Raw genomic sequence first — 144,179 nt, forward strand, 5'->3', positions numbered from 1 at the left:
TTGTTACTAATTTTTCCAAGACCATTCTTCTCAGAATTTACAAGCTGTGTTTTTGTTAGTATTTTGACACTGAGATATTCTATAAAGAATTATTCTTTTTGTAAACTATATTTGAGTCGTATATTTCTGAGCAATGCGTTGACAAATCAGATGGACCTGCTTGACCAGCTTTATCTAAGAGCCCAATTCCTCTTTCTTCTGAAGCCATTTGGTATATTTGACAATCTTACTCTAGTCCCTAGTAGATATTTACGCACTTCTTAGAATCATTACACTATTTCTTCCATCAAAAGGAGCAGTATGAGTGGGGAGGGTACAAAAGTCAAATTGCATGCTGTATTGGTGGTGGGTTTGGGAATTAAAGTTGTCACCTGCAGTAATCTCCCAGCCAGAGCTGGTCATATGCATCTTCATTCCATAGGGCCAGATCCTGCTTTGAGTTACAGTGGAGTAATTGTTCTGCTAGCCTGAATTCTTGGGTATCTGAGGTCAGACTCTTCTCTGTCAGCTTCATATTTTCAGCTGAAACAGTTGATGCTGGTATTTAAGTAGCCAGTGGAGTGGTACAGTGGGAACCTGTTCAGTGCACAGCCTTGTTTAACAGATGCATCCTAAGCAGGTGATGTTTCCATTGTGTTTTAGGTGCAGTTAAGTGCCACTCCTCATTTTTAAGGGTTCTGCTGTGTTCTCGTGTGCCTGAGAGTGTGTGCATGTACATATATTTTGCTTGATTTCATGAGAATCTTGATCTGAACAGGTTTATTGAGTGAGTTCCACTGGAAGGGGTTTGCCTGCTCTTGTATCTGTGTTGTGGCTAAATAAAGGAGAAAGAACAAAGTATTTTAAATAACATACTTGTCTGATATATATCAGTGGAGAATTCTGTGACTGTGGGTGTCCCAGGAGATACTGAATGATTGCTACTTAGTCCTGCTGTGGCCATTTGTATTTGCTGTTTTCTCAGATATTACAGCATAGCATGCGTAGCTTTGCTAGCTGAGTACATGAAGAACCACAGTGCCTTGGAGTAACAGTCAAGGGAAGGAAAATGTAGGATTTCTTTTGCACATCACTTTTATGTGCCTGGCAGTGCGTGGGCAGGTAGTGAAGATAGGAGGGTTTCTGCTAAAGAAGAGGTTAAAGCTGCACTGCACTTGAATATTCTTAGTGACTTATATTAACATTAAAAAGTGATCGTCTTTACAAATACGAAGTCCTTTTCTGTGTAACTCATGAACTTGTTATCTATGCTGTAGCTCTGGAATGAAGTTTTGTATGTTAGAATGAGGTTCAGACCACATTCAGTTCATTAGTGCAGAATCTACCCCAGGTCTCTGACTGATCCTGTATTTGTTTCTGAGTGCTACCACCAGTGTCTAACACCTTTGCTTGAAGTAAAAACCTGGCAGGATTACAGCCAGATAAGTTTTCTCCTGTGCAGTCTGTCCTACCTGCAGAACTTCTGGAAGTACTTTACTTCTTTCCTGCACATTTGAATTTATAGTGCACTTGTTTTGGTAAATGGCACATCCTTGTCTGGATTTAGCTGTGCCAGAATAGCAGAAAGAACTCGGCCCTGTGGGAGACGAGAGCTTTGTTTAAAGAGGGGCTCTCGGGCCAATTAAGGAGTGGCATTGATGAGAGACTTTCTCGGAAGAAGGGTTGCTGTGAGGCTGGAAAGAGCGGGAGAGCATTCAAGTGCGTAACCTTGTTTTACCTTCCTTCTGGGGCTGTAAGAGACCACTGCTAGAAATGAAATGCAAAACACTGTGGGAGCTAGAAATACATAGGTGTTATTAAGGAGAGATTATAGAGCATAGTATTTCATGTAGAAACCTGAAATAAGAGGCTGTAAAATTCCAAATCCAGTTTCCTTTCACAGTGTGTATTGTCTCCTGTTTAATTACGCTTTGCCCTGTCCCTAACAGGTTTTTATAGCAAATTAACAACTCCTACCTAGAAGATTGCTATAGTGCACGCAACTATTCTTTAGATCTTTTAATAAATGGCAATGCTTCTCAGCCTTATAATGGTTATTTCATTGACATTCAAATGACTTTGCCTCCCTCTAAATAGCTGGCTCTTTTGTGTAGAAAGACCCCTATAATTATTTTTGTCCCACTGTCCTACCCTTGAATGGACTTCAGAAGCAGACTGCAATAAAAGTTTTGCTGCTGGTGTTTGTCTCTATATCCACTGTCTTCTCTTTCTATTACCAATGACAAAGGTATTAATGAAAAGTACTAATTCAACTTTTGCAGTAATTCTGTATTCATTTTTAGGGATTCAAAAATCTACTGATTGTTATCATAGAAAGAAATCAATGAAGTCTACCAACTCACAAAAACTAGTAATTCAAATGGGAAATGCATGGCCCAGAAGCTGAAACACCAGGATTGTAAGTCCAGGGCTACTGCCAACTTTGTAAATCTGTCTTAGCAATCACTTCATATACATCTGTTTTGCCAGCAGTGAAACAGGTATGACAGTGTTTGATCTCCTTTCCTCAAGAGGCAGTTACAGTTGGAAATTTTCTCCATGAATGATAAATGCTGTTATTTCTTAAAAACTACAATTCTGAGACATTCTGCTATTTTTTCTTTCCTACAGCATGGTAGGTTTCTAAAGAGAAACTGAGAAAGGCAAAATAAGCTTGGTTCTTTAGGTCATAGATATCTCCAGAGTCCAAAAGGTTTACTTGTTTGCCCTATTGCAAAAGAGCAATTCAGGAGCACAAGCTTAACCAGAGGGATGCTGGAAAAGAAGGGAAATGCATGTGTGCCTTGATCCTATGACCCCCCAACGATCTTCAATTGCTTTGGATGAAATGTGTCCATCTGGAAATCCTCAGGCTAAAGCTTTGTGCAGGATGTAAGATGATGTGGTACTGCATATAAGGTAATACTATAAGGAAGCTGGCGTGGAGTGCAGAATGAATTTAAAAGGCTGGTAAATGCTGCACAAAACCAGATACAAACCTCTGGAAATCCATTCTGTGCTTTGGCGTAAAGGAATAGCTGATGAAAGTGACATCTTTTAGCTTTTGGGAAGAAGCTGTCAGTAGTTCTTAGGACACTTTCTGTTCAGCGCTCCTGTCTTAACACTAGTAGCATGACAGAGTTTATTAGGATCCTGCTGAAAACCCCATGAATCCTGCCTATTGCTCTCTTCACTCACACATCAGCATGTGAGTCCCCAGGTGACAGGAGCCTTCCTAGACTATTGCATAGTGGTGGGAAGTCTGCCAGGCTTTTTTTTCTTTTTTTTTTCCCAAGCAACAAATAAGCTCAAGTGAACACAGATAAACTGAAATCCTTCTTCCTGTTTTATATTGTGTGCATACTCACAAATGTTTATTGCCAGAAACTCCCAGTTTGGATTGCAACACGCTCTACATGGCGCTGGAATTCTCTAGTGAATGATGTAGAGGCCACGGGCTTTGTGCTGGAAGGCAACAAAAATTATGTACAAAGCCCTTTTCTGAGGCCTTACATGAAAGGATGCAGAGATGGATTGTGGTGTTTGTGACTCAGTTCACTGAGGCACGGATATGTTCATGTGTTAACCAGCCTACCTGACCTTGCAGGGTCTGTGTGTGCTTTGCCTGTAACCAAATTACTCTCTCTCCTCTTGCCCAGCTTATAAATAAAAACTAGAACAATCCCTTTCTTCTGGAGCCAGGAGATGTGGGCATTGACTCATGCTTGCAATATAGTAGCGTGTCTGCAGTCATAAATGTTGAAATGCCAGTGCCTTGGAAGATACAGATCCTCGAAGGTGTCTTTTGGGAGTCTGAAATGCTCATTTGGTGAAGGCTTTATTAAGGAAGTGCTTGGGTATTAGATGTTGTTCTCTCTTTTTTCACCTAGTCCTGTGAAATTTTTTGTCTAGCAAATTCTACTGATTATTCATGCAGCTTGAAGGAGTGGCCCAAACAAATTGCCTTGCTCTGACCCGTGCAGTGTGCAGTCTGCCCAAGCCTTCCCAGCAAAGTTCTTAGAGGTAGGTTCCCTTCCAGCTGTTTTTTACTTTTTATCTCAACAAATCATGTAACACAGCTGTATAATGCAGGAGGGGCTTATCTAAGGACAGCTGAGCAGTGGGGGCATTCTGCCCTGCTTGTGGACCCTCTAACCACATTACATTGTTTGGACCTTTTCAGAGTCTTTCACCAGGCTGCTCATTTCAGGTGAAACCTTCTGGCAAGGAAGGGGAGGAATGTCTGGAAGCAGTTCTGCACACCTCCTGCTCATTGGGGCAGCTCAGCACAGGGAGGACATTGCAGACCACACTTTTCTCTCTGCACTGAAGAGACGTCTTGGAACTTTCCAGGTGGCTTCTCCAAGGTAAGCTGTAAAGCCCAGGCACAAACATTAACAACAGGTTAAACAGGTACGTGCACTGCTCTGGATTGCTCTGCTTTCACAGATGGAAGGATGTTGGGAGTAGGAAAGTTGGTGAAGCAGCTCTGCAAGAGAATGGCAGGAGGAGGAAGGAAGGCTGATCTGTAGGATCAGAGGAAAACTGAAGCTGTGAACAAATGAATGAAGAGATGCATTGTTTGCATTGCCTGTGGCAAAGATACAGAAATACCTGACATCAGATGAAAAAACAAGCTGCATGCCAGTATGTAGAGAATTTAGAGAAGGGAAGGTAGTACTCAGTATTCATAATTTTTCTCAGTATGAGCACCATACAAACAGTGAGGCATGTTATTTAAAACCAATAAGGTGCTGAAACAATGCATGTGAATGTTTTCATTGAATTTGATGGGTCATCCCACTGGCTAAGGAGAAACCAGGGCTAGATGGACATCAGTGGCTGTAAGAGTCCATCACAGCATGGCGTGCTGATTGCATTTGTACAGTCCAGTCAAGTAAATGTAAGGAGCTCAGGGAATTAAAGCATGAGATGAGGCTTGACTCAAGTTGACAGAGAATTTGAGACATCAGAATAACTGATAAGAGCATCTAGTGACTGGCAGCCGCCTTCATCAGCAGCTACCACCTAGCTGTTAGTGCTGCCACTTAGCTCCTGGGTTTTGATATGGTGTTTCTCAGCATGGATTAGCCATTTATGTAGATATGAGGTCTCCTTCACAATTACATGTGTATGGCAGGTGCATGTTCTGACCAGTTGTGGGAAATGAACCCTTCTAATGAAGGTGAGTATGGAGCCTCTTTCTGAGTCAAGGGACATGTGGTAGAGAGACCACAGAACTTCTTTCATGTTATATATCTGCTGTAGATAGTGCTGATAATGACTGGGTAATCCTTGCATTGTCACCAGGCCTGCCTTCTTTAACAGCAGAGGCCATTTCAGAGGCTGGATTTCAGTAGCAAAAGAAGAATAGAGAAAAAATGTCATTTGTTGCTGTTCAGGGATGATTATGTGAAAGTTAGTGGGATTGGATAGTGATTAAAAATGTAGCAAAGGGAACTGCAGTGTGTGCTGTAGGAACTCTTTTATATGCTGCACAGCAGGTATATCTGTTTTTTACTTCATCAGGAAAACATCAATGTGATTGAACAATGTTCCCTGTGTGATGTAGATGCCTAACTGTCTGTAGATTGCCCCTTTGAATTTCTCTGGGATTCATTGCGTCTTCTGTTAGGAGGAAATTATCAACAACAAGAGGAAATCCTGTACTAGTACTGAATAGTCCTTATTTTAAAGGTACTTCCCTTCTTGTGGGAATTGTATATAATCAGAACAACACTCCATAAAACAGATGAATTATTTTAGAAGGAGACAGGTCAGCCTTTTATTTAAAAGGTCTGACGTTATTGTACATAAGAAAATCAATTGTTGGAGTGGATGACATTCTTCCACTAGCTGCCTGTGCTTCCCAAAGGTGGGGCAAAGTTTAAGGCATTGGTAACAGGAAGCCTGGGCTCCTTAGAGACTTTCATGTTTTCTGGAGCATGCAATGACAGAATGACTCTTTTTCTTCCCCAAAATAGCAGCAGGAATAAGAATTGTTAAACTTTACCCTGTTAAGGATTGGAATAGGTAAAGATGCTAATGGTGCACGTACCTGTGGGCCAAACCCAAATATCCACCAGGTTGGTGTGGGCAGGGGAAGGTGCATTAGTCAGTGTTGTGCTGTAAATGCCATGCAAGAAGAAAGAGAAGCTCTTCTGAAGACAAACCCTTCTAATAGACCTCTAAGGTCTGGCCTTCTGTACTTCAGTTCCAGCTGCACAGACCTTTCCCACCACATAAACCAGTATGGGCTGAGCAGGGGGCAGGTGCAGCTCCCACATGAAGCCAGAGGCTGAACTACCAGGTGGCTACAAATATGTTCTGGGATGTGGGGCACCAAATTAGCCAAGCCCACCAAGAGGTGTGATTGCAGATGTAAAGCTAAGTGGTTGTCATTCCCTCACCTGTTAAATCTATGCCTGCTTCAAAGGAGACAGCTGAAATCCCACATACTCTGCTCAGCCAGTCGTCAAGCTCTGAGAGCCCTGAAGGACTGAGATACTCCATGAAAGAAACTAAAGCAAAATATGTTATGGGACCCTTCGGGTTGTTGCTGGTTTACACAAAGTTTGTCTAATTTTTCTCTCCTCCCTGGGAGGTAGAAGGCTCCCTGCTCCTTCATGGCGCTGACAGAGGTTTGCAGGACCCCTCGGACCCGACCTCATCCTGGCAGGAAGCAGACTGAAGGGTTATTTTCTGCCCCTGCAGCACAGCAACATCCCAGGCTGAAAGCACAGCCTCAATGGCAGGGCTGGCTGAGAGCCACAGGGGCCCGGGACTGGGAATTCCCATGGTCTGCCACCAGGGACAAAGCTGAAGGAGTGACACAACAGGTTTCCGGGTAGAAAAGTCCCTGTGGTTTTTTGTTTGTTTGTTTTTAACTGCATCAGTATCCTCGTAATGTACTAGTGAGACAGTCTGACTTTATACTTTTTTTAAATAAAGTGGGAGCAGTAATGAAATTATTCTTTAGCTTTCATTTTGGCTGTATACTTTTTAATGGGAAAAAAAAAAAGGTTCAAAATCCCCATCTTATTGCCAGGTCTTCTCCTAGGTACTGCAGCCTTCTCTCCATACTATTTTCATTGCCTTTCATGAGATAGATACCCAGTCTGTACTAAGCAGTTGCTGAGAAAGCTGTGATTCAAGCTTTATATAATGCAATACTTTTTATACCAGTCTGTTGGGAAGCAGCCTGTTCAACTCAGCTATCTGCATTGCATTAACTTTTATAACCTAAAACTCCCATCAGAAAGGAGATTTTTATGAGATTGCATTTGACACATCCCCAAAAATGTTCCCTTAACAGCTATGTCTGACTGACTGAAAAAGGCTAGAGAAGACTGTGCCAGGGGCTAGTGCCACCTCAGATTTAATTTTTGGTGACAATGTCTGCTCCTCACTCATTTGTACTGTTGCAACACTGCTGTTAATCCTGTGGGACAGGGAGAGAGGATGAAGGTAATTTTGTACACTGAGCTTCTATGCAGCACCTAGCCTGACTTTGCTCCAAGATCACAGAAGTTGCAGAATGAAGCAGAGTCCAGGCGAGTGGGTAGGGCACCAGGGAAAAGTTGAGACCCCATTTATGTTGAAGTCTAATTCTAAAGAGTAGGTTTTTTATTAATAAACTCCTTATCCCCAGGGCTTTTTCAGTCTCAACCTATCCCCAAAGTCAGGTGACATTTGCAGTGTACTGTGGAGGTATAGCACCATATTTTGGGTGAGAAGTTGGGACTCAGAAAGTTGAAAATCAAACAGTTGAGCTTCTTGGCAGAGGTGTTTCAAACTGGGTTCATTTTTTCTTCAGGACTTCTGCAGCAGTTCTGGATTCAAAGCACAGCTGCTCTTGATTTTCTGGAAGCCCCAGAGGGTGAATAGTTCTTCACATCAGCCTGAGTTACTTTGCACGTCAGAGTTTCAGCATAGGGAACATTTAGGAAGGCTTTTCCTAGTCTCCTACAGCACTTAAGGAAATGGAACTAAAAAAAAATACAAAACAAAAAAAACCACCCCAAACAATCCAGTTCTCTCTTTACCCTCAACTCTAAGACTGTATTTTCCACTCCAAAGTCTCCTAACACATTCAGCTATTTCAGCAACAACCAGATTCCTTTACTACACCCTGAAGAAAGGAAATCCAGCCAGTGTTTGGAATGAAACAGGTTTTGTAGGCAAAATTAATACCTCCCTTAGATGTGTTTTTTTTTGGTGTTGACTTCAAACCTCAGCACTGTGTTTCTAACACAGTCTTTTGTGTGTAATATACTAGGTGTTAAATAAATTATTTGAAACCATGGCTTTACTTATGATAAATCATCATGTGCATGGTTTATCAGTAGGGCTGAAGGTCTTCAATATTCAGACCCCTTCAACAGGGAGGGATAAGTGGTGACACACATAGGTGATCTTCATGTGGACCAGATCTGGGTAAGAATGGGTTTAAAGGGAGAAAAATACCCATGTGAGGGCTCTGTGTGTTCATGGGGCATGCACAGCTGAAGACTGCTGAGATGGCACAGATTGCCATTGTGGCACTGGATCATGGTAGGGACATGGCAAGGTGCCAGCTGGGATCCCAGTGGAAAATGTGCAGTAATAAAAATATCTAGGATGTGAAAATTGGCATTTAGAGTGCAGCTTTGAGCGGAGTTAAAGGCATGAAAGGAAACTTGTTGGGACTGTGGAAAAAGGCGAGGGCTGAGAAAAGGGGCCCATGTGTGAAAGGAGGGGATATTCCCCTCAATCCTCCTCACTTGCCAGAAACATCGTGGTGCTTTCCTACCCTGTGTGATGTATCAGTTGCTTGGACACAAATGATAGGATCACCATCAGATAAGGCTGAAACTTTTTTCTCACTGAAATTGCCTCTGCTCATGAAATGGATGTAATTACCTGGATGAGAAGCTGACAATAAAACATCACTCCTTTTGCACAAGGTGCTCCAGATCCTGAATTTCTGCAGACACAGCTGTGCTCTTACAGACTTCCCTGGGCACAAACAATGCCACAGATTATTTTCTCCCTAACCAATTACTTGCTTCCCTCTGTTGCCTCTCTAGTTGTACTGTCTGATACCAGGAACAATGACAAATGTGCAGCACTAATAAAGGGCTAGATGCTTCAGCAAGGCATTTGTGCCTACACACGGCTCAGTTGCTCAAAATGGCCAATCTCTGACTTGGGGTGATGTATTCAGGGAATGAACAGGGGTCCTTCTAACCTTGGGCAAATGGTCTTCACGTGATGATTTCAGAGGAAATAAAAAAGGCAATTAGGATTTGTTAGGACTTGTTTTGCAATCCTTTGTAAGGAGAGAAAGACAAAATCTTCTTAGAGTGGGTAGGAAAACTCTTTTCTGGAGGACATATGAAAATAGGTCAGTTGTGTCTCTTCTTGGGGAGTGTACAGAAAACACAGATTAGTGTCTCTGGAACAATTTTGGTTTGTGCTCTGGCTTTCACAAGAGGAGGAAGGCTGTGAGGCAGCAGAGTGATTGCAGCATTCAGTGGCGTGGCCCATGGGAGCCAAGGAGCGCCGTTTGGGGCGGGGTTGGGCTGCACAATAGCGACAGGGCTGTTTGGGAAATGCTTTCAAACAATTTTATGAGAGAGAGAAAATAGATGCCTATAGAAATAACTTTTACAACTCTGTTGATTTAAAAGAGAATGGGAGTGCAATGAGGGTGCTTTTGTTCCAGCAAAGAACTTTATAGTATGTATTGTGCCCTGACGTCTCTGTGGCTTTCTGCATGTTGGGGTGCAATGGGCTGATTCTCCTGGGTTTTCCTTCTTCTCCCTCTGAGGCCAGTAACTGTGTCAGGGCTCAGTTCTAACATTTGTGGCATAAGGGAAAGAAGATTTCTTTAACAAACCAAAACAAACCAAAAAACCTGTGCAGAGACTTGGTACCATGGGTAATAATTATAAGTTTCTCCCTGCTGTCTTCAGGGGGATGAGATCACAGTTGCAGCTGGAGATTGCTGTTTCTCTCTGGAACCTGTGGGATAAAATCTGACATGGTCAAAATGGACAAATAATGAATTCAGTGCCACTGAACACTGAGATATCTCTTACAGTAAGTAATCTAGTGTCAGAAAATATCTTTCTATTCTGGAGCTATACTGGTATCTCTATGGAGCAAAAGCATTTCACTACTGCAAATGCCTATTCCAGATGACAGGTTATGGTTATGCTCTGGTGAAATAGTCACTATTCATAAGTTTGAATTATGTGTTATTAAAAAATGAGAAAATAGTGGAAAGCATTGGGCACACTGAACTGTCAGAGTCCTGCAGGCTCACAGACATGCACACCTAAAAAAATAACAGTATTTTCAGGCACCACAGCAAATCCTCCCTCCTGGCCCCTGAACCTCCTCCTGTATTCATGGAGATAACCCAGCCTGCACATCACGTGCAAGGGATGACACAGTGTGACCTTAACAACATGCATGCCTTTATGGTGTCCAGGTGAGCAGCAAACAATCAGTGTCAGCAGTTTCTTTCCCAACAGATATTTTTTTTCTGGATAAGTTGTTGAAGAAGTGAGATAAGGTTCAAACCATGTACACTGCTAGTCCCAAAATTAAACCAGATCACTTTGACTTTTAAGAGTCAGTGATGCCTTGACAGGAGAGGAAACCGATGGCAAAGCACAGTGGCCAGAGGGTTAGCATCTGGGCAAGAGGTATCTGTGGATACCTCTCATATCACTAAGATGCCAGAAAGAAACCCCAGGCTTCTGGGAGGAAATGTTTGCCATCTGCTTCCCTCTGTTGACTGAGTTATCGAAGTACACCAAACTTGGGTGGACTGAAGGCAAACTTCACAGACAATAAAGTGGGGTGGAAAGGCAGACAATAGGGCAGATTCTTGGCATTTGTGAACTGCTGGAGCTTTGCTCACAGTACTGCAATGGCTGAAGATTGGCCTACTTTGCTATTAGTTTAAGCAGCCCCTTTTCTGTAAGACCATGCTCTCAAAATGAAGACATGCTTTATGTGTACACACTTTCAAAGGTGCATCACTTTTCTCACATGTAAATAACAAACACTCCCCCCTAAACTTTTCTTGTTTGGCAGATCAAGCTGTCAGTCACTGCTGGCACTTGGCCTACAATCAGGGAGGAAAATGAAGTAGCTTTCTTGTTCTAATGCTGTTTTTAAAACACCAGCTTTGTATTAGTCACCACAGCTACCAAATGTGGGCAGTGGTTCAGGAGAGCTTTCCAAGAGTATTGCTTTCTGCCACTGAAATGTTGGTAAACTCTCACTGGCTGCAGGACAGTTTCCAGTCCTTCATTGGGTGCTATGGAAATGTAGTGTGCATTATAGACACTTCTATTAAACCCTAGCAGCTCATTAGCACTGGAGTCAAACTGCCTAATATCTATCATCCTGTCCTGCTCTGCCTTGGCCACAGAGTATACATTTCCCTCATCTGGGAGGGGAGAAATGGCAGCAGTGACTCATGCTTGACATTTATGTCATTTGACATGAATACCATTTCCACTGGAGACCCTGGCTTGCAGTTTCTTTTGTTTTCTGACTACTTCTCTGGCATCTTCCTACGTGACTTTGTGTTTGAAAATGCTGGAAAGGGATGCTCTCAGTTGGCATAAGATCCACACAATTTATTTTCTGCTGGCAGAAGCATGCCACTCAAAGGGGCTTCAGCTCCTCCATAAAGCACCTCCCAGATTTGGACAGATTTATGTTTGCACTCTTTGCCTGAGATGCACTGCACAGCAGCATGTCTGTGCTCAGAAACAAACTTCACCCGTGGCAAAGGCACCTTCATGGGCTTGACACAATCCTCCTCTGGGTGTACAGGTAACTTTGAGGGCTCCCCTGAGCTGGTTGGAAGAACCCTGCAAGCTCTGCTTTATCTTCTGAGAAGTAAGCTGAAGTGACAAATCACCTGCTGGACACTTTTTCTCAGCTCACCCTGTACTGAGATGCTGGTGCTTGGGTCTGAGCTTAGGAATACTGGGGACCTCTCTAAAGGAGTAAATCACATAAAGCTTTTTGGCAACAAGATGTGATCATCTGCCCATCTGCAGAATGTATTGGCTGTCCACCACCTGGTAGTTGTCAAAAATAGCCATGGAAAGTTGCCTGGCTACGGAATGTGCCAAGGAATGCTGCTGCTCTTTCTTGGTGCCCTGTGATCAGAGGCACGAGCTGATGCTTTGCTTGGCTCTGCTCAGCAGAGAGATGTTTTAGGACTCTAGTTTTAGCTGTCATCACCAGGCATCATTTGTTGTTGTCTTCACTTCAGACCTGCTCTGGTACATAACAACTATGAGTGGATTTGCTCAAAGGTCAGCCATCTCTCAACACTAGGATGAACCAGATTCTTTTCTCATTTGGCCCCTACATGGTGCTTTGCTCACTTGGAGTATCCTGCCAGAATCTTAAATAACCTTAAATTATGTGGGATTGCTACTGAGCTCCCCTACTCCTAGCAGTTTCTTGTGGTTCCCTTAAATGTTCTGGGTGATGGAACACTGGGAGCATGTAGAGTTAAACCAAGTGAGCATAAGCATCCTGTTGTTTGCATCTTTCTCCAGAAGGGCTGATAAAGAAACTCCTCTTTGGGGTGGGTGAAAAAAGATAATCTTTGCAATTATCTTCACAGATGCCTGACTACAGCTTCTACAGCTTGTCCTTGACTTTGTGTTTAGCATTAAACGTGAAGGGAGAATTATGTAGGCTGCATGGGGCTGCCTTCCTCCTTTGAGGATAGGTTGGTTTGTGGCTGGGAGTGATGGTAAAGCAGGCAAACTTCTCCATGCAGGTTTTTTTGCTGCCAGCATGAGCCCAGTTGCCTGCATCCATCATATGAGGGCATGCTCTTAACATGTGCCATTGCTCAGGTTGGAATGGCACACTTGGTTGGAATGTAGAGTCTGCTACTGTTTTTATGCCTTGGACCAACCCTTCTATTCTGATGGCTTCATTAATAGCACGACAAGGATTGATAAACTCATGAGAGCTTTTCCTGGCAAACAGGAAAGTAGGAGGGAAGCAGCTCACTCAGAAAGTTCATCCATGTCAGAGAATGGAGAGAGCTGAGCCACACCTGAAGTCGCAAGTATTTAACCAGATCACTTATCCTTTTTTCATGGTTTTTTTTTTTCTTTACCCCTAGGCAGCCAAGGACAGTATTTAATTTGCTGATACTGCTTCAATTTCTGTTTGCAGTCAGATACAGGTAATGCTTGGATACATGTGATGAATGAAAGAATGATTGCCACAGTTACAGATCAACAATGATGTACCTCCCATTTTAGGCACAATTATGCCGTGGTATCTAAAAAAAAAAGAGGATATAGGTCATGGTGTGTGAATTTTCTTACTTACTCAAATGAGTCTAAATGTTTCCTTTTTGCAATGACTCAACTATTCAACCATGGGCTTTTGAAGGACCTGTTTAGTGCCTGATTCAACATTAAATAACACAGTGGAACAAATTTCTGTTTGTATAAGGGAATACTCACATCAGATCCTTTATTAGCCATGCAAAGATCAAATGAACAGCCATACCTCTTAAGTGCTATTTGGTATTTTTTTTTCTTTTATGAAATGTACAGTTAATTTTAAACTTTGTGGTTTTTAAAGTGTGATCAAAATACAAACACTTAAATTTATATCTGAAAAGATTTTACTTTGAGGGTCCATTTATAGTGGCTGTTATATCGCCATCAATTTTTCTTTAGAATAAGAAAAAACAAGATATTGTTTCACCACCAAAAATTCATCCAATATTCTCTCAGGGATGAAAACATGAATGGCCAAAACAATTAAATGGCATAGCACAGAATAAAATAGAACAGACAATTTCAATTGGAAGGGACCTACAGTGATCATCTCATTCTGATCCCTCAGGGCTCACCAAAAGTTAAGGCATGATTTTAAGGGCATTGTCCAAATGCCTCTTATACACTGGCAAGCTTGGAGCAATGATCACCTCTCTGTGAGGTCTGTTTCAACAGACTGAGGTCTGGTTGACCACCCTGTTGGTAAAGAAATGCTTCCAGTGCACAGTCTAAGTCTGCCCTGTTGTCCATTCTCTTTTAAGAGTCCATAAAAGAGGTCCTGGCATAAGTAAATTAAGTAAATCAGATTGTGATTAATGGGAAAGAGAGGGAAATAAACTTTTCCATAAGTAATTTTGCAGATCTACAGCTGGTTTTGAGAGGCAAAGTTAATTCTTCATAAAGTAGAACACTTCAGTTTGACAGCTACTGGATTCTGTGCAATTCCTTGTATGTGACTTAAACAACTTTCCACAGGGCACTGTTTCAAGAAGTGCACAAAAATTGATGAGGTCCAAACACCAAAAATGATGTGTTACCTTGTTATTTGTTACTTTATTCCCTTTTCCAAGTCCCAAAGAATGACCTGCATTTGCCATTAAACACTTCTACCAGCATTTGTGATATCTTATGTCATGATGGACAAAATGCATAACGTGGGGTAAGCTAAAGCATACTTTAGAAACTCTCTGCCTTCTCCTTTATGTATTTTTCTCTATCATGGCCTCTGAGAGTTTGTTTGCCAGAAAATATTAAGCAGTTTGTAGTAAGGGGGGAGTGTCCTTCCCAAAATATTCAATAGCACTCGAGAATTTAATGGATTCCCATTCTCTGATTCTCCTGTGATTGCTGCACCAAATGAAGCCCAGTGCCATACACAGCGGATGAGCAGCTTGTAAGGGTACCCAGGGCTTGTAAGGATACCCGGGGACTTGGGTCATGAGAGAAGCCCACTTAACTAAGATAGGTAGCATGTGAGTCATCTGAACTGTGAGGGAGAAGGCAAAATTAGAGAAGCTTTAACTTCTGCTTCGAGTGGCTTTGGATTTAATAATATTTATAGGAACATTATCTGTGCTTCCAGCAACTTTTCGGAGACAGTCTAAAATCTGTTACTGGTGGTCAAGTATTTGCATCTGCCTGAATGCAGGGCATTTTCAGCAGAACCACCCACCCACCTGGCTGGCTTTTGATAAGTATGTGAAAATAATTTAGGATTCTATATGGAGGTGTTGATGCACTGTAGATTGTATGACTTCAGGGGCATATCATAGCCAACATCTATGAGGAGATGGAGATGATTTCTCCAGTACCCTTCCTATGAAAAGTGCCAAATTTGTAATACCATAGTGGACTCCTCATATTTAAATTTAATAAAATATCTACAGTTACTGACAGGGTTACCTCTGTTGGTGTGAGCAGCTACCCAATGCAATGCCATGACTACCATGAATATTTGTACTTTTACCCACATATCCACTTGATTTTTTCTTCTGAAACCCTCTTGCTTTATTTATGATCATCTCTAGGCTTTTTCTCAGAAATACCCATCAGAATGGTGACATTCATGAGTCTTACCTAATTCTGAGAAAAACTGAAGTTGTTCTGACACTTCTCTAGGCATTTTAGTATAGTCTCAAATATATAGTCTTTCTTCAAGAGCAGTTGCTGAATAAAACTGCAACTCTATCTACTTCCACCTCTATTTTCAGCCAGTTCTTGTCTGCCTAAGTGTAATGGAGATAATTTTGTATTTAATTTCTATTTGCTTTCTTTTAAGACCACTGTGAACATATTCGTTATTTGGAGAACAATACAGTCTTAATAGTGATGCAAAGATGCAAAGTCCTATTTTGAACCTTTTTCTTAGTGAGATAATATGCATTGTGAAAAAGCTTTTGTGATTTCAGGAAACTATATCTTCTACTACAAGGCTAGCAAGAAGAAAATAAATCATTGTTAACCCCAAAATAATGAATAAATCATGGAGCAGAATAAGGAGAAAGATAATTTTTCCCATGTTAGGCAAACCAAGAAAGATTAAGCTTCTGGGTATGGCCATGCCAGGAATCAATATTGAAGTATTTGTGGTTGATTTTCACTGCTGGGAGAGAAAGTGCAATTCCCCTTTCCACAGAAATCAAGATGCTGCTTAGAAAATGGTGTGTTTCTGTTTTAATAATTCATTTTTGCTTACACCTCAGACCTGCACATCATCCTATGCTGGGCAAAGGGCTTTAGAGCTCCAAAATGCAGACAGAGCTCTTCAGGAAACTGTAATAAATTTGGCTGACTTCTTGCTTTTGTCCTGCCTTTAAGCCTACTGGAAAGTAGTCTGAAATGTGATGGAAAGAAAAGGGGATATACAGGTTACACATATGTGTTCCACACACCTGGGAAGAAATTATCTTCAGTGTAGAAACCTCTTTCCCTTCTTTTTTTTTTTTTTTTTTTTTTTTTTTTTTTTTTTTTTGCCTGGAAAATCCATAGAAGAGTGCAGGTAAAACAGTATCTGACTGCAGAGTTGTCCCCCTGTGCTACAGTCCATGAGAAAGGAGAAATTCTCTTTCAGTGCAGGGAATTTTTCTCCTCTAAACTAGGAAATATCTGATTTCTCTCAGAACGGAGAAAAACTGAGTAATGAAAAAGCAGTTCCTATATTTTATTGGTTCAAATAAGAGGAGGGGATTTTTTTCCCAGTATTAAAGCATAGAAAATATCCAGGTTTTCCATAAAATCTGTGAGAGAGCTCCATGCTTGCAGCAGTAAGCAGTAGCCTCTCAGGGTGAGCTGGAGCCTGTGTGGCTGTGCTTCAGCAGCCAAGCCTTGCTCCCAGCATCCTGGGACTCCCAGCCTGGCTGGGGAGGATCCTGGTTTCCAGCTGGCTGAGCTGAGCAGGCTCTGAGCCCAGGCCAGGAGCGCGGGGCTGTCTGAACACACCCCCACACTGTGCTGCAGGTGCCCTGGGCAATGCAGGGGACTCTGTGCAGCCAGGACCTCTTGGTGCCTCTGGGAGCATGAAACGTGTGATGGCACTGAGGCCAGCTGGTGTGAGCACCCTGTGTCCCAGGAATGATCCCAGGATGCCTGCCAGGAATGGGGGACTCCCCAGCCCTGCTGGGATCTGCCAGGCACAGCAGCATCTTGCACAGGCCAAAGGAGAGCCTGTCAATATTGTAAACTCTGCATGGTCCAGAGCCCTGGAAGATGATGTCCAGTCTTGCCTTCAGCTTCAGTGTGGAGAAATTCTACACCTTGGATAACCACAAAACTAATGGGAATCAATGAGGAGGAATCTCTCTAATGTCAACATTGTAAATTGCAGCTTGGTTTGCCAATGAGCTGTATCAAAGCTGTGGAAGTGCACCCCTAGAGAACAGAGAAGCCTGCATGCCTTCAAAAACTCATCATGAATCCTTCCATAGGAAAAAAAATACATTTTTAAAACCAGTCCAACCACCTGATTATTGTGTAAAAGATGAGGGTAAAAATGCACTGTGAAATGCAGAAGTAGCCTCATTTCTACAGTCAGGTCTAACATGGAGCCAACAGCTGGCCAGAGGACAAGCAGATAATGCCCAGTGCTGGTGACCTGCTCTGAGCTGGGGAGCACAGGGCACACACCCCTGCAGTGGTGTCAGTGCTGGACAGCATCTTGGATGGGTTCAGAGTGCAGTTCCCAGCATGCCTGGGACCCTGATGTCCTGGTTTTAGCTGGAATAGAGTTAATTTTCTTCCTAGGAGCTGGTACCATGCTGTGTTTTGGATTCAGGGTGAGAGCAGTGTTGGTAATACACTGAAGTTTGGTGATCAGTGCTAACTCTAAGTCAAGGACTTTTCAGCTTCTCTCACCACATCACTTTGAGAAGGCTGGGAGGCACAAGGAGATGGGAGGGGACACAGCTGGATCAGCTGATCCCAGCTGCTGACAGGGATATCCCATGCCTTATGACACCTGGGCATTGGTCAGTGGATGGTGAGCAATTGCATTGTGCATCCCTTTTTTGCTATGGCATTATTATTATTATTATTATTATTATTATTACCTTTCAATTTCTGTCATATAAAACTGTCAACTCATTCATTTTACTTTTTTCTCCCAATTTTTCTCCTCCATCCCACTGGTGGGGGGAATGAGCCAGCAGCTGTGTTGTGTTTAGCTGCCTGCTGGATTAAACCATGACTTCCATGCATGGATCACCTTCCCACAGGACCAGGGAAGGGGTGCCAGGGATTGGGGAAATTCAGAGCAGAAGCAGCATCCCCCAGCTTCAACTTTGTTCTCCCCCAGCTTGGCTGCTGCTGCCGGTTTGCTGCTGTCTCTCAGTGGCAGCCATCAACCTCCTCTTCTCTCTGTTTCCCAGATGACATCTTTCCCTGCAGCTCTGCCACAGGCTGTGCCAGCATGGACAGGCACCCAGGGAGATGCTGGGTGGGTCAGGCTCCCTCCAGCACTGGTAGGGTGTCCGAGGAGCAGGAAAAGGCAGACTGAGCTGACCCTTCATGGGGACATCCAAGGTCTGACAGGAATTGTTAATCTGAGCACAGGCTGTGTTTGCAAGCAAGCAGCTGTGCTGCCTCCAAACCTGTCCCTGGAGGCAGAAGATGTGCTCTCATCCAGTGGTGCTCCCAGCTCATACCTGTGTCAGGGAAACATGCACTCTGTGCAACCTGCTCATGGACAGCTCTTCACATGCCACTGCACGCCACCATTCATTTCATCATTTGCAAACATCTAAGTGCAAAACACAGTGCAGAAAGGGATGTTCCACTTTCCTATGCTGACAGCATCACCCTTTTTCAGCCTGTGTGAAATCTCTGAAGAGCAGTGATGTTTTCCTGCTTCCATCCAGCCCTTAGGAGAGCTGGTACAGACTTGCTGGGAGCAGGAATCAACCTCTAAGCTCCAGACTGGGGAACAGCTAATATTATCCTGCTTATTCATATGGCCACCTTATCCTTTAGTTTATTTTAAATGTCTGCCAGTGCTGTATTTTTAAGGAAATGTAGCAAAACCGATTAATTTTGCCCAAGGGAAAAGTGTTATCTTTTATGTTTTATATAAACCCAAGCCCATATTTTAGGGTAAAGATAGAACATCTGACTCCACATAGCAGGATTTCAGGATTCTGCAGAGGCTAAAAGGCTCTTCAAAATAAAATTTACCATCTGTAGTTGCCTATTAAATAATAAGAGATTGCCATCTTCTGGTCAGAAGCAGTTTTACATGGGGAAATTTAGCTTTTGTGAATATGTAGAAATTATTATCTAAATAACTTCTTGGAAAGCTGTGTCTGTTAAGAGCTAATGTTTTTAAAATGTATTTTGATAGAGTGAACCTATTTTTAAAAGTTTGTTTAAAAATCCATTGCAACTATAATAGCTAAAAAAAATATTAAATTGTGGCTTGGATGTTTCCTTATATCACATTATCTGGTCTGTATCTGGGATAATGCCTTTCATGTCTCCATTTTCAAGAATTTCCCAGGATCTCCCTTTTCTGTGACCCATTTCACCAAAGCCAAACTGCTACAGCAGGAAGACTTTTTCCAGCAGCTACTTACTGCCTCCCAAAAGAAGGGGAGCGTGATATTATATTGTAGACTTGAAGCAGGCAAATGTTTCCCTAAGTAAATTAGCTATCATCTGCATTCCTATGGTCTTTGAATAGTAAGAGGAATCTCCATGAATCTCCCAGGAGGAAAACTAAAAGATCAGATGGCATCAGAGCTTCAGCACAGCACTGGAATTATGAATGGCTACAGCACAGGCATTTTACTGCACACTGGAGAACCTCCTAATCCATGGATAATCCAAGCATATTCTGGTTCCTGTTGCTCACAGAGCTATGGATCACACACACACACACACACACACACACACACACACATATATATAATGTGGGCTGGATTTTAGGTTCCTCTGTCTTGTGTCCTAGTTCCAAGCATTGGTGTGGGGATGGAGAAAGAGTTCAGTGTTTTTCAAGGGGGACAGCTTCAAGGATGACCATGCTCACTTCTTCACTGGGAGATGAAAACTACTTTTCAAATGTGAGATTTGTTTCACAGTTCATTTATCCCCTAATCTGCTGATGGTTTCTGATGTAGCTTCTTTTGCCCTTCCCCATACTTCAGACATTGTTTTTACAATTGTCTCAGTCTCTCTTCTGAGCTGGCTGCTGTGCACTATGTTGCTTTCTAGACATATTTGATGTTTCAGTAATGCAGGAATTATCATAGTCAGAAGTGCTTCTGATGGTGGTGCTGCAATAATTCTAATTCTGGCTGCTCCATGCTCCACACTGCACACAAAAATATCAGTCCTTTCTTTGGACTTACAGCTATCTGTGGTCGTGCCACTCCTGTTACAGAGGAGTTAAACCTGAAAATGTCTGGACTCAGGCTTCAGAATTCAAACCCACCATTTACCTCATATAAAGTGTAAACTGTGTAGCAGATGGGATGGATATTCTTCAGAGAAAATCCTTGCACTCAATCCCTGGTGTATTCAGAGATGCTCCCCCCTGTAAACTCTGACCACTGCATGGCAGTATTGCACCAACATCACTGTGTTACCAGCCCTGAGGCACTGGGAAAGTTACCTAAAATTGTTTGGGGATTCTGGAGTGAGGGAGTGGGCAGACATTGCTATTTGGCTATACAAGGGTTAGCATTTTCTTCCAATTATTCAAAAACAAAGCAACAAAAACCCTTCATCTGACAAGAAGCGTGATAACAAAGGGGAGAGAAAAGGCATTGTTTTCATGTTCTGAACTGGTGGTTGATTTAAACCATGCATCCAAACCTCCTGACTCTGGAAATATTTGGAGGTTGTAGCAGAGCTGGTCTCTTATCCCAGGTAACAGGTACAAGTACAAGAGGAAATGGCCTAAAGTTGTGCCAAAGGAGGTTCAGATTGGACATTAGGAAGGAATTCAACACAGAAAGGGTAATTAGATACTGGAATGGGCTACCCAGGGATGTGGTGGAGTCACCATCCTTGGATGTGTTTAAGGAAAGACTGGACCTGTACACAGTGCCATGGTCTAGTTGACATGGTGGTGTTTGATCATAGATTGGACTAAATTGTCTTTTCCTACATAAATGATTCTGTGACTCTGTGACTCTGATATTAGGAAAATTTCTTCACCAACAGGGTTATCCAGCTTTGGAACAGAAGTGGCAGAGTTGCCATCCCTGAAGGTTTTTAAAAGATGTGGAGATGTGACACCTAGGGACGTGGTTTAGTGGTGGAATTGGCAGTGCCAGGTTAATGATGCCAGGACTCAATAATCTTAAGTGTCTCTTCCAACCTAAACGATTCTAGGATTCTAGAATTGGTTTGACCATAAATTTTGTGGCTTTGGTAGGACCACAAGAAGTGTGACAGGTTTGAGCCATTCCTGTTTGATTACTCACGCTGTCACCTCGTGGCAGCTCTGACACAACAGATGAGTTAACCAAGAGGAGATCTAACCTTAACCATGCCTGGGGTGGCAGTCCTTGGACCTGCAGAGGTCAGAGGCCAGAAGTGCCTCTCTAGATGTGCTGCACAGCTCTGCCCTGCTTCTGAGGCATCATACAACCCAGTGAAAGGAGGAAACATCTGTGTGGTGCAATGCCAGTGCTCCAGCCTTCCTCCTGTCCTGTGGGAGGTATCAGGCAGTCTGTGGGAAATGTTCTGCAGCTCAGCAGCAGCTACTCCCAGCTCATGGGATGGACTTGGGCATCTAATCAAACAAGAAGCCTAAATTTTTTGATCTAAAAGCCCTGAACCCTTTGGTTGCCATTGAATTAAAAAAGTCCTGTCTTACTCAAATGGTGACATTTAAAAGCAGGTGCTTTATACTTATATTTTATTACTTTCCAAGGAGATTCTTTATCTGAAGCTACACATGAAGAGAGACCCACGGCCAAAATACACTTTTGCTAGCACAAGCAGGGAGGAGCTAGAAAGGCAGTACTAAAGCAAAATATAAGGAAATGTAAAGAAGGAGTAAAAGAAGGAAATGGCTATTCTGCAGGTCTCCAAATATTTCTCTTTTTTTGCTATTAGAGATTAAATAGGCAGTGCATTTGCAAACAGGCTTTCAAAGCATAGTTATACATTAATAAAATGAATTGTAGACCCTCCACTGTTCAAAGAGCCAAGTGAGCAGGAGCAGAGCATGGTTTGTGACCTGGGGCAGCAGCGCTCCCACTGTCTGGATCTTCACTCTTTTCCCTGGTGCAGCCTTGGTGCCTGTCAAGAAGCACTTACCAGGCAAAGCCCAGGTCTGTGGCAGAGTGAGTGTGCTGGAGACCATCCCAGTTGGCACTTTGGGTGTGGACACCCTTTTTTGGGAGGAAGAGAGTTGAACCCCATGGCAGTGATGCAGGTTGCCCTGCTTGGCTCAGCAGCAGAGATTTGTTCTTGGCTTGTTCTCTGAGCAACCATAGCCAGGAAGACAAACAGGAAAAGGGCTTGAAGTACTTCCAGAATTTGTTAAATCAATGGAGAGGGAAAACTGTAAGTGGCTTGCCATTGGGAAATGAAAACAGAGTCCAAAATCCCTCAGGCTAAGATCCTGGACCTTAAATTTAATTGCAATATTGTCTTTTTTTTTTTTTTTTTTTTTTTTTTTTTTTTTTTTTTTTTTACTGGGGCTTAAAGCAATATACAAACTTTATAGGCTTGGCAACATTGAAGTTCATGTTTTCCAGACTGGCTCTCATGCCAGGTTTACTTCTGGTAATTTCATGAGAAAGATAAGTAATTTAGCTGCTGTAACAAGTTGGAGCACTCATTTCATTCTGTGGTTCTGAGTTCACTGCACACAGAGTTGAGCTCATAGCCTTTCTCCATGTTCAACTTCTGCTGCTTTTTGACTGCAGGCCATCTCTTGGCCCCAAAACATAATAGTCTGCTAAAATAAAAAACTGACTGTTGCAGACCTGGAGCATAAAGTCCACCTCTCTGAAAGAGCAAGTAAATGATGCAACTTTGATGACTTCAAATAATTAGTTTAATTTTCTACTAATCCTAGAGATAATTCTTTATCACTTGTCCAATTCAAAATGGGGTCTGATTTGATTTTACATTTCAGCTCTGTAGCTCAGCAGAAATCCAAGTGATTTTGTTCTTCAATAAATCCTATAAATTAATGTTTTCCACCCTGAAAACCAGTGTGTTAACACTCAGGATCTTGTAGTTATTGATGTACGTACCCAGAGATAGATTATTTACTTTTCTTTCCCCAGATTCCATTTTCCCCCCAATGTTGAGTCAGGATTAAGGATTGCATGTCCATGTGTATATAGCTAGTTCTTTTTTAATAAACTCAGTGCTAGAGGTCACATTTATAGGCTCAGTTTATATGGTAATCTTTAAAAACAGCCAGCCTAAGCACTGGAAAATGCATAGCAGGGATTAGTCCCATATTAGCAGAGAAATAGGCTTGGTCTATTAATAATTGTTTAAGTCTCATTTCCATGCTTTTATGACCACATTAGGTTTTCCCCTTACATGGGCACATGCCAGAGAGGTAATGGAGCAAGAGAGAAGAAACAAGCCCTTTTTCAGTTCACAGAACCCCAATTCTTTATTAATCACAGCTTGCTCACAATGACATACAGGAAAATAGCACTAATGAAGAGTAGAATATGCAGGCAGCAACCTCCAGGGGGGGTAGGGACAACTTCAAAACTGCAGCTATTTTGGGGATGATGTGTTGGGTTTGGTGATATTGTACTTGGCACAAGCACCCTGTCTAGTCATTCCTCCTGCTTCAGCCCTCTTAGTCCTAGATGTCTGTCCCTAGGTAGGATTGGCTAACACTGAAGAGTAAAGGTCATGATGAATGGAAGTCAGCAGTGTCATAAAAAAACAGTAACAACTGGCTCATGGTTCCAGGTGAAATAGTCTGTAGCCTCTTGTATTATTACACATGTAATGTGGTAGCATCAGATAAGTATCATAGATCATGGCACCTACAGATAAAGCCACTTGATGCTATCTATTAGTTGCTCCATCAATAAATTTTCAAGTGGTGAATTAAGCTCACTTTACAATTAGCATTTGTATGGCTGTTTGGATAATCCAAAACTTGTCATAGCTTGATGGTTACAACGTGCCTCTTTTAAATTTGTCTCAAACTGATCTTGCTTCATTTCATTCTGTTGCACAGATGTTTTTGTTGCCTCTCACCTCAAATAGTTGAAGCAACAAACACGCTACGTGGCGATTCAACCTCAATTGTACAGCACAGTACAGAGCCCTGCAGCATAAGTTGCATTTGAAAAACCATTTTAGGAGCCTTTTGTCTTGGACAGCTGAATGTGAAGTCACAATGCCTGTGATCTAGTCACTGTTTCAAGAAAGCTTATAGATGGCAAAGCAGTCTAGGTTATTAGGCAATGATTGGCCTCTAGCACCATAGAACTACTACTGACCTCATGGTGGGTTGGAATGAGAAGTCGCAGGGAATGGAATTAGACACGAGGTGCTTCAAATGAACAGACCCAGCAAATTCAACCGAGTGGAAATAGACAACATCAGAAGCCTGTTACAGGACATGTAAGATTATGAAATAACTTGCATAATGCAATAATTGTATTTTTTAACAAAAATGTAAGTATTTACAAAATAAGATCCAAGTTTTTTAAACATCAAGCAAATCATTCTGCAAAGAGACCGCATTGATTTTGTTTTTATTTTTTTTGTTTCTTTTTAAAGTTTTTTTATTGAGTTCTTGTTTTTACCTTTGTTTTAAACCACGTCATACATTTCCCATACTTATATCGCATGATCCATAATAATATAGGCAGGGGGAGTTTACTAATGGTGGGGATGGGTCACATCCACCATTGCTGTTTTCAGCCAGACAGTTCCACCTGGAGCTCCTTGTTTCTACGGACCTCTGCAGCATGCCTCTCCTGGAAAATATCAAGAAAAGAAAAATCAAATCTTTTTCTCGTTCCCCCTGCCCAGGGAGGTTCAAGCTGACAACCTCTTTAGGTCATGCATTTGATGCTTGTGCAAAACTTGTTTCACAGCACAACCATCTTTAAAAGAAGCAACACAGGAGAGGTGTCATCCACCAGACCAGCCTGAGGCACATTTTGTGTTTACTTTCTACTCCTGCTCTGGAGCTCAGTCTTTTATCTGATATGGTCTTATAATCCTCAGTGCCTCACAGAATCTCATTTAAAAGGGCCACATAGAGAGGTGCTGCTTGCAGCATAAAATGTGCCACATGCTCACATTTGCCCTTTGAATTCCTGGATATTAAACTAAATATAGGGAAGGATGAGTGAGGAATTAATTGCCTGCACATTGTATGTTAGTTACTCTGTTATTTGTAGCATTTAGGAACTGTAATAAAGATGCAAGAACTTAGTTTCAGTAAGTCAATCTGAACATCTCAATAATTTCCTTAGTCTGAACACTGAAGCTACCTGTCCACTTGAGTCTTTCTCTGGCTATGACGAAGAATATCATCTATTGCTCTAACTTAACCTGTAAATCAGTCCTTGAAAGATCTGTAATACTGAATGCTAGATTTTATAAGGGATTTGTTGCTTGGTGTTCCTATTAACTGCAGCATACAGAAGTTATTTCTGCAGTAGCTTGCAGACACCAATTCCTTGGGGAACCCACATCTCAGTGTAACTTTAGAAGACTTGGAACAGATATTTCACTTCTTTTTCTGTATATTAAGAATTCACTTTTGATGTTGGCAAATTATGTCTGTTTTTTATGTTTTGGTGTTGGCAAAATTGTATTTTAAATTACTGGTCAGTGCAAATATTTCCAAGTAAGTTACTGTCATCTTTCCTCAGAAGTTTTTCTTGGGTTTCATGCATATATGCTGTCAAATTCAGGGTTTAACAGTCTGTTAACATTAACCTAGGACAGAGAGATGCATCAGCTGTCCTTCCCACTTCCTTTTGGACTTTGAGAATAACTAATTTGCTTTTCCTTTTTTTTCATAAGGTCTTGGAATGTGTCTGCAAATGAAGCTAATGCAAAAATGTCAAGCAATCTGGATATAGCTCTTAAGCTCAAGAATCATCCTGTTTGTGTAGTTATTTGTAACATCATCCTTTGGATTCTGTTGTTTCTTTCCTACTCTCAAAGACTTTTGTCTCCATCACAGATGTAGAGGTGCTTATGAAGATCGCCTTGAAAACCTGAGAGCTATTTTCTTTAGCCAAATTACTATTGAAATAGTGTATCAGAATATATTAGAAAGTTCATTATTGAGAGAAACAAATGATCATTCATGCAGAACTAATTAATTTTTTCTTAACACTTCTAAATCTTTATTTGCATGTTTCTCTCCCTTGTGTGGTAGGTTGTTTTTTTGGAGAAGGGCATATTCATCTTGCATCTAGGGTTTGTGTTTCCCTGTTTCCTCTGGATGTACCAAAGATCTCCACAGGAAAATTTACTCCATTCCTTGCAAGACTTGTGGAAAGACAGACCTCTTTTACTGTATATGAAAGATTTTTTTCCCCACAATTTTTCATCTTTCTCCTCTGAGAAACCAAGAATTACAGACATAGGGCAGTTGTTTGATTTGATCAGTGACTTTTCTTAGAAGCTAAAATCTAAACACAAGTGACCTTTCATTTGTTCACAGAACTTTTTAAAAGCTAGAAAACCAACCTTTCTCTAGAGGCAGTCCAGCAAAGAGCCATGAGGATTAAGGAGCATCTCTCAGTCTCTGCTATGAGGAAAGGCTGAGAGAGCTGGATTGTCCAGTTTCGAGACAGCTCAGGGGGATCTTACAAATATCTATAAATACCTGAATGAAGGGAACACAGAGCCAGGATCTTTCCAGTGGTGCCCAGTGACATGATCAGGGGCAACAGGCAAAAACTAAAACCTATGAGGCTTCCTCTGAACATCAGGGAAAACTTTGTCATTGTGAGGTGACTGAGCACTGGCACAGGTTGCCCAGAGTGGAATTGGAGTCTTCATTCTTGGAGATATTAAAAAGCCACCTGGACGTGGCCCTAGGCATCTGGTTCTACGTGGCCCCCCTTGAGCCTGGGGTTGGACCAGATGATCTCCAGAGGGCCCTTCCAACCTCAACCACCCTGTGATTGTGTGACCGTAGCACTTCAGTCCTTTTCCAAAGTGCGTGAGGGTTTAGACAGGCATCAGTAGCTCTGACTTAAAAATAGCTCAAGTGTAGCAGCTGAGATATGGACTATGCACATCATCTTCGCAAAATATTGATTAGGTTTTCCTCTCTAGTCTAAGGTGAGGAGTGATGGTGTGGTTACCTTCTCTTGGAGGCGTTCGATAAGAGCAGCTATATTAGCTTCACGGTTTTCTTTGATCTGTTCCATTTTCAGTATCAGCTTTTCCTCTGCCATTTTGCTGAAGTTATTGTTCTCCTCCAAAGCTTTTTGAAGCACTTCTCGCTCATGTTCTCTCTTCTCTGCCAGATGTTTCAGCACCTGGGCCTCCTGGGACTGGAAACAGAGACACAGATTGAGAAGAAATACTCATGTGGAGCAAAGCATATTGCCAAGGAGCACAGTTCCTTGCCATAGGACAACAATTCCCTGAGTGTGGAAACTGTGTAAAGCTTGCTGCCTTTTTTTAGGAGGTTACTTTGTGACTGAACTAGGTTAGATTTAGGTTTATAAGCACGGGCAGAATGTGGGGTACGCGCCTGAGGGAGCAGCAGCAGAGAAATGTCCGAAGCACTTCTGTTAACAGAAATGCTGCTGTGCTGCTGCCCTGGCTCATCTGCATCGCTCCAGTGGTTGCTCAACCTCTGACAGCTGCAGTCTCTTAGCTACAGGCATTTTATCTTTAGAGACAGGCACCTGAGGTTGAAGAAATGTAGAGTCATTTCTGTGGAGATTACTGATGCAGGACAGGTGCAATTTTCACCCAGGCTGGACTCTTCTATAACGTGCTTGAATAGTTAATAACAGGCTTGGAAGTTTATTGACATGAAAGACAGGCAGCATCAACTCAGACAATGTTTCTTCCCATTACACTTATATTCAGATTAATCTCACTGATTAGGAAGAGAAAATAAGTGTTTTATTGCATAGAAAATACCAAAAATTTTTAGTTAAAAGCTTTTATTTTTCAAGGAAGATGAAAACTGTGAGTAGGAATTAAACACATGCAGTCCATGCTTAATATTGTGTTCTTCCTTCTCTCACTTCTCAGAAGCATAAGCTTTGTTATGTGTACTCAACAAAATTTCTAACAGGAAACCACTAATCCTAGGAAAGAAGCCAAAAACTTGCAGCATTGGGCCCATTCTCCAGGCAAGTCTAGTTGCAAAGACAGTTATTTGGAAAAGATGAGCAACATCATGTGCTTTTGGATAAAATAAATGAGAGGCAGCATGAGAAGAAATAGAAAAACAGAGAATGAAATAGGGCACTGGGAGGCTAATTGTGTATTTCAGTGCTGATCCCAAGGCACTGTTGCCATTGTGATCCATAAAAATGAGTTAGTTTATGGCCTAAATTAAGGGTTTTAACCATTAATTACAATTAGTGGTAATGAAACATTCAAAATTCTATCATGTGGCTTTAAATGGACTGAAAAAGGCTGCAATTCTTCTATATGAGCAAGACTCAAGTAGGAGAAAACAAATATTTTAATGAAAGTAAGATATGCATAAAACCAAATGCACTGACAGGGCAAATAAAGGAGATTCTAGAAAAGGCTGCAAAGGCAAGGCAGAACATCTTGCAGCAAGAAGATGTTGGGGTAAAACACATCTGGCTTTGAAAGGCTGTAATGGCTTGCTTGAGATGATAGGAGAGAGCCACTTCCCTCCATCCTTATCACTTAATGAGTTTCACCTCTGGCCTGGCTGCAGGTACAGGCTCACTTCTCCATTTCCCAAACTGATCCCTGGAGCACCTGCTGGCAGGAATGGTCTCCTGGAAGGGCTGGGACCTCCCTGAAACTCTTCCTGGCTCCTCTCTCCCTTACAGCGTATGCTGAACAGAGTAATAGAGCAAGCACTTTTCATGTCTTTGTTATGCCAGATGAAAGATATTGCCAATGGGAACAAAACTTCTCAGATAGATGAAGCCAAAAGCAGAGGGAATTTCACTGATGGAATATAGAAGAAGGATGAGCCAAAGTCAGGTACAGCTAGGCCAAGAAGGAATTTTGTACAGCAATAAAAAATCATAAAAGCCCCATAAGTTTAATAAAAATATTAAAATTTTAAATAATAATATAATAAAAGTAGTTTATTTTGAAACAAAATATTTGATTTCAGATGCTTAGCATTAAACAGTTCTTAACCGTAGGTTAATTTACTAAGTAAAAAAGTTATTTTAAGAGATCTGATGCAATGTAAACCTGAAATAATTAAATATTTTAATCTCTCTTTCCCACTTGTGGGCAAACCTGAGTGGCCCAGTTTGACTAGTTATTCTAAAGTTGTTCTGCACTTTTTGTTTAATTTACTACACAACAGCAATCTCTCAAGAGTCTACTTTTGGAAGAGTTATGATCACTAAATTTTGTTTGCTGATATGAATTTTGTGAACCCTTTGCTTAAATGATCTAAAAGTAATGGATAATCTGGGAATACATTTCTCTTTCTGTTGGGAGTCTGAATAGAAAAGACACCATTAGACTAATTTAATGTAATGTCCTTTCCCATGAAACATTTCAGAAGTGACTTGTAAATTTGAAGGCTAACAGTTCATGGTGTTTAAATATGCATATATAATGTGTTATAAAATCAGACCTTTTCAGATTTGGAAAACAATTTTCAAGGACACAGCCATTCACTAATAAAAAGCAAGACTTGGTCTATGCATATAAGCATTTTTTAAAAGAGCATTTGCTTTCAATGGAGGTAGCAAAATGCCTTTGAGATTTTGAGGCATTTCCCCATTTTTCAAGGTTTGTTTTCTTCATTCAAACCTTTTGCCTTCCGGAAAGACTTTTTATCATAAATCCTGGAGAACAGTGAAAAAATTAGAGCCTCATATCAAAGTACACTCATTTCTGGATGCTGTGCTGGCAGACAGTACATTCAAAAGTAATTTGTCCTATAATTCATGATAATGAAGAAAATCCTTATCCTCTAATTCAGTATTTACTGGATGCAAATTGGGTTGGCAGCAGAAAGAGACTGCTTGAAAGCTGAACCAGGCCTCAGGAAGTGACTGCAAACCCATAATGTGATTTTCCTTTACAATACGTCTTTAAAGGCACATTGTGACGAATTTTGAGACAGGAAAATCACTGGCACTGGTTCAAAATAAAGGAACTCCCCTCCCTGCCATGAAACATCCACAGGGTAGAATGTCATTCAGACTGATGTCCCTTCTCTAATGGCCTTGTACCCCAGCTGTCAGTCTGCTGTTTCCCTGGTGCTCAGATCATTCTGAAATCCCCTTATGACAATTCTGGAAGGCGCCTGCTATGTGTTTGTACTGGATTGTCAAATTATTTTCTGTTTCCAGCCCATTTGGCAAAAGAATTTGGCCACCCTGTCTGTTCAAAGTCTACTGCACATCCAGAAATGGGTAAATGAATGACCATGGATACCCAGGGGAGCTGGGATTAATAGACTCCCTTTGTTGTTTGTCTTGGCTTTTAAATGGCTGTGTTTGGACTCACACAGCTCCACAGTGATGCAGGATTCCAACATACATAGGAGGTTTTCATTTCAAGTTTATTTTTGACACTGTTTGAAGGGCTAGAAGGGATATTTTCAAATTTTTGATAGTTCTAACACAGTTGTATATTGCTTATGGTGTTTCTCACACAGATGTGGTGAGAAAATGAAAAAAAAAGGCTGTTAGCAAGATGAAATATAAGGAAAACTAATAAGGAGAGAGAAATACGAAATGGTGGAGCAAAAAAAGCAATATTCAAGGGGGAATATTCAGAACACTTCTTAAATATAACAAGGCATAACCAATGCAGCTCCAGCTGCAGCATCTAGTGTTACATCAGATAATCAAAGCTTCATAGAGTGTCTTGGACTGGAATGGACCTTAAAGATCATCCAGTTCTAACCCCCTGCCATAGGCAGGCACATCTTCCTCTATGGGGTTGTGCAAAGCCCCATCCAACCTCATCTGGGGCACTTCGAGGGATGGGGCACCCACAGCTTCTCTGAGCAGCCTGTGTCACTGCCTCAGCCCCCCACATTAAAGAGCTTCCTCCTACCATCTAATCTAAATCTCCCCTCTTTTAGTTTAAAACCATTCTTCCTTGTTCTATCACTATCTGTGCTTGGAAAAAAACCACTTTCCCTCCATTTTACAAGCCTCCTTAAGGTACTAAATGGCCACAAAATAATGTGGGGAAACAAAAATGTTTATTTGTTAATAATTAAATATGGAGGAATAAAAATACTGGAGAATAGTCCTGGTACAGATACCTTTGCTCCAAGAAACATACTGATGTGCTAAAACTGCAGGCAAACTCCTCTCCTGTGATATTCAGGTCATATTTATTTAAGCGATCATGTGCATCTTCAGTTTTCAGAGATGAGTGGTTCAAAAGGAAATCTACGTCTGGTACCTAGCTCACCAGAGATAGATGCAGACTACTAAATACTCACTTCATGAGCAAAATTAGTCATGGAAACTGGCTTTGGAGATATATTGTTTAATTATTACTCACATGAAGAAAATTTTCCTTATCTGAGTAAGAGCTGCTTTATTTTCTCACTTCTATCTATCTATCTATCTTTGTTTGACAGATATATCCAAATATTGAAGTAATTGATACAGAGATAAAATTAATTCTTTATCGCTCTTAAACAAGAAATGGGTCCAGACAACTGCTTTTAAGCTGGAAATTTCAGCTTGAATGTATTCAACCTCAGATAGCAGTACCTTTAGTTACTAGAGCGTCTGAGTGCTCCTCTTTCACAACACATTTGTTCACTGACTGTTTTTTCTTTTTTAAAAATGCAGTTGTTCACAAGAAGCTGCAGTAATGTTGGTGTTCCTCAATACACTGTGTATCTAAGAGTAACTATTCATGAGCAGACTGTGAAGACAGGAGGAAAGGCTCCTACTGCAATGTAAATGCCAAGGTGAAGCCTTGGTATGGTGACTTGAAGTACTGATGTTTTCAGTGGAAGGAACTGAGCCTGGGATTTTTCCATGTAAAAACATGGGAATGGTCTCAAATTAGACTTGTCTCAGAAATATCCATTTGGCAGGAGAGTCAGAGACATGTGATCTGTAACTATGGGTGAAGCTCTGCTTCTAGTGAAGCTAGATAATGAAAAATTTTTCTTAAATTTAGGTGGGGATTTCTTTTTCAATTTATTTTTGTACAGTCTGCCAAACAACCTTTGGGATGTGGAGGAAAAAAAAAAAATAAAGCCCTTCCATGTTGAGATTCACGAAAACTTTCTCTTCCTCAGCTGGCACAAAAGTGCTGCTCTCATGGTTTGACCTGCGGGGCTGAACAAGGCACGTTGGGGGTATGCAAGAAGTACCACCTGAGCCTCTGCCCTCATGGTCTGCTGCAGTTGGAGTCCTGGCATTATAAAGTTAATGAGGATCAATGTCAAATTGTCTGATGGTTGTTAATTAGTGGCAGAGAAGCCCATGGCAGAGTGGGGAGAGAATGTTTGCCAGCTTTGGGATGTATGCTCATGGCTCCACGTGCTCCAAGACAGACCCTGGTGCCTGACACCAAATCCTCTCCTTGTTGGTAGCAAACATCTTCCTACAGGCACATATTCTGTAGGCTAACGTGTGGTTTTGGGTGAGGAACTGTGAAGTTTCTTGGAATTTTTGCTATCTTTGGTTACTTAGGAGTGAACCACTGTGTATTGGCACACTATAGTGTAAATCAAAATGTGACAGAAACATCTGTTTCTGGTGCTCATTACACCTATGGGACGTTTACATGGAAAAATGCTTCATGCTGTGTTACTTCTCCACAGAAGCGCAGCTGAGGGCCAGCAGCAATAGAAAGGAAGATCAATAGGTGAGCAAGACAGGAGACATATGTCTTGGGCATTGCCTATCTTCATTCCCATTCTTCTCACCTTAAAATTTGGTGGGAAAGGGTAACAGAAATGAGATGGAAGGAGAAATCTTGACTTTTGACAAGGAAGGAGCACATCCCTTCTCTGCCTGTCACCTGGAGCAGCAGTTCTGTAGGTGCCAGGCGATGTCCAGGGAGGAACATTTGTCCCCAGCTCTGCTGCCTTCCCTGCCTTCCCCCAGCAGCCTCCTGTACAGAACACTAAACATGGATGGAAAAGCAGAGATGGGTAAAGAGTGCCAAGAGCCCCCTCTGGGCAGGCTGCTGGCTCAAAGGGGCAGTGAGTTAGGTGCTGAAGCCCAGCACTGAGTGTGGTCCTGAAGCTGGCAGAGATGCCCTGGGCTGGCTGCAGCTGTGGGGAGCATAGTGAGCCAAGCCCAGGCTGGACAGCAGGCTTGTCTTGTGGCATTTCATTGCAACAGCATTAAAAACCCAGGAAGCTGGAAGTCTGTATCCAACAGCATGAAATAAAAAAAAAAAAAATTACTGTTTTCCTGCATTCTTTGTCACACTAAGCTCTAGGGATAAGCTTGATTCAGTTTCATCCCAATACAAAGCCATTAAAAGGATTTAATTACATACAATTTCTCGTCTATAATCCATAGTCTAGAAGAAATGCACATCCCTTTAGTGTTTGTTTTTTATGCTACTAAGTAAATTGAACATAGACAATAAAAACAAATAATTTGATATATGCCCCTTGAAGTCTGCATACCACTAATAATAAGAGCTGAACATTCAAGGTCAATGGGTAAAAATTGATAAATGTTAAATATCTGTAAGGAAAACTTCTGCTGCATACAATGTCACAGTGCTCTAATTTCTTAACTGAGAAGGATGAAAAGATCTGTCTGATTATCCACCAAGGTAGGAAAATATAGCACACATATGCCAAAAAAAAAAAAAAGGATATAATGACATGCTGTAAAGAGGATTCTATAAATGGAAAGGACTAATCTGTAACTAGCCCAAATTGGCTTTGCTGTGTAACGCAAAAAATACAAAATGCCTCAGGTGAAACTCTCTGAGAGTATGAGGTCATGGCTGTCAGGTGAGGTAGAGAAAATGGGAGACAAGGAAAGGAGCCCTGTGAAAGCTTACTAGGAAAGAAACAAGAATGACAAACTGGAAAAAGCCTAAGCAGGAGACTGCTGAAGTGCATGTATTGCTCTAGATGGTCTCATGAGTTTGAACATTTATTAATGAACACTGCCTAATTAATAGAGCAGAACCTAATTCCTAAGCAGCGTAAAATTCGTTAGCAACTTGTTTTCCAAAAAGGCAATTCTCATCCATTAGTTAAGCTTGATTTGAGATAAAATTGTGCTGGAAGGACATGCCTGACAGCTTTGTACATAGATTGAAAAGTATGATAACAACAGCCATGCTGGCTTTTGGAAAAAGCCTGGTTTGTCTAGCAGCAGAAAGTGGAAGAAGATGCTGAGGAAAACTCTAGATGAAGTTGGGCAAATATCTCTAGCTTTCATCAGTCAGCAGGTTCCATACTTCCTGAGTCACAAGTTCCATTCACATAGTAATTTCCTACAAGGTAGTTCTCTATCAATTTTGCTATTATATTTTTGAACTAAATAACATTTTAATAACCTCTAAACAATCTGTGATAACAAATATATCTAAACTAAACAATACATGAAAACATGATTCCTTTTTGAAATTTCTGTCTGATGATTTCTTTGAATTTTTTGTCCCCTTTGGATTGAGTGAAATAGAATATAATTGCTCCTATTCATCTTCTCATTACCATTCATGACTTTGTAGACTTATATTTTATCTTTCATCTGTTGTCTCTTTCCAAGCTGAAAAGTGGACTGTTTAATTTATCTTCTTATGGAAGATTTTCTGTTCCTCTAATTGCTTTTTTATCCTTCTCTGCACTATGCTTTTTTGGGGGCAAAAATGAAGTCAATAGTTAAGATGTGAGAACACCAGAGATTTTAACAGTTATGTAAAGAAACATTTTGCTCTGTTCTTTGTTCCTTTCCCAGCAACTTCTGCTGCAATGCTAATGTGGAGGATCTTGTCTATTAAAATAACTCAGTTATATGTTCATTCAAAATGAATACAGTATCAAGGGGAAGAAATGGCAGGTGTCTCTATTGCTATCACTGATTACCAATCTATTGCATGATGAGTTTTTCTTTAGGAGGAAATGAGCAATAATGAAATCAATGGAACGAAATCTCTCAAACATTCAATTTGTAATTTCCACCAAGTATATGCATAATATCAGGCCTTTTATTGCTGTCATTTCATTCTGTGTCTGTATCTTTACTTGAGCATTTGTACTCAGCACACAGAAACTTCACAGACTGAGTTTTTGGGAAATATCATAACTTGGATGAGTGAGAGCTCACCCCTCTCTGCAGGTGCTAGTGCAAATGGAAATTCCTTGGATATACAGTCATGTCCTCTTACTGAAATGAATACTCTGGCAGAAATATTTGTTTGAAAGAAGTGATAGTGCTAATGACTGTGTGCTGGAACCACAGGGTCATTGTTAGCAAGCCAGCAAAAATGACAAAAGTAGCAACACTGCAGTTATCATCTAGATGAATTGTTCAAATTAGTGAGGTCCAGAATAGTCAGGTTTCACTTTAAATCCAAACAACGTGCCAGGTTTTAAAGCCCTGTCAGTAATCCAAATCTACTGACTTCATCAGACACATAACAAACCACACCCCAGAGTAATCATTCCCTTGAGGTTCTTGGCAGTGACCCTGATCTTGTCTGACAGAAATGAAAGAGAATGGAATTGCTTTTCCTGGCTATCTGTGGCACAGATGCTGTACCTGAACTTCTGTTATGTTTTTGATGACATCAGGAAAAGCTGTGTTAACAGCAGTTTTAGCAAGAAATTACATTGTTTAAAAGAGAAATAAATGGCTTAAGAGACATATAAGCTTGTTTCATTTTCAGAAACCCTCTATGAGGGACTTCATGGGCAGGTAGGAGGGGTTTCTAATGCCTATTTAATTGTGCAAGCTGATTTGCCACAAAATAACATCGATCTCCTGGGTGAAGGACACAGAAAGCCCCAAGATCCTAAAGCTTCTGCTTCTCTCCTTTTGTTTATCAGCAAAAAGAAACATGAATTAACCAGGACAATATATTACCAATTTTAATTTTTCTGTGGTCATTGCAGCCAGTCATGACTTTTCTGAAATGGCGCAACACAGCACAAATGCTGTGTGTATATAGAACACTGATGATTTCCAGCCTGGCAATTCAGGCTGGTTATGGTAAGTGTCTCATTGTCATCTTCTGTTTTATCTAATCTGGAGTTTGTCTTTTTCTCTTTGTAAAAAGTAAAAAGAAAAAGCAGCCTGATTTAGCTCTAACTTAGAGAAAAGGAAGACCTCTTCAACACATCAGTCACGCTGAAAGGCAAATAAGCAGTTAATGGGTATTTCCAGCTGCCTTTGTGCCAACTTTTGTGAGAAAGGTGTAACAACTCTTCCAAATGCCATGTGACAAACTTAGTGATTATGAAACAGAGTTTTACCATTGTGGGTAGGATCATAAAGAGGGGAAGACGTAGTCTGCACAAACCCCTAGAAAGCCAATTTCCATCACTACTGAAACTGCTAGAAATGTCTCTTAGCATCTGTGCCATGCTAGTGTCTTCATTCAAGTGTGTGGGAATGATCCCAAACTCACTCTACTCAGGGTGTTCCTCTATATTGCATAAATAAGACATTTTAGCTGCCTTATGCAGAGCCTGTGAATAATTTCCATGGATGCTATGAGGAGTCAAGATCTGGTAGCACCAAGAGCATCTGCTTGAACTGCAGATCTGCCTCTTAAACTCAGACAAAATAATTGCACTGGCTTTGAGCAACTATTACAGATGCCCTGAATGAAGCATTAGTTATGCTCGCATTGTAAGCAAGTGCATTTGAGCCCACTTGGCCCCTGTCTGAAGCTAGATCTATTTTGTGATGCATGCTTCCCCAGCACTGAGACCAGTGAGGCTTGCTTGAAAGCTGCTGAAGGACAATGAACTAATTCATTTCTATAAACATATTGATGATTTTTGTCCATGCAGGCTACCATGACTCAGTGATGGCAATGGAAAACACACAAAGAGACAGGAAACTCAACTGCTATTCTGTACACTAAATCATGTCTAATTACTAGCATAATTTTTTAAGGAAAGGTACCTTTCTCCTCTCCTCTGCAGCCTCCAGCTTTTTCTGGATCTCCTCAAGAGAGAGTTCTTTCTTCTTTGGAGAAGCTAAAGTTCGTGGTGCTTCTGAGACTGGAGACGGCGGCTTTAGGATCAGTTCAAAGGCCTGGCCTGAGGCACGTTTGTTGATTTGTTTCACTTCCATGTCTGCACAATAAGGTAGGAAATTATAAGTCCTTAATACACCAGCAGTATTCAGGAGAGAAACAGCACTGATATCAGAGTAGGATCAGAAGCACAGACAAATGATTTAGCATCTTTGCCTTGGGCATTTTAAATGCAATGGCAGATTATGGGCTGAAAACTATTCTTGGGAGTACATTCCATTTTATTTGTAATTGCTTAATTATACCTTAATCTCATAAAGATAAAAATTTACAGCAATTTTGGATGCATATTAGGGTTCTGTGCCATTTCATGCCCCCTGCAAGCAATGCCCAAGCTGGTTAATTTTTTACGCATCCTTTCATTTTTTCTTCATTTTCTTGGGAATTATGCCAGCCATGAAGAACTGTAATTCTCAAATGGGGAGTAGGGAAAGAACAGCTCAGTATGAGAGGGTCATTGTTAAAAGTTTAGTTAGCTCCTATTAGGAACAATATCCACCATTGTCGCTACTGCACACTACACAGAAATTAATTGCCCAAACCAGCAATTAAATTATTAAATCAGCAAAATATTCACCAACTAATACCATGGACTAGGAGGACAACTGAGTCATTTCCCAGCACTAGCACATTTTCTGACCTGCAGGATGACTACCAGTAAACATCACTCACCATCATATTTGTAGATGTTCATGTTGCGAGGTTCCGGGTAAAAACAGGAGCAGATCAGCGAGAGCATGGACAGCTCCTTCATCTTTTCCTTGTAAGCTGAAAGGAGAGATCTCGTTAGCATGCTTCACTTTCCCAGCTCCTCCTCTGAGAATCTTGAGCTGAGATGAGTGGCTGGAGACCAGAAAGCCTACTCCATCACCCACCTGGCAGATTTCTCTAGAATGCTTACTTTCAACTATTTCTTCTCAACATTGCACCTTAATCAAATCACAAATGAGATGCTCAGAACTGGCTTCTGGTCCCCTACATGACCTCAGCCTTGGGCATAATGCAGGCAGTCCTCTCTGATTTATGGAAAGTGATTTTGGCTACCAGGAAATGCATTTAGCATTGGAAGAGTGCCATGACTCCACTCTCCCCTGGCAGGTGGAGAGACATGAAGCTCTTACAGTTCCTTTGACGTATCCAAATGCAATTGAGAACAGCCATGAAAAGCTGGCCATAGGCTAAGGACATTATTTCACAAATTAAAATGTCATCCAGAAAATTAAAAATAAAAGCAGAAATGAGGATACATTTATCAAATCATTTGCATAATGTCCTTAATATGCTTAATACCTGAAACAAAGCTTTTCATTCTCCACTTACTGGCCAAAATATGTGGCTTTCATACTCAGGTCTAGTCTATATTAGCTGATGCCATTAATACCTTTGTAATTTACCTTTATGGTGCTATCTTTGCTGACTTTATAATGCCTGTAGGCCCCAGTCATGAACTGAGGAGGCACTGGTCTGAAAATGGTCATACCAATATATAATCATTATGCAGTGAGCACTGTGCTCACCATTCCTAATTGCCTGTAAGTAAGAAAACAGTCTCATACTTTGTCGCTTGGCAAGCCAATGGCAGAGCCCAGATTGGAGCTGGCTCTTCTGGGTCCTGGGGCAGCACCCTGCCCACTGCCCACACTCCACAACACATGCATGTGAAGGCAGGGTGCTTCAAAATTCATCTTTTGATGATGAATCACACAAACCCCTGCTATAATCAAAGTCACATCTACAGAGGCAGACACTCATTTGCTGCCAGCATGTGAAAATGTGGCTTAAAATACATGTGGCTCAAAGTATTGTATTTAACAGATTAGACCAAATTATCCCTTGTTGTTGCTAAAGGAAAATCTGATGGTCCTTGGATCTTCAAATTGTGGATACAAATGAAATTCTCAATCAGCCTTTCTCATGGATGCTCTTGTGGTTTTTGATTTTGCTTTTTCTACTCAGAAAGAAACCTGAGATTGATGATGAGGGTTTGAGAGCCTTTGGGTGCTGCTCACTATGATGGTATTTGAATAATCCATGGTTCAAGAAAAAAATTTCTAGCTGCCAGTAAAGGATTAGATAATTTAATTAAGCTTTGCACAAGGGCCTCTTGTGCAATCATGTTCCTTGAATAAATCACCTAAAGGAGATAGAGCTTTTCAGAAACCATTGGTAAAGGACAGGATTTGAGGTTAAGAATGTACTGAAGACTTTGCTTTCAGTGAACTTAGGCTGTCATGGAAGCTTGGTCTTGACATGATTTTAGTTTGAAAACTAAGTACCAACTAAGTACTAAGTAGCAAGGAATTACTCAAAAATCTTCTGAAGAGAAAAATCATGTGTGGCATTCACATGCCCTCTGAACAGAGAGAAGCAGAGAAAAGAATGATCAAAACAATTCTTATCTCATTTACTGCTCCTGTGTTTGTGTGCAAGTGGAATGCATTCTGGAGATTGTTTACCTGAGGTGACCAATTAGATCCACGTGTGTGAGTCGGGACTCTCGAATAGAGAGTCACGAGGTTTTCAGTTCAGTAGTTAGAAGTTAGAAAGTATGATGTAGTATAGTATGTCTCTTTAATATAGTGTAATGTAATATAATACAGTTTCAATAAAGGAAATGTTCAGCATTCCAAAGCCGTAGAGCAGATACCAATCATTTCCCAGACATCGAGAACTCCCTAATTTTACTATAACCATGTCCATCTGATGCATGCTGAATTATGAATAATGATAAACATAATAAATTCTTCACTTAGACTTCCACCCAACAAGCACACAGGTGTGGTTTTCCAGACGTTTCCCTAAGGAGGGCTTGCCTAGCCAGCTGCCCATACCATGGAATTGCATTCTTCTCAGCAACAAGGTTGTGGAGTGGCTGCAGATCAAACCCTGGCAGATTGCTAAACACAGAGAAAATGGACACTGGGCTGCATGTTAAAGACATGGCTATTGATGATACAGGCAGAATCTTGTACAAGATCTGCTGAATCACTGCTAAAATGTATACCTTGAAATATCTTTGTAGAAAAAGGCATGGAAAGCAGCATCCTAGGAATCTTGCCTTTCGAGGCCTTTGTTAATATTTTTTATCTTTGCATGACATTGAATATGTTTTGCTTCCTAACAGCATTTTAAATGATTAGAGAAAGGTGGTTTTTTTTCCCAGCTTGCCATCTGCAAAACACAGCAGGAGAAAGATAAGAACATTCCCAGCTCTCTTTCCTTCAGTACAATGGCGCCACTGAAAACATGCTGGCAAAATCATTGACTTAGTTCATTCTGGCCACTGGCAGAATTAAGATGACTTTTCATCGTTCACAAGAATTACTTTTTGCTTCTTTGTGGTATTGATTTAGTCTGCACTTGCCCTAGAGACTCCTTTAACTGTAGCTGGAGCTTGGCTTGAATACTCACAGAGGTTCTGGAGGCTTCTGCAGCCCTGGGGACCAAACAACCTTCCATGGTGGCAAACACTGGTTTTCCTGTTGTAGACTTAAGGGCTGAGGGTGCCAAAGGACCTGAAGTGGCACACACCTCCTCTGGTGTCCAGCATCAACATTGTGATGACCTGTCCCCCTTGATCAGGCTCAGCTCTGAATAGCAGGGGCCCTGCTTTGTTCAGCTCTCCTTTCCTTAAACGCTTCCTTAATCCATGTTAAAAAATCTGAAAGCAGTAATGTTAGCCCAGTTGGTGGTCAGATAAAAATGGCTGAATTAAAATGGTCAGATTAAAAACCCATGTCACACAGGTTAGACAGGGAGATAACTGTACTTTCCCAAATCCCAAGGGTTAGTGTTTTAGCAATGGAAGCCTGTTATCTCAAGAAGGTTTTCTGTTAAGAAAGCAGCACACACAGACCACACAACCTAGGGCAGAGCATTTGTGCAATCTGCACAGGACCTCTTGTGCAACCTGAAAGAGGCAGTAAAATTACGTGCCTCATAGTGGAGCTCTTCAAAACCCTTGAAGACCAGCAGTCATTGCAATGAAGTTTATTTTCCAAATGTGTTTCCAATGGCTTTCTGATTATATCCCTCCTTGTGCAGTCATGTAGGCTACATATCATTCCATTAACTGTGCAAGTTAAATGAAGGAGAGTAAATGATGGCAATCATAATACTGCAAAAGCTTTGATAGGGAAATTGCTAGGCAAGAACAATGTTGACAAAAGACGGCAACAGAATCTTTTTAGTTATATGCAGCAAGATCTAAATGTTTATATGCGTTAAGAACACTGATTTTTGCTAAAACCAAAAGTATTAGCATTTCTTGTAGTTTTGCTGTGAATATACTAGGTTTCATAGGTCTTGAATTCTGAAACTGTGTGATTATTCTAGAACCTCATCTACTTTTTAAGAATAAGCTCCTCATATTCAGAGTTGCAGAGAAAACCTTAGAAATATTATCAAATGCCCCTAAATGTTTGACAGCTTCAGAAGAGATTAAACTCAGATGGCTTTGAAAATCAAAAATGCATGATTTTATTTTTTTTCTGAAAAAGTCCCAAATGTATCTTAATATTATTGTTTCAAGCCAACCTCACCCTTTTTCTCAAACTTGTGGAATTATTTTTAACAGCTGTATTTAGAAACTGTGAAACAACTCCCTCTGTTGGGTGAACATCCATCCTCTTCCTTTTTGGGCTCTACTTGCTCGTCTGTCTAAGACCTTCAGGGGCCTTTTAAGGGTTCCAGTCCTAAAACTGATGAGCAAGAAGGGAAGGACAGCAGGAAACCATTCTAAGGATTTCATGCCCATGTTGTATAATTTTGGAGATCTTTTCTTGAGGCTAGTCTGGTCCCATGCTCTGAGCAACCATTAGAGCCTGGCGCACAGTGGATATACTGCTAATACACACCTCCCAGTTTCAATACCTATCAACTAAACTTGTTTGTGCTCCAAGATTGCTCTGATGTGTGAACCAAAGCATGGTCAGCTGGGGTGTTTTGATGATCCTCTTTGAAAATGCTCTACGGATCTCAAATAATATGTTTATTCAGATACATCCTGCATTCTTCTGCTAATGACAGAAAAGGGCTGCACCCGTTGCCAGTCCTGCAGCTCACCTGCCCAATGAATGAAGCTGCTAAGGTGGAGTGCTATGGCTGCCATTAGAAGCCAGCAACCACCCATTTACATTTACTGCTGGGAGAAATGGGAAGGTTAAGGAAAACACTGCTAAACCCTTACTGTCTGTCCTCATCTGCTATCCAATAGCTATAAGGAATCTTTTACAGTTTACACTGTAAAATGAAAATCTGTCCTGACTGGCAGGCCATGGGCAATTTGGGTCCATTTTGTTCCTTGGCAAACACAGCTCAGACAGATTGCTGTGTCACAGCAGAGACCATTATTCATAAGCAAGGCTATTTTTAACACATGAAGGGAGAAAAGTGTTAATGTTGCTTATTATTAACATCTGATATAGGAAAATGTGTTGATTATTTTTGCCTTACTGAATCTGGTCCACAAATAAGAAATGTATTTTATACACACATTAATATATATAAATATTAATCACATACATTATATGTATATGTCACGTACATGAATTTGTAATGTTACTGTATTTTGACATTTCAAATACCACTTGCCAACTAGTTCTTGAAGTTCTGTACACCTGGAAGGAAAAGGAAACTGGCACATTGCCCATGGCCAGAGTGTGGAACCCATAACACAGCTCAGCCCTGTGCTCCCTCGGCAGGAGCCTGTGTGATAGTTGCCCTTCTGAGACTGAACTGAAATTCTGCTTAGTTTCCTCCTCTGGCAGACACTGAAGCATTAAGAATTGAGATTAAGCATGACATGCAGATAGAGAAGACCTATCACACCCATCCTTTATATGGATTTCTGATGGATGTTATTGACGATGCGGTTTGTTACAGGTGTCATTTTGGTAATGCTCCCTCTGGGGTGCTAGAGCTTTTGGTTTGTCAAGGCAATGCTTCAATCATATAATTTTGTGAACACCAACAGCCACAATCTGTTGACCAGTAATTTACAATTTTATTTTTACTAATCCATTTTAGTAATGTGCTGCATCCTTTTCTGCCAAACAAGGGGACATTATACAATCCCAGCTGTGTTGTTTCCCATAGCTGGGGGCGTATTTGAAGAAAGTTACATGCTGAGTGCTGCTAAAGTGGTGGCTTGTACTTGGACAAGTACATGGGACTGGGAGAATTAAAATTCAAGATGGGGCACGACTAGTACAGTTTCTAGGTATCATTTAGTTTTTAGCATGTCTGAGATCTATTAGCCTGGCATTCACTTTAATTAATGCTGGCCATTATTTAAGAGAGCTACTTTGCAGAAATCATGAAAGCTTATTTTTCAGTCAAGGGAGAGATTAGCACTACCAGAGAATGATGGTCCCATTCAGATGTCTGAAGTCAAACAAATTAGGTTGTCTTAAGACCAGCAAATCCATCTTCAGTGTCAGGAAGCCTAAGGATGTTTATAGGCTTATGGAGTCACCAGTGATGGAGAGAATGAAAGCAAAAGCCCCTGCAGTAAATATATCATATCCACTTCTTATTCTCAGCCATGAGTGACATCTCATTTTGGTTGTTCACATAGGTAGGGCTCATTTTGTTACTCTCTGAATGCAAAACACTGCCCACCAGAGTATCAGTTTGAGTCCATCTCACAATCTTATCTTTATGTGTACTTTTCCAGTTTCCCCAACAAAAATAAAGCTGCTTCACAGCTTAGGGACTCTTTAATCCCTACAGTGCTCACCTACTTCACTGTAGAGAATGGTGGCACAGGACTCCCACTCACCTGAGGCCATTCTTTGGGGACCAAGTCTTTAAAACTGCAGTCTTTATATACTGCAATGCAGGTTAAGCTGGAGATGAGAATAGAGTTTTGGTTTTGTCCCCTGTCCCTGATTTTTTTGATATTTCTGTATCTAGGCAATAGAATAAGCAGGGACTATGAAAAAGTAACAAGAAACAGAAATCCAGGAAAAAAAGAGCTAACCAGTGAGTTTCCTCTGTCAACTGTGACTCTAGAATTTCCTAAAATATGCCTGGAAAATGAGAAAGGAAGAGCTTGGGACAGCTCTAATCTGCCTTTGTGGCAACTGGGAGTTTGAAAAAATAGTTTTAAGCATTAATTTTTGTAACCCTCATTAATGTTCCTGGGTTTAGGCAGAAAGATCATCCATTTCACTCTCTTAACAAAAGTCTTTAAAATGGTTTGGGAGGGAATCGAGCGTTAGTGTCATCCATAAAAGAACACAGTGGCTGTGAAATCAGGGATCACTGTAGCATCAGTTCTTCAAAATACACAAAAAACCAAATGCAAGCAACAAATCTGACCTTCAGCTTCTTATTAAGACTGTGTCAGATTGTACCAATGAACCCTGTCCCCTAGTGCAAGGCCTGGCATAGCATTTCCACAGCCTAATTTGGGTTACAGCACAGCATCTGGCTGGAAAACCCATCCTGTGGAATACACAAGAGGCTGTTTGCTTATGGAAAGACTGTCCAGTAATGGTTTTCTTGAATTCTAGTGCAGGGATACAAATGCATGCAAACATGCAGATTGGAGAGTGGCACAGGTCTCATTAAAAACTGCTCCAAATTTTACAACCTAATCTATCATTGATCATGACTATGACCTTTTGGAGTACTTCAAGTACCATGTCTTTGGTTTTTACTTACTGTGCATGGTGAGAGTCAAATGTCTTTGCTCACTTTATGATGTCAGCATCTTAAGATGTAAAGTTACTGTTTTGTATTATTTCAATGTATGTAATTTTCACTGCTGAAACTATAAGAAAGCCCATTTACTAAACCCTGACTATTACAGTCATCTGTGACATGAGTTAATGGGACTTCTTTGTTGAGCTAATGTAAACCCATTTTCAAAATGAGATTTGGATGTAAGTGGTTTTTTGAATTTGAAAAAAACAACAACTTTGTCATGATTACTCCAAACAAACACTGATGCAGACTCTGTTGTAGTCACATTGTGCTTTCCAGTCACTGAAATGGAGGCACACACATTTCCTCCTCATGTGGAAGGAGCACAGCAGACATGTGCCTGTTCAGTGCCTGTCAGCGCATTTGGGACCCCACAGCCCCACCACACTGCCTGCTGGAGGAAACATGGGCAGACAGGACGAGACAGCCACGGGCTAGCTCCTCCTTCTTCAACTGCAGAAACTGGTCCATGGCAGTGGCAGAGCAGATGCTGCACTCTCTTCTGAGCCACCCTTTGCAGAGCCATGAATCACCTTGGCATGAAGAAGCCCTTGGCAGCTCAGTTCCAGAAATCCTCTGGGCCTGAGGGGAAGGCCAAGGAGCCAGTACTAATACAGAGGACTGTGGCCCTCTTGAAATGTGTTTGAACTTAAGAGAACTTCAACCAAGGTGAAAACAAAAAATTCCAGAGATATTTTTTTTTTTTACAAGGGGAAAATACATCCTTCTTTAAGGTCTGCTTTGCCTTTACAAGGCATCCTTCACCATATTTCTCTCTGTACCTCTACATCCCATCTGTGGTGGTGTTCGCAGGGGTCCCAGCATGAGGAAAAAGATGACAACCTTGACTCAATGTTTTAGAAGACTGATTTATTATTTTATGATATATATTATATGAAAAGAAAATTATATATTAAAAGAATAGAAGAAAAGGATTTCATCAGAAGGCTTGAAAGGAATAGAAAGGAATGATAATAAAATCTTTGACTGACCAGAGAGTCCGAGACAGCCGGACCATGATTGGTCATCAAGTAGAAACAATTTCACATGCTGGGTAAACAACCCTACAAATCACATTCCAAAGCAGCAAAACATGGAAAAGCTGAAACTTCCCAGCTTCTCAGAAAAGAAGATCCTAATGAAAGGATTTTTCATAAAATATGTCTGTGACACCCATCTGTCTTCCCCCAGTTTTCTTCCCACGAGCTTTCTGTGTAGGAAAGGATGTAAGTTACTAAAACAGACTTTGAAAACAATGAGGTAGATGAAGAGTGAAGAATGAACTTAAAGGCTACAGTAGTCCTAAGACAGCTTTATTTCCTGCTGGTTAACTGAACATGACTGTTTAATTTTTGTGCAGTCAGAAGTTCAAACCCTGCTATTCAGATGATTTGGCAGGATACTGATGTTTAAGATACTGACCTTACACCTACCTTCATAAGAGACCTCCAGAGACACAGATAATTTCTGATTATCACTTAAGTGTGAAAGTCATGCAAACATCAAAATTTGAAAACTACTAAGGCAGCCCCAGCCAGGAACCATTCTGCTACCCACTGTCTCCTGTATTCATTGGAAGCAAAAAAGTCTGTGGAAATTCAGCAATGGGATGATTTGAACCAAAGTAATATTCCTGAATGTGGACTGGATGGAAAAAGTGAACAGGCTTTCAGCAACCAGGAGGAAAGCAGCAAGACCAGGAGGAAATAACCTTCCTTATTTGGCTCACATTACCTCCTCAAGAACTGTTGTTGGTTTTGTTACATATCTGCACCTAGGGCAAACAGCTTCTTTTGACTGGAATTGTAGCAAGCTTGGCTCTGTCATGGCTTACAGAAAAATCTGTTTTACTTTTAGCTGAGGACTCCTGCTGAAGTAGTAGTAAGGATTCTCCATGTATTGTTCTGGGTTTGATTCTATCACTAATTTTCCTGTTCTCAAGAAAAATCCCTCTCTCCTGATCTCTCACTTAGAGTGTTATATGAATAATCAAATAATAAGAAACAAAACCTTGAGCTCTGGAGTTTTTGAATGGGTGGATTTGCCTGCCATGATTTAGTGCTCATGGTGTGTAATGCATTTCCTTTGCATTGTATGCCCGAAGGGTTGTGACATACCCTTTCACCAGGACATGGACATTAATCTCCTTTACACTTCTGAGACAGGTTACATATAAAATGGCTTAAAAAGCCAGATTTTTCACTCCAAAATTTCCATTAGCATGGCTCTGAAGATCCCTCCTGGTAGGCACCACTAAACCATGATGTCCATCTATATGCAGGCTAAAAAGCAGTGTTTTCAGGAGTCCTGATGTACTTGTCTGGAGGCCAGGGAAGCAGAAGGATTTTCAAAGACTCTTCTCAACAGAATCACCCCAGCCTTGTTGCATGCAGGTTATTTTGGCTCAGCATTCCTGGGACAGGAGCTACCAACTGTACTTGCCTTCTGTAACATCAGCATAGTGGACTTTGCTTCAGGACCTCCCTGCCATAGGACAATCCCAGATTGCTGATCCCTCCCTCGGAAGTGGACATGCAGTGCCCAGGAGTTCCCCGAGCCCAGCTGCTCCCTGTGGTGCTTGCCTTGGTTCCGGGGCCGTGCTGGTGGCTGAAGCACCAGGGAAGGATGTGCAAAGGAGCTGGAACTTCTTCAGTGTCTTTCTAAGTGTGGGGTGGGGAGAAGTGAGTTACAGATTGGAAGTTGCCAAGCCTGCAAGCAGCCCACTTTCCCCCAGCAGCATGCAGGCTTCAGCCACCACAGCAGCATCGTGTCTGCAGCTTGGTGCTGAAGCCAGCACTGGTGGGAAGTGAAATTTGGAGTCCTTGTGTTGGGCACTCCAATCGCCTCTGGTGTCTCAAGCAGAGAACCCAGCAGTACATCCAGAACTGGGCTATCAGGGATGGCTGCTGCCTCCCAGTATGCTCTTAAGGTCATCTCATCACTGCTTTGTGGGAGTATGCGGGGGCCCAGCTGAGATCTGTGCTACTTTCTGTAAAAATGTGTCAGATGCAAACACCCTATGCCAAAGAGCTTATGGAGTGAGAAGGAGAGGGAAGGGATGCTGCAGGATAAAATGTCACAGACATGAAAAAAGAAATGCCTTGGGACACAGACCTATTCTGTAGGAAAGCCCCATGGGGAACAGAGCTCTCCTGAATTCTGTATAAGTGACACCTCTTTGCAGTGCTGCAGGCACTACAGGTGCTGTCTGCAGCCTTGAGGGAGGATGCAAATCCAATATGATGAAATAGAATGGCAATGGTTTAGTCACTATGATCAAACAGCATCCTCCCAAGGCATGAATCACAAATGGGTTCTGTTCCAGCACAGTAAGACTGGGTTACTAGAGCAGGTGTGAGAGAGCTGGCTGCCAGTATTTTATTTATCTGAATCTCACTGTCATCCATGTGTGTATTTGGAACAGAGGCCTTTATTTAGTTTTTCAACGTGATGTCTTCAGAGGCTTCCACTGACTTAAATTTGCATCACCCTTATCCCTTTATGTTGGCTGGGCAAACACATCCTGGTTGTGCATCACCTGGCCATGCACCACCCACTGACACTTGACACTGAGTGTGATTTTACTCCAAGCTATTTTTTTATCATCCCTGGAGACTAATGACATCACCTTGCATACTGCCGATCTTGGTGATGGAAATCAGAGTTCTGCCACTGTTTCTTTCCATCTGGACACAGATCCTTCCTGGACTTGTACCTGGCATTACATGATGAAGTCCCTCCCCTCACCTCTGTGCTGAGATTAGTCAAATTGTTCATACTGAGCTTCTCCAGAAAGAAAGTATTAGCGGTACTGCCCATATGCTTTGAAAGCAAGCCATTGATACAGCATCAAGGAAAGGAATGGCCAAAATGGCTCAGGAAAAGCAAACAATTAGGAAAGAATGGGCCAGGAATGCAACTTTTTCTGTTTTCATCATTCAGCTGTTGTGGAGTACCTCAATCAAGGGACCAGAGATAGATTACCACAGTGACAGTTTTCATTATCAGACAGGCTGATTCTTGCCATTTTTCTGGCTCAGATAAGCACATGCTTTTAACAGAACTACAGCTCTGATATAATATATGACATTTTTATAACTCATATACATTTTATAAACACATCATTAACCTGTGCCATTCCAAAATGCAGATAGTTTTAATGTCTTCCAGTATTTTCAAAATTTTGGTTTGAACTAATGAAGGCCAAAATATTATTTAGCTGCGTCTTGACGCTCAGAACAATAAGCCAGATAAAATGGAAGGTGCCTTTTTAAAATTTTTTTCTTTAGACAAAAAGAAAAAAAAAGAAGCAGGGCAATCAGCCAAGTAGAAATTTTTGTTTGTACAATATGATATAAATGCAATTACAACTTCTTGTAGGGTTGACTCTCAATCTTTGCATTCCAGTAATTAAATGTGTTCCTTGCTTGTTGAGTCATTGCACTGAGTGCAAAACCTATCACAGTTATTTTCACACCACAAATATCAGAAGAATCCATTTAAGAGAAAATATACTGCTGTGAGTGCTGTAGATAGTATCTTTCAAAACTAATCACTCCATATATAGGCTAGAAAACACATTTTATAGGGTCTGAAAACCAAACACATAGAATCATTAATTAGTAAGTTTATATATATGTCTATACATAAAAAAGTATATATATGTGTATATGTATATATATGTTTTTATATATATATATGTATATAAAGCTAGATTTGTGTAAGTTTATGGGTTGATTTTGAGCAATTCCCATGTATTTAATGTACTTAACCCAAAGCCAAATATGTGCAACTGCATCTTTATGCTCCACAATCATTCTTACTGGCTGCCATGGCTACCGACTAAATGTCAAAATGCAAAAGACAATGAAAGGAGGCAGTCTGGAAAATCCAATTTACTTCTGGGTTTTGAATGGAATTTTAATTTTGTGGAACATTTTAAAATAAGAATGTCTCATCAGTTTGAATAAAGGCATTTTCTTTACAGGGTTTGCTTTCTGCACACAACTGCAAATGACATATGTAAGTAGATTACTAACAAAGGAAGAATCCCAATCCTTGCAATTATACAATGGGACACACATTATAATTGTGTTAATTAACAGTAGTATTTTAAATTTGAATGCCAGAACAAAATAAGCTCCTAGTATATAACTCCTGAGTTTCCATATAAAACTGTTTGATATTAGATTTTGCCTGTCAACATACCTCATAATTATGGAAGATTTTGCTTTAAACCCAAGGAGGTGTGATAATGGAAACTGTGTTACTGTGATGCTTTATGTTGTATGGCTTAGATCCCCTTTTTCGTAACAAAGACTATTGGAATGTAAATGTTTTTATACAATTTTAAGTCTACTCAGTGGGGTATATGTGGGCGTAAGGGGCTATATTTAATTATGAGCTATTACAAAGGATGAAATTTCTGGATTTAGAGAAATGTAATCCCTAATTTAAAACAGTCTCCCTATGTAGGAAGCCTATCAAAGGCATGTGTATCTTTGGAGAAATCCTTTGATTCAAAAAATAATGTCTTCAGGTTTTGAAGGACGTTGAAAGCACTGCACAGAGTAAGCACAAATGACAGCAATTCCCTCACCAACTACGTTGATACAAAGCCAATTCTGTAAAATTCATCTTTTCACTTGGTGTTTTCTGCTAACAAGTGGGCAGCAGAATGACTAGGAGAAGTATCTTTTGGCAGGTCACCAAATCTAGAAACTGGGGCTAGTGTGGAAATCTATTTTTACAAAATTGAAGGGGATAAGATAATTTTCTGTTAGTCTTCTTCACAGTCCAAAAAAAGTACAAATGCCCAAGTGAGGCTTCAGATGATGGGTTCCTAAACCCATAACTGTCAATGCTGAAGGATGAAGTGTAAGAACCAAAACAGGAATGGATACTGGGGAAGTGACTTATTTTTTTAAAAAGTTTGTAGAAATAAATTCTGCATGTGTAGGCTGGCATAAAAAAATCTCACAAGGGAGAGTTTGTGGGGTTTTTTTCTTTTTTTTTTTTATTTCTTCAATCTTTCTTTTAAAGATCCAGGTTTGGAAGACAGAAGCAGCAGAGGTGTGTGTGAATCAGCAGGAGGGGCTGGTTGGGTTCACCTTTGATTGAAGGTTTGGTGCTGTGGAGCTGCACCTGAGGTTCTACATCCAGTCTTGGATCCCCCAATTTCAGAGTGACATGGAGGAACACCTGAAAGTCCAGTGGAGGGCTATCAGGGAGGTGGGGAATAACTGGGAAAATAGGTGGCTCAAGGTAGTGAGCACACTAAATGAGGTGCTCAAATTCATGAAATGACAGAAACAAACCTTTCCATATGACACACATCTGTCACTCTGTGGCTTTCAGAGTTTTCTATGTGACCTTTACCTAAACAATCTATGCAGTTATTACTACTAATTACCAGATTTATATTTCTGCTATTGTATCCTGCCATGACTTTATGCATACATGCAAACATTTGATTGCTTCCATAATGAAAATAATGATACCTCTCAACAATATAAAAACTCTATCATGGTTGGGCATAAATTATAAATATTATTGAGTATGCTAACCAGAAGATGAATAAAATTAACAAGAAAAAAAAAAGAAAGATAAAGAATGACGCCTCTTCTTGGAAATGACACTGATGGTGCAAAGAAATTAGTATATTATTCAGAATTGATTAAATTGGCTGAAAGGGAACATTTGCTGGGACAATATTTTTATTACAATTGATGCTACAATAAAACTAGAACAAGAGCTACTGCTTGCAGTGAAGTGACCTGTGTTTTAAGTAGCTTTGCTCTGATTTGCATAATAGAAGCACTTTGATTTTTGAAGATGTAAAATTGATGCATAAATGATTATGCTATAGCAATTTATAGGGACTTTTGGGAATATGACTGCTCCCAATTATTTCCCAGTCTTTCATGACCCACCTCTCTTTTTCATCTTTCTCTTCTCCTTCCTTCTTTTTTACTGTTTTTCAATTTAGGGGTATTTTTCTCATCCCAAAATATTACTGAAAAATTTCTGGAGTACCTTTGCTCTATCTCTCTCTGCAGCTATCTCTCTGTCTGTGCCTCTCTATTTTTTCAGCAATACCAGCCTACACTTACAAGAAAATCTTGATGAATTCAGAGACACTGCTCTGCTATTAAATTAACCACATGAGGAGCTGATCCATGCAGAGACAATCCACTGATTGTTGGTGTAGGGGTGTTTGTCTCATTTAGAATAAAAAAAAAAAAAAGAATCCTGCAATCCTGCAATAGTGAAATTTTCAGGGCACTGTGCACCAGCATCAACAATCTGCCATTAACAGCAAATCAGAACTTCTTTGCTTTTTAGCTTGTCCTTTACAACAGACTTATCAAACTTCCAGAATTGGATTGTCCATCGCATTTTTAATATGTTCTAAAAGCAGCAGGAGTTAGATATCCCCAAATGTCAATTTGCAACAGCCTATTCTGTCTTTTTCATTATATGATCTTTTTCCAGTATAAAAAGAAGTTTCTTTTTCTGAATAATAAAATTCTCCTGCTTTTTTAGTGTAGCTGGCTCTTACATGATTTTAAAAAATAATAAAGGAGAGGTTTCCTCCCAAGTTGATGCTTTGGGAGTTTTAAAGGGGGGAAAATAGGCTCATCAGATGTAAATCAGCATGAGTCTACTTCATCCACAGACTTCCACTGATTTAGTATCTAAATCTGTCAAGGTTGGTGTTCCTGGCCTTTGCACATCTTAGCCATTTAAATGTGCAACACTGTCAGCCATTGCTATTTCCCACCTTATGCTGCTTTGTTTCTCCCACTGCATCAGAAAATCTGTCCTTCCACTGAACATCACATCCTTAAACTATAATTTGGTCTACAGTTTTCTTGGCTGGAAGGCTGCTTCTTCCTGAATTTTGGAGAAGGTTTTAGCTAAAAACATTTTACTATTTCTGTGATGATGACTAGGGAAAAATACATGTGTGTGGGTAAGCCAAGCAAGTGGTTATTGCACTTGTTTGAAAGGTTCTAGCGCTTTGTGCCAGGGAATCATTCTTCATTTGAAAAATTTGTCCAGGCCTGGCCTGGGAATAAGTCAGTGAAATATCAGATTTCAGCCTTCAGCCTAGTCTGAGAGACACAAAACCAGCTTTACAGCCAGCTTCTCTCAAGCCACTTTGTGCTGGATTCTGATTCCTTATGGGCTAAGAGTGATGTTATGGACTAGAGGAGCACTGGAAAGTGGAAAAAAAAAGAGGATAGTTGTATCCTGTGGTCTCAATTCCTCCCCTTCTGACCTCATGGAAGTATGAAGGACTACAAGAATAAGCAGCTCTGTGAAGAGACGAAAGCTGAATCTGCATTGCGGGAGTAATTGCCAAGAGAAGAAAAATTAAAAAAAAAATAAAGAAGGAAAACCAAGCAGGTAAAGTCAGTCAAGGAATAGGATGACTGAAACTGGATCAATAATGAGGATAGCACTTGACTGACTGGATAATGAAACTAGGTTGAGAAAATCAGGGAAAGGGTACCAAGGAAATGGATGAGACTGGAAATCAGTAGGTCATGGGGATGGAGTAGATGGGAAATGGATTAGGATGGTAGATTGTTCACAAGAACACTGGGAGTTTTATCAAATAGAAATTTTCCTAACTGCTATCTCAGACTTTCCCCTACATACAAATTACATTAAGTGACTATAAAAATAGTAGTCACAGTTCAGGGACAGACTGGGGTCCATCTGATATAATGTTCTGTTTCCACAATACTTTTTCTTAAATTTTTTTTAATCTTGGAAATTCTGTTTGTATGACTACATAGAAATGCACTAAATATAATTTTGCAACCTTCGTATTGTAGATTACCTGTTTGCTTATCTAAATCCCTTCATTTTGCTGCATGGGTTCAGAATTTGTTCTTATTGCAATTTTTACCCTTGACAGACTTGTTACATCATTGTGCAGAAACCAGGATGCCAGCAGAGATGAGACCTCTAGAACAGCACTGGCAAATGATGCAAACTGATAATTACAATTTTGCAGACGACTTGAAAGTACTTCTGTCATGTTTATTCCTGTTTTTCAAGCCTCTCACAACAAGAAGATGAAATACTTTACACTGTTAATCAAATGCAGAATGATTCCCTAAGTAAGATATTTCCCTTAAAGTTTCACTGTGAAAAAAATAATGGAGGAACTTGAATTGTCAATGCAGATTAAAAAAATACCTTACTATTACTTTTCTTAAGTCATTATTGATATTTTACTTGGAAAATGATATTTAGACTTAAAACATAATTTCCCAGTAAAAGTTACTTGCCTTGAGAACAAGTGGTTTGTTGACAAATATGAAACATTTAGGTTTTTAAATCAGGAATCATAGTTTCATTCCTACCTACAGCATACAATATTGAAAGTCCCCTAACTGCAGTCTCGACAGCATCAAAAAATATCTGAACATATAGAAAAAATATCAGCTTAGAAATAGCTTTTTTTGTATTACATCTATGTAAAAAACACCAGCACCTGGAGACAAAGAAGGTATATTCAAGTGATTGATACAAACATGACTTGAGTGACATAAGATACCCTTTCTTTTCACATGAATAAAGTAAGCAACAAACACCTCAAAATAGTTAACAGACTAATGAAATGGGTTACAGAAATGAATTTCACCTCCAAAAATGTCTTTGAAAAATTACGGATATTGATGCATTTGCTTTAAGATATCCTAGGTACATGCAACTTTTCTTACAGTTCCATTCAGGTAACTGGAGGATTTGCAGTACAAAAATACCTGTAAACCAAAAAAGGTAATTTCTGCTGCAATTCCATATAGCAATGTTGCTAAAAACATTTTGTGCATCTTTGACATGGCTGTGGTCTCCACAATCTTTTGAAAAAGAAAAATAATAGATATGATTATATTAGTCACTTCAGGGAGCTCTACCAATGGAATGACATCCAGAATCATCCTACTGGAAGTCAGAGGATGAATTTAAACATGTATATATCAGAAATCTTAGTCCAAAAGGACAATTTGTGTTTTCAGCAATTTTGAAAGCATCAAAAATAGCATCAAGATCAAAAGTTTTAGCTACTTAGAGATAAGTGAATATATTTAAATGTAGATACTTCATCTACCTTCCAGTAGCGTATACCTTAGCTTAGGGAAAATTCTGAATTTGTAGAACTCTGTGCCTTCAGTAGCATAAAATACACACATCATTATTTTTCCTTTCCCTAAGAAATTCCCTAAGGATTATAGAAAAGTACCTCAATAGCACAGAATGCTAATACAGCTTTAGCAGGTAAGTTGCTCTGCTTCTTAATCTGATCAGTATGGATTTTGGCACTTCTATAATATCAGAGCATGGTTACACATTTTCATGCAGTATGGAACATAAACTCACATCCCAGCTCTGAGGTAAGTACCCAAGATTATCCCCATCTTAAAGAGAAGAAAGGTCATAAAATGATTAACCTACAAATCCAATAAAGGAACTAGGTGCCTAAAATGATGCTTAAGAAAACTCAGGTTTCTAAAGCAAGGATCTGGAACCCAGAGATTCCTGCACAGATGAGGAGAGGTCATGAGAATACAGAAACCCACATTTTGTGCTCTTTAAATTGGTGGGCATTGTAGGGTGCTGAACTTTGGACAAGCAAGGATAGCTCAGACTTGAAATGTTTAAGCCACTAACATTGGGAATTGTGTGTTCCTCCAGCTCACAGCCAGTCCTCTGAAGAAATCTGTGTAGCTTGTTTCCTGGGAGTGTGGGGCACACATAGGTAGCACAGGGCTCCTCATAAACACAGGAACAAGCCACAGTTTTCTTTTAAAATGTAGCTGAGGAGGAATGCTGCTGGCTGTCTTAGTCCTGCCCATTGGAGCAACTGCCTACAGTGACATCTTTGACTGGAAAATGCCAGAGCTGGGGTCAAACTCTCAAAATTTCCACTCAAGCCAAAGCATCCTGTCACCCAAAGGAACTCAGGTTCTATTTGCTGCTTCCACAACTGTTTCTATTTTGCCATATATGCAAAATCCAGCGATGCCCCTGGGATCCCAGCTCCTAGGTGTAGGTCATCCTCCCTCCTGTGTGCTCCCTTTTTCCTCTCTTTAGCATGATGTTCTTCCCATGGGAGAGTGGAAAGAAGATGCAGCTGGTGGCTTTGGTATTCTGTGGGCAGGAGGACACACAGGGACAAGGGCCACCACACCCCAGCAGCACACCTGGAGGCCACCCACCAGCTGTTTGGCTCAGGAGCAGGAGGGCACCCACTGCCACACCTTCTCCACTCCCCACAATGGAAGAGACCGAGCCAAGGCTTCCCTAAGGCTGTGTGTGAGGAGTCCAAGGGACAGTGGAAGTCTCACCATTCCTCCTGACATTTTCCTCTGGGCTACCAAATTATGAGTACATTTACTCTGGGCAGATCTTGACCATAGACAGAGGTGCTGACCTCTCCCTGTTGCTGTGGGACAGCCATGCCTGTATCTCACTACTAACCCTATCCTCAGTCACCTCTCCAAACTACTGCTTGGGGCAAGATTGGTGAAAAACTCCTAATAATCCTGTTTTGTAGTAGTGTCTGTGAAGGATCACAATTTCACATAATAACTGCTACAACAGTGATAGGTTTTGTGCTTTAGAATGAATGCATAAATCATAATTTATTTATGAACTGCTTGGATTGAAATCTATAGCTTAGAAAAATAACATTTCTGAATATATTCAGCAAAGCCTAATATTTTGTGCAGATGCTGTCCAATTTAACTGCACATCCTGGCAGAAATAGCTTAAATTTACTTCAGTGGTTAAATTATGTATTAGAAGACAGGAAAAAGAAAAACATAAGTGGAAGAGAAAATGAAATAATTTCAGATCAGCTTTGTATGCTGGTATTTGTCAGATGATGTCATAAGTATTTAGCTCCCAGGAGCCAGCATTTACGCATCAGTCCATTTTTTTTTTGACTCAGGATGCAGGTCCACGTGGATTGAGGTCTCCAAAGCCATTTTTGTCCATGTTTGAAAAGTTCTGAGCAACTAGAGGAACAGGTACTGTCTGCACTGCAGTCATGGTACCCAGCACCTTGCAGGACTGAGATACCTGTCCCCGGTGGAATTGGGGACCCGCCCTTCTGAGTGAGAGCAACAGTCCTTTCAATGGAAATGAAAACCAGCACCACCTCAGACTGTATCCATGGAATAGGGTGAGGGGTGTGTGCAGCCTAGAAAGGATTGTGAATAGCAGCCATTTCCCCAAATCAGCTGCTAGTCTCTGTGTCCCCTTGGCCTAAAGAGCAGCTGATTGTGCTGGGGCCAGTGGCTGCACTGCACTCCATTGACTCCAGTGAGGCAAGACTCATTTCAAAGTTGATTAATCTATCATCCATTTTATGGATAAATGCTGAAGAAGGCATGTTCTCTACAAGCCAACTGAGGATGGCAATAGTTTTTTGGTTTTAAAGGTGACTCGTATGGAGAACTGACAGTGGATTTTTTTTGCAGGTAGTTGCTGCAGAGGTAAGCAAGCACTGCTGCTTCATGATGTTCCATTTGCTCCTCCTCTTGGGCAGAGCGACCAAAAGTGCCAGGATAAAGGATTTTGAAGCCTGATACCCTAAGTTGAAAGGCAAACTTACATTCTCTCTCTTTGCCCACTGGTCACAGGGGCAGGTGCCACCTTCAGTCCCTTATCTTCAGCTTTTTTTGCTGTACCAGCTTTAGCAAAGCTTTTAGTGAGTCACTATACCAATTATGTGGTGTGACATCATTTTTGGATGCCTACTTTAGGACTCCTAATGTTTGTTACTTTTCAGAAGTGCTGAGCATCTCTTTGGCTGTTTTGTCTGTGAACTATTACAGTAGTTAAATTAGACCTACATGAAAATGCTGCACAGGTCAAGTATTGCCCAGACTGATCTGTCATGGGAACCTTCTGCTCTCTGTGTTTTAGACTACAAAAAAATGCAGACTTCTCTCTGCAAGCAATTAGGAGAATCAATATAGTCTTTGAAGGCTAAAACACTACCTAAATATATTGCTGGATGTGAGTGCCCCACCTCTTTTTTGCAATGAGTTTTTTTTTTTCTCAAATGAATGCTATTAATTTGAAAATGGAGAATTCTTTTCTAAAGAAATTAATATGTCACCTGAGAGAAATCTAACCATAAGGTTAGATTACACAGTATATACAATAAAAAATCAGTGTGCAAAATGTGATCTAAAGAAATGTACTATCGTTGAACAAATACCAATAGTAAAAAATTTCCAGTCTTAAATTAAAAATTAAAGAAAATTCAAATTCACAGAATCTATGTGAATGAATTACAGGATTACATTATTAAACAGGGAAGTTTTTAGCCTAACTAGAGCTTATATTGGGACAAAGAGGTGATGGTAATGGAGGTGGAGGTGAGAGAACATTTTGGAAGTGTTCAAGCTGCTGAAGTTTATTTTTATTTCCTCAGTGTGTTATGGGTTATATTCCATAAGAAAATGGGATAGATGACGTTCCATCCCTCCTGCCTGTACACCTCAGGGTAAGTAAAGAACTGCTATGAGGCAATACAAATTCTTAGCCATATGGACTCTTTTTAAAATTATTCCTGTCTCAATTCTCAATAGTAGGAAGAGTAATCAAGTCTTTAAAAACAAAGAAAAGAATATGAATAGGTGTTAACCTCAGTTCTTTAGTAAATTTTACTTACCAACATTTTTATATTAGCTCAGTAATAAAAGTTCACAGAAAAAAAAAACCTAACTGAAATGCTACCACTTCCGTTTCCTTATCACACCAAAATTGTATTAGGAAAACATTTTTTTCACCCAGAGGGTTGTTGGGCACTGGAACAGGCTCCACAGGGAAGTGGTCCCAGCAGCAGCCTGACAGAGTTCAATAAATGTTTGGACAGTGCTCTCAGGCACACGGTGTGAGTCTGGGGGGTGGTTCTGTGCAGGGCCAGGAGTTGGACTCAGTGACCCTGATGGGTCTCTTCCAACCCAGCGTATTCTGTGATGTCTTCTCCTAGTTCTTAAAAAAATTTGAAACAGTGGTGTCTCAGTCAAATTACATTTCTGCCAAAATTATGATAAAATAAATAACTTTCTGTTTCTTGCCTATGTTCATTCTTCTCTTAAAGCAACTTCCTATTTACAGACATGTAATTCTGTGGCAGTTGGAAATAATTCAGAGCTGACGTATATTCATTTATTTATAAAAGGGGAAGGTTAAAACCTTCAGCTAAAATCTGAATAATATGGAAAGAAGCGTGTTCAGTCCAAATTCAGCCTGGCACTTAGCCATATGTTGTTTAACTTGAAGCTTGTCATTGCCATTAATATTCAGATGACTACTCATGTGCAATTGTTGACAATCAAGCAATTGTTTAAGTGTAGTGGCAGACCACAGGCAGAACTCTTACCCCTTTGCAGTACAAAAAGGCTACTTATTAAAATAATGTCAAACTCAACAACCATACACTTCTTTATGACTTCATATGTATGTTACATACCAGATAAAACAATAATGCCGTACTCAGTTAACAGAAAAACTCAGCAGTGGCCTTGCATCCATCAAGGTAAGTATCAAGGTCTGAGCTTATAACTAAAATGCAAATGACAAAGCAGAACAGCAACTCTGAAGTACTTCTACAATGGTTCAATCAGTCTCACTCAGATATTTTATATCTGACAATATATTATTTGTTGTATCTGAGAAAGAGGGAGCATGGCACTGCCTCAATTCCTGTATCCTCCTAATCCCACCCATTCATCACCTTACAGGGTTCCTGACTATCTCAAAAGCAGTTGATATTAAAACACTTCCATAACACACTATTAACACATACCCCATGTATTTATGTTAAATAACTTCCTATAAAATAAACCAGAACCATAATCGGGACTGAGATTTTCTATGTGATGGTTGTCTGTAGATGTTAGAACAATAAATAGTCTTTAAATAAAACATCACAACAAAACAATGAAATAATGATTTCAAACACTTTTCCAGGTCCAATGGCATCACACACTGCTTCACCTTCACACTGCCATCTATGTATTTTACACTAAGTAAGTTTATCAAACCAGATATGTGGCCTGATTGGTCTGTAGTGACCTGATTGAGGGCCATAAATCAGGGCAAAGGCCCTGATTTATGTAACACACCTCCTGTTTGCTTGGGAGCTTAAGGTGTGAAGGAGTCGCCCTATCTAATACATAATTAAGATGGTGTCAGGGGGAGGATGAAGTTTAAAGCCCTCAGAATTTCTGTACAGTAGTGTTACATGGAATTTCAAGGAAAGATACACTTTAAAAAAACCCCAAAGATGCTTGTGTGGCATGCATCATTCATATACTATGTAAACTAAACAGAAAGAAGAATCTTGTGGGCATTCAGAGTGTAATGATCTCCAGAAGTTCTTGCAGCTGTTGAAACTCCTACATAAGTAAAAGGAGCTTTCCCTGAAAGCCTTTTATTTTACACAGCTTAATAGAAATTTAGGCTTAATTTTGCTTTCTATTGCAGAATATGGACACAGGCTTGTTCAAGGTGTTTTGCATCTGCCTAACCTGAGTTATGTGAAGAGTTCTGTCCAAAGCCAGTAGGACTATTCACATGCTCAGACACCTGATTAAGTGCCTTGCTGGACCAGGGCCAGAAACACAATAGTGGGCTGGGTTAAGCTGATTAGAAATGTTTTGCTGGCTCTAGTGGTAGCAGGACCTAGCCTTTATTGCCACTTTGCAAAATCTGGTGCTCAACAGGAAAAAAATCAGAACTCTGTAGTTCTTTCAGTGTTCTACTGGGTAAAGTTTGAATACAGGAACAAATGTAGCTCATTTAGCCTTAAGTGGAAATGTGCATTACTGAGAATGGATCTATTTTTCCACATGAAAATAAAATTTCTTGCTTTGTTGTAACTCTTGAAATAAAGTGGTTTATTCTAATAGGCTGTCTAGACAAATGTTGTCTATTTATAACTATAACAAGGAAGAATATAGTTTAAAGAAATGGTGAGGAGAATCCTTTCAGCTTTGTGAGATGCTTTTAATAAAGTAACTTATATTTTATAATTGAATGTTGTTGTAAATAGTATTTCTGGAAAGTGGAGCTAGGTGGCTGCATGGCTTTTTATAGCTGGTATAGGTGGCTCGTTAACGAGGGATTAACAGACAAAGTGGCGCCACACAGTCCCTCTGTCTCTGGGTAAACCTAATGATTCCTGGCATCACCCTTGCCGCAGAAATCTTTATATTTGTGTGATGAGAGATCATTAACACCAGGCTGAGGAGCCCTTCCTTCCCTTGTGACAGAATTCCTAACAGGCGTTCTGCAGCGCTAAGTCCCCGGCCGAGCACAAATTATCAATACTGATTACGGGATTGCTGCAGTGGGGAGGGGACGGCGTGCTCGGCACTGCAGGGCTGGCCAGGCTCCCGCAGCCCTCACGTCCCTGCTCTGTTTGCATCTACAGCTGTCTCATGCCTTGCTCCCAAGGGTGCCACAGCCGGGTTAGAATGCTTTCAATGCACGGCAATTGTTCCTTGGGAGCGGAACATCAGCATTCAGATAAACGCTTTGGGGTAATGCATCGGGTTCAGCCGGTGCCAGGAGGGTTTGCTGTAACTTCGTGCAATGCGATGAACAGCGGTAACAAGAATCTGCACAAATGGAAATTTGAACTGGATTTGCTCCTTGGAGAGGACACTAATCGTGTTGGGAGCACTTCATCTTTATTTTGTGGGATTTGCGTGTGCATGACATTAATGGTGAACGATTGTGAAAACTTGAATTTGAATGCGTCAAATGCAGGTCCAGCCTCTTTCCTCCTCAAAAAGAAAAAAAGAAAAAAAAAAAAACCCAAATCCAAAAAACCCCCCAAACGAACAAAAAACCAACCGTAAGGAGCGTTAGGCTCTGGACGCTTTCAGCAGTCCGACCCCACGACTGTTCTCCCTCTCTTTCTTCCACACCCTCCTTGGGATTTTTTCTCCCACCCTACCCAGCAGCCTCCCTCGAACAAAGGGGCCAGTGCCGGGCTACCGCCCCTCGCTCCCGCCAGGAGCAGCAGGACGAGCAGGGACCGCCGGGCAGGCGCTCCCCGAGAGCCCCTCGGGGCCGGGCGGGGCGGAGGGGCCGCGCCCCGCGGGGCCGCTCCCGGGGCGGGCAGGGGCGGGGGCGCCGCGGCGGCGGCAGGGCGCGGCTCCTGCGGGGCAGGGACGGAGGGAGGCAGGGGGATGGCTGCTCTCCGTGCCGCTGCGAAACGCGAGGTAACAGCAGCCCCGCCGGCTGCCCCCGGGGACAGAGCGCAGGGCGGGCGCTGCTGGCGCACACCGGCTCTCCGTGATGCAGTGACCTACTTCACCGGCCCCCGCCCCCCGGCGGACTGCAGGTGCGGGCAGCGCCGGGGCAGCGCCGAGCGCGGCTCCCCCTCGCCCCCGCCCGCAGCCCCGCGGTGCCGTGCGGGGCCGGGCCGGGCTGGGCGCGGCCGGCCGCAGTGCGCGCCTGGCGGGGTCCGCCCCGCCGCAGCCCCCCCGCACCGCACCGCACCGCGGCCCGCCGGCCCGGCCCGGCCCCGCCCGCAGCCCCCGAGCCGCGCCGAGCCCCTTCGGGCGGCGGTGCCGCTCCCCCGTTCTTCTTTTCTTCTCCCCACCCGGTTTCAGAGGTAGAGGGGAGCGCTGACTCCGGCCGGCGGGGATGGGTGGAGGCACATTGACTACAGGGATAACTTTACCGTTCGTTTTTATTTTTTTTCTTTCTTTCTTTATATATATATATATATATATACACACATATATAAACACACACATACACATATATAGTATCTATCTATATCTGTTATATATATGCATATATATATATATATAAAATATCTATTAACCTTTAAAATAATGAAAACCGTTTCAAAATTATGCCGTGCTCATGTGCCGACCTCACCCATTGCTATATGATTAATCCGATCTCTGGTTAGATACTAAAACGTTAAAACATCCCCATGTCCCACCCACCCTCTCCTTTTTTCTCTGATCAATGAAATAAAAAATACGTTCAGCGTTCTCTTGATTTTTTTTTTCCTAAACTTTTGGGAGAGCGAGAAGAACACCCAGGGTAGGTAGCAGACGTAGGAGACAGTAGCCTTAGTGCTGGCTGAAGGAAAAGAGAGGCGTTTTCTTACCCATTGCTGTTTTAGCCATGCTGGGATGTGCAGCTCTCAGAGGCAGAGAAGGCAAAGGGGTCCAGCTACAGCAGTGGAGAGAGGGAGAGAAGACTGAATAAGGCACTGAGTCAGCAGAGTGGGGCTGTGCAAGAGAAGGAGCAAGAGGCAGGAGCCCATGAATAATTATCACTCCTCCACCCAAGCAGATTGGCTCGAGAGGTCCCCTGACATGACTCCTGCAGAGCCAGAATCTCCGGGCATTAAATATTGATCCACCAATGGTGCCGGAGTACAAAGTGCCAGAATGCAGTTTGAAATGGAAATCAGTCCTTGGATGCTTCTCCCCCCTTGGTCTGGTGTTAATAGTACATTCCATGTCAAATGTTTTATGTCTTACATGAAAAAAGCCTATTGGTGTTGAGGGCTCTGCTGTTGCTACCTGTAAAACATGCACAAATTCATTTCAACATATTTCAATCCAAAGATGCAACAAGAAGAGGGACCAGTGCAAGGGATTTCCTAGACCATTTCAGTAAAAGAGCTGCTCAGATTATTTTTGCCTCCTGCAAGGGTACACAGATATCCTATGCAATTGTTTTATACTGAATGTTTCTGCCTTTTAGTACCTTTTTTACTGTTTTACTGTCCCCAGAACTAACCTTGGTCATATCAAACTTTTCTTAACCTTGGGAAATGGCAGGTGGACCTGCTTACCCTCTCAAAGGGCTCTGGAAATCCCAGAACAGGATAAATGTGGACAGAAGTCAGTAACTACTTCCCTGATGCACTATGGTAAGAGTCACTGGGAAGATGTGATTGATTCCCTTGATAAAGTGTGCAGGATGGGATCTCATGTGGTCATTACATGAAAGGGGATGGACACGTTATAAGAATTCCCTACACTAATTTTAAGAATTCTCTATCCCTGGCAAGAGGAAAGACAGTGACATAACTGGCAGTCACTAAACAAATGTGGTAGAGGTTAATTGAAACATTGCTAGAAACAGGGCAGTGATGGGACCTGTTTGTACATCTCGTAGGCCTGGGAGCAGTTGCTGGCCTAGAGGAGCCAGTATCCAAGACCTTGGCACAAAGAGAGGGATGCTCCGCCTTTGCCTTCTCATCTCACTGTCCAGCTGGAGCTCATTTGCCTCTCTCAGGGGATAACCAGCCTTATTGTTAAGAGCTTTCAGGGATACCAGACTCCCACGCTGCTTCCAGACAGACAGGCCCCTGGGCAAATTTTCAGCTTGCAATTTGGAGGATGCTCCTTGTAGATGTGTTTCCTGGGTGTGTATGGGTGGGTGGGAAAAGCAGGGCATTGGCACCATTGTTCTTCCTTGTGTGGGGCTGTGTGCAGCTGCACAGGCCACACTGCATGCCATCCCTAGCTGTGATGCTCTCACTCTGTGTCTGCTTCCCTAGAATTGGTCACTCCCAATTATGCTTCTCAAGCTTCCTTGAAGTCAGTGAAGAGCATCTTTGAGTGAAGCATCACTCAGAGCATGGGCATAAGGCTAGCTTTGTCTTTGAGACAGTGATGACGATGCTAAAAACTAAACTAGGTTTTTTCTTTAAATGAGAATAGTAAAGTCTGTAAGTGAGTCTGGGGAGAGAAACATTCCCATTCACAGACACCAGCATGTGAGCTGAGGCAAGGCAGACACCGTGATGGCTCCCTGCTGAGGCGCAGGCAGAGGGGATGAGAACAGGTGTATCGGGATGTAGGGCACAGGGGATGAGAACAGGTGTATTGGGATGCAAGGCACAGGGATGAGGACAGGTGTGTTGGGATGCAGGGCACAGGGGATGAGAACAGGTGTATCGGGATGCAAGGCACAGGGGATGAGGACAGGTGTATCGGGATGCAGGGTACAGGGATGAGAACAGGTGTATTAGGATGCAAGGCCAACCCACCCTCCTGAGCGGCCCTGCCCGCGGGGAAGGCGGCCCCGGGACCCGGCGGCTTTCTCGAGTGTGTCACTTCTGGGCCCTCGGTTCTGTCGCTGCGTCGGGGCGTTGGTGAGCAGGGGACAAGATTGCGACTGGATGTCTGTGGTGAGAGGAGCTTATTCCCGAGAGGAAACGGTGAGCACCGGCGCAGTGCTACGCACACAAGGCCGGCCTCGCCCCAGCGGAGGGACTCGCCGGGGTTCCAGGGCCGGGGCAGGGTGGGCCCGCCAGGGGTGGTTCAGTGCCGGGGCAGGGGTGGTTCAGTGCCCGGGCTGGAGTGGTTCAGTGCCCGGGCTGGAGTGGTTCAGTGCCCGAGCAGGGGTGGTTCAGTGCCGGGGCAGGGGTGGTTCAGTACCCGGGCTGGAGTGGTTCAGTGCCAGGGCAGGGGTGGTTCAGTACCCGGGCTGGAGTGGTTCAGTGCCAGGGCAGGGGTGGTCCAGTGCCGGGGCAGGGGTGGTTCAGTGCCGGGGCAGGGGTGGTTCAGTGCCGGGGCAGGGGTGGTCCAGTGCCCGGGCAGGGGTGATTCAGTGCCAGGGCAGGGGTGGTCCAGTGCCCGGGCAGGGGTGATTCAGTGCCGGGGCAGGGGTGGTTCAGTGCCGGGGCAGGGGTGGTCTCTACCGGGCGGGGCGGGCCGAGGGTGCCCGGGCGCTCTCCGTGGTGCTGGAGGCGGCGGCGCTCCCGAGCGGGGCGCGATGGGGCACGGGCGGGCACGGTGGGACCGGGAGGGTCGGAGGGGCCAGAGACAGGCCGTGGGGCAGGGACGGACGAGGAGGGGCCAGGCAGGGATCGCTGCGGCTGACCCCGGCCCCGGGGAGCGCTGAGGGTCCGGCTGCCGGCCCCGCCGCTCCCCGTCGCCCTGATGTCTTCCCGACACCGGCGCTCGGCTCGGCCCGGTTCGGCCCGGCTCGGCTGCCCGGGAGGGACGTGACACCGGCGCTGCGCTGACACAGAGCATCTCTGCTCCTCGGCTCCCCATCCCCCGCCCGGCACACCCAGCAGGCAGCGGACCCGCCCCGGCGTCTGCCTCTTCTATTCGGTTGCTTTTCCTTCTTCTCCGAGCTCAAGCAGCGGCACGGGCGGCCGGCAGGGTGGGAAGGCTCCCCCGCCCTGGCGGGAGGGACCTCGCTCGCTTCTCGCTTCCCGGCTGCCGCCGCAGCGGCCGCAGCGCTGCCCCGCTCCCTTCCCCCGCCGCGGGAACGGCGCCGCTGCCGGTGCCCATCCCCAGGCCGGGGCCCCCCGCGGGCCTGTGCGAGGGAGCAGACGCGGATTGTCCGCCCTGGGAGACGTGGGACCCCGACGATGACAGCTCGGGTCTCCCCCAGGAAGCAGCTCCTGGGGCGGGGGGTGCCGAGAAAGCCGTGCAAGAAATTGCTTGGCAATCGCTGTCATGTCAAATCTTGGCGTGTACAGGAGCAGTTATCAGACACCTCATACATCATTTCTGTTCCACTGACTGCCACTTTTTGATGTTTTGTTCCACATAAATTTTACGGGAGCATGAATTAAACTCCAGCATGTCCTAGCAAGGCAAGGACTTATTTTCTTTCACAGTTTGTGCCTTTTCTTGACTGACATTAAAATGTGTTTGCAGGCTAGGCTACCTCCAGGTCTGTGGCTGTACAGCCTGTAAGGATGCGCTGCTGAGCAAAACCCCTGAATTTCTTCTAAATAGCAGTGGGGTGTAACTGGGGCTTTCATCCATTTTTTTGTTGGACATTTATCTGGCCATGGCCATATCACTGAAAACCTTTTGTTCATTTTTCCCAATTGATCTTTTGTCCATTTTTTAGAAAAGATTTTACTTTTTACCCCATTGCAGACAAGGGAAAAGGGGAGGTGGTACTGGAAAGAAAAATGTTTGCGCAGCACTTTGAAGACAATTGCTGCTAAGTAAATGATCTGCATTGGCATTGAAATGTGAATCGCAGAGATGGGAATAGGCCATGAATCTCCTTTTCTGTGACTGTGCTGTGTGGCTGACTGTGGCTTTGCCACTTTGTTTAGTTTTCTTAAATAACCTGAAAAGTCAGCTTTTTTCCTACTGAATTTTGGGAGAATTGTTTACACTTAGCCTTTGTCATTAGGAAATGTAATAGACCTTATTTAGAGGAGCTGATTTTTTTCCTATTTGTTCACTTTTACTCCTTCTTTATGCCTTCAAGAGTGATTTCTCTTTGTATCTATGAAATTTTAGAAAATTAGTTATTAATTTGTTCATTATTAGTTTATTTGCATCTCTCTTGCTTTCACATCCTTACCAAAATTTATGATAAAAGATATTGTTCAGATTGTATGACAAAGTCTTCAAAACTCAAAGAGGAATGGTGCCTATACAACCTTAATTACTCTTCCAATGCATTTATATAGTGATGGAGTTTTAGATCATATACTCACATGTTGTGTTTTTCTCTCTACATACATAACAAGATGGATGATATCCCCTTTTTGAGTACTATTTGATATTTTCTTTTCATTTTGTTCTCATAAAAAGGAACCTTGACACAGTCCTCTGTGCCCTTGAAAGCATGAGTACAATAAGATTTTCTTGCAGGAATGTTTACCAGAATATTTTCCTTCCATGGGTGTAAAAATCTTTTGTTTTGCCTTACTCTTCACAGCAGGTTAACCACAGATTAGAAGGTGTTAGCATAGTTCATGTTTCAGTAAGTAGATAAGCAAGCATATTTTAGTGTGAAATTTAGAGAGAGAAGACTCCAAATATGTGCATGTGTGATTTTCATAATCTTTGTAACATTTGGGATTTTTTGGTAACTTCTTCTGAAATTTTCTGTAGAACTGTATAAATATACCAAGCAGATGAAAAGATCAGCTGTGTACTGAAAACACAGGGAGAAAGAAAGAGCAGAGATATATATATATATGTGTGTATGTATGACTGCCTTGTATCTGAAGTATGGTGACCATTTTCTTCTTTCTTATTCTTTCATTTCCCTGTAACACCCGTGCTGTGACGAATGACGCAGTGGAGTACTGTTACATTCCCATTAGCATTTCTCTGCTTCTGAAATTGTGCTTTTTTTTGCTGAGCATAGCCTATCTAAAAATCATCTTGCAAAGAAGCTTGGTAGCAGCTTGATAAGCCAGCTGCAAACAATGTCACCATTAGTGATTTCAGTCGCTGCTTGTTCCACACACATGTTGGAGAAAGGCAGCTTTAGCGCTCGCCTGGTTTCATGCAGGCTTTTATTCTTGCATGGCTGCACGTGGTGCTCCTTTCAGCAGCATTCAGGATCACCGTGGGGAAGCTGAATAATGATATTATGGCATTTGTGGATTTATTTTTTTTTAAATTTTCGTAGAAATCTGTAAGCAATGGCTTAATGCTAGCACAGGTGTTGTACATAATGAGATCTCCTTCAAGAGCCTTGTCCATGAGCCGTGAGCTAGAGCTGTGCAAGGCCATGATGGGAGTGACTTGGTTGTAGCTAGATCTGTGCTGTGCCAAGAACACATAAACCATAGACCTGGTGGATGGAGACTGGGCAGATTGAGGTGGAAGGAAACCAGTTGTGTCATTCTGAACGAGGGTAGCATGTGCATGACACCCTGAGAACTCTTGTGTGGAATTAAACCAAGGAGCCATCTATCCAGTAGCCTGTAAATTGCATATCCTCCCCTCCCACCAGATAGCAGAAATTTCTAGTCAGTGACATTCTCAACTTGGATGAACCTCTGATGAACAGCTCTTGGACACGGCAGCTTGGAGGGGGATCCCAGTGCCTGTGGAACAGTTTTGGTTTTCTCATCCTGGTCCATCTTTGTGTTAGCCACCACTGGGCAGCCTCCCCACATCCTTGCATGCATTCAGTGTGCTTACAGAAGTGCTGTTAGAGATGCTCAGCCTGATGTCTCCATGTGAATCCTTACATTTGTAATTCTTTGACTCTCCCCTGCCTTCTTGCTTCCACATCCATATTCCCTTGATTGAAAAAAAAAATAAAAATCCCCAGTTTCTTTCTTCTTCAGTTCACTCTTCACAGATAAAGTCATATTTTTTATTTTTGTAATGGGATGAGCTTGTCTTTGAAATGGGAAAATGCGTAGGAAGAGCAGCCACAAGCGCATGCCAAGGAGCAGCAGCCAAGGGCAAGCTCCTGTTGTTCTCCCAGTATTGCACTTTGAGGCCCTCCTGTAATCTCTACATATTTAGGTGCCTATCCTTTAGTAGTGCAGCTTCTCTTTATCTTCACTGGCTGCAGGTGAGCTCTGGGGGAAGGCTGACAGTAGGAAAAGCACATGAAGAACTTCCCTAGGGATCATTCCAGCCACTGGCTGCCCTCAGGAATACCTGAGCTTAATGCAATTTTGATATTCAGTAACCCTTGACCGATCTTTTTCGCTCTATAGTATTCACAGTGTCTCATGGAAATCTGTTCCACAGAGCAGCTCCTTGCTGTGTGAAGAAGCATCTTCTTTTATTTATATTGAGCATGTGTCCTACCAAGATCTGTTATGTTTACCTTGATGTGGATACTAACTATTCTTTCAGAGGGTCATTCCCTCTTTAAAGTAAAAGTTAATTGAGGGAGGAATATCAGATTCAACTATACTTTTAAAATGGGAGAAATAGATGATACAGAAGAAGTTATATTAGTCTGATGGGGAACAACACCATCTGCTGCACCTCAGAGGTTCACAGTGAAAATTTCCTAGAAAAGCAGAAGTGCTGTTGTCAATGTTCAGCAGACCTAAATCACAAGTCATTCCAGGACCAGGAAGCCTAGCTGGAAAGTGTCCTCCCAGTGCTCTGTCCAAATGAGGCGTATCCTGACATGGTTCTGATTTGCTTTCTTGACTGTAATTTTCTGAACAGCAAAAGGCCTCATGTTACATGAAGTCAGCAACGAAACCATGCTATAGAGTGCATGATTCACTTTGCTCTGTCCTCCTTACTGCTTGCTGTAAGAAAGTACTGAGCTATTTCAACTTTCTTTTGCTCTTTTTTGAATTTATTAAATTTCTTGTTACTGTTGCCTGGTTATCAGCTGTTTCATCATGGCTTTTTCTCACATGTCTTCGAGAAGACCCACAGACCTTTTGCTGTTCCAAGTGTATTCCAGACCATTTTTCTATATGTAGTCAGGCACATTCATAGAAATATTTGTTTTAAGGCAATAAGTGTTAGTTGTGTTGTTGTCTGTCAAATAAAGATAAGGTTCTTGATACCAGGCACATCATCTATTCTTTCTGCAACTAAAATTTATTTTGACTAAGTGATTTAGCGTGCAAAACAACAGATGAGGGTAAAGTAAAAATATGCTGAGGTTAGATAAAACAGACTTTGAAGATATTAGCTGAAATCTTAGTGTGAAATTCACACTTAGAAACAGTAGCAGAAAATCACTTTGAGAATGAAGTGTAAGAGAACTTTTTAGTTCTAGTCTTGCTCTCAGTACATTAAAGTGTTTACAGGAAATTTCATTTAACAAATGTTTTTTCTTATGTCTTTGCCAGACTTCATGATCTTAATCTGATATTTTTAGTGTTGTTTGTCCCTTATTTTTTAGCAGTGTCAGCAGACTGAGAGCTGGTCAAGGAAATAGGAAAATGAGATGAACAAAATGCTAATTACGAAGAGCAGAAAGACAGGGTAACAACTGGAATAATGAGAGAAAATGGGCACTGGCTGGACAAAGAAACTGCAATGAAGAAGCCTTTGGGAGAATGGGTAATTAGGGTCACAGAAGCAGACAAGGGAGAGTCAGGTTGTGAGACAGGCCTGGCATGTGTTTGCTGAAGAGATGGAGAACAGGGATTTGTGGCATAATGTGGGGAGGTGGTTGCTTGGCAACCTTAATTTGGTCCCCTTATTATACATGGGTGATCACATACTGTTTTTGTGCAGGATTTCTGTCTCTGTGCAGGATGGACCTGCTCTGGGGATGTGCTGGGGCTGTGCAGGAGAGACAAGTGATGCCCGTGTGGCTCCTGCTTCATTTATTGCTTGAGCTGGGAAGTCAATAATGAACAATGGGAGGGGAAGGAAAGGTCATGCAACTGTAATAATGCACTGTTGCACAAAAGATACTTTTCCTATGTAGTGCTAAAAACCAGTCCTGTGTGGAACCTCTAATGGTGTAATAGTTTCTAATTATCTAATTTTTAATGACCCCTTTTAGAGCCCTAAATCCAATTTCCTCAGCAATCACACCTGCAAGTGATGTTGCAATGTCTGTTTTTGAAGTATTTTTAAATACTTTTAAATTATGTCTGTAATGCTTCAGAAATAAGATCTAAAATCAGTGAATACCTCTGCCTTTAATTATTTTGTGCCTCCTTGCCCTGTATATTAAACAGCAGTAGTACCTTTTCTTTGCTGCTGTGAATTTTTGTGAATTAATTTGAATTCGTGCAACACTCAGATGTTGAAATGATGAGCAGCACTGAGAAGCTCTGGAGGAAATTAATATTTCTGGCATCATAAGGCAGTTGAATAATGAGCAGTGAACAAAGCACAGGTCACACAGTGAGTTATGAGGTGAAAGCAAAGTATTGATTAACTGTTTGGTGAATATAACATAGTGGTCATGTGCAAAAATAGCAGTTAAAGACAGTGACATAGATACAGGAAGTTATTATTACCCCTGTACTGGGTAGATTTCCAGGAAGGGGATTAAAGGTGTGCTGATGACCCATGTGCTTCCTTCTGTCTCTAGACAGGGCTGCTTGTTTGGATAGTATGGAGCTCCAGGTTTCTGATGGGTACTTTAATGGCAATACTCCTGTTTTAAATCTCTAGGGCTCATGAGTGCACTTTGTGCTGAGGGTAGAAAGTGGTGGAATCTTCAATTTTTTTTTTTTTGTATTCCTGTCTCTTGTGGAAACCTTATCTCGCTAGAGTCACTGCCTCTGAGCAGTGGGGTTAGGTACCCCAAGAATGAAGAGTACTTGGGTAGATATTTAATTTGTGTCATGGAAAATAGTGGCAATGCACTAATAGCTTGTGACTGGTCAGAGATTAACTAAACATCTCTAATGCTACTGTTTGCAGGGAAAATTGGGGTTTGGGAAGAGTTTATGCAGGTAGGGAGCTACAGGCTTAGTAACTCACGACAGACAATAAAGAATGGTTTTCTTTACTGACCTTTTGATTATTGCTTCAGACAAGGTGGCTTTTGTTAGTGCATGTTTGTGGGCACTGTGGGTATGGGGCTCAATAGGAATGTAGTTTTTGAATGGCATAAAATTTCTCCTATGTTTGTTAGTTCAGCTCTGAGTTTACAGAAGCCAGTGTTCCAGCTCTGTGACATGGGTGATGGTTCTGCTGTCTGGTGCATATCTGTCTGTCCTCTTTTGCCCTTTCTTATTTTTATATGCAGCTCTGCAAAGCCTGTCTGGTGCAATCCCATGTTACAATGTGCCCTGTCAGTTTTTGTCCTGTAGCAGACATGTCAAAGGTGGTAAAAAACCTGTGTTCCCAGCAGATTATGCTACTTGTGTTTTTTGGTTTGCATAGCTATCTATTTTTTCATGTCTGAAGTTGGAATGTAATCACTAAGTTCAGAAGAGATGAATATTTTCCAGTAAATCTTCAGAAAAAGATATAAAAGGGAGTCTTATTAAGCCACAGAACTTGAAAAGACTGTGAGCTATTATTCATATGAGCTAATTCAATGGCCAATTAAAGCTGTAACTCACTTTTATCTTTTCTAGAGCTGAAAAATTCCTGACTTCCATCTGATTTCCTGTTCAATCAAACGTTATTAGATTCAAGTCATGTAAGAACTTGAGACAGAAAAAGAAAAAAAGGCAAAAAAGCTGTCCATCTTTGTCAGTGGCTCCATGGTACATGGCCATTGTAATAATGAAGCATGGAAAAACACATTAGATGAAAACTTCCAGTTCAGCAGCTGAATTTCTCTGCCTTCTGTCTTCTGATTTTCTTTTTCTGTTTTAGTTTTCAGTCTCTTTTCAGTTGTTTTTCTGAAAAACCAAGATGACTTGGTCCCTGAAGTTTCTTGCTTTAAGGCATTATCTTAAGTCTTTGCTTTGTGACTCTTCTCATTCCATTTCTGTCCTTGCTTTTTTAAAAAAAATTGTAGTAGAAACATATTAGTCTAAAATGATGTCATCAACAGACAAGAACCGCCTCTCTGTTTTTCCTCATTTCTTTTAACATGTTCAAAAATTGTATTAGCTTATCTTGTCATAATAGAGCTGCTTTTAAGAGTTCATGCCATTTCTCCACTGGGATCTGCAGATCCCTTTCAGACTCTGCTTTCCAGGCTGCTGTTCTCTGCTACATTAGACAGCCTGTTGCTGGATCTGTACCTTTGCATTGGCACACATTAATATTCAAATTGATATTATTTGAAAAAAAGAGAAGTATTTCCCCACATATTCAGTGCTATAGTAATGGTTTAAAGTTAAGTGATAGAGGAAACTAACCAAGTATTCTTTTACATCTGAATTTTAGCATTGTTGTTTCAGCAAGGGTCAGACCCTGCAATTTACATGTCTTCTAGGTAGCTTTATATTCCTGTATAGGTAAGCACAAGGTAATTGGAGTTAGTGAGAAGCACTCTGGCTTCACCAGGACAAGCAGTCAGCTCCTCCTTAGGCCCCTCCATGAGGATGGCAGTGTTTCACCGTGGGGATGTTTGTAAAGAGCTGGGCCATAGTGTCATCCTGCTAAGTACTATATTTAATTTTCTGGGCAGTTTTGTTAATTAGCCCTATGGAAAGTGCAGTAAATGCTCCAATCAATAGAGTGTCACCAGTTCATAAATTTTTAAGTCTGGAAAGGACTATTCCTTTCTCTGAGTCATTCTGCAAATAATTATTTATGAAATCACAATTTTTTTTGTAGTTTTGTATCTACTAGCATCAGTTGGATAGTCTCACTTAGATTACTAAGAAATGCTGCTTCAATGTGATTTAAAGAAGATTCTGCCTAGATAATACCTGTTTGGAAAAAGTTGCTAAGCCTGATATTGCTTTCTTCAGTCCCTCTGGTTAATCAACCTTTAGACATTTAATGTACTTGTATTTATTTAGTGCCATTCCAAAAATCAAAGGATCAAATTGATCCAAGTTAAAGTGTATTTTACAGAAATATGTTGTATGAATATAATGAATTCTTATCCCTTGTGAGCTTTTTCATGGTATTGCTTGAATTCTAATTTCTAAGTCTAAGTAAATACCATTTAAATATTTTTTTAAATATGGGATTCCTGGGTACTGATACGGAACAGTGAAGTACTCATTGACTGTATTGCCAAAGCTGTTCTGATTCCAGTCATTGGTTTTTACTTGCAGTCTTTCTGCTGGTAATAGATGTTAGAAATGGATGAAATTCAATTGTCTGAGGGGATGATAAGAATCCTGAACAGCAAAAGGAATGCAGCATCCATCACTTCTGAGAAACCATGTATCTCTATCACTAAAAAGGAATAATTTCTAAAGTAAATAATGTATATTTAGAGAGTTCTTTTTTTCAATTTGGTAATGCATTTGAATTGGCATTATTAAACATCTGTTATGGCAGCAGCAATTCTAAAATGAGAATTGTCAGCTAAAGTTTGCAAAATTCAGTCAGTTTGAACTAACACAGTACAGCCCACACTCCTTTTTTTACCTCAGTAATCATCTATCTCACCATTGTAGCACTAGGATAAAAGCTTTTCTTACAGATACAGGGGTTTTACAGGCTAAGAAGTTGCTTTGAATTGCCCATGGAGAAGAAAGAACTGTTTCATAAAATTATTTTTTCAGAGAATCATAGAATGGTTTGGGCTGCAATGGACCTGAAAGATGATCTAGTTCCAGCCTCCCTCTTCTGGACAGGGACACCTTCCACTAGACCAGGTTGCTCAGAGCTCCATCCAGCCTGGCCTTGGATACTTCCAGGGCTGGGACATCCATTACTTGTCTGAGTATCCTGAGCACCCTCAGAGTCAAGAATTTCTTCCAAATACCTAATCTAAGTCTACCTTTCTTCACTTTTAAGCCATTCCCCCTTGTCCTATCATGTCATGTCCTTTTTAAAAGTCCCTCTCCTGTTCTTTTGTAGGTACTGAAAGGCTGCTCTAATGTTCCCCTGGAGAATTCTTTTCTCCAGTTTGAACAATACCATTAATGTGGCATAATTGTTTGAAAATTTCTGTGGCATAATTCTTTGAAAATTTTGGTGGTGGTGAAGAACAGAATTGCTATGACAGTATTACAGCAAGCATTTTTTTTCCTCTTGTGCCAGGGTTAAAAAGATTTTGTTCCAATTTTATATTTATGAAAACTGAGATCAGGTGGTAATCTGACTTTTGAAAGGCCTCGGTTTGACAGCCAACAAGTTTCACTAGGAAATTTGCTATCTTTACTCAGGAATTTGGATGCTCAACTAAACCTTTGAATATAAGAAAGTTCACTCATATAGTAACTGTCAGTCTTCTAAAATGACTTTATTTCATCCAAACAAATTCAATTTGTGTGCTGCAGTCAATGGCAGGATGCCCATTAAAAACAGATTCTTGATAGGAGTGTGGAGATGTCTTACTTCTCTGCAGAGAAATGGAATATTGTATCCATTTCATATTCATATTTTTAAAATGGTTCAAAGGTTTATAAGAGCAAGGGAAAGAACTACTGAAATGATTCATGAGGTGTAAGAAATACCTCATCCCATGAGAAATAAAGAAATTGGCATGTCAGTGAATTAAAAACAAGACTCAGAGGTGACCTCATTAAAGTGTGTGAGCATATTCACTATAAGAAAATCCCAAATACTACAGAAGCAATGGCTGGAATCTGACACCAGCCAAATTAAAATTAGAAATTCTGAGCCCGTTTTTAACAGAAAGAGTGATTAATCATTGAAATATATGATGAAAGGAAGAGATGGGTTCCCCATCTCTCATTTTCAAATTAAGACAAGATATCATGCTGGAAAATGTATTTAAGTCAAACACAAAGTTACTGAGCTCAGTACAAAGGTAGTGGCCTATGAAAAGTATTCCAGATTAGGTGATCACAGGTGGCAACTCTGGATTTGAGCTCTGTGACTCCATGGGATCAGATCTCTGCCAAGAGCTGGGTGAGCAGCTGGGTGGATCAGAAATTGTATCAACTGTAAAATGCAGGTTGCTCAGCCCTATGCAACCAGCATTTTACAATTATTTATTATTCAGCTGTGTCGAGTATGCTGAAGATTAATTTCTTTATGATAATCCTGGCAAAGTCAACTAGACCAGTTCAATGACTAGAGAAATTACTGAAGACTGCTGATTTTAAAGTTTCTTGGATCAGGTAACACCATTTTTTTTATTTACACAGCATAAAGTCTTCCATGCCAGTTCAAATAAGAAGTCCATGTAGCCCTCATATTTTCTGATCCCAGCCAGGATGTTAACAGTGCAAGCCAAGGGCATGGACAGAGGGATGTACCATAATTCAAGTTGGAAGACTTCCCCAGGAGGTCTGTGGCCCAACCTGCTTCCCACAGTGAGGCCAAATTCTGAAGAAAGGATAATCCATGCTGCTCAGGGCTTCCCAGCTTCCAGTGGTCACTGGTCAAGAGGTTTCCTAGGCAGCACCTGGAATGCTGTATGTAATGTCCTGTTCTCCAAATTTGTCCAGTGCTGGTTTTGTCTTGGCTGTCCTTAGGTTCAATTATAATGATTTCCATAGTGGTACATTGTACAAAAAGTGCTGCTTCACTTTACCTTGAACCTGCTCTTTACCTACAGTTCATCCTGTGAGAAACAATGCATAATCATTTTCCTTTTCCAACAGCCCACATTCTACTAAAGACCTTGCACAGTCACCTTCTTTGACCCTGGTAATAAAATTCAAATACATCTTTGAGCTCTTTATACATGATATTAAAATGTGATGTTGATGACATTAGAAATAATGGTGCAAACACACACTTTTACTAATGGTCTAAGCTATAATGAGTTTTGGCTCCACTCAATAAAAATTTTTTTACAAAGCAGTGTCTATTCAAGACTGAGTAAGCTGTGGAAAATCAATTTTCCATGGCTGCTTTGGCCTTGCGCAAAACCTTAGTGGTTTTTTTTAGTGAACCAAGCCTTTTGTTTTATTATTTGTTCTGCTTATAAATTATGACGGTTGAGGTACTAATTTATAAAGGCCAAACAAATCTTGTGTGACAGTTTAATCAGCTAATTAATGTCTTAAGTCAGAAGTTTTATTGTATTTTTTTGCATTTATGAGGTTTTGCGCATTAGCACCTGAGTAGGAACATGTAATAAAAAGTATCATGAATTTATCAATTGTCAAAACCCATGACACAGCTTAAATCTGTAATTTTTAAAATGAAGTGATATTTGAATAATTGTCACATTGTAAAACTGCCGCCCTGTGGAGGCTAATGGAAAATTGCATTTCAGCATAATTCCTGAGGATTGTTCCTAATGCATTAATTACAAAAATCACCACTAGCTTTGCTGGGATGAGATTGGTCCAATTTCTCGGAATAGCAGCCTGATTCTGCCATGCACACTCGCATGTGCCAGAAATCCTCTGCACATTGCAGGGCCAACTTGCAAGCCAAAGTCTTGCACACCATGAGCAAGTCTGGGCTCAGTCCTGCCAGCTGTAGGTGTTGGTGGGAAGAGCCAAGGCCTGGGCAGGGAATGTGGATTATTTGCTTGGCTGGAGGAAAGCGGCTTCCTGGGCTCTCCTGAGGAGCTGGAAACAGACCTGGCCCCAGCAGGAGCTCAGGCAAGGAGTAACAGGGGCCAGGAAAAGGGGAGGCCTGGCTACCCCACGGTTCTTGCACTGCAGCTGATGAGCAGAGCTGCCAACCCTCAGGACTTGATCTGATCCCCAGCAGGAGGCAGAGGAGGGAACCTCCTTGGCCAAGGCTTGCAGAGCTGATCTCTGAAGAGTTTTGTGTCAGAAGGATTTTGGCAGCAGCATTCCACAAAGCTATCTGCTGAACTTCCCAAGGTGGATGCTAAGCTTATCTTCCATGGGTCTCCTGTGCTTGTTTCCCTCATCTCATTGAAGTGGAAACAATTAATTGTCATGCTCAGCAGCTCCCCTGCTTTCTCAGTAGTTTTTTAGAGGCAGTTTGTTGCCTCACTAAATATCATAAACCCATTTGTGACAGCTCTGACCAGCTGCAGTTAGCAGATGTATTTCCATGGATTTAGTCTGGATTTGTATGAAAGATTGCACTTTACCGTGCTGTTTTATTTTAGAGCATTGTCACATCTCTGTTTTAAACTGCTTGCAGTGGTTTCTGAAAGCTTCACTCAGGCTTAGGAAACTCTGGGGTTCATGCCTGAAGGTCTTTGCTTCAAAGCAAACCCTAATGAATTCATGCAATACCCCCTGGATATCACTTTGAAATTTTGAGTTAATTTGAAACCTTCTGCAGATACTTTGTAAAGTGGAAGCATTGGGAATGACACACATTTATGTTAGAGCAATCAGAGCCGTCCAGGATCCTTGTAGCCTTGGGTGGGGAGTTATTACACCTTTCAGAAGTGTTAGGAGCAATCCATATTTTTCAAAACGAGGCTTTCAGGTGCCAGTCCCACTCCCACTGCCACAATGGTGCATTGATTCCCTCTATAGCGTGTCTCTGAGCAGCGTTTGTGTGTGACTGAGACAAAGAAAAATGAGTACTGTTTAGGGGTGAAGATGTCTGCTTTTACACTATTGTAGCCCTAGACTTGTTGTGCATCACCCTTATTACAGGATAAAACCAGATTACTTATTTATGTATGCATATAACCATAGCAGTGAAGAAAACAACAAATACTTTGTTCAGTTAGTGTTTTGAATGGTTTTGCAATTCGGATGGGAGACCATGGTGTGTGTTTGTACAATCATTTGCAGATTTCTCCCCGAGATTGCCAGTAAATGTGTTCATCCCACTCACATAGCAGGGGCTGTTGCAGCACTGTCAGAGACATCAGAGGTCATTGTGGGCTGGTTACCATGGCGTGCCCTGCTTCAGCTGCTGCACTAGCAAGCACAGTTCAAGAGAGCTGCTGTGTAAATGTCCTTGAGGAAACAGGGAGTGGTGGAAACACCAACAGCTGTAAGGACAGACCCATATATTAAAAAATAAGGCCAACTAATCCATTGAGCTCCCTGAGGAGGAAAAAAAAGTGACTTCAGGGTAGTTTTACAAGAAGAACAGAAGTCTGACAAATGGACCATCATTTTAGTAGATCCAGGTGTAAAAACATATTGGGACTGGAAGTTGAAAGATTCCTGTATTTCAGCCTATAAAAGAGTTTACTTTTTTAACTATGGAGGTTACTAAATGTCTCAATTTTTTCTTAAAGGCTTTAATGGTTTTACTGTCAGTGGCATTTTTACAGGTCAGTGTAAATTAATTTAGGGAGCATCTATAGTTATTGAGCCAGAAGTAGTTATAGTCATAGAAAAAGGTTGTGTTACTTAATCCCAGCACTACTGGCTTGCTTGGCAGTTGCCAAATCCCTCACAGTTTTTGGACAACAAGAGGCACAATGGAATTTTGTGCACTGATTTGTGTAGTGCTGCCCTGAGTGATTTGAGCATGGGTAGTTTGCTTAGTTAAAACCAGTCGCAGAGAGAAGGGCATTTCTGTGTATCCACAATAGTTATTGGTTGCTGTGTAGCACTTTGTCATGCCAGGGCTGTGTCTGCCCTATCGTCTATTTTGTTCTCCACCAGTGGCATGTGGCTCTGAGATGCCCACAGTCCCAGGGTGGCAGGGGAGGAGGAGGGAAAGGTGATCACAGTGTGTGTGAGTTGAGGGACTCCTTTCTCTCTGTGCTGCTGTAATGTGGGATAAGAAGACTCACCATGCTGCAGTCTTCATTCCCTCTGCTGCAGGTCTCTACCCAGTGCAGCTGGACTGGGATTTGGAAAGATCAGTGCTGGGAGAGAAGTCAGGAGGTGAAGATCTGAGCTCCTCTTTTCTACTCTCTTCTGTCTTTACCAGTCCATGCTTATGAGGCTTCTATAGGAGATATTATTGTTTAAATTTAACAGAAACCCTTCTGCTGTTTTGTGCTGCATAGCCCACAGCAGAACTGTGTCTTTTAAGACAGTATGATGCATACAAAAGTAACAATAACTTTAATAATTTCTCATACATTACCTGAATCTACTTGAATTTTGTTTACTTCAGTAAACATCAGTTCACTGATGAAGTCTGGTGGGTGTCCTACATGTAGTAGTGTGCACTATGTGGAGATAGAGCTACATCAAAGTCCTCCTCTTGGAAAAATCTAAAGAAAATGTTTTGTGTGTTGGTTTGTTTCCTTTTTTAAAATTTATTTAGTTTAAAAAGGGGAATAGAAAGATAAGATATCTCATCTCTGTTCCCATTTTTCAATTTGAGAGAGTAATAACTCAGAAATCCTGAGTCCTTGAATTTTTGCCTTTTATTTTTTGCAAGGCATATGGTATTAAAAATTTATTATTGTATTTCAGGTTACATTGAACGTTCTAGTAAGGATCTGGGCATTTGTTTGTTTAAATATCTTTATTTGGCATGCTGAAAAGAGCAGAGTTGGCATTTTTTTTACTTTCAGTACAGAAATGTTAAACCTTCCTGATAGATAGAAAGAAAATATTTCTGCACAATGGGGATGTGAAACACTGCAATATTTATCTAGCAAGGTTGGTATGTACAAGTATCCTTGTACATACTTGAAAATTTCTTGGACACAGCCTTGAGCAACTTCATTAAACTGGAATGAGACAAAGAGCTGGCCCTGCTTGGAGCTCCACCTAGATGGCCTAAATTCCTTCCAACCTTAATTATTGCATGACCCTTTAAGAAACTTAGAGGACAGGGACAGCTCTTGTTTTGGAGATATAGAATTATCACTGTTACCTGTTAATAGCTCTGCTTTGTAATTTTTTTCTCCAATATCTGCATCATGGGCTGCATAAATAAAGGAGAAGCCCTGTAAAGTTGTGTTGGTTTCTACATACAGTTCTACGAGAAATAATCACAGGACCCACAACAACAAGAACTGCTCCCTGGTGACCACAGCCCTGGCCCAGCATCCCAAATCTGTGTGTTCATTCTGGGAAAGGCTGTGAGAAGAGAGAATGCCTTTCCTCACCTGGCTGATCCCTGTCCCTACTCATTGGATAGGGACTGCCACCAGAGCATTTCCTGCTTGCTTTTTCTCAGAGATGTCCTTCAATTCTACTTACAAGAAGTAGAATTCTAGCTACAAAATGCAATGTCACATACCAAATGTAGGCTCAGAGATTTTTTTTTTCCATGTACAGGAGAAGTCATAAAGTTTCAATGCCCATTTGTTCGACCTTCAGCTAAAAAGATAACACAATAATAGTGATTGAATGTTCAGCCTGTTTAAATTAGTGACAGCAATGAGAGATGTGCATTAGCCCACAATTGGCTTGACAGGACACAGCAGAATATTCTCCCCTTACAACTTCTCTTTCATCTGACATGATTGCTTTCCCTTTCTATTCTGCAAGGCCTCAGCTCCTGACCTGCTGGGTTTAGCATTAGTCCCATTAGTCTATTATTTTTCTTTTCAGCAATGACAACCTCTTTAAAACAGGCCCCTTTTGTAGGGATTTTAAAGGTTTTCTGGCTTTCACCAGAGCCTGACAATTACTAAACCATCAGTAAATTAGCCCTGTTCCTCCTAAAGTCATTGTGGCATTTTCAGGATATTGCCTTCCATCCAAGGTCTTTCAGGAATGAATTCTCCCTCTCCTTTCCTCCCCTAACCCCCTGCCCAAACCCCTACAGGCATACCAAGCATTCCTCTCCACCGACAACATGTTAATATTTTCAGTGTAAATGCTTCCCAGGCTCTCACAGACTCAAAAGATGTCTCCTCTCACCTCTGAGACCATTGTGGTGAGGGATCTTTAGCTGTAAGTCACAAACTGCAAAGTAGATCTATGTTGTTATGTGGGGTTGTATAGCAATAAGCACAGAAATACTAAATAAAATGCTATTGGTAAGGCAGAGATTGAGTGAAAGCTGAGTTCTCATCATATGAGCTGGCTGGTTTTGGCTTGGTTTCTGCTGCACTTTCCTGTTTATTAAATATTTTATTTATTCTGCTCATGTTCTTAGTATTTTTCATTATTTTACATGTAATTTTGGAACATTTCCCCTGTGTAATCTATGCAAATGGCTTTCAGAATTGATTTCAAGCTTCTTATGAAACCTTTTCAAGTGCTTATCAATACTTTTGATTTGCTGTTTTCTTTTTTCTCCCCATTTGATGTCAATAACATTATAATTTCATATGGCTTATCTTTTTACAGGTTCAGCTTCCATCTGTCTTCAGGCTTTCTCTTACTGTTGCTACTGGATCTTGATTTTCATAGTTCTATAGAGCAACCCAGGTTCTTCTGCCTTCTGAATTTCCGTTTGCAGGGAAGGCTGTTCTTGTCCTTCCAGGGGGTTGTTGAATCATTTTGCAGATTGGGAACATGTGGTGCTGCCAGATAGTAGGAGGTCAGGAAGCTGCTTGCTGACATAAAATTAATTTCCCTCCCTGATTCATATCCATGTATTTTAGTGAAAAATGTCTCTGTAGAAGGACTTAGGGAGTAGTCTTCGTGCTTACTTGTGTAGCAATGAGTGCAGTTAATCTTTCATAGCTAGGCAGGAAAACAAGGAAAAATTCTTGAGCTTATTTCTTTGAAAACAACACAGAAAATTTCTGATTTTATAGGTCACCCTTGATTTTTCATGGGATATTTGACAAGAAGGGAGGTAATAGCTCTTGATCCTCTCTTGGAAATGGGAAGAAACATATATGGTGAGTGTCAGGAAGATGCAGCTTACAACTGAAGCTTCACTAATGAATGTGTTGAAATCTCGATCCATTCATTCTCTTTTTTCTATCTTGGATTAATTTTTGATGATAAGATGAAATAAACAAAACCTCAGAGAAATGTTGTGAATATTAATTAGGGGCTGCTGATTGAACACTGACTGTTTACCATGTGGACTGATGCGTAGGTGGGCACTTTTCCCACATTAACAGTACAAGTAAACGAACAACCCAGAGGAGAAATCTTAATAATTTTCATGTATCAGTAAATAGGAGCAATGGATTACCAGAAAATCTTGAATGCATTTCTCCAGAACTGGTAATAACAAAGTAAAGACTTTATCTGGAGTGAAAATCTTTAGTTTTAGAAAGTTTAATTTTTTATTTTAGAATCAATAACTCTTGTTACTGCTGGTGGGCTGAGAGATGTTATTCAGTTTATTTATTCACTATCACTGATGGAGAAAGAGAAAACAGATACAAAAATAGTATTCTTTATCATATCCAATATGAATTTTTCCAATGAATCTGTCAGACAGAATTGGTATTTGTAGAATATTCTGTCAGCATTTCCAGGGAACCAATTCCCTATTCAAGAGGAGAGAGAGGAAATATGTAGCTGCTTTAATTTTACTACCAAAAATTATAAAATTATTGTATAAATTAAAACAAAGAGATATTTCTTTTTCTGCCAGTTGCAATGACATTTTTATGGTTTATGTGTTTCCACTGAGGATGGTGACCCTTTGTTCAATTGCCTATCATACCCTACAGTATGATAGGCAATTATCTTTTTGTTCTGTAAGGCATATTTATACCTTTTCTGCAGACTGTCTTCTGATTCAGAAGAATTTGTACTGAGTCATCATTTGAACTCCAATTTCATGCCAGAGCAAGGTACAAGGTGCATCTTGTAAGCATTGGTGCATCTCTGGAACATTGCCACAGCAGAACCACATGTTTTTTAATTTTGGCATGTGCTTGAAAAGCATTCTCATTTGGAGGGACAAAATGTTTCATTATTTAGATCACAGGCATCAGATCAGTGAATGCTCCAGAATTACTCTGCCTAATCAACTAATTATGTTGCCAGCTGTAGCCTAAACTAGCAGTCTTCATGAGTGACATTAGAAAGCAAAAGGACATTGTGTTAGGAATTCCTTAAAAAATTATGTTTCAGAGAGCAGAACAATCATCAATTTGGTCATTAGATAGATAAACTGTGTGTTTTCAACTGTAGCTTGATGGAGTCTTGTATAGAGAAATCTTTGGATATCTCCCTTTGGTGTCTCCTGAAGTTCTACAGAACCCTATTAAAAAATAAGTCTTCTCTCTAATTAAATTTTGTGTGTGTTTTAAGCCTCAACTTTAAGGAAAAGAAAGTGGGTAAATCTTATTAGAAGTAATTAATCTTCCTCTGCATCCTCTTTGTAAAATAATCTTGTTACACCCTTTCTGCTAATTTTTAACATGGCAACTGTTTGGAAATAGGATCCAATTCCTAAATAATTTTATATGGCTCATCCCATCTGTGCTATGCTGTCCTCAGTACTTCAAGACAGAAAACATACTTCATGATAACAGCTCAAGTGGGAGACTGCTATGAAAAGATTAAGAACAAGTTTCTATTTGCAGTTGTAATGGAAACTGCAATAAAAATTGCTTTCAGAAATTGCCTGTAGAACGTTTTGCAATTGCACTCCCGTATACCATTGATTGATTGAATTCATTGTGATGAATATTTAGTGCTTTGAAATCCGATTGCAAGATGGCTCAGACACTTAGGTGAAGCACCTGAGGGACTCCAAGGCTTTTTGTTTCTCCTGATGTGCTTTGCTAGCATGTCCACACCAGCCAGGAGTGTGGCCCAGAGGGAGCAGGGTCTGCCTGGGAAACGCCACCTGATGCCCACACTGAATGCATCCCATGAGCTTTTACTTTGGACTCATTCTTATCTGGTTGGGAAATGCCCAGGGCTGGGCGAAGTGTGCCAGAGAGGGTGCAGGACTGGTGAATTTGATGTTTTGCATGCAGCCTGAGCTGCCCTCCACACTGCCATGTAACCCAGGAGAGCAGTACCAGGAAATAGGTATGTTGGTATTAGCAAGGCTCATCCTTGAAGTATCCATGTCTCTTGTAATAATTTTTTCTAAGTCTGCTAAATGTCAAGATGTCAAATCATATACAGTGCAGTTAACAATATTGACATCTGTTTCTTGGCCAAGCCATCTGGGCTGAAATTCCAATCTCAATGAGAATTTTGCACTCTGGTCAGGGCAAAATGTTAATTTCTGGTCAGCCCTAATTGACAGCATTTTAGGGTGTTTTGTTTGTTTTTAAATAAACATAAAGCAGGTCAAGTAAATCAAACAGAACACTTCAGCAAGGGATTTAGTTGTTAGCGCTTTTAAACAAAAAAGTCTAAATGATTTCTGTTGGATAGATTGATCAAAATAGCTTAGGGAAGGTAAAATTATGTATTAAATAAATTCTTAATGTGTGAATAATTCAAATGTCACCTATAAAAATCTGTATTAGTTTTCTCTTTCTTTAGTCTCCAGTTGTTTTTATATTTGGCATCTGTCATAATTGTCTTAGCCTTTGTTGGAGGCTGTCATAACTACAGGCTTAAAACTCATGAAAATATATTAGTCACATTTGGCTAATACAGCTTGTTCAGCACGTCACAACATTGGTATCTAAATGCATTGAGAATTAAATAAGAGAATAAGTTTGCAAAGGCTAAGGTGGCTTCTAAAGGGCACTGAAAATCTTCAAGTAAGGCTTTATTTAAACAGTTTTGGTCTAACTCAAAATATTTGAATATTTCTCTTTATCTGCTCAGATCTGCTCCAGTAGGTAAATACCAAAGGAAATGTATTGGAAATAGCTGCAATGGTGGAACTGAGCACACCGTGTCTGAATTATGCTAAGAGATAAGCAGGTAGAAAGGTTGGGTATTAAATAATTCAATATTACTGACACATAGGCGTTCCTAGGCAGAGACAGCCAGACAGCAGGAGGATTTTTCTGTTAGAAAAATAAGCACCCAAAGCACCCTGGGGAATCCCTGCATTATACTCAGAACCTTAAGGCAAGCTGGCAGTGGCCAAGTCACGCAGTCATTTTTATGACATTAACTGAAAAATGTCTTGGGTTCCACAAAAAGAAAAAATAAAAATATAACATCTTGCTGAAGGAAATTTGGATGCTTCTCTACCTAGGTGACAGCTAAGGGCAGTTCAGGTCCCCTTCAATTTCCATTTTGCAGGTGTTAATAAGAGAACGTAAGATTTTGTCCAAAAGCAAGGTAGGCAGCAGTGTCCTATTCTGAGGCTTTATTACACCAATTTAATTTGTAAAACAGAGATAATAATCTCCAGTGTAAATCTTGGTTCTGTTTGCTTTGAAATGAAAGGTGAACATTGTTTTTGGATTCAGAGTGGAAGGATCAGACTTAAAAGAACTTCTGCGAGCACTCAGCAACTGCAGGGTCAGGTTGTCTCAAGGACTGACCATCTGCCTGGTAAGACCTGAAACACAAATTACCACCATTCTCTAAAGAGAACAACTCTTTAAGACCTTGACCAAACAGCACCATAAATTTTTGGCATGTGTGAGGTTGTTTGGGGAGGAGGAAGGAGATGTGCAAACTAGTGGGAAAAAAGACAAAAACAAGCAATATTTAAATAGTGATATGAGCTTAGTAGTCCTCCCCAGAGAGTCCTCCTTTTACTTTACATATGAATGACTCTAATCACCTCTGGGATGGCTTCTTAATGCATATTCCTATTTTGCATCAGGAAGGGAAAAACGTATAAATAAAAGGTGGAGAAAAGGCTTATTGTTTGAACTAAATAATGAAGGAAGGAGCACTGAGAACAAGAAAGAAAAAAATGCACCAAAAAGAATATTAAATCAGAGATGATGACATGATAAAAACATAAAACTTGAAGGTTTTATTATTCATCACTTACTGTTATGGAAATGTATGCAGTGGCTCCAGTATGATGCATGCAAATCCTCAACTCATTCTTCTGACATTTAATGTCTGCATGATTTTCATTAACCTCACCTTTTTAGGTCAGCTTCAAGTGCTTCTACAGTCATATTTAAAGTAAAAAACAAAGAGAGAACGAGACTGAAGTGCTCCTACTGCAATATGGGATGATGGGAGCTGTTACCAGGATCCATGGATGCAGGAGCTGATGTCTGCTGTTGTGTGTCCAAGTCTCCTGGTGGTAAGCTGAGAAGACACGAAGCTGGTGCCATCTGTAATCAGGTTGAAATTCATTTCTTTGGTGTATTGTCTCCCAGTTCTCTAGTTACATAGCTCCTTATCCTTGGAGGGCTGTAGTGGGAAGGTAGCTGGGAAGTGCAATCAGTTTCCATCTGCACAAATTTTCTGAATGTCTCTGTTAGAAGGACAGACCTCCCTCCAGTGCCATATTTCATGAAGGAGGGAGTTTAACTGATTGGCTCCAGGGGCATTACCCAGAGGCAGGATCCACAGCCATTTCTGCTGAGGTCCTAGCGGTGTGTTTTTGTCCTGAATTCAGGCATTTTGGATTCCTGTATGGTTAAGGCTTATGCTTGATTTTGAACAGAATTCACATTCATACCTCTGTGCTGAAATGCATTATTGACCCAGGACAATGGAAAGGGTCACTGCATTGATGTGAATCACAGCACCACGAAGAACCTCCCTAAAAGAATTTATCCTAGAACTTGTTCTATGTTTCCATTACTAATCTGTTATTACCATTCTTAGATAGAAGACCCCACATACTGTCTCTCATCTCTAATACACAGTGTCACTTACCTGCTTGTAGAAATACTTAATTTTGACAAAAACATTCTAAATTTTGACAAAAAATATTCAAAAACATTCTATTCTAGAGGAGCAATGGTATTTCCTGAATACTTTTCAAATGCTCATGGCCTTCAGTCTTAATGCATACTATAATACAGTGCTGGAGCTGTAGTTTCTGGGAAATGTCAAGTCAATAGCATGGCCAAAGCACTGAAATCCTGCCCTACAGGAGATGCTGAAGTTTCAGGAATTTTCTCCCACCCTCCTTGAATTAGGATGAAAACCATGTTAAGACTCTTCACAAATCTGAAAATTCTGCATATATTTCTCAGGTCAACCACATCCTTTTGATGATCTATAGATTATTGAAAGGTTATATTGATAACGTTGATAGCAATTTCATGATAAATGTCTCAATTTTGCAGATTCCTACAGACTGCTTCATCTGAGATCCAGACACTTGTTGTAAATGGTTCTAAAAAGATGGCTTAGTTAAAATTGAATTTTTTTTTTAAACTGCATGATAATTTTTGGTGCTTAAGAACGACATACTGCTAGTGCTAGAAAGCTCAGCAGTCTGAAGTGTGCCTGAGTACTTATTATTAATTTATGAATACAGAAATTATATAGGCGCTTGTTCCTGTAAAAATGCCTGTGAGAACATAATATACCTGTATTTCTTATCTTTTCCACCACTGAAAAACAAACCCAGAATGTGGAAAAATTGAATCCTATAATCAGGAAAAAAAATACAATCAAAATATATTGTGGTGTGTGGAAACAGAAGTCTGGTGTTTTACAACTATCCATGTGTGGCTGTAAGCCAGGGAGAAGTGAGAGAAGCTGAAGAACCCACAGTGTCCTCCATAGGCTGCAGTGGGAATATCTGCCCCATCGTGGTCCTCTGTGGGCTGCAGGGGAGCAACCTGCTCCACCATGGTCTTGCCCATGGGCTGCAGGAGAATTCCTGCTCTGCTGCTTGGAGCACCTCCTCCCTTTCCATCTCCGAGCCTGGGATCAGCAGGATGGATTCTCTTGCATTTAAATGTGAACATTTAGGATGAAACCAAGACAAGGATACTCCACTTTATTGTCAACATCTCTCCTAAAGAAATGGCTTTAGGTGCCTGTGAACACCAGCTATGTCTCAGTCCCTGTGAGAAACATTAGATATGATTTAACATTTAAAATACTAGATCAGTGGAGTGGAAAAATTGTAATTTTCCTTTGGAGGAGAAAAAAAATCAAAGAGCCAGAATTCTTTCAAGAATGTTTCTGGTTGTCTGCACATAGGATTAGCTAATGAGTCAGTCTATGGAGCAACATATTAAAACAGGCAATGCACTGTGTAACACTGTGCATCTGAAAGTGGCATGAGCAAGAAAATAGCACAGTTAGCACTGACACAGTGACACAAACACATAATGTAGGTCATGAGACCCATTTTAAAAATAATAATCTTTTTACTAACTATGTAGATCTTGGCTTTCTTCTTTTTTTTCTTATTATTTCTTATTTTCCTCAGATAATCAGAATATGGTTCATAAATTCAGCACCTACATCCAAATTTCTTGGTGGTTCTCATAAAACCACTGGACTGTTTCTGAGTTTCCAGAATAAATCAGATTCTTTGACCATAATTAGGACACTTGGCTGGTTAAAAGCAGACTGGAATTTCAGTACTAGCGCTTCTTTGATGACTTTTGCATTTCATATAATGGATATTTAACTTTAAATCCATAAATGATGATTTTTCCCTTGATCTTGGAGAAAAACTACCTGAAGATGATGTAGGTTTGAGAACCTTGAATGGAAGGATTCACCTCCTCATAGCAATTCCCATATTTTGCGGTCCCTGGGGAAAGGTAGAATTTGGAAGTCAGTCAACACTGCCTGCTGGTTAGACTTTTGTAGCTCTTGCCAGCCTTCACAGATACCAACATTTAGCTGTCATCACCCTTCACACAGAACAGGTGACTGCCGAGGGTTGCCAATGCCCCTGCAGGGAGTGAGTCCCTGTCACACTGCACAAACAACCTGACTAAAGCAGCATTTGGAAGAATCACTACGATCTGGACAAGAAGGTGGGATCACTGATGTGCCTTTTTTTTTTTTTGTCTCAAACACAGAGGCCTTCTTACTTCTTTTAAAAAGAATGTATTCTTAATGTTTTTGCTTGAAGTATAAATAATTAAGAGATATTTTACCTCTTACCTCTAGCTGTTTTCTGATACATGAAGTCATTCCAAATGTCTTGACAAATTGTTGCAAGAGCAACATTTATATCATAGAAAATTTTAGAACTATTAGAATGTGACAATTAAGCATTTTTACTTCCTAAACTAGGAAAATACATTTTAACTAGGAAATGCATTTTAATGAGAGCAATTTTTCCAAATGCATGTGAAATTGAGCAAGACAAAATTTTGGTTTTGCCATGCACCATGTGGGACTGACTTCATGCTGTCCTGCGTGCAGGTGCAAAAATATGAGTCATGAAGGCAGCTTACTGACAGCCACACTCAGACTCTCACTCTGGCAGTGTAAGAATAAAGGAAATGTGAATAGTAAGGCAAAGCTAGCCCAAGATAGCTATTATGAGCAAAGAATATAAACATCTTGGTTAAAAAAACCCGGTTCTGTGAGTTTGGGAATGTAACAACAATATAGCTGTGAGACCATCTGCCATTTTGGCTTCACACAATGCTGCAGGCCATTACAAAAATGGAAATATGTCTTCTGAAAAACCCAACTTGTTGAACAATATAGAGTGGTGTCCTTTGAAGCTGGTGATGTGACTGACATTCCCACTAAGAGTCTTGAAGGAAGAGAATGAATTTGAATAGAAGTGGACAGTGATTTCCTGACCCACCTGTATTGCTCCAATGTTTAGTAATGCTAAAGACTATTTCTTCATCATGAACCTTTAGCACAACAAGACAGGTCAAACCAGCAGGTATTTCATGAGAATATTAAATCTGCCTGTAGTCTTCAGTCTAAAGTGAGTTATAATGTCTATGCTGGTAGGGGTGTTGTCAGTCTTATTGGTTTGGTCAGACTAAAGGACAAATCTCCTTTTGTTCACTGAAAAAACCTTTTAGAAACTCAGGTTTTTGGTACCAGTGAGAGTCGTCCAGCTACTCTTAGCATCTTGTTATATTTTCAGGTGGATTGGCTGAATCTGCCTGTCTGCAAAACTGAGAAGTGATGGTATTTGCTTACAGTTTTCATCAGATTTAAAGAGAAAGTTATGCACTTATTCCATCTGTGGAATCTCTTTTGGGGTCCAGTTTTAGAGGCTTTGGCTTTTTACTCAGAGATTATTTAAGGAGAATTATTTTTGCCTTTGAACTGATCCTTGGCAAAGTTTAATGGTGTCTCAATACCTGTGTAACTTCTGCTGCTACCAGAAAAAATGTTATTGCAGATGGAGACTGCTGATACAAAAAGATCCACTGAATTTGTGCTGGACATGTCCACAGACATTCATGGAACCTTAGAATGGTTGTGGTTGGAAGGGAACTGAAAATGTCTGCTCCAGCAGGTTCCAACCTTACACCAGACCAGATTGCTCAGAAGCCCAATCCAGCCTGGCCTTGAATGGACTATTTCCTCTATTTTAACCAGTAAATCAGATAGAAATTAATCTTTTTACAAGCAGTGTGCAAAATCTCTCACTCACTTCCCGGAGTGGATTGGTCTTTTGTAGGGCATAACCACCAACATGTTAGGCTAGTGGGTTTGGTCATCAAATACATCAAAAAAGCTCCTGGAAAAGTTTTGAAAAGTTTATCTTAGATACTCAAAAATGACTTCTTAGCAAAAGGAAATAAAACACAACGGGGTCTTTATATTTAAATCTTATATTCAGCTAATAATTGCAAGGCCAAAATTTGCACCTGTCTGGACATGATGGACATTTTTCTCTAGGTTCTTTGTGTTGTGTACAGTGAATGTATGGTCTCAGGGACATAGAAGATTTGCAGTTAGAGTCTTTCTATACAGTATATCATACATTTTATACAGGATTAAATTTCCTTTTATGAGTAGCTTTGTTTCTGTGCTGTGAGTTGAAGGGCACTATAGGTCTGTGTGAAAGACACTTTGCTGAAAATATTTGTGGGCTACTATACACAACCAAATTGGGTACCCAGAAATATGTGCCAGCAGGATCTCAACTCTAAATTCTGAGGATACTATTGACAAAGATACTATAGATCAAAGCATGCCTAATTCGGCATACTCATGCACTCATTACTCAGTCTTCTTGTGTCATGGTTGGTTTCTCAATCAATTGAATTTATCTTTGCTGTGATATGTGGACTTGTAATTAATTTTGTAGAATGATGAAATATTTTGCACACTGGTTGTAAATAGATTAATTTCCATCTGATTTACTGGTTAAAATAGAGGAAATAATTGTGCTTTAGATATGAAATCACTATGCTAATATTGATTAAGCAGATATAAGTCTTGTCTCTGAAACTATCTCTGCATTTTTTCACTGTTAAATGTTCCCAAAAAAATTACATATTGAAATGCATGAATGGATTTTGTCCTTCTTCTTTCTTTCCTTCTGCCTATGACAGAGACAGAAGTTAAAGATGCAATTTGAACCTAAATGTATGATTGGAGGGTTACATCAGTCTCCCTGGCATCTCAGCACTTAAGTTGCTTCTACTGTGACCAGTTCCAGTGCTGCATCAGGTGTCTGTATTTCTAAAAATGATGGAATGAAAAACATCACACCAGTACTAATGGCATTTTAACATGGAATGACTGTCTTTGCTCTGCTCCTTGATGTAAGAGCAAGGAGCAGGAGAGGATTAGCAATTTCAGCTTTTGACTGCAGTGAAGTAAAAGTGAGAAACTGTGAAACAGATTGTGGCATGAAGCTAATGGAAAGTATGTTGAAAGGATGAAAGCATAGATGAGGACTGGAGGGCCAAAGAGCCAAAGTTCTACAGATGTGTTTGAAATACCAAAGTCATGAAGCATGGCACAAAAACAGGGTCCTAGAGAGCTGCTCTTCTGAAGCAATGTGATGGGTTTTTGTCTCCAGCACATTAAATCAGTGACAGCTCTAGACAGTGGGTTTAGTTTTGATCAAAGTTCAATGATGATGGGTGGCAATACAAATGGTTATTCTATAATGACAGTGGGAAATAGAGGTGAGGACATAGACTCAGATCTAGTGACTTGAGAGCAGGGCCAAAGTGATGGGAAGACAGCCAGAGGCCCATGAATAAACATCCTTGACATGCAAGGGAACAATAACAAGACAGTTACTGGTGAACTGGTGATTATCTTTAGGTGTATATTGGGGGTTCAGAGCTGCAAATCACTTGTCATATACATGACCAGGAATGCAAATCCTAATAAATTATGCTGTGTACTATCCCAAAATATAATAGCAAAACTAAGCTCTTTTCTCAGTTTGATTGCACAAAGAAATATTTACTGATTGATGCACTAACTGTATCATGCCTAAGAAAAGAGGTCTCTACTGCTTTTGAAGAACATCCAACTCTTTATGTGCCAAGGATGCCAACCTATCATGCATAAGTGGTGAGAGGGTAGAATGTTTGAGACATATATCAGAGGATGTAATAGATCACTTCTTAACTAAACCACAACCACTGTCTCATTTATTGACGCCCTACTCCTTGTAGAGGAGGCAGCAGCAAGGTTTTACATTTGTAGCCAATAAGAATGTTTGGGTTTGTATTAGGCTTTTGTGGCCAGGTTTTGGTAGCAAGGGGGATGCAGGGCTGTGGCTTCTGTGAGAAGCTGCCAGAAGCATCCCCATGTCTGGCTAAGCCACTGCCAGCCAGCTCCAAGACTCACCACTGACCATGGCCAAGCCAGCTGGGAATCATAGTCATGCCTCTGTGATAACACATTTAGGAAGGAAAAAAAAAATTATTGTGCAGCCATAATTGTGCTCATAGAAGGGAGGATTTACAACATGTGAGAGGAACAGCTCTGCAGAAGCCAAGGTCAGCGGAGAGGGAGTGGGAGGGGGTGCTCCAGGCACCTTAGCTGGGATTGCCCTGCAGGCTGTGGTGCAGATCATGGTGAAGCAGCTGTGCCCCTGCAGCCGTGCAGGGCAGTGGGGATAAAGAGATCCACCTGCAAAGGAGGAGATCCATGCCAGGCCATGGACAGAAGGCTGTGGCCCACACATGGAAGCACATGCTGAAATAGGCTCCTGGGATGGACCTGCAGGCTTGTGGAGACAGGAGCCCAGGCTGGACCAGGTTTTCTAGCAGCACTTGCAACCCCTTGGGGGACTCACCCTGGAGAAGCCTGTTTTTGAAGAATTGCATTCCGTGGAAGGGGGGTCCCTTGGGAACAGAGTGTGAAGAACTGTAACCCATAGCAAGGACTCTGGAGGAGCTCATGGAGAGCTATCTCCTGTGGGAAGGACCTCCTCCTGGAGCAGGGGAAGGACTCCTCTCCCTGAGGAACAGTCTGATGAACTGACCATAACTCCCATCCCCATCTCCCTCTGCCTCCTACAAGGCACAGGAAGGAGGGCGGAGTGGGAGAGAAGGTATTTTAAAGATTTTATTTTACTTTTCATTATCTTGCTCTGATTTTGATTGTTTATAATTTCCACTGATTTCTGCAAGTCAAGTCTGTAATTCCCATGACAGTAATTGGTGGGGGATCCCTCCCTGCCTTTATCTCAATTCATGAATCTTTGGTTATGTTTTCTCTCCCCTGTCCCTTTGTGGAGGAGAGTGACAGAGTGGAGTATCTCTGGTGGGTGTCTGGCATCCAGCCAGGGTCAAGCCACCACAGTCTTTTCCAGTGTAGGACTGGGGTGAGAAGGAAGAAGGGAAACTTCTTGGGAGTATAGACAGAGGCAGGGAACAGAATTACAGTACAGGGGCTAGAAATTCTTTTGCATTGAGTGGGAAGAAAAGCAAGGCTTTTCTCTAAACTGAAGCTGAGTCTAATCACACAAGCTATCAGAGGAAGTGCAAATAGGAAATCAAAGGACAGCACAACACTGTAAGCTTTTAGATTATGTGGTGCAGAAGTTAAGGGTGTATTCTCTCAAGGATGAAGCAAAGATATCTGTCCTCACATCTAGATACTTCCATAAAAATCCCCCAAATTTCCTTGAATTAAGGTCAAATCCCAGAGAAGCAGCTAGTGAAAAACAAGAGTGGAGTGAGATGTAAAAATAGGAAATGATGAAGGAATCCCATATCCTGAGGGGAAGACAGGTAGTGGTGTCTTAACCCAGATAGCTTTCTGGCAGGTAAATATAAATCCAATTCTAAGACATGTTTGATGAAGTATTAAATCTTCTAATTTTCCCTGTCTCTATTCACACTTTTTAATCAGGGGACCTTAGTGTGTCCCTCTGACCAGAAGGGTGAAGGTAAGGGAGCAGGAAATTTAGCCTTTCAACACCTGAACTTGAATAACGCCAGCCGGTCTGTGGCTATAGTTGTTTTTCAGCACTCAGTTTCTTTGGCCCCATCAGGAGTGTATGAGGACAAATGTCACTGTGATTTTCAGTGGACAATGGGAAGACCAAGTAGATGTGGTCAGGATGTTTTTTCTGATTTTAGAATTTGGTTAGGATGAAAGATTGAGATCAATCCCTGAGTAGTGCATGCAGAATATAAGTGAGTTTTGTCTCTTGGGTTTCTAGGAAAATACATGATGGAATAATGTTCAGAGGCAATGGAGACTTTATTTCAAGTGGGGAAAGAAGAGAGGCTTATTTTTTTTTTTCTTTTTTTTTGCTTGGCTAGCTATATTGAGTGGTTTGTATATAGGTTCTTGGAAGTGGTATTACCACTTCCAGAATAAAGAGAGAAAACATCATCCCTGCTGATGGTACCAGATTTTCAAAGCTATATATATACTCTGGACAGATGTCTCCAGCAAGGTGAAGGGACTGCATTTATGTTGATAGAATGCTAAGTATACTTTTAAATATAATATTAGCTTTAAGCACAAAGCTATCAGCATGGGAGAAAGCACATTCAGCCATTGAAAGGGTGTCCTTGCCAGCTGGTTGGGAAATTACAAGCCTGACTCAGTATATACTAAGCACTTACTTGTCTTTGATGGATGCTTATGTACCCCATCATCCTGGGTAAAGAGTTGTAATTACAAATTAGTGCTGTTGTCCTTCACTCCACAGCTTTTTTCCTTTTCATTGCAAGGTGGCCTTGGGAAGGTATAAATACAGATTCATTTTACAGATTTGGTGAGAGTGGCATGAAGTATCACCTGATTTCCACAGAGATGGCCCCAGAGATGCAAACCCAGGTGTTCTCAGAGCCTCCTTTAATGGGCAATCTACAGTGTTGATGTTTTTGAGGCGAAAGACCGTAACAATCTCTCTGTCCATTCTGTTTGTTCTAAAGCAGATGCCTAAATAGTTGCAGAGAATTTGTATGAACCTGGGTGGGCCTGGTTTTCAAACAAACTCATTCACCCACAGTCATGACTAAGATGACAGGAAAGAGAAACTGAAAATTTGTCCTCAGTGTGTGTTATATTTACATTAGGCAAACATCACATTTTCCTTAAAACTGGCTGGATGGTGAGAAGAGGTCATGAAATTGCGAGTAACAGCAAAGGGCAATAACATGGTGCTACAAAGTAACACATCTATTATACCTTTACAAATAATCTGATGCCTTATCTCCTAGACTCCATGCATGTTTGGGGGGCTATTTACAGGTTAGAGTTTGCAGTGGATGCCCATGACTCAATATTTCTGACTTTAATATTAACAAAACTATATGGCACATCTCTGTAATGCTCCTGGGAGCAATAGGTACAGGTGCTGGTCACTGCAGAGTTAAAGCTGCTTTGGCATCTACCCGTGCTTTTTTGCTAATGAACCATCTGGCTCAGTATGAGAAGTTGCTCAGCCACAAATCAGCAGTTTTCTTGCAGATGTTTGCTATTCACTGCTTCTCAATTCCCTTACTCCCAGTTCTTCCTCCTGCCTCGCACAGCTCTCACTTTGCCATTTATCTCAATTCTTTCTTCAGAGGTAGCTTTGATTGCAAATACTCTGGTGTCTGGGACTCTCATTATAATTATGTCTTTCTACATTCAAAACACTAAGTTTCAGGATTTTGAAAGTAAAGATTTTCCCTCTTAAAGGAAGGAATGACATTTTCTGCCGACTGTGCTGGGTTACATTTCTGTCCTGGATGTACCAAGTTGAAAAAGATAAATATCACAACCTACTTTCCTCCTCTTTGAATTGCACTTCAAAAGCTAAGTATTTAAGGTCCTAGACATGATGGTTTTCATTATAACAATCATGTCACCATTTTGCTGTAGAAGGAGCAGAAAATGTGCTACATTCTACTACACTTTCATAAGTTATGTAGCAACCCATTCACAAACATGTACAAACAGAGGAATGAAAATATACTCAGGAGATTGGGCTTTCCTCTTGGAAACAGGTAAATTATGGGGACTGAAATCTGGACCTTGATGTTGGTGTAGAAGAGAAATTCTGCAAGGGAGAGATAAGTCTTGTGGTCTGTACAGCATTTTTATGAACTAAATCATCCTACTTCAGTTCTGCCCTTTATTTTCTCTGGGGTGATTCCATTCATTTGCATTTTCTTTTACTTACCTCTTCCTTAGCTCTGGGGGTGACATTCCATTTCCTGTGTAATTTATATTAAAATTAACCTTTCACATTGGTGAAAATCCATGTGGGTGGAAATAATGTCATCTGTGAATTACCCAGTAACCAGAGGCTTTTGAACAGACCCTGGAAGGCATTCAGTACAAACTAATTTACCATGCTTTCTGTAATAGCAGATCCTTTCCTAAAGCTGTTCTCCTGCGAGATATTGCTGTACTGACTCAGCATGGATTTTAAGATTTTACAAAAACCTGTTTATCTAGAAAACTTTAATTTCAAACAAAAATAATAAGGATGAGAAAAAAAAAACCTGTTTGAAAAGTAGGAAAATATGAAAGAAAACCTCAGGCTTTAATCAATATCTGTGTGGGAGACAGCAATGTTTGCAGAAGGTAGCAGCTTCGTGAAGGGTTGCTTTTTTGCTTTTACCTATTTGCTTTCTTGTAGTGAGTGTTGAGTTTAATGGATAGAGTCCCTCCAGGTGGGCAATCACAAAACTAACATTTTTATTCTCCTGACAGAAAATTGCACGTCTTTTTCCTAGCATAAAATGAAGTTTCCCCTAGAAAATTCTGATGCTTTTGCATAAGTGCCTTTCCTTGTTAGAGTATTTCTCTGAAGAAGCATTTCCCACTGGTTTTAACAGTCTAGGAAAATTCTTGAGCAAATTCTTCTTTTTAGTCACTTGTTTTTAGTTAGCATGCTGCTCTGACAGCCCAGTCTCTCCCTGGGTAGCTTGGGGAACAGGTGGAGACCATAGTTCTCCTGTCTTCAATGCTACCAGGTTAATGTGAGGATAAGAGAGATGATTTACAGGTACTTTTGATCTGGTTTTGACTCTGAAAGTTTTTCCAACAATTCACTGGGAAGAATAAACCCTTTCTTTGCTCACAGTAATGGCTGAAGGTGCTGGAGGGGTCTGGCCCTAATTTCTACAGGTACAACTACCTGTTCTGACTGGTGTAAAAAGAGATTAACTGAACAAATCAAGATCATTGTGTTCTGTCTTTTCATGCCACAACTACAAGAACTTTGGATCTCTTATCATTAGACCTTGTGCTGTCCAGTGAGCAAAGTCCATCCATCTTCTCTAAAATCCTCTCCCCATTGTTAACAACTTTTCTCCCTTAAAATGTGTGTATCAGCAGCACTTACCCAGTGCATTTTAAGACTCCATTTCAATTTGTTATATTGGACATTTCAGAGATGCCTCTTTCTGGATGTTTCTTTACAAATGTTAAAAGAAGGTTTCTCTCCCTCTTAGATAGCTATTAACAACCATGTGCTGGCCATTGTTCCTCATCATTCTCGTGGACAGTGATCCATCCTCTGAGCTGAAGCTGACAGATGGCCATAATTTCTGTAACAAGAGGGAAGCTTTGGAAAAAGCCACTGTGTTAGAACCTGAAAACTACAATGAAGAAAACATGAGGATTGGTTTATGCTACTGAAAATGGTGAAAGTCATAAGTATAGCTGGAATCCTAAATTCTACTCTGTTCTTAGAAAAGTTCTCAATTTTTCGTTTTAAATTCCTAAAGATAAACCACAGCATAACTGAATGTGGATGTCAGAAAGGAACAGAACCAAGGTCCTAAATCTGATATTATTTATTTTTCACATTTATATTTGTATCAGATTAACAGTATTGCTTCAGTAGATATTTTAAAAATGTTTGTAGTCTTATGCATGGGTTTTGTGTTTATCAGACTCAAAGGACCTTGAACTCAATTAAAGAACATTACTCATATAAATTATTTCAGACAACCTCTTTTGCCACTTGCTGTCTTTGAGTCTTTAAATGTTATCCTTGTGTCAAGGCAATATGTTGTGAAGTCTGAATTCATTAATAAGGAAGAGCCTATCAACCATCTGTGAAATATTTGAAGGTAAGTATTTGTTGTGGTTTAGGAAAGGTGTTCCCACTGAAACACTCCAAACCATGTGGTGCTTGCTCACTCCTCCTGCTCCCTTCCTCTCCCCCTGCGGAGGGCTGGAGAGCAGAGTTGGAGTCACAAAAGGTAAAATCATGAGCTAAGAAAAAATTACTTAAAACAACAATGAAATATGAAATTAACAGTAACAGCAAAAATATTGATAAAAGGGTGTATGAGAAAGGCAAACAATTCACATGTGAAAGGCTCACCATGGGGAAACTGGCAGGACACAAACTACCACCATGCTCCTCTGACCTGGAAGGGACCCCTTCTCCTGTCCCCAGAAAATGGGGTGAGGTGCTACAGAATACCCTCTGTGTTTACAAAAATTAACCCATCCTGCCTAGAGCCAGGGCAAATTTCACTGTCCTCTAGAAAATCTGAGCTGTTTGATGCTTTGGAAAACACAGGAGTTCCCAGTGCCCTGTTAAACAATCCCATCAGGTTGCAGCTGATAGGTGACCCCATTAGATTTCACAAATTGAATTGCTCCTGGATTTCCTCTGGGTTTAGCAGGGAAAGCATCTCTGATGAGGATTTCTGAGAGGAATAAAGCTTGCATGCTGGAATCAGCCCTTCTGCTAGAAGAGAGAAGGAGAAAGGGGAATTAGGCAGTGAATACATGAGTGTTATCCTGTATGGCCCTGGTTAAAGGGATGGATGGTGCCACACAGAGTTTTATTTTCTGTACCTGAACTAAAATCCAACTCAGGCTTCCCTGACATCTTTCTTTCTAAAAATTAGTCTTTCTTTGGGGACTAAACCCACTCTTTTCTCCATGCATAACACACCTACTCTGTCAGATGAGGGGGGCTGGGTGGCCTCTATTAAAATGCACAGGCCAGTGTCCCTTTGTAGATGGTGACAGGAAAGTTTAGAGGATAGTTTTGCAGGATTTGTGTGAAATCCTGAATTTGAACTGGAAACAGAGCCTTGAGCCAGTCAGGCTGTGCAATGCTAGGATTACTGTCATCAGGAATGCTGCTAGTGATTCAGTCAAGTATTGTGGCTGCTGTGAAACCAGAGGACAGACTTGCATCGTCTAACTTTGGTTTCTGGGATATTCATTTTAGGAATACAGCCATCCCTTTCTAATCACAATGAGAGAAATGCACTTGCAAAGGCTGATTCTACACCACTCTCTAATCACTGCCTGTGGCAGAAACTTAATGTTACCAAAATCCTAATTTAATATCAAGTGATCCTGGGATGAACCTGGACTGCATTTGAAAGCATGATAAGGAGTAAATCTTACTTTCCAGACATTTCCAAACTAGCAAATACAAATACCCACCTAACATCCTCTAGTTTCCCAGAAAGCAAGACTTGCTACAATGAGAGCATCAGCCACTGGGAACACATCCCCAGCTCTCCTGCAGCACTTGATGTAGATCAATACACCATTACTGATTCCTGTGACAGCCATACAGGAGGTCTCAGATACCTTCACTTGCCACAGATCTGAGCTGTCTCACAACTTACATTCCTCAGGAGTTATGAGATTTCTACTAAAAGGTGATTTCAGTCAAAAGGGAGATTTACTACTGACTGGCTCTGGACGCTAAGACGGAGTAATTTGCTGGCACTTCCAATGAAAGGGAGATAAAATTCTCATTTGTGTTGTTTTTCACATGATTTCAACCCAATAAGCAATAGCTGAGAAAAAGGAGTCAGAGTGGGATTAAATCTCAGCTTGTTTCAGTTGACAAAGAGAAGGCAGGATCACAGATAAAAACTGTTGGTCTCATACTCTACTGTCCAGTATAAAGTGGAGTTAAAGATTTTTAGATTTTTAGGAAATCACAAAGTGGTTTATTCATATACATTGAGCAAAGTGTGTATTTAACTGTTATGCTTAACATTGTTTTCACACATTTTGATTTTTTCTTTGACTGCTCTGTCTCATTTGCCTCCTGCTATTGCAATCATTCTCCTACAGACTGAGGAAGCAGAAATTGCTGGTGATTGGAAAGCTGAACCTGAGTGACACAGGTATGCTCTCTGTACAGATAACCTAGTGGAGAAGGAAGTATATTTTCTGACATTTTGTCAAAGGCAGCTGCAAATACTATTTAAAAGAATACAGAATTCTTCAAAACTGTTCCTTTAAAATCTTCACTTGCATCCCTGAGTATTTGAAACAGAGATAAGAGTTCTTCATCTTTGGCCTGAGTTTATTCTCCCTGTTAAGCAGGTTCTTGCACAACGGTGTGCTGCAACTGACATCAGATTTAGAAAAATCGGATGTTTTTAGCTTGCTGAGTTTATCAGTTGTCTTGTGTCATGTCAGACAAACTGTTTAAATGTTTTTCCTCTTGTATGGTTGGATCAGGCAGGTGGACTCCTGCTTCAGCTGCTGTTGGTGAGGCTTAGGCAGCTCCCTGAGGTGATGGATGCGTCTCTTCAGGTTGCTCTTGTGCTGTCCATGCCTAGTTCTGCTATTGAAAACAGACTCACCACTTCTACTCACTCAGGTCTGCCTTCTTTCTGACTTCAGTAAGCCTATACCTGCTCTCAGGACCTGGACATACTTCAGCTGAGATTATACCAAAGAGAAATGAAAAAGCTCCCAATTGAAAACTCCCTACCTCATCCAGTTATTTTGTGGTTGGTTTCTAGGACAGATTTGTATGTGCTTACAATGAAATGCACATCAAACTGACAAAGTTTCCCTTTTATGCTGCTGAAAGATACCCAGCCAGTCTGAGGAAGCACGCAGCTGCTCAGCCAAAAGGTTTGGGCCTTGCACATTTTTACATTTAACCAACACAGAGGCAACTAACTGGATAGCAATAGCTGGCATTTATCAAGGTTCTCAAAGTATGGTTCAGCCAGTGCATGTAATGAATAAATAGAATGCCAGGGAGGAAAAATCAGATGTGGACTAGATGAGAGAGGCATGGCTGGCCTCACACAGATACTTATGCATAATCCAATTTGAATTTTGAATTAATTTTCCCTAGATTATGAAGGGTATGAAATTTGTCTTGGTTCTGCTGAATACACATATTCTTGATTACTCCTTCTTTGCATGATGCTCATCTTTTAATCCTATAAATCTTTGTTTTTTCCTTCCTAGTTTAGTAACTGGATTGTCAGAAGAGGTGGAAAATTGTTTCCTGCATTACTGGAAGCTTTTAATTGCATTATTTCTTCTGATGCTCTTTGAGGTTTTAGGAAAACAGGTATGCTTGAAGAAACCTGGATACCTCTGTCCTATGGATATAAGACTGCTTTTAAAATAAACAGTCTGCATTTTAAGGTTGTCCCCACTAGAAATGCATGATTTTTAAAGATTGCCAAGAGTGGGATTGATGAAAGACCTGCTGTGCTGGGAAGTCAGAGTCAAAAAGACCAAATGCTAGAAATTCTGAGAGATGTAAGAATTAGAGGGTTTTTATTGCTAGATTAAGTGGCACTTATAGCAATCTGTCCATTTTTTGTGGCAAATATTCTGGAAAATAATATACTGAGGAGAAGTCTTCTATGCTTCTGAGTACAGTGCACAATTACAATGACAGGGAGAGTAGAGCCGCTGATTCTGTGAATAACTGGTTTGGAGTTTCATTTCAAGGCACCAGTGACAGTGCAGCCTTTTCTGGGTCCCAGAAGATATGCAGAAGTTCAACTTCTTTATACATATCTGTCCCTCTGAAGTCACCATTGCACAGGGGAGAGTTAATCTTATGGGTAATTTTACACATTTTGTTACATCAGACCAAGAGCTCAGAATCATGCAACCTTTCAGACAGGGGACAGGAATTCTTCTATTCTCACATTTAATGGCATCTGTCAACCCCCTGGCACTTGCTTAAGATCAGCTTTAGACATTCCAATAACCTCAAAAAACGCATTTCTTCTCAGAGGTTTAAAGACATTAATGAGAGATAAGACAAAGTGTATTCTGTGGTTTCCTTTTGGAAGTGTATCCCCACCATTTGTGCATTTTTTAAATGACTACATGTAATGACTTTGAGGCAGGGTCCTGCTTTGAGACTGAAGGTTTGCTGGAGAGATTTTGGGGCTCTTTATTCTATGGTCTTTCCGTCTTTCTTGGTAGGCAACCCCATCTTTTCTTTAACTGGCCTAAACTTTAAAGAGGACATTTCCCCTCTTGTTACATTTTATTCTCCCAATATGTTTTGGACTTTCTTCTTTAAGTGTACTTATATCTCTCTGACCCAAACTGGTTGATTCTTTAAAAATTTATCTCATATTTCATGTTTTACATCCATGGATCTTTCTTCCAGTCCAATTGTCTTTACAATTCTGGTTTCCAAAACCATGTCAATAAAATCACCGACCTGGAAAGCTTTCAGGGAATCCATGCCAAAAGTCACTTTTAGTGAAGGACTAAGTACAAAGTTTAGTAAGGTGCTATAGACCTAGTATATTTTTTGATTATTAGCTAATATTAGTTCTTTCGAATGAATCAGATGTGACTGGTTATTAGTTATACATTGTTATTTCAAATAAATTTTCTTTTTATTCTTATGGAGTGACAGTCTGATAATACCCCTAAAATTAATTAGTTTACATACAGCTGATGAGTTTGGTTTCTAGAACTCCTTATTTAAACATACCTACATCACTAGACCTAGGAAAAGAGAAGTCAGATAAGAAACAATTCCTACCAGTGAGGTCTGTGAAACAGTGGGCAGCAACCATTCCTTTTGGGTGACTCTACTTCTTTATCAAACAGATAAGATACATAGGCAAGAAGAACACAGAAAATAGCGGTTGTAAGCTATATGTGAAACCTACTGAGAAGCCATGCAGATCCATTTGAAAAGATTTAGGTCAGTTCAGGCCTTTACAACAAACATTTAAAGACAAAGACTGATGTCTGCAAGTGGTGCAACTCATGCATTTTCATTAGCCTAAGTGCAAATATGGAAATATACATCAGAGTGTTATCCAGAGCATGCTCCTTACTCATAGAATGCCCTCCAAAGGACAAATGTAAAGTGTAATCTTATTTGATAATGTATGTTCACGTCTCAGAAGATGCTGGGGAATTATGAGCCTTTGACAGACTTCTTTTTGGCTTGAGCAATTAACAGAAATGAAACTCTGCAAGATTAAATTTCTCCTTTGGACCATGTATAGTTTTATGACTTTTTCTATAACCCCATAAAGTAACAAAAAAAGATAAGCACTGAATTTTCAAATAATTGTGCAGTGATTTAGCCAACTCCTATTGAAGTTTGGACTTTGAAAATTACTTATATGAAAATTATATTCTTGGCCTTTAGAACTCCTTTGGGAAGCATGTCCTCTCAGGGTGTGACTATAGGGAGTTGTTGAAGATGGAGCTGGGGAGCAGGATTTTTGGTGATGTTTTAACTATTGGGCACAGATGTTTTAAGTTAGATGGAACATATCCTGAACATTAAGAAAATGGGATTCTTCCAGTGTTGGGGAAGTGAAATTGCTGTATAAAGCAGTGCTGAGGCCCTCCAGAGGCATGGCAGGGGTCTGTGCCTTAATAACCAAAATTATTGATGCAGGAAAATGAAATGAAAGTCAGTAAATTGCTGATGAAATGGAGTTCAGTGGGTTATTTAGTCCATTCTATGCTGAATTGGTCTCTACCATACATTATTCTCTACCTTGCCCAACTCAGGTGTAAATAATGGAACTGACACTTTTCTTGTTACATTTACAAAAGTAACGGCTTCCTCTTTCTGTTCACTTGACAGGCTAAAACGTATTTAAGTGGATAAAAATGATGGCAGACCAGAATTTGTCTGAATTGCACGTAGAGTTCATTAAAGCAGCAGCCTCTGGTGGAAGTTTATTCATGTGTGAAAGTACCTGCAGGTCGGTCTGGGTCCCTGCTGGAGGCTGAGTGGACGTAGCTGCTGTGGGAGGAATTTGATGAAGCTGCAACCTCTTACAGCTACAGCACTGGATGTAGCAGGCATGAAAAAATACTTGTCCTTACTTGTGGACTTGTTTCCATCACACAGGAGGGGGAAATTTCAAAAAGATTAATCAGAGCAGAAGATCTCTTTTGGAACTGGTTATCTGAAATCAACCGAGTCTAGGAAATCCTTATGGAAAATCAACTGATCACAGTAATTTGTATACACATATACACTCTGCAAGACTTTTTAAGTTGATTAAAGATCAGAGGAGAAATCTGTTCCATAAAAATATCTTGAGTAATTAAACAAAATTCCTGTTGCTATTGAATACCAACAGTTCTTTTAAAAATCTATTTCTATAGCTGGGTAAGGCTGTGGGACATGGAGCCTGGCCCTGTTAGAGCATAACTGGGGCAGGGCCTGATGTTTTGCCAGCTGCCAGTCTCACTGGGTTGGATGGGGCATATGCGCTGTGCCTGCCCTGCTCCAGCCTGAATCTGCCTCCATCTCTGCAAAAAGTGCAACAGCAGGGGGGTTGTAGAAGTCTGTGTTAAAACTGTGCAGCCCTATGGTTTCAGTCTGGCCTGGTGAATTACCACAAGTGGGGCCCAAACCCATCTGGTTTGCATAATATTAGAAATAAAGGCCTGAGTGTATGATTGTTTTGGCAAGCACTGGCAATGTTTAGGATGTTTTTTTGTCCTCAGGAAGTCTAGCCAGTCACTAATACATGGGGAGGCATTGGAAGCATGAGGTGATTTGTCCTGTCTCAGATTAGCTATTAATTGCCAGGCAATCAGAAGGTATAATTAGAGGTATTTTAAGTACTTCTGACTATTTATTATTTCTGTGAGTGGCTATCAAAGCCTAAGTAGCAGACGTGACAGGCTTTTAAGCATGAAGTATCAAGCTACCTAGAGAGAGGCACATTTCACTTTCTCAGGGTAGGTTTGGAGTATTTTTGTTTCAGGCCAGCTGGCAAAGCCTTTTACTGATACTGTAACATCTGGAGGACTATCTAAATTCCTAAATGTTCTGGGACAGGGCCAGAGGATAAAGAACCTTATATACAAGGAAAGGCTCTTGGGGTTTGCACAGTCTTGCCACTGGGTCACCAGTAAAGGCTGGACTTCATCCACAGAATGATGAAAGCTCAGCAAAATCCAGCAGTTATCCCCTAGCCTTTGGAATGCACTCTGGGAGCAGACTCCCCCTTGTAAGACCCATTCCCAGCACTGTGTTTTGCCAGCCCTTCCCCTGCCCTGAGAAAGGCTCTCTGTGTCAGAAGCCTGGGTAGTCAAATAAAGCAATTCTTCCTTTCCTGCTTTCCTCTCTTCTGTCTGGGATTCCCAGCACTGGGACCTTGTCCTGCCAGAGAAGGAAGGGACAGAGTGTGTGAGCAAGCAGGCTGGCCTGTGGGGCATGCCAAGGTGTGCTCATGCTGAAGACAAGCAATCTAAGAGCCTTGGGAAGTGTATCATCTCAGAAAGCCAGGGAGACCATGGTTACTTATCACAGCAAAGAAGGCCAGGAAATTTGGATTACTATTTTTCTAATTAATGTTTTTATCACTTGAGAGAGTGAGATGAGATGAGAAACCATACTGAATTAATGATGTCTTAGCATCACATTAATCATATTTCCTTAGTAAAAAAGAGGGATTCATAATGAAACTTCTCCAGATCAAGAAATCATTGTACAAGACAAGGTTTCTGGAGAAGATCCTTCTCTAAGGAAATCCCCACAACTAATCCTTCAAAGAAAAGCCTACGGGTATGGATGCAGACTTGAACCTTCAGAACGTTCTTACACATTTTTGGAGGACATAACCCTAGTAGGCTAAGGATACAACAGTTGAATTGACATTGCCTTACTGATGAGGGTGATTTCTGAATCTCACACAAAGGTGCCTTTACAGAGTCTAGCCCATTTAGGTATGGTTGCAGATATAATCTGTGCTGGCTCAGCTCTCTTTGTCCTGCTGTGACTTCGTCTGCCCTGGCAGCTTGCAGTGCTGGACCTGCAGGGCTCACAGGGCAAAGCACTCGAGCAGACCTGGGCTGGGGGCTCAGCCCCCTCCTGCTGGAGCCCAGGCGGAGGGGACTGGGCAGGAAGAGCTCAGCAGGCAATGAGATACTGCTTTATGTCCCCTGGAAATCAGCTCCTTCAAGAACTGCACTGGTGCCCGAAGGGTTTCTGCCTTGTGCAATCCACGGGATTGTTCAGTCTTGTTTTGTGTGGGGTCTTTATTCACAGAGGAAGGTACAAGCCTTTCAACTGAAGAGCAAAGACACTTGACTGGGACAGAGGGAAGGACGCTCAAATACACACACACACTAAAACCACAGTGCTTTAGACCTGCACAGATTCATTTTTGTCATCCACACTACACTGGATCATCTCTCATCACACAGGGTAAAAAGTCCTTACCCTGAGAAAAGCAAAGCATGAGGGCATTTACCTGCTTTACATGACCTAAATCAGAGTTTAGGAACTTAAACTTTCATTTTCAAAAAGCTCTCCAGGTTTCATTTTTATGAAGAATATGCAACCTGAGGGAATGCCAACACTATAAAGCCAGAAGGCATCAATAAGAAGCACATATATGAAATATATTTACATTATACAATAATATGTTTTATATAATAGAATGCATTAAGTATATTTAATATCGTGATTTTCAGATGAATATCTTTCTTCTCAAGGGTCTCTGTTCTAATTCTGGAATATTCATATATCTCAATCTTTCCTTAAGAGACAATAAAAAGCTACAATGCAAGTTTTTGGACCAAGTAATTGAAAATCTGAAATTAAAATGTGAGGGGGTTTTTTTAGTTAAGCTATTCCCATAAAAAGTCTGATGTATTGGCTGACTAAGATGTCTGTTATGTCCTGCCAGAATTTAGATCTGAGCTGAAATGTCTCTTTTTATATGTTTTCTGTTTTCAAGAATTCTTCCTAGAGCCTATCATCTGGTGTTATGCATTAAAATTCTTAAAATTCCACAGCTTTGTAATAAATTTAGAAGCCTTTAATATCTCAGTATGAAAAAGAGGGAGCTAGGCTGTGCTTATTTGAACTTGAGTTACTATTACCAGAGAATGCTGCTGTCTGGAGCACCTGAATGTCCTTCCTAAGGTTGCTCCTGGCAAGTGGTGAGGAACAGCCAGGCAATTCAAAAGCATAATTAACTTCTGGATGCTCTTTTCTGACATGATAACCCAAGGTTATAGTGTGTTATTTAGGTGATACTGGTGGTCCCAAATTGCATATTAACTGGAGGATCTCTGCTGGAAGTAGCTCTACCAGAAGGGTTTTCCAGGATTCCTTTCTAGTTGTGGCAAGTTTTTAATCTACTAAAAATATGAAAAATTTAGGAGGAATTCATTGCTCCACTGATAAAAAGCTCCCCCCTTTTTTGAGTTTGCTTTTCCAAATGGATTTGTCTCTTGAAAAATTGATATAACAGTATTTAAGTAGACATAATAATGCTTACATACCTCAAAAGAACATTGTGGGACATAACTGGATGATTAATTGACTTTTGTGCTAGGTGAGATATTTCTATAAATTCTTAGATTTCACATGTGTATCAAAAATGAGATACATGGGTAAATGTATAGTAATACATACAGGGAAAAGCAATTTTGACTCAACATGTAAAATGTTGTGTTTTGAGAGACCATTACAACTCAGGAATGAGACCTTGAGGACCATGAAATTGTCAGGTTAGTGTTCAGCAGTAGTATGAATAGAAAACAAATATAAATATAGAGAAAGAAATAAAGGAGAAAAAGAAGACATCCTTATGAAAGCAAATACATTAATGGTTTTCCCACACTTTTGTCACAGACATTTTTTCACAGAAATCCTTTCTTTGGGATTGTGCATCTTCTGGGAAGCAAGGGCCCCAGAAGAAGAATGTAAACAATATTATCAGCTGCTGTGAAATGCAATAGGATGCACCTGTGATTGGTTCATGTTCCATGTGTTTATAATTAAGGGCCAATCACAGGAGCAAGCTGGGGATAGAGTCCCGAGACACAGAGCTTTGTTTTAGATTCTATTCTATTCTTAGCTTAGCAGCCTCTGCAACTTCTCTCTTTATTCTATTTAGTATAGTTATAAAGTATTATATATCATATATCAATATATCCAGCCTTCTGATCAAGAAACAAGATTCTCGACTTTCTCTCACCCCAAGCGACCTCCTCAGGTCGCTGTAATACACTTTCATGGCTGTGTACAGTTCTGGTCCTCCCATCTTCAAAAAGTATCTCCTTAAAGGGGAAAAGGTTCAGTGCATAGTGACAAGGACAATTCACAGTTATGGAGCAACTTCTGTGTAAGGAAAACCAAGATAATCTGCCAGCTTTAGTTCAGATCAGGCATGTGGTTTTGATATATATCTCCAAATCATCCTCACTTACTGCACTTTGACTCAAACAGAGGACAGTCTTGGAGCACTTGAACTGAATTCCATTTGGAAACAAAACCAGCCTATGCTGGAACATGTGCAATTCTGGAACAAGCCCAGTGGAATCCAACTGCTAATGACTGTACAATCTGCAGGACCATTTTTATACTAATTGGAAGAAAAAAGTCTGCAGAGGGTCCTGGAGACTCTACATCAATAATTTTGTTTTACAAATGCACTCCTGTTATCTACTGTGCAATGTGAATAGCGGAGGTGAATGCTTCAACATGTAACATAAATTATTTGGGAGTAGAAGATGATGGGAAGTTCTTCCCATTTGGAAGATGGGAGAGATCCACACAATTCTGAGTGGGATGGTGAGGAATGCTAGAGACCAACTAACTGATCATTGTATTTTTCAGATGCAGATCCCATGGAATTAGGTTAATTTGAGTCAGGTTTAAAACAAAGGAAAGGATATGGTTCTTTTTGTGGCATGCAGTGAACCTGCGGAGCTCCTTGTCAAAGGATGTTTCACATAGGTGGGTGTGAAAGCAGACTGGACAAATGCCTGGGAGAGAGATATGTTGAAGTTTACTAATTGGGTTACCAGTTGTGCCAGAATTGGAAAATCTCTGTCTGAAAGTGGGTAGATCCCCTATGTTCCCTTTTTTTTCTCTTCCCTACTTGTCCCCTTATGACCACAGCTGAAAGAACAACATAGTAAGTCCTTGCTCTGAGGCAGTGTTATATTCTTTCTTGTATTATATTTTGTTTCTATATACTTAAAAAAAAATATTAGATATAAGAAGTGCTGTGAAAATGAGCTTAGAATACACAGATCTGAATTTTACCTTTGTGGCTGGTGCTGTTGATTTCCGCACTAGAAATGTTTCTCAAAACCTGTGCATGTTAAATTAAAGTGTGTTTTTCTAAGGAAGTTTTAAATTAGTCATTCAGATGATTTTCAAAATCTCAGGCTACGTGAACTCGAAATGACTGCAATAATAAAGGATAATAATTTAAAGCAGACATAATTTCCTATTGATACTTTATGTTCATTTTGAATTAAGCTTTATTGTTGCAACATTGCATAATTTCAGGGCTATAAAAAAAAACTGGGTGTGTTATATGTGCAGTTGGAATAAAGGAATAGAGCTGAGGGACATCTGAAGTTTCTTAGTCTTAGTGTTCATGTCATTTTTTGATGTGAAGAATAGGGTTTTTTCTTATATATATATATGAATGCTTTTGTATAGTAGTACAATAAATCTAGCTTTGGGTTGAACATGATGATTTCTAGCAATAAACAGCAACACTATATTTGACATTTGTAACATGAGAAATGAAATTTCTGATTGCAATAGTAGATTTGAAACATTGTCCTTAGAGAGGTGGTATAGTCAGGTGATGCTGAGCCAAAACCACAAGAGGATTGTCAAACTCAGAGTCAAATGAAGATCAGTTGGTTTAAGAGTGATGAATTAAAGTTCTATGCTTTGGGGGAATGCATCTTCCTTGCCATGATAGTCAGAAATGGCCTGAACCCTTTTTTAGTTTCCCTCAGCATGTGATCCCTTCAGCTGCACCTTTTCCCAACTGCTCCTTCTGGATGAGGCGCTGGCCATGGACTGGCAGATGTTCCCATGAATATATAGAAGTAGAGATGGTTTTTACACAGCTGTCCTTGCCACACTGCTTTGGAGGTGGCAGGAGACAGCATTTGCTGGCTTGCTGACATAACCTTGGGTGTGGAGCATGGCTGGATCACAGCCTGGGGTGGTGTGGCTGCAGGGAATTCTTTTCATTACAGCTGAACGATTAAAGTAGCCAATAACGGTAAATATTTAATGTGAATGAGACAAACCTTGTGAGTCAACACTTCTCACAGTACTATAAGAGGCTGTTTCCTACCAGTTGAATACCTTGAATTCCTGTAACTGCACTTTGCTGGCAAGAACCTCAGGCTATGGGATGGCAAGGTGTGACCACGTAGCTCTGTCATGCAGCAGGTCATCCACATGCCGGGCAGAGCTCTGACTCCCAAGTGCTGGTGTGATGTGAGAGACAGAGAAGTTGCCAAAAAACATACCTCTACTGTGGCTTCTGGCTTAGTACAGTGAAAAGACTTGTCATTTAAGAGATATGTAATCATTAAGAGTACGTAATATGCTTTTTAAAGATAGATGATCTGTAGCTTATTTTTAGCGACATAATTTAACATATAGTGGGAAAAGCATTTATGCAGATATTGGTTATCAGCACCATGCAGTCGTCAGTTTTAAAACTTGCAGAGGGGAGAAAGATTCATAGAACCTTCTGGGGGTGATTTAGAGACAGCTGAACCTCAAGAGATGGAGATATTCCTACTGTTCAAGTTATCTTTTGATTGTGATAAGAATGACTTCATCACCAGCATTCTGCTGTAGCTGTAAATACTTGCTTTGCTCTAGAAAAAAGCTATGCCAGAATTATTATCAATGCACATGATACTGTGCACCAGGTGCTTTCAGTATAAAAAATGTCTTCACAATAAATCAGTAGGAACATAATTTCAGAGATTATTTTTTTTTGTTCTCACTGTACCTGAAGCATATGCAAGAGGGAGTGCACATTCACTTTCATGTAGTCAAGTAGAAATGAGACAACTGCTAAAACACAAGAAATGTCATAGTACAGCCCCTGAGGAAAGACAGGTCAGAGAAATTAAAGATTAGGGACCACATTTCCATTTCAGGGGTTTTCAGGTAAATATGGAGAAATCTAATCCTTGACTCCATTTTTATTCAGAGCTTTGATTTTTTTTGACTTATCCTTCTAATAAGATTATTATTTGATCGTGGGATATTTCAGTCTCTGAAGGTAGAAGAAAGGGTTAAGGCTCTACCAATATGTCACCAATTCCTTCTCTCAGAGGCTGTGGTAATGTATGGGAAGGTCTGTAAGCATGGCATTTTTTTATTTTAATCCTCTTCCATTAAGTTCTAATGACTGGTTGCTAAACGATGTCATGCATTTCCTGCTCCTTTTATGGGGAGCTGTTTTATAAAGCAGCAGCTTGGAAGCGTGCAGGAAGCAGTCATCTCTGGAATTGATTGCATTTCTGATAGACCACTTTTGTACTGTATCCCTGGAGAAATGCCGCAGGTCATAATGGCTTATGTTCTCCTTGTAGCTGTAGCATAATAATTTACAGAAGTAGAACAAAGGCAGAAACAAGCTATACCATCTCTGAACCTCTCACTAGGCTCAGTTCACTCTGTTTCTATTTATTTATTATTTATTTAAAGAAAGCAGACATTATTATTACTGGAGGGGAGTAAGGGCTATGTACAATGCTAAGGAAATCTCTTGGTCTGAAACAGTTGATGTTTATAAATTGGTTGGGCGTATGATCTACAAGAAACATGTCCAATTTGATCAAGTGATGTGGAAGGGGCAGTTGAACAAAAGCAATGTTTGCATATATTGGGATGGCAGTAATGATCCTGTCCCTTCTGTCTGTCACACTGATTCATTAAAAATGGGTGTCAGCCATTAAGCTTTGATTTTCAGCACAGAACAGTAATAAAGGAAGCACATAAAGAAAACAAAGGCTGGCCACACTGCAGAGCAGTCTGATCTGATTATGCTGAGACTGCCACTTTCTTGAGTGGGTGGTAAGTATAAGGGGATAACTCCCATTGTTTCTCTTTCTGCAGCTCTGTCCTCAGTGAAATATTGGTAAGAAATGTGTGGGTTTTTTCATGCATCTTCTCTGAAAAATTGCTTTCCTTGGTTCCTGACAAATATCAACAAGAAAGTCCCTCAAGTGAATTCTTCATGATGGGCCAGATTCAGTGAGTGCCTTGGTGTGCAGAAAGCATGTAGAAAAAAAGCTTTTGAGGTTTATAAACCACATGGCATTTGCTGTGGTTCTGTGGTTTCTTTTTTTTTTTTTCTTCTGTTTGCAGGTGTGCTGATCTTAAGAATACATAGAAGTAGAGATGGATTTTACTCTTTCCTTCTGCAAATGCCTGAAAATATAGCATGGAACTAAAGGCCTCAGCCAAATAGTAATTGGTACTGAATATCAGTCGTTCTACTAGTATCAGGCTGTCGTGAGCAATTTTTTTATGACTGGACTGGTGTTACTCTCAACAGGTTTCCCCATGATAGATTAAAAAAGTATCTCGGGTCCATTTTTTATTTAGTACTCTGGTAATTTGGATGTTCATTGAACCATGAACTATCTTGCAAAATTGCAGGTGAGCTAAGAAAATGTACTGCTCTTATCAGAGAACAGCAAGGAAGTTTAAAATATACCTCTGGCTTCTACTACAACTTTAGGAAGGTCACTTACCTTTTACTTATTTCAACCTGCCTGTTTCTGGATAATATAATGTCACTGACTGCAATGAAATTTAGTCAATATGTATTTGCAAAGCATTTGGGCATTTCACATAAAAGGTTTTGCAGTATTTCTTTAGAAGACTGTGAGTTCTTGATGGTGAAGTCCATAATAGTCATCCTGAGATGAGACTGCTCTTGAAAACTTTGATAGAAAGTGGAGAAGGGGCCCTGAGGCTATGAAGGGTGAAACAATGGGGAGGCAGCACCCTTGGTGACAGAGTTTAGGCCTTTTGCTGTTCCTTTTTTTTTTTTTTTGTGTGTTTTTTTTGTTTGTTTTGTTTTGTTTTGTTTTTGGGTTTTTTTGTTTTTTGTTTATGTGCTGAGGAACACTTACCATTGTATGTAAATCCATTGGTTTCAAAGCTTTTCATGCTGGAGAATCTAGCACGTTCTTTTTCCTGGAATTATAGAAATAAACATATAACAGGGATGGCAGAAGGGAATGTGCAGTAGAGGACTAATGGAAACTTGATATAATTGGCAGGATTTTCACTAATTATGTCACTGCCTGCTAAAATACATCATCTTTACATTAGGAAGAAAGATTAAACCCCCAAATATGATGATTTTAAGCTGTGATTCATTCACTCTTTGTTCTATCTGCTCTCCTAATCCCCATACCTGTGCAGCAGTAAAAAAGGTACAAAGTGATCAGGCAGAGAAGCAGCTGAGATTTTTAGTTTTTACCTTTTAGCAAGCTGATTTGAAAATTCACATATATTTTGTGGTGTTCTGTTGGCTGTTTTGCATCCTTCACTGGCCACTGGGCTAAGAAGATGAGGGCTTGAAAAAAAGCAAAGCTTGAAATTCCTGCCAGAGGTGAATGGTAAGAACCCCCTGGTGCTCCTTTTTTTGTATGTTTTTAGGCATGCTGAGTTTGATAACTTATTCTGTACAGCCACGTAATCCGACAGTAGTCCAGGAGTAAGTGGCAACACAAAGACCAGGTAGACAAAGAGTGGGAAAATGATAGAAACCTTGGAAGAATGGCTGAATGTAAAGGCTGCAAACACAGTGCTAGCTGTGCAAGAAATACAAATGATAATGATGGATTGGTGATATGCATTCTCTCTGCCTTTTCTCTCTACTGAAAAAATAATTTTGTGGGAACTTGTTATGATTGCCTGTTAGTGTTTGTATTTGAGAAGGGAATGATATTAGAATGAATGAAACATGCATAATTATTTTTGGTCATAAAATGATCTGAGATTTTGGCAGCAAAACAATCAGAAAAGGGCTACCTGTCCTTTATTTTTGAACTTCACTCACATAAATTTTTTTAATGTGGTGAACACATAGTCCTGAAGATACACTATTTGGTGCTCTTCCTACTTGGGTCTCTGGGCTATTAGGAAATTAAAGTACCTTACATTCGAATTAAGCCTGGCTCTTGAAGGGAAGATGTGTTGTTGCTATTAATGTATTTATTTTCCAGAGGTCATTTAGATGGGTTTTTTATCATCTTTGTAGCAGAAAATGACAATGTGACATTGTGGGGACTCTGGAATAGAGTAACAAGACTTTTCTTACATGGAAACCCAAGAAAATCCTGGTTAATAGAACTAGGATTTTGCCTATGAAGCTCAGAGAGGTGACTCCTTTTCCCAGGGCCTTTCCTTTCCTTGAGCCTCTAAGCAACCTGGTCCAGTGGAGGATGTCCCTCCCCATAGCAGGGGGTTGGAATTAAATGATCTTTAAGGTCCTGTCCAACACAAAGCATTTGTCCTGGATGGGGGAAGGACTTTATTTGTGTATTCAGTAGAGGTGTTAAAAAGGAACAGCTGAGTTAGGAGTAGATTAATTAATGGTCCCTCATTTCCAAGTCTAGTCTTAGGTGGAATGATGATTATTTGCTTATCGTGCATCCATCACTAACAGACCTTACCCTGCTGCCTCCCCTTCCTCTAATGAAGAGTCTTAAATGCAAGTTCCAGTAGCAGAAACTGTCCAGTAATCTGACTGCAATCCTCTTGGCAGTTTATACAATCTTCTGCCCACCATTGCTGCAAAATCCAGGAGTACATTTCCAATACTTCCCAAGCTGTGATCTGTTCCTGAATATGCATTTTGTATTAACACTTACTATCTACAGTAGGGTCCCTCTCTGGCATCAAAAAACACAGGTAACCTCCCCATAGGAAATCAGAGCATTAAGATGGTCACAGAGAGAGTGACTAAAGTGACATTGTGTTCGATGAAATGCCTCCACAGCAGTCTCATCTCTTTGGATGGGGGACAGATTGTAGAGTAACTTACCCTAAGCACTATAGGGTGCAACCAGCGTGGTGGGTGAGGACTCAAAATCCCTGTGAGCAGAGCAGTTCCTAGACAGGATCACATACTCATTGCCCAGAAAAAAGTGTTGATGATGCACTGGGCAAAGAAGTTTAGGCATTCATAGTTATTTTTTAAGCATGGTATCTCCTTGATCTGTGTTTCCTATCTGTTTTTTTATAAAAGTAACTTTGATTTACATATAAGAAACGGGCAACTCAGTGCTACTCAGCTACTTTCATGATGAGGCATGTTTTCAACAGACTTTTGACAGTACAAGGGGTTACTACTATTACTAGTAGTTTTACTTATGTGCTAAACATAGGAAAAATTCCGTCAAGTATGTATTTCTAAATATCTATTTCTGCTTGCTTTCCTGTTTATGATAGGATGAAGATATGGCTGGTCCAACTTTGTATTGGGACTCTGAGATGCTCCTTATTGTTACTGCTTTCATGAATCCTTTAGGTAAGATTCCTAAATGTATGATCCTTCAGCTGGCTATATTAAATGTGCTGTCAGAAGATATTATCTTGTCTTTGCTTTCTAAAAGAGAAATTCTAATGGGGTCTGTCACTCTATAAGGATGACTGCAGCAAGGACTTTCTTCTGAACATATTCTGATTTGGGTAATTTCATTCTCTCCACCAAAATTCTGCTGAAATTTTAGGTGCTCTACCCTTCCCAAATAGCATTTCTCTTCCCAATTATCATTCAGCTCTACCTCAGCAGCATCAACAAATCAAAAGCTTTAGTTGTACAGCCTAAGACAGCTCCTAATTCTCTGGACATTTCTGCAACTAAATATGGAAAATTAGTAACTTAAAAAATATTTTCCATATAATTTATGTTTCAAAGCACATGATTATTTTTTAACTTTTGCCCTTTAGTTCATAACATATTCCTTTTATTTTGGTGTGAATTTTGGATTTATTTTCAGGTTGTAAATAATGTATCCATCAAGCTGTGTGTTTAACATTGCTCAGTTTCCTGTTAGTATTTACCCTGCAGTAATCTTCAGCAATAGAACAGTGAAAGGTTCTGTTTATCATTTGATGCTCATTTATTATTAATCTAAGATTTGACAGACTCCAAGAGTCTATTGTTTTTTCTTGTGGAACATAAGTGAGCTAGAGGAACTGATAGATTTTTCATGTTTGATAGAAAGAATAATATGCATTTTTTCTAGTGTATTGATGTGTTTCCAAGTAAGCTACCTGTTAAAGGAGATAATTGCTCTGATCCTTTATGCTACTTTTGATTTAAAATGTATTATACCAAGATCAATTTAAATTGTATTCCAAATTTAAAAAGGACAGGGAAATACAATAAAAAGCACACAATAAATTTTACTGGCATAAGGTTACTTAACAAAATTGTTGTAAAATAAACAAGAGAACATCAAATCTATTTTTCATCATCTCGAACTTGGAGGGCAGTAAGTCACATAAAAATGCAGTACTTTTGGTGCATTTATAAATTCCCATATTTTTCTTGCATCAGAAATAATATTGAGGAGGTTGTACTTCTAACACTTATCCAGAGTCTTTTGTTCAAAAGTAAGTTGGGCTCCTAAATTTGAGTCCAGTTACACTCAGGGAATTTAAAACAAATGAAAATTCCTACTAACAACTGATAACATTCAGCTGCTACTGGGAGTGGGTATTCCAGATCTGGAGTGCTACCAGGTACAATTACTTTATCTACACTGGTTATTTCAGACTTCTGTTATCCTCCTGCTCTTGCATTCTGAATGTGCCTTATTCATGCCAATAATACTATTTACCAATAATTCCTGAATATGCTTAGATTCTTTCTGAGTTTAATCAAAACTCCTTGACTTCCCTTTTTTAAACATACCTGTATTTAGATATATTTGACTTTTGGAGGTAGCAATGTCAGCTCTGAAATAAATATTTTTTTTATATTTAGTGACTGTTGTCTGGCAATATATGTGGAATGAAAGTCTATAATTTGACAGATGGCAAGGTAGATCAAAGTAGTAAATTTAGATCAATTCATGGTGTACATTCTTGGAAGTGGTTTTAGCATTTAGTGAGCTTTAAATTGATGTAAAGCAACTACTAAAACAAAGCTGAAGGTTTATCAAACTTCTTTTCATAGTTAAATATGGTAGCAGTACTCTGGAAGGTGTGTATCTGCATGACATTTTGTTAATCAGTTTTATATTGAAACTCCTGTGGAATTGCTAGTTCTGATTTAAGAATACTGGAAAAATCAAAAGATGCCTGAGAAACTGAGTAGACAGTGATTTAGTAGAGATACAGTAGACAACTGAGACTCTTGGACACAACAGAAGTCTGACGATAATTACTCTGCCAATAGGAATCCTCTAATTCAGATTTCTTCCCTGTGCATACCAGCTAAACTAAAACCTGACAAGTACAAAAGTGATCAGAAAAATAATTCCTGTGGGTGAAAAATACACAGGATGTTTTATGCCTACTCCCTGTGACTGGGGCAGGAAGAGTTCCCTGTTCATTCTCCCCTACTGATGGAAAACTGAAAAAGCACAAGCTCTTGTACTTCACCAAGGACCAGCAAGCTGTGAAAGTTGTACTTCTCTGTCATAAGGTATAACTCAGTGGAAGAAGTAGGGGAATTAGATCATAGTTCAAGGATTCTTGCAGAAATCAGTAGAAAGGCCCAGGAATACAGAAGGGAAAACAGTTCTTTAAGCATTTCTTAAACTTTCTTGTACAGTCACAGGCAGGTGGACAGGCAGGAACATACAGGAATGTGCCCCCCCAGTCCCTGTAGCTGTGCAGCTATGTGCATGCACACAAAACTTTGATCCTGTTCTAATTCCTGTTCCTGAAATTTGAAATGGGATGACCATCTTGCACTATGGGAAGAGCCTGTCCCCATGGTTGCTGTCAACAGTGGCAGGAGGGAGGAGAATGACACTGGCATTTGAAGACAGCACAGTGCATCCCAATAATCTCGTAATTCTAACAATGTCTCCATAACAAAATTTGATTATGGAGGATGCAAGATTTCCCTGTGAATGATTACAGTTTCTTAACCAGCAAATAAAGCAGTGAAGAAAACAGAACATTAAAGATCTAATTGATTTTGTAGATAAGTTTTGAATCGTGAACATATACAAAGAGTGCATCACTCTGTGGTGACAAGGAATTGGTTTCCATGTCCCTTGTTATCACTTTGAACATTAAATTCAGTCCCTGGGCTAGAAACACTTAAGAAAGTGTTTTGTCCAGAGTAGAATGGTTTGGCACATTTTTAGGTTCCTCAGGGAGTCTCATTTGAATTCCTCCATCAAATGGGGAGGCAATAGGTGTACTGTAGGACAAACCAAGTCTTCCCTCTTCTTTTGGTTGTCCTGGATGCCATATTTCAATCTGGGACTGAAGACATCCTACCTTTACTGCCACTGTTTGACACTCATGTGGGCATCAGTAGTCAAATTGTGATCTAATGTTTGAAAACAAGTCCTGCCTTTATAATCAAGTGTATAAGAAGAAATCCATGACCACTGTGAAATGGGATTTAATGGGATCCATCTGAGAACACTGGTAGGTAGGAAGATACCATTTGTAGATGGTAAATTATGAATGACTTATCTAAGCTATGTATGGTCTAACACTATTAGGTCAAATCATTCCAACAGATTCACATCATGTCTTGTAAGGAATTTGACACTTTATTCTCTGTAAATCACAGTGTTAATAGTAAACAAGTAAATAGTTACTGAGTCTTTCTTGTGACTGTCTACTTCTACTGTAGAACGTGATGATTTGACATAATTTTTTTTTCTTCTGAAACAGCAAGAGTGCAGTTTGATGTGTGTCCTGATGTGTGTTGAGTTACAGCTGTGGCATGGATCAGTTTAGCCTGGCCTGAAAATAAGCTAGTTGACTTCCTATTGCATGTATACACTGAGACTTCACAGTAATTAAATCACTAAAGTTATCAAATATAGGTTACTTATTTGAAATAAACCATGAGACTGAATGGCATGTGTAGTAGTGAAACAATTCAGTAAATGCACATCTGTGCTCCTAATTCTTGCAGGCTTTATAAATCCACCATCTGACACTTCCAGGAAATGCTTGTGAGTAATGTGGAGATCAATACCTTCTTGTAAGGAAATTACCTTTCTGTTAGTCTGGGACACCAGTGTATTCAGAACACAGGGCTCACTCTTTGTGTTTCATGCCCAAATTATTGTATTTTTTTCTGCTATAGTCAGTTGTTTCTGTTTTACTTTTGTTTGGCATGCACCTTAAACAGAACACGTAAAACTACAAGTAAATAATGGTTTGGGTTCCTGCCTGCATTGTTTTCTTCTCTGTCTGCTAGGAAACCAAGGGCTAAAAATTGAACTTTGTAGATTTGCAGTGAATCTGCAAGTGCCTTGTAGGAAAGCAATAGGAATCTCCTAAAAAATGTCAGTAATAGACATCTTTGATACATTTTTCACAGTGAAACTGTGAAATACCAGAATATGTTTGTGTAGGGAAGACAACCAGCAGCAAGGAATAACAGCACTGGTGTTATTAGTGCATTGCTGGATTTAGCCAGGAGATTTAGGCTGCAGGGGTCTTCCCTTGTCTGATATGTAATAAAGAATAAAGCTTTATCCTTTCTGTACTTCTGTTTGCCCATCTTTAAAACAAACAAAGCTGCTGACTTCCTTGGTGGGGAAAGAGAAATAATGATTGAGAGAGAGGGAGGGATTTTTATTCCTCAGAGGTGCATACTTATAGTCCTCACTCTGATGCATAAAAGGGTATTATACACCTTTAAAGGGAGAGCAGAAAGTATTTTTTGACTATTTATGTCAAGATGACAGCCAGCTTATGAACCAAAAATTGTAGAGTAGAAATGCAAGGTGGGATTCTCTTTGCTTGACATATGGCCACAACAGTTTATCAAATGTAATATCAAGAAGGGACTTTATCTGAATGTCTAAATCTTCCCCTGGTTTCAAAAATATCCAACAATAAGAAGATGAAGAGGAAGAACCAGTAGTTAAAAGTCAAAACCTCAGAAGCTGAAATGAGAAATAGCATGCACATTCAAATTGAATGTGGATAGCTTTTGGGGAGACATGCTTTTGCTAAACTCAAATTATTGCACTCAGAATGGGTGTAATTGAATGAAGATCTTTGGTGTCTGGTGGAAGGATGCTCTAATGGTTTCTCTGGCTTTGACATGGGCAGCTATGGCAACAAATGACTCCAGCAATAAGACTCTTTCCCTTCATTAAGTGAAGCAGCTGCTATTGAAGGATCTGCCACTGTTGTCTTCCCCTGAAAATCTCTGACACAGACATTTAGCTCCAGAAGCAAGGCAGGTTGCCAGGTGTTGAGCTGAATCAATGGCCTCTTTCCTGCTGCAAGGGAAGGAGGCTGTAGTCAGCTGATGGAAAAAAGACTTTCCATATGTCAGTAATCAAGGGCAGAGTTGAGGTTATTTGTACATCTTTAAAAGTCCACGTTTTCAGTGTTTTAAAATACTACTGATATGTTCTGATTCCTCAACATTTTTAAACAAAGCAAAAGCAAGACCATGCTTTCTCTTCAGGGTATATTTTTTTCATTTGTTTGGCTTTTGTTTTTTTCTTTTGTTTTTTTACAAAATTCACAATAATTCTTTAGTTTCAGATATTTTAGTGTGCAGATAGCATAAAATATTGACAACAGGCAGTGCATAAAAAGACTTTCAGTGCAAAAAGTTTACACACATATCAGTCATGTCACATTTTCCAAGTTCTGTTAATGAGATATATTGCATTGGCTAAAATAACATTTCCTGCAAATGTATAATAAAAAAGTCATGCACTTAGATTCCTGCATGTATAATTGCATCTGTTTGTAGGTGAAAGACATCCTACAACAAAGCCAAACACATCCAAAATTTGTGCCAAGATCCCTAGATTCTACCTCACTCCTGGGAATATGATCAATTCTGCGGGAGCTTCAAATGCGTTTTAATGGAGATTGAGATTCAAAACTGGGCAAACAATCTTCTGTTACAATTGCTGCATTATTTTGTGATGTTTCCACACTTTTTGCTGATCATTTCCTACTTTTATAGCCTTGGAGTTAGCATCCCTTTGAGATAAATTGTGTTGCTGAGGTCTATGTGCTATTGTTTCAGAGCACTTGTCAGTGCAGGAATCACGACTGCTGCAGTTGGCATTCTGCTCACATCCTCAGGCTCTGCCTTGCACCACAAAGGCTTTCTTTGCTAGAGCCACCTCTGTGCACAAGGAAAGCTGGGTACCTGGAACATATTTTGCAGCAAGGGATAAAACTGCAGAGTCACCAAATCACAGAGCATAAGGGGCCCTGCCTGCAGCAGCACAAGTGTCTCAGTCGGGGTACCTAAGTATCCATGTGGACATAATGAATGCAAATAAATTAACTGCGCATAATTGTATGCTTCCTAACACAGAGGGAAGCAAGTTGAAATTTTATTTTTGATGCTGAACCATATATATCTGCAATCCAAAGGCTTGGACTCTCTTTTTTCTCCCAGAAAGTAGGTAATTAAATTTTAAATTTTTTTTTTTAAAATCATATCATCATTCGCACTATAATGAGTCAGATAGATCATATTTTCAGAATATTTTGACTCATTGTTTTGGGTCTGGCTGGGATGGAATCAGTTTTCCTCACAGCAGCCCTCACAGTGCTGTGCTCCAGCTTTGTATCTGGGGCTGGAGAGTCACTGATAACACTCCCTCATGCTGGCTGAGCACTGGTCCCACAGTGCCAGTGCTGTCTCTGCAATATTCCCTCCCTCACCAGTAGGTTGAGAGTGGGGAAGACACACCCAGTGTGTGAGGGAACACACCCAGGAGAGCTGACTCAAACTGACCTAAGGGATATTCCATTTATGACATGTGCTCAGCAATAAAAGTCAAGAGCAAGGAAGAGAGGGTGGGCATTCATTGTTTACAAAGTTTGTTTTGTGGAGCAACCACTACAAGCCCTGTTCCTCTGAGAAAGCTGGACATCAACTACTGATGGGAAGAGGAGATAAAATCTTCTGTTTTCTTTTTCTTTAGTGTGTGGTCTTTGCTTTTGCTTTATTGAATGGTCTTTATCTTGGTCCATGACCTTTTCCCAGTTTATTTTCCTCCCCCCCGCTGTCATCCTGCTGAGGATCCAGGGTGACAGTGCAGCTTGGCGGCAGGTGGTGTCCAGCCTACCACACTCACTGACAATTTACACTGGGAATAATGGATCCCAAACAAACCTGATGTCACAAATTACAGGGTCATCCACAGCTGGCAAGGAATTTTGTGTCAGTTGTTTGCTGTCTCTACAGAAACACAGAAACCAAACTGCACAGGAAAATGATGAATCAGTGTTCTGTTACAAACAGTGCTTATCCTCAGCTGAACGCAGGACTCTGAATCCCCGGGCCTGAGAGCACAACTGGAAGCATTAATTACAAGCACGGGGGCAGAAGGTTTCATCTTCATTTGAATTTTGCCTCGGGGTAACAGGGCAATATCAAACCATTGTCCCTGGCTTCTGGGCATCTTTAATTACCTGCCTGCAAGTTTCTAACCACCCTGTCTCCCTCTCTGTCACCATGACAACGTCCCTGCTGTCAGCATCCTGAACTTTCCCTCTGTATTGCAGTCACTTGGAAACCCATCCAAGTAGTTTAAATAATATGGAAATAATACAGACATATAGAAGGGTGAATGCAGGAAAGGAATTAATTTTCTCCCATCCTCTGGCAGCTCCTGGGAGGCAGGTGACCCTGGGGAATCCAGGAGTGTCCATAGGGACTGTTTGTGTATGAAAAACTGAATGCTTGGCTTGGTTGTCTTCCTGAATGAAAAACCCTTTTCTCTATGACTTGTTAAACCCATCAGGTTTCTATTCAAATGTTGCATGGGGTAGGAGTGAAAAAACCAGACAATGGAAGGGGGGAGGCATTAAAGAGGAGCAGAGTGAAGTGCATGTCTAGCAGTTGCTAGCTGAGACCTGCCTGGAGCGCTGGGGCTGCCAGCTCCCTGCTGCTGCTGCAGGTCACTCTCTTCTCTGCCTCACAGAATATGCTGGCCCTGTGCTGCTGTGCCATTCTGACTGCTCAGCTGGCCACAACACACCTTGGGCTTCTCAAGTCTCAGTGGGTTAACACCATTCCTCCAACCCAGCTTCTTGTGTGCATAATTGCAGTTACACTGCAGAATTTGCACTGTGGTTCTATGGACCCCTTAGGAACAGATGTGGTAAGTGGTAACTCATCTGCTGCTGCTCCTATTAAAAACCCCCCAAAGCAGAAGCTGCTCTTAAGTGTCACCTTGTGCTGTCACCCAGAGCGTTTCTCTGTCCCCTCTCTTTGCCAGCTGGGTATGACGTATGTCTGTGCTCGTAATGGACCTGGCACAGGATATAATTTGTCTGCAGAGCACTCTGGAAAGTAAACCAACAGATTTATGGGTATTCAGCTGACCATTAAAGAGCACACGAAATCTTACAGAAGATGACCTTAGGAAGAAGTGGGGAGTAAACAGACTATTGACCCATTGCCAGTCATGCTCATTACTCTCTACAACAGGGATTCTCCCTGTCTTCCAGCTAGAGATGAAGGCCATCTGGGCTGAAAGAAAGTTTGCAGACTGATGCAAAGAAAGATTTAGGTAAAAAGAAATTTATATGTAGAGTGCAATATTGACTTTTTTTTTTTTTTTTTTGGCACGCGTTATATATTTTGAGGTGCAGGAAAAATTTGTTTTGAAGAAGCTGTAAAGGAGTAATCTTGTTCTCTCAGGTGTTAAGGTCTTTGGCCTGCCAAACATAATTTCTTTAGTTAAAATAGAGGGAAGTTTAGGGGCAGAAGCAAATATTTAATTTTGAAGGGACAATGCTGCATGGTTTTGCTATGCTGAAAGGAAAGATAGAAGAAGTCTTTCATCACACAGCTGCAGAAAAAGAGCAAATAATCATCCCTCAACAGCTGGAACTATAGCACTGAACAAAGTACTGGGCCCTCAAAAAATTTCATAAGGATCATCTCATGCACAATGGATACATCATGAAAATATCAAGGTTCCCATCTGATTATGCCTCTAGTAGGTTTCTGCTTAGTGATTCCAGATCTGTCATTTGCAAGAGTTGTTCCTCTGTTTATCTCTCTACTTCCTGGCAGCAAATTAGTACACAAATATGCACAAATATACACAAAACCAAACAATCGTCTCTTTTAGGCAAATCTAAGGAAAGCACTCAGAGAAAAATCTGCCACTTAATGTTTATTTTTATAGTTGTGTACATTTTGCCATTGAAGACAGTTAAACCCATGTAAATAGTAATTTCTGCATACTCATGCTTTTTTTAAATATGTGAAGTGGCACTCCCAATACCTGCCTTTCCTGTACCCAGTAATGCATTTATTATTAATTCAGGGTTTTAGTAAGCTGTCTGAAGGTGAACAAAGAGCACCCGTGGAAGGGGCTGCTGTTGAGTTGTCAGGGTCTTTTACAGGATAACTAGAACAAAAGGCTGAGATTCCTCCTACAAATGGCTGGGAACTGAAGCCATGGCTCTGTACACCCCTGGACTTTGTGTCTGCTCACCAAATTTGGATCCTGAACCAAATTCTGCAAAGTTCTTTTGCAGGATCTGAAGAAATAACCTGCTTTGAACTCTAAACCTAAGTATTAAAAAAAAAAGAACTACTCTTCTATATTTAGGTACTTGAACAAGTGACCTGATTTCTAAAGCACTGAAGTTAAACATTGAATTAAAGTTTTTGCTGACATCTGTGGAAGCTGTTAAGTGTAAAAACTTCAGAAAATCAGGTCGTTCATTTTGCAATTCTGATTTGGAGGAAGAATCTGATTCTCTGCTCCTAAGTTTTGAAATTTGAGTGTGTTTGTAGTCTAAACTCAGGTCTGATGTGGAAAGCTGAAAGAAGCCCCAGCAACACTACCTTTGCTATCTTTTAAGAGAAAGAGACCTTTAAATGCAATTTAAGTGTTGTGCTGATAGGAATTTGGATTATGTGTTGGCTGAGTTTAAGAAATGCGGGACACCTCACAGTCAGCTCCTTTCTCTGCCTGTCCAAGGTAGAGATCTTAGGATTTGACATTCCCTTTCTTTTGGGGTTTTCTCTTGTGTTTCCCATCTCTAGTGTTACTTTACACAAGGCAAAAGCAGAGAGGAGATGTTGTAGGCCAGCGAAGCCCTGTGAGAGGTTAACTTACTTCAGGCAACACAAACCCCACCCAATATCAGCATCCTGGCCATGTGTGTCACTGCCCCATTAGGGACAAACCCCACTGTCAGGGCTTGCTGGTCCATCTCTCTGTCCTGCCATAGCTCAGGGCTGTGGCTTCAGTCCCAAATCTGCCTTGTGTCTCCTGCCTGCTGGTGTTACCTATTGCCCCACTGCACCTCAGACTCCCCCCAGAAGAGCAGCACTCAGACTTGCTGCCCTGCAGCCTCAGGCACTGAACAGGGGGCAGGGGGTCCATGTCCTGGTCACCCCAGTGCTAGGTGTCATCTCTGATGGGAATGAACAGTGTGTCCTTGATTGGAAGGGATGGGAAATATACACAGGTAAGGAAGGATAAGAAAGAGTGAGATTCCTATTAAAAAAAAAAACCTGTGCTTTTCATTGCGCTTACTTTAGTACTTTATATTAATTTATATAAAAACTGTGAAGAACTATTTGGAACAGAAAGAGTTACTGCAGCTTAGCAAGTCAGGTCTGTTTATGTGCAACTGTCAAGGCTAATGTAATGGTGGTTTAAAACTAATATATTTTACTTAACAAGTACCATGCTCAAGGTTCAATTACCAAGTTGCATCCCACGAACTTAGACAACAATTTAGTCCATTTTTCTTCTTAGTGCTCAATATCTGTACATTCTCTGCCTGCTCATCTGTTGCTGATACATGACAGGTTAAGCCAAGAAACTTCCCTAATTAATAATGTGTGATACAAGAACTTGTACGATCACAGAGCAGGAATTCAGAAGTATCAACTCATCCTCTGTGTATTAATGCAGCCAGGGAACATTAACACACACCCACTGGAGGGCTGTGTGTGCATTCAGACACAGATTACTGATTTCCTGTCTTCATCACTTAATATGAACTTGACAATATTGATGAAACTTATTAACTTTCTCACCTCTTTTAGTGTCTTATTTATTTGGGTTGTAAGTGCTTTGGCCCATGGAAAGTCTCTTGTCTTCAATTAATGCTGTTGGCACTGGCCTCAGCTGCATCTTTAGATAATGTTTCCACACGACATTATAAAGCAATGATTACCAATGACTGATGGGATCACTCCTGTTCCATGTAAGGAGCTGCATAAAACTGTGTGTGCTGCCAGACAGAAAGTGAGTACGGCCTTGCCAAGGGTGCACGTGGACTGCACTTGGGATTTATGATGGTTCTGCTTTATGGATTTACAGGAATTTAGACAGGGCATGAGAAATGTCATCCTAGAAACCCCAATTAATCCTTTTGCTTGGTCTCCACTGAGACCTCTCCAGTTACTGCAAGGGTTCAGGGTAGTCTCCAGTGGGAGAGAAGTTACCATTCTTCAGCTCCAATGGATGTTCAAAAGAGCTGAAATGAGAAAATGCCATACAGAAATCTGCTTTGAGGTCTTCCTTGGTTATCAAAAAAGTAACTTCTCTACCATGAGCACTGTAATTCTTCATCATTTGTGTGTGCTGCATCTAATAAACATTGCAGTAGTGGCATTAGCCTTGTCTGTCATCTTTATTTTCTTCATATCCCACTGCTATCCCACTGCAAGTGAGCTACTTCACCCTTACTGATGGTGCACTATATTGAACAGTGAAATCAAGATATTCGAAATGGACAGTATCAGCATCTCCAGGATTTTAAGTATGTGCTTGCTAAAATTAACAAAACCATACTGCAACATGCAGTTTGATAACATTTGAAGAACTGAGGCTTGGAGAACTGACTCTTCCCTTGTCCCTTGGCAGGTGACCAGCAGATGCAAACACTTGGAGCCCTGAATCCAAATGCATTTGTTCATGACAGGCTGTTCTGGTTGCCCATACTTTCCAAGATGGGGGTTATATAATTTGCTCTGCATACTGAAACACAGTGACCTAGTGAAAGGTGCATAAAATTTAAGTATTGAATAGAATAGATGCTCTAGCTAGTACATTATGTATGTTAGAGTTACAGGTGATTGACATGTATGAAATTAATCTCTATAAGCAGTAAAATGTAAGAAAAACTTTTGTCTTATCAATAAACTGAAGAGAGTGTGTTCGCTAGGATTTGATACCTGAGGGCAAGTACCACAGCAGAATTTATATCCACATGACCAACATTTCTGGAAATTGCTAGGAAAAATCTATCTTGACTGTCTCACCTCTGTCTACTTTTAGATATATTTTTTCCACTAATTGATAGACACCCTTTGCTATTTGTTACTACTCTTTCCTGTGAGTAACTGTAGCTAAGTCCTTCTTTGAAGATGTGAAGGGATTTTCTACATACTTTCCTTACACAAAGAGCAGTCCAAAAGCCCCTCTTCTGGCATCAAGAAACCCACATTTTCATAAACTATAATAATTATGTTTCTCTTATTAAGTAGACTTGTTCTTCCTTCCACCCACTTTTTTACTATCAAAAGGAATGACATGAATAGTCAGCCTTGTAAAAAGTTCACTACTGTCATTGTTATGTATTATCAAATCTTTGAATGTGTCTTTGTACCTGGCTCAGGAGGAAGACTGTGTAATGATTTTGGAATTTCATTCCAGTGCAGACTGATAACTGATTTTTTTCATAACTATTTAGCCTTGTAAATGACTTTCAGTTTTATGGCTGATGGACAAGGATATTAAAAAATGGTATACCAAAGGTGTGTTAGATGGATTAGTCTGCTTTCAACAAAGAAAACATTTCTGAGGGGAACTATTCTGAGGTATTCTGAAATACTATTATTTCCAGAATAATTTTAGACCAAAATTTGTACACAACAACAAACTCCATTTATAATTCCAATACTAGAAGTGCTATTATTCTTTATGCTGGTCAAATCAGTTGACAGCTGCATTGTCCTTCCCAAGTTGACTTGTCCCTTACTGCATTTCAGTGGAATTTTTTTTTCTCAGTAACAAATTATAGAATTTCAATAAGAGGAAAAATAACTTTGCATTGGAGAGATGTTTTTCAGTAGTGGAATCAGTCCTAGAAATAAAAGTTGGAAGATTTAGTTTAGTAGTTTTAATAGTCAAGAGATTCTGTGGCAACTTCCCTGCATGATCTTTTCAGTTTTCAGTGAGGGATTTAAATGTTTTGTTTAATGACAGAATTATTTTGGTTTGATATTTGGAAAGTTGTTGAGTCCTGTGGGACATATATTGAACATGTTCTACTGCACTGGAATTCCTACTTAGAGTCAACATAGTTCTCAGATCTTAGTGGAAGAACAGGAAATCAAAGTAGTTTCAATTTCTGGTTTTAGTATCTGTTTTCAGTCTGAAAAAGTGTGTATGTCTTATTTCATACCTAAAATTGTTTTTCACCAATATGTATAATGCAGAAATGTATACTTATGTAAATATTCCAACATTTGTATAATATGCTACCTCTAGGTCATCCATGTTCCTACAGTCAGGAGGATGAGAGCTTAAAGATTTAAAAAATTGTTCACAGAAAAAGCCCCATCAAGTGCCTCAGTCATTCATAAATTAATAATGAATTCAGATACTAGTGTCCACATGAAAAGAAGACAGAAAAAACCTCAAAAACTTTGGATTTTAAAATACTTTGGTTTAAAATAAAAAAATACTTTTTAAAGACCAGACAGATTTAAATACAAGTGCAATGAAATGTTTAATTTCTATTCCAGTATTCCAGTAAATATTCCCGTTTGCCTAACCTTAAACTTAAAAAAATATTCTCCAGTAAAGGGAAAGTTTTCTTTTCTAGAAACTCAAACACTACTTTTTTTTCATGGACTGTCAGTGAGACTGAATCAGAGTACTTTTAAAATATTAACTATAGAGCTAGAATGATATAAATGAAATTTATTAATGTAGATGAATGTGTAGTTACTTATTAATGTAGATGAATGTATAACTAATATTTCTGATAATTTATTCAAATATTATTTAAAACATTCCATTAGTAGAATCAAAAATATTTTCTTTCTTTTTTTTTTTTTTTGCAAAACATATTTCTCAAGAAAATTAAGTGAACTTTATTTTGATCAGAAGGCTGAAGGAAGTTTCTGACCTTTTCTAACCTTTGCATCTGCTGCTGTTAGTGCTCCTGGGCTGGAGCAGAGGAGGAGCCAGGCTGGAGGTGGCTGTGCCCTGCAGGAGCAGTGCTCCCTGCCTGGCTCTGCTGTGGCAAAGACAGAGCTGGGGCTGCTCTGCCGCTGCTCTCTGCTCGCCTTCCTTCCCTTTGGGTGCCTGAATCCGTCTGTGCTCCCAGAGAAATCTCTCTGCAGGCGGGGCTAGAGCATTTTGGGGGAAAAGATCATCTTTCTTTTATGATACATCCTTTCTGATCTTTTCTCCGGCACGCAGCTAAGTGGACACTGTTATGAATAGAAGAAGCTTGACTAGGCCAATATTCAAGCAGCAATCAATTTATTAATTAATATGGTAAAGTATGAGCAATACAGCGCTGGGTACAGTGGGGGAAGTTTTCCCTCCAACTGCACACCGATAAGTGATGGTTACAGGTATTTATAGGGGTACTCATCAGCTTTTTTCCAGCAGTTTCTATTTCCAATCTTTTACTCATCAGCAATTTTTATTCCAGATTATTACATCACAATTCTTTACACTATTGTGATTTTCATTTCTCAGGATGTATCTCAAAGGAGTATCCCCAGATGGTGATGGTCCAGTTTCCGAAACAAGAAAGACAAATTCCATCTGGTGGGGTCCAGCTCCCCAGATGTGTGTCCACCTTTTAATTGCAGAGACTATAAATCTCATAACAGTGATGTCCAGTTTCCCTTTGGTCGAAACCATAAATCCTTGAGGTGATGTTCATCTTTCTTTCTCAAGCTGTTTTTCTCTGCTTCAATAAGGCGTGAGATAAGCATATTTCCTTTATATATATTCTAAAGCTCTAGTTTCAAGGATACAAGTAATATTCTAAAATTATACTTCAAAAGGTTATTATTGCAGAACTCTTTATGGATTAAATGCAAGCAAAAAGAAACATCTTTAACACCTTAATTCCAGTGCTCCAAAATCAATCAGGGTTAATTGCAAACAAAAGATAGGTTGAAAGGCCTTTTTCCATGCTTTATTTTCCTCAGTTATTATTAGAATTCGCAACTATCCCATTGTCAGTGTCCACACATTTTGCATTCACAAGCACACACATCACTTGTTTTTACCTGACACGAAACACAGCTTTGCATCTCACAACACCAAACCACATTCTTTTGATGTGGCAAGAATAGAGCAGTCTGGTCTCAGACACATTCCTACCTGACCACTCTTGAATTCCTCTCACCTGGAAACAGAAAAGAATGTTTCCAATGACCTGAGTTAAACTTTCCACACCTGATTATAGACTTATTAATGATTTGTTATTTCTCATTCATATTTTTTGGGGCTAATGTTGCTCTTTGCTGCTTTAATCTTGGAATGTAAACAACCACACTGAAATCTCTTACAGCAGACCCCAAAACAGCTAGTATGATATTTCCTCTTCTTAGATAAGGACAATACAAATGTGGTGGAAAACTGCATGGTAGCTGTGTTGTGTGTTGCTTAATCAAACTAGATCCAAAGACTGAAAAAATATCTTCAAGAACTGAAAGGACTCCACCAATTAGGTTTAGAACACCTCCTGTTTTCATTCTGGGCTAGATAATTCAATAAATGAGTACATAGTTCAAGTCACAGTTTCAAGAAAAATGTTTAAAATATTTCTTAGAGCTCAGATTTAGAAAAACAATGGTAAGAGAAAAAATATTGTGTCTTGGGATAAAAGTATACTTTGCTAAATTACCCAACAAATTTTAATTTGGACCCTTAATTCGCATTCATTCCTGATCTAAACATCTGTCTTTCCTCCACTTTCTGCAGTGCATTTCCAAAAGTTCAATTCTGATATTTTTTGGAAGCCTTGTTATTTTCTCTTCATTTTCTTGAGTTTCACTGGGACTTCCAAATGACAGAATCAAGAATTAATACTGGATGTGAAGCCTCCCTTGCAGGAATGTGAATTTTTCTAGAATGTAAACAGAAATTTGTCTCAAAGGGCTATCACTGGAATAGAAGTGAAAATTAAAAACACAGGAGACCTTGAAGTCCACAGAAAAGGAAGGGAGACAATAAGAAGCAGAAAAACCAAAAGGGTCCTTAACCATGCACCTGGAAATTGCAGAGGAGATAGTTTCTGTGCTGCGATGCATTTCAGCTACATCCACAACTATTTTAGCAGTCAAGGTGGAGTTGCATTAAGTCTGCCCCATGCCCTGTTCAGAGCTTCTCAAAAATCTTGTTTTTGTGGTGTTTGCTTTTTTTCCCATTTTTAAAATGATGTTTTTAGCACTTGATTAATATGAAAATGTTATCTTCTAACTCTGAGTTCTTACCAGGACACTGTTTGCTTTTAATGAGCTGTGCATGTGTTTCTTCTCACTTGGTTTTGATGAGTTAGGAGCATGCATGGGTGAAACTAGGTCAGAGAGACATGAACTTGACAAGAAAGCAAAACTATGAGTTTGGGAAAGGAAATGTTTTGTTTCAACAGCTATTTTGCTACTTTAAAAATATCATTGAACTTACACATGTAAATAATGGAGAGGTTTTGCACACATGTATGCAATTATTTAAAGATTTATTGGCTTATCAGGGAAAGCTTTCCTGCAGCTGGAAATGCTTCAGTGAGCTGAGTAAGTGCTGAGTGATGGGGACTGTTTCCAGAACTGTGATATCCCAGAGGTGGTCAGACAACAGAGCGGGGTAAGTGTGCTTTCAGGAAGGTCTGGAACGTGGTACATTTAAGGACATCTGTAGAAGGCTAAATCATCACCTTGTCATTACACAGGAGGCAGCTGAGAAAGAATAACGCCTTCTTTTTCCTTCTGGTGGGGTGTGAGTCACTGAGCCTTTTTTCACCATTTTTGTTATAACCAAGGCCAATGTGTTCATCCCTGTTGGATGCAGGACTCTGGCAGGAGAGAAGCAGCTCTGCACTACAAGAAGGAGCCCTGTTCACAGGAGGAAGAAGCCTCCTTACAGGGCTCTGTGCTGTATGAACCTTTAGCTACTCAAGGGTCAGATGTCTCATCTGAGAAGATGCAAAAAGAGGGAAGGATGGATCAATAGCCAGAGATAGCCACTGCTCTTCACACCTAAAGGAACAGTCAAAGTCAGTGGCTAAGATGCAATGCCTTTCATTTGGCTAAAGTTAAGGGAGGTGAATCCCAGTCAGCTCCTCCTGTTCATGTGCAAGGATGCTGGGGTATTTTTCCACACAGCTGCACCAAGCCTTTTTTGGTTTTTGTTTGTTTAATTGGTTGTTGGATGTTTTTAAGTGTGTGCATTCCAAGCAAAGCTAAGTAGAAGGAAATGCCAGGAAGTAATGTTGTGGAAAGAACCCAGTAGGAAATAACGCTGAGAAGATGTGTAGTACATACTTGGTTATTAATGCATGATATAGGAGAATGTTTCTCACCAGACCTCTTTGCTTAGTGGTCACGTGTGGTCATTGCTGAAGGCTGAGAAGAAAAGTCTGGGATTCCCTTTAAAACAGTCAGTGCATGAGGTTTTTAATAAGAGCCGGAGAAAAGAATAAAAGGAGCAAATTACAGCAAAACAGTGAGTGGATATGGAATGTTACAACAGTAATGATGAGTATGTGCCCCATGTGAGGATTCAGACAAGGGATGTGACAGATTAGATCTCCAGTGATCTATTCAGTGGGTCAATGTCTAGAGAATATGACATTGTCTCTGTAATTCTGGGAGATGAAAGGGTGAAAGAACACGAAAGCAAATGCTGTTATGAGATGACAAAACTCCCTCACAATTAAACAAAAAACTTATATTTGTTAATATAATTTATTTTTTCCCCTTGTTTATACCTGATTGCTATGTTAAAAGTTAAGCAGTTTTTACTACTTTGGTTCTTTTATGAAACACACATATTAATGGAGTAATATGCCCCTTTATCTTGTGAATTCTTAGGAAATTAGGGACATGAATCAAAATCTAAAAATAAGGCAATGATTGATTACTTTCTTTTGATAATCTGGTGATTAATTTATTAATATATAATATAAGAGAAAGTTGAATTTTTCATTATATTTTAATTTTTAAATTATTTTTTCATTTTTTCATCTTTTTCCATTTTTTATCATACTCCTTATCTTGGGTTCAGCCACCATCACATACATGCCCTGAATTTGAGAATAAAAGATTCAGACTTGCTGAGTGCTAGTGGAAGTGCCTCATGTACTCATGTAGTGAGGAGGATCAGCTGGGAGATTGTGGTCATGGGAGGGAATGATCTGGGCAGGGATGTAGCCTTTTCCTGACCTTCATCACGCTGCTGCAAAATAATTCCACTGGGCTGTCACTTTGCTCCCTCTCATCACCCCACTGCTGGCTTTTCTTTTTATATCACATTAAAGGTGAAGCACTTGACTTCACCTTCAAGGCCCTTCAAAGCTGCACCTTCCCTACAGATCACCTATAATTCACAGAAAATGTCATCTCCTAGCCCTGACAGGTCACTGATGCCAGCCAGCTTCAGCTTGCACTTGTTAGCATTTCAAAGGAGCAGTTCTGTGTCTTCTCTCACTGCCTGCAGGAGCTCTCTGCACACCTCAGTGGAGCTGCCTCATTACCCTCCACCCCACACCATGGAAAGCTCTCCATGGACAGAGTGCTTGTGACAGCCTCCAGACAGGAGAGTCCCTCTTAGCTGTGCTGCCCACCCTCTGTCCCATCACTCCCATCTCCTCCCCACTGGTTCTCTTCTCTTGTGTTGTCAGGCTTTTGTCTTGTTTATCCCCCTGACCCTGTACAAAGCAAAACAAATAAAGCCCTTGTTGATGACTCCTGGGCACTCTTGCAATAGTAGCTTATAAGAATAGAAATGTGACTGAATTTAGTTAAGTCTTGGTGGTAAAAATTCATTACAGAATTTTTCAGACACCTTTTTTGTTCAATAAGATGTATTTCTGTCCTCCTAACTTCAAATGGAGAGAGTGTATATTTATTTTTAAATCTGTGGTTAAGTATCTGGATGAATCATGCTGTTAAATAAGCTGTAATTTTGGTGTCATCAGCCTCTGCTTATGCAGGTCCTCATTGTCACTCTGGCTCTGAGCTGCTTGCAGACACTTCACGGGGGATGCCGTGGCCCCAGTGGCAATTATCCACACAACAGGAAAGGTGGGGAAGGCTCTGTTCTAGGGCTGGTGCTTGGCAAGGAGATCATGTCTTCAATTCAGGGTTAATTACAAATAACCTCTGTGGTTGCATAGCTGCATCCATGCATGTGGGAGTAGAATTGAAAGGAATTGGAAAGTGATATATGGAGATCAAAGGGAGGCTGGAGGCCTGGAAAATGAAAATTATCTAACACCTCTTAATGTGCTTAGGCAACCTGTCATATTACAGAACAAGTACATAAGCTTGTCCTCTGACAGACTGGTGTGACCTTTGTGATTTATTCCATGCACCCAATGCAGAATAGGAGAAAATGTGTTCTGTATAGCAGGGCAAGGCAAAAGAGAGCATTATTAATTGCTTTGAATGTGTGGAATAATATACTTTGTGGTATATATAAAATACAGCAGCTGCGTGTGTTTTGCAGAGATGTAAATAGACAGTAATTGTACTCTATAAATTTCTGTCTTATTTATGGAAGGCTGATTGTATTTTGGATTTTATTGCTGTTCAGGATGTTAACTGTGCACTCTGCTCATGTGAGGTTCCTATTTTGGATCCTGCAAAGTATGGGCTTTAATAACGCAGCAAACCAAAATCTAAAGAAACCAAAATTAACAGTATGGGATGAATGCACTCTTCAGAAATGCTTAAATGTAGACTAGACTGCAATCTTCTGTACCTCCTGGCACCATTGTAGAAAGTCAGGATATGATCTGAGCTTGTGAGATTAATTAGTCTGAAGCTGCTAGGGACTCTTTGCATATCTATCAGTTCTGCCCTTTAGGCCATGTGACACATAATTCCACCTTGAGAACAAGCCCCTGCTGTTCCCTCCTGCCTTGCTGACTGCTCTGCCCCTCTCCAGGCACTATTAATCTCCAGAGGAGCAGCTGGTCACCTCCAGTGTGCTCAGTGCCATGGGACACAGTGCTGAGACAACACTGCAGAGCTCCCATCTCTTTCAGGTATTGTTTTTAACCCACATTTTTTAACCAATGAACAGCCTTTCCAGCCTTGTCAGAAAGCTCTTAAGGTTATAAAAGAAAATTACCTGTCATTTATATAATAGTTCATAAAACAAGAACTTTAATTTCTACATGTTTCTAGAATAACTGCTTTAGAACGCTATTTGTTTATCTAAACTTTTAAAAATACAGTTGAGAAGGAGTTTTGAGGAGCATAGGTTTGTTTGTACCATAATACATGAAACATTTTTTAAGACCACATTACAGAAATACTGTATTTCTAACCTGAAGTGAGAAGTAAACAGGGGTTACCCTTGAATAAAGGAGAAAGAAGACTATTTGTGATTCCTCAGTTATTTCACAGTTATCTTCCTAGATAAAAGGTACCTATATTTTAAAGTAATATATAATGGCAAAAATGTACACAAGTGAAAAATATAAAGGACATATTAAAAGTGATGTCTTAGTTACTAACTGTGACAAACTTTCTAGTAAATTGGGAAATCAAAGGTTTTAAGGTGTCTGAGTCAATTTTTATCCAATAGAAGGACCGGTGGGTACAAATCCTCACCCAGGAAACCAGCACGTTCGCATTTTTGCAAGTCAGCTGCAGTGACTCTTAGCAGAATTTTCTGTGTCAGAATGTCTGGAAAAGATTGCCTTTGGAGGTCATTCCACATCTGGAACAGTGGCATTAGTAGAAGCAAGTGAAATTGTGGCTCTGTACATATAAAGGCAATCCTCATAGGCCAATACATGGCCAAGGAACATCCATCATTAGCTGGTCTGTAGGGTCAACAGATGTGCAGACTCTGAGGGGACTACCAGACTCAACTGGCTCTGCCCAGCTTCTTGTCAGCCCTGCCTGTGTGCCCAGGAGCTCTGTTTCAGCACAGATCCAGACCCCAAATCTTTTTATTTTAGGTTATTCTTTGTCTAATCCTTGTTCCCTGCACAGAGGTTGGACCAACATTGTAGGTTTGCCACCAACCCTGTGTCTATTTCCACCTCCTACAGTTCTATGAGGGAGTTCCTGTCTGGACCCTCATCACCAGATTAATCACCTTGCCATGTCTGGGACTGCTAACAAAGCCTCTCTCTACCACTGTGACCACTGTCCCAGGCAGACCCTGAGTGACTCTGCTGGGAAGGGCTCAGCTGCCAGTCCAGCTGCCAGCTTCAAACCTGTGTGCACTTTAATGGCACATCTCCTCTGAGCTTGGCAAACCTTCTGTGTGAGTCATACCCTGGATGTGCATGCTTGTGTGCTCCTGGAGGATAAACAAAAATTTCATGCTCTGACCTGAAAAGCTGTGTTTTAATGAGTTGTTGAAAAGCCAGAGTTTCTTACTGCAATATGAGGTATGCTGTATAGCATTGCAATGGGACAGCTGTTTGTAAGTTTTAGGGGCATTGTCCCCAGCACAGGACAGAGCTACCTTTTCTTCCTAAGCTAAGTAGTCAAGAGAGAGAAGAAGACAGATGGCTACAATAGATTTCTGCTGTTTGATGCTTTCTGAAGGATCTTTTCTCTTCTCAGTGTTTACGGGACCCCAGGAGAGATGGTGGCTTAACTAAACATTTCCTTTACACAGGCTGCTCCCTGTGAAGCAGGTGTGAAGGAAACACACCATGTTTCAGTCCCATGTTTTAAATTCCAGTACTGTAATGGCAGAGCTTTCAGTTCTTTCTAACTGGAGTTTGTATCTGTAAGTAGAATCACACAGAACCACAATATCATTGAGGTTTAAAGGAACCTCTGGAGGTCAGCTGGTACAACCCTTCTTCTCAAGCAGGCTGCCCGGAACCATGTCCAAATGACTTGTGAATATCTCCAAGGATGGAAACTCCACAACCTTTCTAGGCAACCAGAACCAGAGCTTGGTCACCCTTGCTGTAAAAAAGTGTTCCCTGATGTTGAGAGGGAATGTCCCATGTTTCAGTGTGTGCTCATTGCCTCTGATCCTGTCGCTGGGCACCACTGAGAAGAGCCTAGGTCTGTCCTCTTTGCCTCCTCCATTCAGGTACTTATAAGCATTAATGAATTCACTTCTGCTTTCCAAAAAGCCCCAGTTCTCTCAACCTCTCCTCACAGTAGAAATGCACCAGTTACTTAAAGAGGTTTGTGGCCCTTTGCTGGACTCTCTTCAATATGCTCACATCTCTCATATACTGAGCAACGCAGAAGCAGTAGCTACAATCTCTGCAACACAAAACGTGTTCCTATGGAGATGTTGACTTTGGCTATAGCATGAGGCAGGATGGAGTGGCTGATTCAAAGAAAATGCTCTTTGAAATCTGAAATTATTTCAGCCCATCCAGAGTCTTGACCACCTTCAGCATGTACAGGAGCAAAACCCCCTTGGTTTTCATACCTCAATGACTCTTGATGAGTTAAGATATTAAAGTAAATAGTCATGGTTTACATGGTCAAAAGCACTTGGGACTATTTTCAGAACTTTAGGATCATTTGAAAACATTCACGTTTTGAGATTCAGAATAGATCTTTACTGGAATGTCATGAGAGATTTCAATCACACCAGCATCTTCCGTGGAGAAAATTTCCTGATGTGTCACAGTGAGATCACTGTCATGTGTGCTAAACTGAACAGCCAAAATCTACTTGTAAGCATACTAAAGCACATAGGTAACCATGTACTTTCACACAGTGTTGTGGTTAGGTTTGCAGTGAAATTTTTATGTAGACAACTTAGTGATGACATTTATGATAGCTAAAATTAGATTTTAGTTTTAAATTTGTTAGAATATCTCTTTAGGAAAAGCAGGGAAAAAAGGAAGATCAGTAAGAATACTCAGAACAAAACGCACAGAATAAAGGAGTATCCAGCAGTACATTTCATTCAGTCATTTTGTGAATGTACCAGAAAGTAGAAGGTACAAGAAAAATTCCAAGAATACCACAGACTGAAAGGAAAACAAAACCAAACCAAGACAAATCAAGGTGGAAAATATGATTGCATTGAGGCCTCTGGGCTTCAATTTCATCTTCTGGTAAGATTACATATTGATAAAACCACAGATATTTGCCCACTGAAAATGAGCTAATGGCTCATTCAGACATCATCTGCAGGGCTGCTGGGAGTCACAGCAGGGTTGCACCTCTGCTGACCCACAAGCCACATTAAGGGGCTGCAGAGTGCTGCAGCACTGAATGTTTCTATTGGGTGTTAATATGCCTCACTAAAGTAATAGTGCCATATATTGAATCAAGCTGTATACCTTGTATAAATAAATTCAGTCATTTCATTTTGCATGGCAATTACTTTTTATGTTAGTTTCCTTTGGGAGCCATCAAAATTATGTTTTGACAAAGTTAACAGTCTTAGCCAAAGCATTACTGCTTGTGAGAAGTGGATGGTGTCGGTCCATCTTTCATCTCTTGTTAATGTCGTGGTTTGACCTGAAATGGGACATCTGGGATATGTTGTTTTGCTGTGGTTACCAATGGGTGGTCGGATTTTAAGATGAGCACCTAGTTTGACCAGTGGGGCATTTGGATCCGCCTCTTGAGACTACGAACCCAAGGGGTTAAAAGCAGGGCTCTTGTCCTTCGGAGTTCTCTTGGGATTTCCGGGCGTGAAGGAGTCTCTCCCCTGGCCCAGTTGCTGGTTGGGCTGGGGGAGGGGAAAGCCACGTGGCCCATCTACGGTAGGCCCGGGTTCGGAGGAAGGGTGGCGTAGCATTGAGCAACCTGTTTATTCCCCCCCCCCCCCCCCCCCCCTTTTGGAGATGGGGGTGCAGCGGGCAGTCCGGCCGCCTGGGAGAGCTTTTAACCCTTGTGGAGAGTGAAGGGTTTGCAGAACATTGCCTTTCCCGGGAAAGGGATAGGAGTTGAAGATGCAGGAAGAAACCAGGCCAGTAAGAGGGGTCTGGCAAAGGGAGAAGAGAGATGTTGAAGGAATAGAGGAAGATGGAGTGGCAGTTTTTGCTGGACTCTTTTTTGTTGTATATCCATGGACTCTTTCCTGGTGATGCAGAGGCTGTATTGCAGGGGGAAGTGGAGGCTCGGAGTCAAGAGAGTTTGGTTTTGAGACCCCTCGGCCCCAGGGGGTATAGAAGAGATGGGGGGGGACAAAGGTCCCAGGGATGAGACTGTGCTCTGCTTGGAACGAGACGAGGCATTCTTAAAAGGCCCTGAAAGCAGGCCCCTGCCCCATCCCATGCCTGGTGGTGAGAGCACCTTGGCATGGAAAGGAGATGTCACGAGATAGCAAGACTCCGGGCGGATTGCTGATTGTGACAAGAAGTCCGTGGCACAAGGAAGGACTCCGTCTATCCCTTATGAGCTGAAGATTTGATTTTTTCTAAAGGGTGGTGCCAGACCGAGTGGATAATTTTTGGAAATGTAAATGTGCTTGGGAATTTGGTGGGAGGAGGATAAGGAAGTGTTTCTGTGTAGTTTTCATTCTCCTTGTGGTTTTTTTTTTTTCTTTGTGTGTGTAGTTTAGTAATTGTGTGTGTAGTTTAGTAAATGTGTGTGTAGTTTAGTTAATAAACTTCTCTTTATGTTTAAGTTGGAGCCTGCTTTGCTTATTTCCTGGCCACATCTCACAGCAGATATCAGGTAAAAGGTATATTTATGGGGGCTCTGGCTTTGCCAGGCCTAAACCATAACAGTTGTCAAGAGATGAAGCAATTTTAAAGGCAATATAAGTGTTAAGAAATTTTAAAAATAAGGATATCTAGCTAATGGAGTTTTTGTGAATGATAGAAACAAAGCAAGTTACTAGTTTGGCTTAACCTTTGTAATCTCAGTTACTAGTACATTGAAGAAAAAAATCTTTTGAGTATGTGCAGTAAGCAGTGAGTACAAAGGACTACTTCAAATACTGGATGTGGTTAACTTTGCATCTATTTCTAGAAAGTAGGGAGATTTCATGACAATTATAGAATGCATTCTTTACATATTTTCTCTAATCAAAAAGAATACTGAAATATTTATAAATATATATTTACATACATACTGTAAATATTATCACAATGCAACATTTAGAAAAATCAAAGGGAATGGAAGTGCCTTTTAGTCAGAAGAGGTCAAGGTTATGCTGACATTGTCCAACTTTTCTTTCTTTTATGGTTTAATTTCAAAATGCAATTCTGATAAAACCCCTGGTACAGAAAGACCTGAATCAGAGGTATGTGATTAAGTTCACTGCCTTTTCCTCTTACCACGTGGACAGTGGACATCCATTCAACGACAGACTGTGTTATGCCTACAAGAGTTGTGTTCCTGATTGTGCTGCAATGCTGGTCTATTGGGCCATTAATGTATATTCACAGGATCTCAGAATTCTAAGGTTAGAAAAGATCTTTGAGATCATCTTTACACCTCAGATTTTGTCCCTGACAAAATATTAAAAAAAAAAAAAATATAATTTAAATAGACTAAACTATAATTTTTGTAACAACTGCCTTTTAAGGGGAATTGATTCATGCTTCCTTTTGCCCTCAAGTTGACTTCCAGTGCAGCTACTCTGAAATGCTATAATTTGTTGAAACTGTCCATGTGGTCCATTAATGAGTCTCAACCAAACAGTTTGCCAATGCCACTGAGCTTTGTTGGCTGTTTTAATGATTATCCCAAATATTGTGTGGTAATTCCCACACTGATCACAATATTGTCTCCTTTGTGTCTTTGGCAGCAGCTGTGTTTGCCCTCTCTGGGATTCTTCATTCCAGTGCATGCGATTGATGCATGATGATCATCTTTTTGCAGACTAGGCATGTAGAATAAATGAGCTCGTTCATATTTTCAGTCATAATCTTATTATGTAGATCTACATTCATGAGCTACATTCCCCACTTCTCAAGAGAGGTTGGAAAAACTTTTACATAGAAGAATAGGCACTTCAAATCAGCCTTTGAAATGAGAATTCCTGCTTATGAGACTAGGCATGGCTGGGTGAGAGTTTGTGCAGTTCTGGGGATATGGGTAGGAAAAGATGGTTTTATTGATCTAGTGGGGACATAACCTCTGGAAGCAGTTTGTGCCAATATTTTGTCCTTTGACATCATTTGGACCCATCAGTGAAAAAACTAATGTGGTTAATCACTTGTGTGCTTCCTGTTTCTTTGTGCTTATTTTGGAGTAATTTGCTGCAAGTACCATGGCAGAAACAGTTTAACTTCATGGTAGACCTCATAATCTTTCTTATGCATTTCAAGGATTCTGGTGTTTGAAGTTTCCTACTGCTTTTTTTGTTTCTTAGTGGGTGAAAGAAAGGCAAATTAGTTCCATCACCCACAGAAAGGAATATGCTTGTTTCCCACCGGTTTGTGTCTGGCCTCTTCATTACCTGACATTAACAGTCAATCCAGAGACTGAAGGGGAATCCCTTCACTGACAGCAAGACAAAACCTAAATTATTGAATTATTGGATTGAGCATCCCTACATCTCTGCGTCTGTGCCTATGCAAGGCCTGACAGTGCTGGCAGCTGCCCAGCACTTTGTAACATCTTCTGGAGTAAAGATGGGGGAAAAAAGCTTCTCACCCTAGTAAAGCCCTCAGATTATCATTCTTTATTGATTTTTCAGGTAATCAGCAGTGAAATTGCAACAAGAATTTCAAGGGCAATCAAGAGAGACTTCATGGACTTGGAATGACTGGGTAAGTGATCAGTAGCACAAACAATATCTCCTCTGTCTTTCCAGTCTTACTCCAAGAAGGACATTGAGGTGCTGGAGCATGTCCAGAGAAGGGCAATGGAGCTGGTGAAGGGTCTGGAGCCCAAGCCTGATGGGGAGAAGCTGAGAGAGCAGGGGTTGTTTAGTTTGGAGAAAAAGAGACCTTATCACTCTCCTCAAGTGCCTGGAAGGAGGTTGCAGCCAGGTGGGGGTTACTTCTCCCAAGTAACAAGTGGCAGAACAAGAGGAAATGGCCTCAAATTGTGTCAGGGAAGGTTTAGATTGGATGCTAGGGAACATTTCTTCACTGAAAGGGTGACTGAATTGATATAGGCTGCCCCAGGGAGTGGTGGAGTTACCATTCCTGGAGGTTTTTAAAAAGGATCTGGGGGACCTGGTTTAGTAGTGAACTTGTCAGTGCTGGGTTAACCATTGGGCTCAATGCTCTTAGGGTCTTTTCCAACCTAAATAACTCAATAATTCTATGAATCATCTTGTAACAGTAATTCTCATCTTCCTTGAAAACCATCATCTGTATGATATGCTAATGATATCCAGAAACACTGTATTTTGAAGCACTTAAAGGCAGGTCATTAAATTTACTGCTGTTCTAAGAAATGTTTTATTCAGAGTACACCCACGTAATTCATTATGCCACTTTTACCTCTTCAGCCAAATCTATCTCTCACTATTCAATTCACCAATGAGATATTTTTCAAGTTAGTGAGAAAAGTGACTGGAAAAAAGTCAACCCCTCCCACCTCTCCAAACACCAAAAAAGAGAAGTATGTAAAGATACTGATAATTGTTTATGTGTTGTGCTGTATTGTGCTTTCAGCAGCCAAAAAAAAACCAAACCAAAACTCCAAGAGAAATAAACAACACTAATGGGACATGTTCCAGAAAAAAAAAGTGGTTTGCAAATAGAACAGACATCAATATGATTCTTAAAAGTAATACTGTGTGTTTCCTTCCAAATAATTCCATTCAAGGAACTCGAGGTCACATAATGATGATAAGTAAACATAAATTATTTTGGTATCCAGCAATCTTATGATTATGTTGCTGTTTAAGGATGAACTACAGAAGCCAAGTTTAGTTTAATT

General features: G+C 40.6%; 2 protein-coding genes across 2 annotated transcripts in view; one reads left to right on the plus strand and one right to left on the minus strand.

Moving 5' to 3' along the window:
* The window catches only part of HEY1 (hes related family bHLH transcription factor with YRPW motif 1), a 2,519-nt gene extending 2,409 nt beyond the window's left edge, over positions 1-110 (plus strand). The window contains exon 5 of the mRNA XM_054277584.1: positions 1-110. This exon is cut by the window's left edge and continues 975 nt beyond it. The gene's annotated coding sequence lies outside the window, so the exon portion shown is untranslated.
* A 23,235-nt stretch (positions 111-23,345) lies between these two features.
* STMN2 (stathmin 2) lies at positions 23,346-63,269 on the minus strand. The gene is made up of 5 exons (XM_054295790.1): positions 63,016-63,269; positions 37,803-37,898; positions 36,998-37,170; positions 27,077-27,268; positions 23,346-24,718 (listed from the first exon to the last, which is right to left on the minus strand). The coding sequence occupies exons 1-5, from the start codon at positions 63,032-63,034 to the stop codon at positions 24,659-24,661; spliced, it is 540 nt and encodes a 179-aa protein (XP_054151765.1). The 5' UTR covers positions 63,035-63,269; the 3' UTR covers positions 23,346-24,658.
* Positions 63,270-144,179: the final 80,910 nt, after the last annotated feature.

This window comes from Melozone crissalis, unplaced genomic scaffold (assembly GCF_028551555.1).
Source record: "Melozone crissalis strain CALT ecotype California unplaced genomic scaffold, PUWL_Pcris_2 ptg000002l_1, whole genome shotgun sequence".
Taxonomy (NCBI): Eukaryota; Metazoa; Chordata; class Aves; order Passeriformes; family Passerellidae; genus Melozone; species Melozone crissalis.

Bases quoted from the DNA above. Each gene is read 5' to 3' on its own strand.
- STMN2 (XM_054295790.1), bottom strand. The intron at 37,171-37,802 runs GTGAGTGATGTT...CTTATTGTGCAG, and splicing joins GAACATCTACAAATATGATG to ACATGGAAGTGAAACAAATC. The intron at 24,719-27,076 runs GTAACCACACCA...GATATTTTCCAG, and splicing joins TCGAACGCCTCCAAGAGAAG to GAGAGGCATGCTGCAGAGGT.